The sequence below is a fragment of the Cupressus sempervirens genome, chromosome 2 (assembly GCF_028749045.1).
Source record: "Cupressus sempervirens isolate cs-2001-9-10 chromosome 2, ASM2874904v1, whole genome shotgun sequence".
NCBI lineage: Eukaryota > Viridiplantae > Streptophyta > Pinopsida > Cupressales > Cupressaceae > Cupressus > Cupressus sempervirens.
This window is the reverse complement of record NC_143119.1, coordinates 499,569,625-499,713,803: the sequence shown is the minus strand read 5'-3', so window position 1 is coordinate 499,713,803 and position 144,179 is coordinate 499,569,625. Positions and strand designations below refer to the sequence as shown.

General features: G+C 34.0%; 1 pseudogene; it reads right to left on the bottom strand.

The window, feature by feature from the left end:
- Positions 1 to 24,411: 24,411 nt before the first annotated feature.
- Positions 24,412 to 131,277, bottom strand: LOC149573184 (methylthioribose-1-phosphate isomerase-like; annotated as a pseudogene).
- Positions 131,278 to 144,179: the final 12,902 nt, after the last annotated feature.

Here is a 144,179-nt window from a genome sequence, read left to right as displayed (position 1 = left end):
GGGATATCCTTCGAGGCTTTATCCGTCTGGCTGATGGCCTTCCTCCCCTACAAAACAAAAAGTTTGCACCTCTAGAGTAACTTCATCTTGCCCTTACGGGAGGGGCTAGATTGCTTCTTGGCTTGGTTAGAGATGACTGGTTCTATGGTTAGCTTCTTTACCATAGTGGGGCATTGGTGGGCTTTATGACCTACCTTTAGGAAAAGGAAGCATGCAAAGGGGATGGTTTCATAAATGATTTTTTGGTTATGCACCCCTAGTTTAGAGTGAAGAGCAATGAACTCAGGCATGTGTGTTCCTTCACTCACCCCAATGCATATGTGAGTGTAATTTAAACATCATTTGGAGGCAGATATTAGATCCGTTGAGAGGAGTTCCTCGAAGGTACTCGTGATACCCACAAAGATGTCCTTATTCTAGAATTCTAATGAAAATTCTAGTAGTCTAACCCATATAGGAGCTTGAGCAAAGAAAGAATCATTCAGGCTCATTCTGGAATACCACTTTTGAAGCACAAGGGTGGAGCAACCAAAGGCCCATTTCCCTTCACATAGAATGTTGGCAAGGTCTTTCGAGCATGTAAAATTGAAAGATATGAAGCCTTTCACCATAGAAGTGACTAGGACCTGACCCTTGAGAGCCCATTTTTGTTTGATGAACAAATTGACATCATCACTGTTTGGTCTAGGTCCCAAAAATCTCCCAACCAAAGTAGAAGCCATGGCCTGAATGTTGTGATCCACTATCTCATCCAGAATAGAAATCGCGCAAGATCCTTTCTTAGAATCTAGGATAGTTTTAACAGGTGGGAAAGAGGACTTACCTGAAGGTTTTATGTTGAATAATGAAGAGCATTTTGTGGTTCCTAGCTTGTTTGTTGTGGGAACCAAAGGAATCTTAGTCGCTTCCTTGGGATGGACAGCTGGGCCCCCCTCCATGCTATCCTATTGATCCCTTGTGCCAAGATTTTCCAGTCTGCCTTTATCTTGTTGTCTGTGTTCCAAACTGGGCACCCGAGACTGGCCATCCGAGGAGATCCCACCCTTGCAAGAATTCACAATTTGAAAGCTCCCGCTCCCTCTACTCCCACCACTCTCGCTTCCCATTTTTTTTCTATATATGTTATTGAATAGGCATTACACTTATAATAATCAAAATCTATTTTAGTCTCCAATATGTTCTCATAAATCATTATTAGTAACAATAATGTCAATCATAATGTAATTAACTCATAATCATATTTATTTCATCAAGATCTATAATAGGGTACTAGTGTGGGCCTTACATATGAACAACAATAGTAAAGATAATATAGCTAGTTTTGATCTATTTAGTGGTTTTGTGAGTTGTTTTACATGCATTTGAATGTATAGTTTCAAAGAAATGAATACAAATGAGTACGAATCTCTTAGTTTCATTCTAATTCTCGTCTCCTATCTTTGTAATCTGCAATCTTATGTGGTTTAGGGGAAAATAACTAAGACCTATTTGCGTCCCCTTAAGGTTGTATGTTTGGTATGTTTTGATGTTGGAACAAAGGGCCAAGTTAATGCTTGATGTATTTGATAGGGTTGCTGGTTATTTTGAGAAAGATATTTCATGAGAATGAGGTCTTTATGAACATCGATATCTTATTCACAAAGTGATAAGATAGATTTGATATCTTGATGTATGGAATATGTCATTGGTATCATAGATGTATGTGTTTAATTTGTGGAATTTCCCAATAAATAAGGCATTGATCAGCTATAGGATCAACTTGTTCTTACTATTGCATATTTGGGGTTTTGTTGAAACCAACATCATTAATCAAATATCTTTCCATTTAATGTTGAAGAACTAAAAAGAATGCTTTTGCTTATCTTAGCAATTTCTGAGGCCATGTTATCAGGTATTCCATGTCTAATATCTCTACATAAGTGTTAAAAGATTAAGGGTTTTTATTTGCTTTATTTAGATTTAGTCTATGCTTTGACAACTAGTCCCATATGAAGAATCTAATATGTACACCCACCTAGGTTTTGTAGAGCCTAAAGTAGAAGAAGGGTCTAGCCTTATAGTTGGCCCAGAGTCTAAAAGGGCATGTTGAAAATGGGAAGTAGCTACCTCTAGATGTATCTTGTTCTCATTAGAGTAATTTGAAACTAGAAATTTTCAAAACACCAACAAGATGGTGACTCTACTAGGGAATGTATTGGATCAGAATGGTAGACAAACCATGAGAATTTAAAAAGAAGAGATTCAATACAATAGAAGTAGTGTATTAAAAATTTGTATTAGTAAGTTCTCTAATGTTCTTTCTAGTTTCTTACTCCAAATTATACACCCCAGTGAAATTTTATCCATTTGTAGCAGTAACTTTGAGGTTGAGTGTAAATTGTATTGCTAAGAGTGCTCATCTTCAATCAGTTTAGCCAAATTTTGTTTTCAAAGTGCTATTTTAAAATCAAATTCAAGAATCAACAAAAGGTTTTGTTCTCTTTTCCAAGTTTGTAAATCTACAAGAGTGGTTTGATGGTTTGCATTTCTGCTACATCTGAAGGCCTGGTTCATATTTGTCAAGTGACAAATTATGTTTTATTTCTCACAAAGTGTGAGTGGCAACTCTAAATCTCTACACCAATTTTTTCCTAGTTGATTTCATTGCAATATTTTGAAGGACTTTTATTTGTATGGGCAGATTTGAAGCTTTTGATAGTTTCCTAAAAAAGAAGTCTAAGTTCTTGATAAGTTTTGAAGTGTTGTTGCATTTGCTGTTATAAGAAAGTGAAGTGTTAAAAATTAAATCACAATAATGATTTATTTATCCTCTTTCAAGGAGGTGGTGACTCTACAAATTTTTGTCAATGGTATGAAGGATTTTTAGTATGCACCTATGTCAAATCAGTAGATGAAAATCTTGCATCAGCACTTGAGGTATTTCTAATTTTCATGTTTCTCTTTCATGGAAGTCAAGTGTTAAAAATGGTTGCCCCTATTCATTGATTTTCAGCACTAGAAGAAAGAGGTAGAAATTTTATTTTAAGATGGAGTCAAATCTCAGATCTATGATTAGTTTGCCAAGTTCTGAAAGTTTGGAGACTATAGTTAACAACATTGCTATGTTGAATAGACAAATCTACAATAAGATTGTCAATATAATAAGAATATAAGTATGAAGTACTCAAGGTTTAAATGTTGTATAATGTTATCTAAAGTTTAAATCAGTAATCAATAATATGCCTTTTCATTCTAAACCTAACAAATCTTCCCTACCTAAAGTTTTTTTTTGGATGTTCTAATGCACCTATAAGACTACAATTTTTTTTGCAAGCTGAAAGATTCATTAAGGAGATGGAAAGCAATAATTATAGATTTCATATTATATCTCCTAATGATAATAATGGGTGTGCTGAAAGTCAAGGTAGTAATGAATATAATGAATCTATAGAGAAAGATAATTTGTCTTCCAAATGTGAAGAGGGGGATTCAAATGCAAATGATTCAAGTAATTGCAATCAGCATGAGGAATATGGACATGAAAGTGAAAGTAAACTTTGTTACAGTAAATATGAAGTTGAGGAATTATATAACAACATCAGAGGTAGTTCTTGCCATGATGAGAATAAATATTGTAATAATGCTGATTTTCTATATTTTTATACTAATGATTTTGCTATTGTATGTTCTTCATGTCATCTAGATGATAATCATAGCCACGAGAAAATTTGTGAGGAACTCTTCTTGAGCCCTGATGAAATTTTAGCTTAATTGGCTCATGATTTTGAAAAACATGTTAGTGTTTCCAAGGACCCTCATATTTTCCCTCATAATGCTTTTTCATTCAATCAAGTTACTTCCCCAAAGTTTGATGTGGAAAGAGATATAGAATATGAATAATCTTTGTTAGATTTTGTAGGTGTATATGACAATAGCTCAAATATCTTTTCACATGATGACTTGTTGGATGTGGGGAATGTTAGTGAAGGGAAGTTTGATGTTGTTTCAGATTCTTCTCATGTTGGTTTTTTTGTAATATATTTTGATTTTTCATGTGATGAAGAGGAAAATAGTGAAAGTTGTCAATCTGATTATGGATTTTCTTTATGCATTGATAAGTTTTGTAGAGATAAGTTAAAGGTCCATTGTGACATTTTGTTAGATGAAGAAAATGATTGTGATCAAAATAGTTTAGATTAGCACTTTCAAGATGAGTTCTAGTCATACTTGGTGACTAATCAATTTTTTGAATGTGAAGAGGTTTCAGTGCAAGATAAATCTAATTTAATGAGTAACATGACTATAAGTAGGTAGTGATCAGATTTCACATACTCTTCACATCTAGTTACACAAGGTGAGTTGAAAAATTTTTACACATGCAACTTTTTGAACAAAGTCAAATATGAATCATTTGTGTTTTGAGTTGATAGCATGCAACAATCATATGTAGATGGAAATCTTTAGATTGATCCTAGTTTACATGAGCATGCTGATCCATGTTTTCATAGTGAGCATGATGTATAATTTAATGTCTATTTACATATGCACTATGAGAATGAAGGAAGTTTTTTCATTTTTCCAAGTGATTTAATTCAAGATGCTGATTTGATTGGTGAAACTAATAGAAGATATTTTTCCAATTTACCTCATGAAAGTGAAAATGAAAATTAGATATATGACAGAGGTAAGAAGTTTTGATAAGTTCAGTGGCCCGGTGCCATCATTTGTATAGTTTAGGAGTAGTTGTTTTTGCTTTCAACAAAGTTGTTTGAGAGAATTTTTTATTGTTAGGTATGTGGACTAATTCTTCTAGAGATCTAAATCCTTTTCATATCTACAAGGTACATGCATCCCTAGATAAAGCCATTGTTGGGACTCAAAATTGAAGACCGGATATTGAGTACCATTCAAAAAATCAAGCCCTATAAGTGTCTTTTTAATACATGTGTACTTGGCTTTCTATTTAAGGCCTAAGAGGTGTTTAATGTTTCTAAAACCTTGCATTTAGTACACCTATGCATCCCATGAAGATAAGTTTCCATTTTGAGTCATTCTATGAAGTTTCATTTTGAGCAATGTCCAAATCTGCATTTTTGCCTAAGTCTCAAACAACAATAGGAGGCCTAGTTTGCAATTGAATATCTCAAACATAGTAATGTTTCATGACTCATTGCTTTGGAATTATTTACTATCTAGACCATAGAACCTATGTTTTAGATTTTGAGTTTTTTTGATATGTTTTGACTAGGTTTTGAATCCCTCAAAATTAGTCATTTATTGTTGTCATGCTAATGTAAGTTGTTCAAAATTCTAGGAAGCTCTATTTGAATTGCTATAACTTTGACCCAATTGACAAAAATGAGAAAATTTCTTTTAAATTGTATTATAGAGGTTAGAGATTTGTTATGTTTCAATTTTGATCTTATGAAAAGTCCATTTGATTAGTTTTCCAATGTGATTCCAAATGCAATTTGTAAAGTTTTATTAGTGTGAGTAAATGTACATTGGTCAGTATCACTATTCTTGATGTCATAAATTTGAATCTATGATAGGTGAGATAAAATGGACTATACCATTGTTTTCTACTCTAAAAATTATTTAAATGTTCCATTTTGCAAGTCTTGATGAATCCATCTACACACTTTCCCAGGTCCATTTCATTTGCAAATTTCTGCCATTGTTTCCAATTTGTAAATTCAAGTAGCCCACTTTGTCTACTCACCAAATTTTCCCAGTTATTCATTGTGAGCCCAAATCCTAGATTTATACTCTCCTCATGATAGTGAACTAAAACCGCAATTTTCATGCCCCCAGGTATCTATTTACCTAGTTTTTAGAGCCAAAACAAACACAATTTATGATTTTCAAACTTGTTTGTTTGCAAGTAGTTCTAAGAAGGCAACTTTGATAGTCAATATATTTTGACCCCAAATTCTTCATGAGATCAGATTTAATAGGGTAAAAGTATTCGGGGCATAGAACTAGTGTGTCTAATTTTAGAGCTCGATCAAGTGTTTTTGTCAGTTTTTAAAGCCAATCAAAGGACCTCTTGGCATGAAACTGGTAGTTTGCAGGAAAGGTTGAATATTAGTTTTAAATTGGTGTGATTGTGATTGAATTTTGATCAAATAAGTACCAAATGGTCAATGGATTAATCTAATAGTTTAGTCATTTAAAAATGAATTTTTTTTTAGCTAGACCCACTTTGAGGCCTAACTATCTCCATCAGATCGATAAAATGTTATTGGATTTGAAATGATCAAAAGGTATTTGAAGGAGTTTTCTCATGAAGGTATTAGAAAATAAAGGGATTATTTCATAAAAATTCTCCACCATATTGTTCGCAGCATCCTAATCTTGTTTGATAGAGGCATTTTCCTAAAGGAATATAATGTTCATTTTTATGGACTAGATGGAAAAGAATGGAATAAAAATAAATGTATAGGAATCTTCTTGCCATTCGAGAAGAATTGAGTAGACATTCCTATTGTTGAAATAAAAAAAAATTGTGCATACAAGAGGTTCTATTTACAAGTACCAAACTCATATCTTGGAGAAGAGGCATTATTTTCGTCCATAGGCATGTAACATGAAAGGATGGACCACACTTGGAGAGTTTTGAAGCCACAGGAAATAGAGGAAATGGCTACTATCCACCATAGTCTTTTGGTATGTATGAAAAATTATATAAAACATATTTTTTACCATATTATGCAGTTAGCAAAAGTCTTTCTCGAAGCTTCTACTTTCCAATCTACCACATAGTCTAAGAAGAAGACGTTTCTATGTTCAAAATGATGGTCTCCAAAAAAAACTTCTTCCCTACCATACATTGGATAATTCTTTACACAAATCATCATTGGGAATCTAATGTAGATGTGTATAAGTGAAATATTGTGTTGAATTCAGCTAAACATCCCCAATTTGGTATATTTTTCCAAATCACCCCTCCATAATTTTAACTCATTTTGATATGTTGTGTTTAAGGGTGCCTGTGTATGCATTTATTTTATCAAGAGAAAAACCTATTTGGAAACTTACTTCTATTATCAAGAATTCTTAAGTGCAATTCAGATGGATGGCAGGCAACCTATGGATTGTTGGAGTGATATTAATTTCACATATGATGAAAGGGATTTGTGATAATTTTAGTAACATTTCAAGGGTAAAATTGATTGGCCCCTGCACTGGTTCCGAAGGATTCATGCATTTTGGTGCATGTAGCAATTATTTTTTGGCACTTTGATTAGACGACCTTTCAATAATTTCAATCACTTGTTACATAGTGTCATTTGCAAACAAATTTAGCAACATTATTTGGGTTATTTTTTTCCAAGGATTTGGGTTACAAGGTGTGATGGTGGTTAATAATAGTGATTACAATGGTTGCATAGGGTAGGCATTGATGATGTTTATTGGGTATTTAATGTAGCAAAGGCATGGAAGAAAATTTTAGTCTGCTTAATCATAAACAACAATTGACCCACCTTAAAAAATTCAGAGCAAAGAATGAGAGACATTTTGAAGATTGAAGACATAATTTTTTTTTATATCCTTTCAATGGTAGAAAGGTTTTGATTTTGTGGCAATATAACAATTCAACATTATGAGAGGTTAGATGGGCTACTTCATTGTTGGAGATCATTTATTTGGTTGTAGTTTCAAATTTAGTGATGGCTTGGCCAGAGGTATCTTTAATGCTTAATCCCACATTCACAGTGTGGATGTTGTTTTTAGTATTTAAATAATAAGGCACACAATATGATAGTGTCTAAAAGGCTCATGCATTTGGAGACACAAGGCAAACTCATGGTGGACCCCAGCTAGCTAAATGGAAAGACAAGTTAAATTTTGAACAAGTGCAATGACATCATTATATGATGTGGATATTTCAAACCAATCAAAATATGACAAGTGGCAGTGATTTGGTACTAGCTGGATCAAGATAGACTAGATACACCAGATGGTGATACATGGCAGATTAGACAGTTGTCACCATCTCACCAAGAAAAATTGCGAGGATAACCATGTGACATGGAAACAAGTGATGTTAGCAGTGATGAGGCACCTTTGGATGAACCAAAGACTGACAAGTGGTGGTGACCTGGAGCTAGTTGGATTGAGGTGGACCAATCTGATAGTGACATGTGGCAAGGCTTCAAGACATGGCACACTTCCTAAGGTGTTGAGGTGGACCAAAGTGATACATGTCATGATGTTGCTATGTTACGATGATGTGGCAAAATGCCAATAGGGATAGTGACATAGCGATCAATAATATGGTAGTGTTGTGGCATGATGATATGGCTTGATGACATGGTGGGTGATTTCTCAAGAATTAATGAATCAAAACTTGACATGTGGTAGGGTTAGTCAAATAGGTTTGACGTAGATGGAGAAAATGAGGGAAAAATTAAGCATGCATAAAAATTAAATAATACCATATGGAGTCATAAAAGGAGCCTATTTTTCATTTTAAGATTCTGAGTGTTTCCAATAAGTGGATATGGCACCATTATATATCATCAAAATTAGGAGAGAATGAAATTTTAGTTTCTAGAGTTTATTTTTGCACAAGAGGCAAATAGTTCAAGTTATGCAAGGATTTTTCTTAGGTGCATAGTTTTCATTTGAGGCATTTTAGATCTGATTTCCAGTGAAATGATAAATTGAATTTACATAAAAGGAAGCATGAATGTAGTTATGGGTGAGTTTTGTCACCTCCAAGTTAGTTGAATCAAGGCATTATCAGCATTTCTTGATACATTTTAGATATCTAGTTGATAGATAGGTTTTTCATCATTGAGGAAGAGATATTTTGGGTTTGTTACAAAATAATGATGAAAAGCAAATCAAATTTCATGGGTAAAAGATGAGAGATGATCTACAATAGTAAAGAATGGAGATTCAAGTGAACAAATGTCACTTTCAGATTAGATTCAAGATTTCATTATTCTTCTATATCTTTCTCTTTCTCACCCATTGTAAGGGTTGGCATTTTTCAGTGTGAGACCACATTGTTGGTTCCAATTTTGTCTGTGAGACCACATTGCTAGATCCAAAGCTATGATTCCACCACATCCTTAAGTATATTTCTCTAGTATGAATAGTAGTAGTAAAGATAATATAGCTATTTCTAATCTATTTAGTGGTTTTGTGAGTTTTTTTACATGCATATGAATGTATAGTTTCAAAGAAATGAATACAAATGAGCAAGAATCTCTTAGTTTCATTTTGATTCTCATCTCTTATCTCTATAATCTACAATCTTATGTGGCTTAGGGACAAAGAAATATGACCTATTTACATCCCCTTAAGGTTGTATGTCTAATATATTTTTTTGTTGGAACAAAGGGCCAAGTAACTGCTTGATGTATTTGACAAGGTTGCTAGTTATTTTGAGAAGGATATTTCATGAGAATGAATGAACACTGATATTTGATTTACAAAGTGATAAGATAGATCTGATATCTTGATGTATGGAATATGTCATTAGTATCATAGATGTATGTGTTTAATTTGTGGAATTGTCCAATAGATAAGGCACTAATTAGCTACAAGATCAACTTGTTCTTACTATTGCATATTTGGGGTTTTTGTAAAATCAACATCATTAATCAAATATATTTCCCTTTAATGTTGGACAACTGAAAAGGATGCCGTCACTTAGCTTGGAAATTTCTTAGGCCATGTTATTAGCTATTCCATGTCTAAGATCTTTGCATAAGTCTTAGAAGGTTAAGGGTTTTTATCTACTTTATTTAGATTAAGTATATGCTTTGACAATTGTTACCATATGAAGAATCTAATAGGTACACCCACCTAGGTTTTGCAGAGCCTAAAGTAGAAGAAGGGTCTAGCCTTATTGTTGGTCTGGTGTCTAAAAGGGTTTGTTGAAAATGGCAAGTAGCTACCCCTAGATGTATCTTGTTCTTATCGGGGTAATTTGAAATTGTGAAGTTTCAAAACACCAACACATAGTACATCAATGGCTAAAAGAGATAAGGCATAATTTCATGAAGTTCAAAGGCAAAGGGAATTTATAATGAGCATGCCAAAACATGCCAAGGAAAATAGAGAAGAGTCAACCATGCCCTAAGAAGGGTTATAAAATCTTCTTTTATAGTTCAAGAATAATTGACATAGCTTCTACCCTAAGGCAAAGCATAACTACCACCATTAAAATTAGAGACAACAATCATGCAAATCTAGAAGATTAGATCTTGGAACAAATATAGATGTAGGAAATCATAAAAATGCAACCTTGAGAAGATATAAATGGTGGCCATCAATGCGTAGATGAGAAAAATGGGTAACCTAGATGGCCACTTGGAAGCTCTTCACATTTACTATTCATAGGAAAATTGTAGAGTGGTTGCAATCGATCAAAAAATTGGATTTTGTCATTACTTTTCCCTTTTCCAACCCTTTTGATAATCAAAACCCCTAAAAATTTAGCAAGTCGATGAAGAAACTCATAGAATCCACCATGTGGCCTAATAGTTTTATTTCCTTTAGCCACCTTACAAAGTCTTCATATGTTTGATCATCTTATTACCCTAACTATGCCATCCTTCCAAAATTAACCATTGTTTTCTCATAAAACCGCAAACTTAATTGCCACCACTAACTATTTACCCTCCTCCCAGGCCCACAAAGACACATGTCGTCAAGGTGCTTTCCCACTTTTCCTAAAATCCTTACAACTTTAAAATGTAGAAAAGTGTCAAGTATCGATCTATAAAAGATTAATGATAATGAAAAACACTATTTATTGTGGTTCCTACTTGTAAAACATTTAGGCCCACAAAACACTTGGCATCCACCTCCATAGATAGGTAGACCCCTAGTGAATAGAAACCCTACCTTACATTAGCTTATATGACATCTTATCCACCTCACATGCAAGCCACAAAATAGGACCCACAGTCCACATGGTGATAAGGTGATTTCCCACATTCTTTAAAAATCTTGTGTCATTACAAAGCAGGGAAGCACCAATGGTAGATCATTTTTTTATTTAACAATGAATGGAAACTGTGACCACTTTATTGCCCATGTCAATACCTTGGCCAATGAAATGCTTTCAATATGCCAACTCATCCTGATAGCTTTCCTACTTGTGGCCCACAATGGAAATAGGTCCCACATGTCCACATGACATGATGTCACTTCCCTACATTGCTTAAAGTTTGAGCAATGTCAGAATGTGGGAAAGCAACTGCCATTGATCTACTAGGATCTGACAGTAGAGAAAGCTACGAGGGCTACAAAATAAACTTAGGATTATATGGAAATATAATCAGTTTCTTTATTCAATTTATGTTGTATTTCCATTCTACATTTTGATATTTAAATATGGAATGTGACTATTGGGTCCACCTATCATTTGAATTTAAATATTTGGTAGGAGGGTAAATATGGTTAAAAGGCTCCATTGAAGCCATATGCCTTATTTTATGATATGATAGGTACATGTATATTGGTGTATTGAGGATGAGTAATTTGATATCCTTGAAAGGGCATGATGCAATTAAAAATATGTATACTTGGATGGATATGGAATTCTCCTCTTTGGAGAGCCCACCTTCACCCATGACTCATGATTCCAATGGAGAATCAACTATGTTAAACCTTGAAATGGATTTTATATGTGTAGTAATTTTATGTTGAATGCATTGTTGTTGCTTAAGTGTATCTTTTTTGAGCCTTATTTCCCCCTAGCTTGGTGGGTGGGTTCTTAGAATCCTAGGATAGGAGGTGAGCCTCCATGGTTCTTGGTTTTATGTTATTTTTGTAGATTTGTGAGAATGAGATCTATTAAGAAGTTAGGGTTTTCCCCTTGGCATTTTTGAAGAATTGAGTGTTGTGTAGATGTATCATGTAGTTGAAGGAATCAATCCTTCCCATGCCATTTGTAATGTGTTGTGATGGAAAAACCTCCATTGTGTTCTAGGTAATGAGGAAAGAGTTTCCATCTTATTGTATAAAATTTTGAAGGCAAAAAAAGATATGTGATTCTATGCTTGTGGTTGATAATGCAATAGAAATATTATTTCATATTCATAAGTTGTACAAGAATGAAAGAAGTAGTTTCATGTAAGGGAATAGCCCCTAATATGAAGTATAGGTTGAAGTTCTATGAATGAGTTATTTCTCCTCATGTATATTGATGAATCATCTAATAGTTACATCTCCTAGGTTTCTTATGTGAGAGATTTGTTGTAATATTCATTCTATTTACAACTTGAGTCATTTCATTGTAAGATTCCATATTATGTAGTTTGATACAATGAAAATAACATTTCTTATGTTGCAATAGTCATGTGTATGCATGAGAAATATTTCACTATGTTTCAAGCTAAAAGGAAATGCTATATATGATTTATTCATCAATTGGAAATATATATTTTATCTTGTACATATGTGCCTTGTGTGTTAAAATTTTGAGCTTGTAAGTATTAATAATATTATAGCTTAGATAGATGCAAAGAATAATATCAAACTTGTAATTAAAAGGAATAGTGAATTCTAATTAGACCAGCATCAAATCCATAGCTATGGTCTCCTCAATGAGAAGGGAGACAAATGAATAAAACTCATAGTTGAACATGACTATAAATGCACATTTACTCTCTGGATTTTGTATGAGAATACAGAAGAATAATACTCAGTCAGACCTTTATTACTAACCAATATAATATTCAGGGAAAATATTCTAAGAATATCCCATATAGAATATAAATAAAATGACACTCCTAACCAAAAGCTAAATAAATTAAAAATATATATACTAAACCAATACCTAGTCAAATCAAATATGATTGTAAAGGTAAAGAAATAGAATAAATAAATTTATGGGTGCATATACCTAGTAGTCACATGCTTAGAAGAGGATATTGGGTAATTAAACACCCAAGTTTTAAAATGGCCATGTATGAATCGACCCATAGTATTAATGCAAGATGTTGATTTAATTTAACATGTCATTTGAAGAGAAGCAAGGAAAGAAGGGATGTTGGGCCGTACCTCCTCCCTCCCCATCCATGTCACCATCTTCCACGAGTGCTATAATGCATGTTGATTGAGGATAGATCTTGTCCTTTGGTACCTTCCTTGATTTTTGGACATCATGTTCTAAACTTGTATAGGAAGAGGGGTCAGTTAGGTGGAGACAAGTCTGTGGTAGCACTAGTCATGTGAAATGTGAGAGGGGGTAGTAATAACATAGGAATTAGTAAGCTATGTTTGGATATTGCATGTTTTAGTTAAGAATCATTGATAGGAAAGTGTAAGGAGCCATATGGGAATGGTTATTAGTGGGGTCAACTAGGGATTGTGGGTAATGTGAGGGTTTAGGTAGAAGGTTAGTAGGAGATGGGTGTGGTAATGCATGGATATGAATTTTATCATTCTTCCCATAAACCACACACACCCATATACTCTCACACCACCTTTTCAAGCATGTCACATAAAGCTAGGCTAGGAGATGAGTTGATAGTGAGATTAGAAAAATTAGGAAGGAGGTGTTGAGCACTTAAGTTAGGGAATAGTCCATGTGGATGGACTTAGGAATTAGTAATGGTGAGTTTATAAAATGTTTTAGTGATAAGGTAGGGTGCTAGTAAATTAGTTAGTAGTTTAGGGATTTAAGAGTAAGGAAAATGTAGTAGTAAGTAGGTGAAGGTGATTATGTTAGTAGTTAAGTTCAATAGTTATATAATTCAATTTAGTAGTAATTAATTATGTAATGTAGTTAATAGGTATGTGATATGAACTAGTTAGAAATCAATATATGATTAATTAGTAAATATCAATATGGTAAAATAGATTTATATATAATATAGTTGAGCAATTAGGGTGTCATAGAAGCATAATTTATCCAAGTTTGTATAGTTATTAAAAGTATTTAATAGTAATATAATAAATAATATTTTGTATTAAAAATTGGAATGTATGATTTCATGCTAGGTATCAAGCAACATCCTAGAAATGAACATTTATGTATATTACTAAAATTAGTTATGTTGTAGATAGAAATGAAAATTAAAATATAAATGAATGGTACTAAGGTTGTCATGATATAAATAGTAGTTTCATATTTACTTCTATTATCTTCTTCATATTAGGTCGTGATATGTATAGGATATGACACTAAATGATAATCCATTTGAGTCACCATTATGTTGCATGGTTAAATTTTTAAGTGTGAAGATGTAATTGTCTTATAAATACACATAAACATATTAGATATTTGATGAAATTGATAGTGATCTTATTAAATGAATCATATTGCTACCCACTTATTGGTATGCATATCAACTATTCACAATTAAATGTGTAATATGCATACAAAGGACTCCTTTTATATATAGACCGTGAACACTAATAGTATTTTATAGTTAAATAATTATAGTATAACCTACCTTCCTACCATTCCATGACTTATAAATAAAATTTGTGTCATAAAATTTGGTTGTTCATGGATGCAAGCCTTGTGAACATGTTCCCTTAATAACTATGGATTTGATCATGAATAAGATATGAATAACCTTGTAGTAAGAATATTGACAAAATAGAATTGTGATATTGTGGCTATGTTGTTGAGTATGTTAAATACCTAACACTCTATTGGTCAAGTACCCTCTATCTAGGGTTACCTTTCAAAAGAAATTGTAGTTGTGTTTTTGCCCAGTAAATATGGGCATGATAGATGAAATTATAGAGATAGTTCTGATATATTGAGTTGTTTCATAACTACTTTCATTAATCATTTATGTATTTATTTTAAGGAAATTAATGAAATGCAACAATGAATTTATCTTCAGTCTGATTCTTGTCTCCTATTTATGTTGTTTGTAATCTTTTGTGGTTTATGAACAAAGAGCACAAATCCAATTGAAACCTGATTTAGGTCATGTATGTTTTGGTATATTTTTCTTCTGATTCAAGAAGTCATGTAAATGCATAATTTATCATCATAGGGTTGTAGATTTCATGAAGGGATTGGTCGAATATGAGATTTAGTCTTGACGCAGATGTCTGATTCACAAAGTGATAGGATAGATCTGGAATCTTGATACATGAGATAAATCACTATTATCCAAGGATGTATGTTTTTGGTTTGTGCAATTTCTCAATAGATAAGGTATTGATCAACTATAGGATCTATATGTTTTGTTTCTCATATCTTGGTTATGCCAAAATCAATCAATATTAATAAAGTACTTTCCCTTTTTGTTTAGGAGTTGAAAGAATTTTCCCTTCCTTAGCTTATCAATTTCATAAGTCATGTTATTAGATATTTCATGTCCATGTTATTTACATAAGAATAGAAGATTTAGGGTTTTTCATTTGCTAAATATAGATTCATATTTAAGGTTTTAGCAATTGGTCACACAATGGAATCTATGTGTTCACCTACCTAGGTCTTGCAGAGCCTGAAGAAGGAGTATAGACTTATAGTTGGCCCTGATGTTTGAATAGGTATGTTGAACATGGGAATTAGCTACCCCTAGATGTATTTTTTTCTATGAGCCAATAGAAGGTTAAAGGTGTTAAGCATGACTGATGCTGGAGCATCCAGAGGTATAAGGGCAATCCTGTGTCACCCAAAAAAAATATATACTTAGACTTAGTTTTTGTTTCATGTGTTTTCATTTTTGGATACCCATTTGGGTCAAATAAAGGTTCCAACTCTCACAGTTCCACTATCAATGTGTTTGAAAATCTCAAAAAAATAGGAGCATGCAATTTGGCCATTATTTTGGTGACCTAGAAGGTGTGAATTGGCCAAATGAATGTAATTGTGATTTAGAGCATTCCAAAAAAAGAATTAGGTCAAAAGGCCCCACGGTTTGAAAGTTATTGCAGTTTTTCGGGTTTTGGAGACCTCCTAAGAATGCTTCAAAGTCAGATTAGGGGCATTAAATGACCTTTAAAAGGGCCAAAAAATGGGGGATGAGTGGAGCTTGTCCATAGGGCTATAGAGCACTTCGAGAGCTTTCCGAAAATGTAAACGGTTCGTCAATCGGAGCTACGGTTCAAAAGTTATGCCTCCCGAAAGTTCGGTTACCATTTCTGGATTCTTCTAGATTTGCACCAAATTCTAACGTAGCTTTTGGAACATTCTATTTGGTTGATGGATGCCTAATAGCACTTTCTAGAATGTACTCCTAGTCCTTAACCCTCTGGGGTCTATTTAAGGAGATTTCTGGCATTGTAAAAGGCAGTTCGGAGTGGAGTTTGAGAGGAGGTACTGAAAGGAGAAATTATCTCCAAATTTATGCTATTGTAAGCCCTTAGGGCATGTTTTGTAGTTTATTTTCTCTGTACTATTTGTACTAGCTTATTTTCTTAGTTAATACAATTTCCCTTTTCTGTTGTGTCCATTCTGTTATTGGGTTGTGTCCCCATCAAGTGGTATTAGAGCTAGTTTTCCTGAGTGTGTAGACAGAACGCTGACTGTGAGGCAGTTTGTACCAGGACTATGTGGTTGTGGGTTTGAGTTAAGAAGATGCCTCCACGAAGAGAGCATGGTGGAAGGGCCAAAGCTATTAATCTTGAGGAGGTTAGAGCCCTCCAAAGGCAGGTACAGGCATTGCAAGAGGAGCAAATGTTTTCGCAGGTGACGATAGTGAGGATGAAAATGAAGGAGAAGTAATGGAACCAAAAGGGGAATTTGACGGGGAAGTTCTGAATCATATAGAGGAAAGGCTTTTTAGGGCCATTACTAAGTTTGGAAAAAGACCCACAATTGAAGTGGGTGTATTTTTAGGAAATCTGAAACCAGATGAGTTGATCGATTGGATCAATGAACTAGAAGAATACTTTGAGTATGAGGATATCAGGGACCCAAATAGGGTTAAGTTTGCAAAGGCCAAACTGAAAGGCCATGCCAAAATCTGGTGGCAAGAGGTCCAATTGGAAAGAAACAGAAGAGGAAAGGAGAAGATCACAAGATGGGATCGCATGGTGGACAAATTGAAGAAGCAGTTCATTCCTGTGGACTATGAGCTTGATTTATTTAAGAAGATGCATGGGTTAAAGCAAGTAGGAAGATCAGTCCAAGAATATACAGAGGAATTTTACCGACTCTTGATTAGAGTGGGACATGCAGAAGCAAATAAGGAGAAGGTTGCTCATTATATCAGTTGGTTGCGACCTAGCATCCAGGAGGAATTAAGTCTAGTAAGAATGACCATCGTTGAAGAGGCATACCAGTTTGCCCTACAAGTTGAAGAGAAGCTGAATAAAAGGTTTGAAGGAAGACAAAGAGGGTGTGGTCAAGGAGGAAGGGGAAGCGATAGGTCATTTGGAGGCCGCAATGAAACCCAAAAGAAAAATGAAGATGTGGGTACTAGCAGGAACCAGAGGAATGAGGGTTTCAACCACTCCCATGATCAAGACTTTGGAAATCAGAGAGGAAGAGGTAGAGGATGTGGAAAAGGAAGAGGAGGCTTCCGTGGTACTTGTTTCCATTGCAATGAAGAAGGTCATCGTGCCTTTGAATGCCCTCAATGACAAGGAAGGACAAATAGGAGAGCTGAGGGCCAAGCTAGGGCTGCTCATGTGGATGAGGATGCACAATCATCACATTTAGAGGATGCAAAAAGAGGAGAGACCTTGGTAAATGAAAGAGTCATACTAAGTGGTGAGATTGAACCAGGACAATGGATGAGTTTGTTCCATACCAGATGCAAGTGTGAGGATAAATGTTGTGATGTGATCATTGATGGTGGTAGCACTGATAACTTGGTATCAGAAGAGATGGTCTCTAAGCTGAAGCTCAAGAGGGAGAAACATCCCCAACCCTATCAGATTGCTTGGGTAAAAGATGATCATAAGGTCCTGGTAAGTGAACAATGTTTAGTAAAATTCAAAATTGAGAGTTACCATGATGAAGTTCTCTATGATGTTATTTCAATGGATGTTTTCCATCTATTTTTGGGTAGACCATGGCAGTTTGATAGACATGTAGTACATGATGGACATGCAAACACATACTCTCTAACAAAGGTTGGAGTTCGCCACGAATTGAAGCCCATGAAAAAGGAAGGGGAAAAGGTATCTAGCAGTGCTAGGATTTGTCTTGTTGATGAAAGGAAGTTTTTAGATGGCATGAAACATCAACATATGTGCTATGCTTTGATTCCTAGGAAAGATAAAGAAGGTAGTAGTGAAATACCAGTTGAAGTTTCGGGTTTACATTTGGAGTTTGGAGATATTATCTCTGATAATGTTCCAAATGGATTGCCACTAGTAAGGAAAATTAGTCATCAAATAGATCTGATTCCAGGAGCTAGTTTTCCTAACAAGGCTGCTCACAGGATGAATCCTACTGAAATAGAGGAGCTAAATAGATAGGTTCAGGAGTTGTTGAGGAAGGGCTTGATTTGAGAGATCCTGAGTCCATGTGCAGTACCTGTAGTACTTGCACCAAAGAAGGATGGAGAGTGGAGGATGTGTATAGATTCTTGAGCTATAAATAGGATCACCATCAAGTACCGGTTTCCTTTGCCAAGGATGGATGATATTATGGACTGCTTGAGTGGAGCTCAGTACTTCACAAAGATAGATCTGAAGAGTGGTTATCACCAGATATATATTCGAGAAGGAGATGAGTGGAAAACAGCCTTCAAGACCAAGGAGGGTCTTTATGAGTGGTTAGTCATGCCCTTTGGATTGATGAATGCCCCAAGCACCTTCATGCAGCTCATGAATGAGGTACTTAAGAAGTTCTTGGGAAAATTTGTTATTGTTTATTTGGATGATATTTTAGTTTTCAGCAAGACTTTGGAAGAACATTTATTGCATATTTGTAGTGTCCTTGAAAGGCTAAGGGAAGAGAAACTGTTAATTAATCTGAAGAAGTGTAACTTTGCAAAATGGGAGTTAGTCTATTTAGGGTTTGTTATATCACCTGAAGGTCTGAAAATGGATCCAGAGAAGGTAAAAGCCATCTTGGAATGGCCTACTCCAAGGTCTGCTACTGAGGTAAGATCATTTCATGGTCTGGTTAGTTTTTATAGGAAGTTTATTAAGAATTTCAGTGGCATATGTGCACCCCTAATTGATACAATAAGAGGGGATAGAAAAGAGTTCAAATGGACTGCAACAGCTACGAAAAGTTTTGAATTGCTAAGAAGAAGGTAACAGAAAAACCTGTGTTGGCACTTCCAGATTTTAGAAAAGTGTTCCAAGTGGATTGTGATGCTAGTGGCAGCGCTATTGGGGCTGTATTAAGCCAAGAAGGTAAGCCTATTGCATATTTTAGTGAAAAATTGAATGATGCAAAGAAGAAGTATTCTGTTTATGATCAAGAGTTATATGCAATAGTTCAAGCCTTAAAGAAATGGAGGCATTATTTATTACCAAAGGAATTTGTTTTGTATACTGATCATCAGGCATTATAGTACCTAAATAGCCAAGGTAAATTGAATCAGAGGCATATGAAGTGGGTAGAGTTCTTGCAGAGTTATACATTTGTGTTGAAGCATAGAAGTGGAAAATCTAACAGGGTTGCAGATGCACTAAGTAGGAGACAGTTGTTGCTTACAACAATGCAGGTTGAAGTAGTTGGGTTTGATGAACTCAAAAATTTGTACCCCGAGGATCTTGATTTTTCTGAAGCATGGAAAGCTTGTAAAGAACCTGTTGCTATAGATAGAACCAAGTGGTTAGACTATTTGATTCAGGATGGCATGCTATTCAAGGGTAGTCAATTGTGCATTCCAAGGAGTTCCATGAGGGAAAATTTGATTAAGGAGAAACACAGTGGAGGGATGGAAGGACATTTTGGTCAAGATAAGACCATTGCCATTCTTAGAGAACATTATTTTTGGCCTCAAATTTCACAGGATGTGAAGAAGTTTGTACAGAGTTGCCAGGTTTGTCAAGTTGCCAAGGGGTTTAGTCACAATACTGGCCTATATCAGCCATTGCCTATTCCATCAAGGCCATGGGAGGACATAAGTATGGATTTTGTTCTTGGATTGCCGAGGACACAAAGGGGTAATGACTTAGTATTTGTGGTGGTTGATAGGTTCTCCAAAATGGCACATTTCATTCCATGCCACAAAACTCATGATGTTGTCCATATTGCAAACTTGTTTTTCAAAGAGGTGGTAAGACTACATGGTCTTCCAAGGAGCATAGTTTCTGATAGAGATACTAAATTTGTGGGGTATTTCTGGAGGACATTGTGGAAGAAGTTAAGAACAGACCTAAAATTCAGTTCCGCGCATCACCCACAAATTGATGGCCAAACATAAGTGGTAAACATAAGTCTAGGCAATTTGCTGAGATGTTTAGTTGGGGATAAGCCCAAGGGATGGGATTTGATTCTACCACAGGCAGAGTTTGCTTACAATAACTCTATAAATAGGAGTACTAGAAAATCACCATTCCAAATTGTATATGGGAATAGCCCAAGGACTGCACCAGAATTGAGGAAGATAGAACAAGGGGAGAGGACAAGTGCTAAAGCTGACGAATTTGTTGAACATATCAAGCATCTACATGAGGAGGTTCAAGCACACATTACCAAGATGAATCAAGAGTATAAAGCTAGGGCTGATCAAAGGAGAAGACATAAGGAATTCCAAGTAGGGGATCTAGTCATGGTACACTTACGAAAAGAATGATTTCCAGTCGGTACTTACAACAAGCTGAAAATGAAGAAATTTGGCCCCTGCAAAATTTTGAAGAAACATGACTCAGGAAATGCATATGAAGTGGAGCTGCCAGATGGTATTCACATTTCTCCCATTTTCAACATTGCAGATTTAACAGAGTATCATGATGATGGTGCAGATGAGGAGCTGGTGTTAGAGCCATGTCCAATTCCTACTTCTAAGAAGGCGCAGATAGAAGACATTCTAGATCATCGTGTGGGTAGGAGTACCAAAAATAGGCAGTATGAAGAGTATTTGGTCAAATGGAAAGGACGACCAATCGAGGACTCAACTTGGATTTCAGCAGCTGAGGTTTCCCATTTGGGATTTCCTCTACCATTCATAAAGTGACAGGGTCACTTTTCAATCTACCCTGGGTGTCTAATGCAGGAGCATCTAGAGGTATAAGGGCAATCCTGTGTCACCCAAAAAAAATATATACTTAGACTTAGTTTCTGTTTCATGTGTTTTCATTTTTGGATACCCATTTGGGTCAAATAAAGGTTCCAACTCTCACAGTTCTACTATCAGTGTGTTTGAAAATCCTGAAAAAATAGGAGCATGCAATTTGGCCATTATTTTGGTGACCTAGAAGGTGTGAATTGGCCAGATGAATGTAATTGTGATTTAGAGCATTCCAAAAAAAGAATCAGGTCAAAAAGCCCCATGGTTTGAAAGTTATTGCAATTTTTTGGGTTTTGGAGACCTTCTAAGAATGCTTCAAAGTCAAGTTAGGGGCATTAAATGACCTTGAAAAGGGCCAAAAAATGGGGGACAAGCAAAGCTTGTCCATAGGGCTATAGAGCACTTTGAGAGCTTTCTGAAAATGTAAACGGTTTGTCAATTGGAGCTACGGTTAAAAAGTTATGCCTCCTGAAAGTTCGGTTACCATTTTTGGATTCTTCTAGATTTGCACCGACTTCTAACGTAGCTTCTGGAACCTTCTATTTGGTTGGTGGATGCCTACTAGCACTTTCTAGAATGTACTCCTAGTCCTTAACCCTCTGGGGTCTATTTAAGGAGATTTTTGGCATTGTAAAAGGCAGTTCGAAGTGGAGTTTGAGAGGAGGTACTGAAAGGAGAAATTATCTCCAGATTTATGCTATTGTAAGCCCTTAGGGCATGTTTTTCAGTTTATTTTCTCAGTTAATACAATTTCCCTTTTCTGTTGTGTCCATTCTGTTCTTGGGTTGTGTCCCCATCAATGACTTTGTAGATACAAGCTTCTAATGCTAAGACAAGGTTATAGAGTGACAACAAAGGATGGTGTGACATCATAAGACGGTCTGCATAATTAAGGTATGGAGTGGCAATGCTACAAAGTGAAAGAAAAGTGTTGATTGTATCTTCACAATCTTTCTCCACAATTTGAGGATAACTATTGTGAAGCTCCAACCATGCTCAAATGGTGAGGGTAACAGCTAAGTGCTACATCACAATAGTCAAACTTTATTCTAAAATCTAGTTGAAAAGTGGAGATAAACATGAAAAGAGAAGATTGTGACTTTGCAAGCCTTCAAGGGGTATGAAAATAAATTATTGTGAAGGAATGAGAAGGTTTAGGAGAATGGTTGAGTGTAGCATTAAAAATTTCAATTTGAAAAGTCTTAGCAAGTCTACAAGGAAAGACAAGGTGGGTCCAACCAATCATTTTAATGAAATTCTTGATAAAAATAAAATCAGTATCCATTTATGCAATACTACCAAAATATTTCAATGAACTAACTTTGAGGATTTAAAAATTGAACTCATGCATGCAGAATGCTATAAATGCTCATTCCATCTTTTAGTGTATTATTGAATAACTTGTAGAAAGTCACCATTACAAAGAAGTTTTTAGAGCTAAGGAAATTTCTAGAGATAATATTTTAGTGAGAATTGCAGGGTTGATTACTAGTTTAAGATGGAAAAGGAAGAAGGTAGTTTGATTGCACAGGTGGAAACTGAATAAGATTTAGTGATTCTAGATCACACAAGAACTAAAAATCCAAGTCCTTTTGCTATGGGTAAAAGTTCTTCCTGGTTCTTCAAATGCACAATCCTCAAATGTTCACAACATAAGAGACCCATACACATTTTGCAGAGATGTCACAGTCCATGATACCAATGAAACATAACTTTTCTAGTTTTTCTGTGAAAAGTAATTGAAGAACCTTCTACCCTCTAACCTATGGTATAGAATTTGAGTAAGTTGGTTGTTCTACAGGTCTTTTTAATGTAGATCTGGTGAAGGATTTAATTAAGGTTCATAACCATGTTACCCAATTGCTTCATGGATAAAATAGGAGTGTGTTATGTACATTAGATATCGATTCATTCATTGGAGAATTTGGTCTTGAAGGACCTATGGGTGTAGAAATTGATTTAGAGAAATTTGAGGGAATCTTGTAGTCCCAAAAAAGTTTCTTCACTAGTAAGTTTATGACACACCACATTCCCATGAGCAAGAAGTAGGTGGGAGAAATACCAAAAAAGGTCGATAAACTCATGTCTCTTGACTATTTTTATGGTTATTTATAGAAGACAATATTTGGTTTGAACAAGGTGTTATGACACTAGTAAAATTGGACTCAAATTTTGATGAATTTTGGTCAAAATTTCAACGCAGGTTGGTCAAAATTTTGACCAAGTAGTTTGTGGTAATTTTTCTCGTCAAAATTTTGACCAACCTGCACATTGGTCAAAATTTCAACCAATACATTTATCAAAAATTTTTAATTTTCACTAGCTCTGATTTGTCATTGTTGATCAAAATTTCCACCAATGTTTAGTTGGAATTATTTTAGAATTGGTGGAAATTTTGACCAATTCTTGGTAGAAAACTATCAAGAATTGGTCAAAATTTCTACCCATGTTTGGTCAAATTTATTTTATAATTGGTGGAAATTTTGACCAAATCTTGGTAGAAAACTATCAAGAATTGGTCAAAATATCCACTAATGTTTGGTTTAAAAATAATAATAATTGGTGGAAATTTTGACCAATTCTTGGTAGAAAACTATCAAGAATTGGTTGAAATTTCCACCAAAGTTTGGTCAAAAAAAATTTAATACTATATCAAGCAATTATTTCTTATCCAAGCCATTTAATTTGTAACCTTTTAAATCTCTGCAAAGATAAAGTTGGAGCAGGAGAACTTTTCTTCTCAAAGGTGTCCTCTAATTGTAAAGAGCCTCTTTACAATTAGAGGACACCTTTGAGAAGAAAAGTTCTCCTGCTCCAACTTTATCTTTGCAAAGATTTAAAAGGTTGCAAATTAAATGGATTGGATAAGAAATAATTTCTTGATACAACATGGAACAAAGAAGAACATAATCATATAGCATGGACCTGTATTCTTTGAAATAAAAGCATTCAAGAATGTAAGCAAAAATAGAATTATTGAAGTCTAACATGCCTCATTATGCACTCTTGATATTGCCAAAGTTGACAGAAATTTTTCCAACTATGAATAATGATATATTATATAATCAAAGCAACAAAGGAATTTCATATTCATGATAGTCAATTTTCAAAGTACAATGCAATATAGTACATAAGTTGAAGAAGAAAAGTATCCTAAACTGAGCACCACTATATGAAAATTATGCATTTTGTCCCACAAGAGCTTCATCACTAGAACAACTACTTTTGAAGTTTACTTGTGTAGACATTTTGCTCTTTTTTTCAGAATTTAATGATTGAAGAGTACTTTAGTTTCTTTGAATTGTGATGGAAATTATAGTTGCACTTTTCCAATGTATCCTTTGTCCGCTCCTTAAGAAATGCTCTCTATGAACTCCTTTAGATCAAAGATAGAAGTTGGATCCTTCTTTGTAATGATGCTTTGTTTTACACAAAACCTTTTAAATATTATACACCAAAATATATATCATGGTTGCACTTGTACAATGTATGAAATAAAGAAAACCAAGTTTGAGATCAAATTGTGTTTTTTTTAGAATTGATAGTTTATTCACAAAGGAGTAGATATGACAATGTTCCTTTTCAGTTATAATGGATGAGATAAGATTTACAGGGGTAATATCAAAAGTAGGGTTCCAAATAGAAATCCCAGATGGAGCTACTTGTTGACCTTGGCCACCAAGATCATGAGTTAGTTCTTTTGGTGACCTCTCTTCTATTATTATATACTCACCAAAGGAAATTGAGAGATCCATTGAGGTCAAAGGAGAAACTACATAAAATGGGAGATGATGGTGGAAAGCTGAGAGTGCCAGATTATATGTCCCTATTTTATTTGTTGTGTCACCTATGAAAATATAATACCAACTTAGCAAGCCTTAACATACAAGAACAAATTTTGTTAGCAAAATTATGTTAGCCAATCATCTAATGAGATTTAATTTGATGAACATCAATTTAAAATATCATAGAAAATAAATTACAAGATATTAATAGTAATTCTATGCACCATTTTTTGCAATCCTATCTACTCCTATAAATATAGCATCTACATGACTTGACTTCTGCAATGTCCCTACTATAGAATATACAATAAGGACTACATGTATGTGATCATGGACCAATTCATATGTGGTGAGACTTGATCCCTAAAAGAAATGCAACAAATCTTCAAGTCAATATAAATCTTGATATTGAAATCATATGCGATAAATTTGTTTAGATATAGAATTTCAATAAAATGCAGAGTTGGATCAAAATGCTCAACACTTTTCATGTTTCATCAACTTTGAGGGATATAATAGGGAAGTTTCTTGGGAAAAATGCTAATCAAAAACTTATGTTGCTTTCAAAAACCAAAAATAATAGCACAAGCAAGACTAGCTGAAATAAAATATTGTGAAAATTTCCACCTAATCTCTTCAATAATTAGTAAGCCTATGAAATTATCAACCATCAATACACTCTCTATGTTTAGAGAGGAATCTTGATAAAATAATAACTAGAACAATCTCTTGACATGAAACAAAAAATTAGTTGGCAGGTGGAAATCACTACATATGCTAAAGTAGATGACTTTTTGAATTGAAATAATCTATGATAATTTTTCAAGTCAAAACTGTTTGTGATAATTTTTCAGGTTACATTAATTATTAGAATCTAGATACAAACAACACTGAACAATAATCACTCATGTTTACAGAGAGGCAAACCCAGTCGCTGATTGGTTTGCTAATAAAGGGGTTAATGCCACCAATAATCTATCCTGGCTTGCCGGAAAATATTTTCCGACGGAGGCAAAGTTGCTCATCGACCAAGATAATATCTTGGGAAGGACGGCTCAAATCCAATGCAATTATGGATAATAAAGATTGCTTAATAATTGGTAAGTGCCATTATTGGCATCATGATTTGCACCAGCAAAAGGGGTTTCCTCTGACATTTCGACACGTTCGAAAGGATGATACCATTATTTTCAGAAAGGGGTTTATTCACGGGTATCATAAAAGAAACATCACCATTTTTTTGAATGCAAATAACTTGCACAGATCATAGTTCATGAGAATTGTGGAAGTTGATCAGGTAAACATGACGGGTGAGAGGAGCAGAAAGGAGCCGGTGGGGGAAGTTCAGAAGTGGAAGAACAAGGCCAAAGTTTGGAGAGAGCTGGAAAAGGGTGGGGTTACTAATTTCTTCGAGAAACTTCATGGCTCGGATCCTGAGATCACTAACAGCATGGTGAATTTGTGGAATAATGGTAAGGTTAAGGTGAACAGGGTCTACTTTCAAATTACTGAGGATGTGGTTGTTGAAGTCACGAGGATTCCGATGGAGGGGCATAAATTCTTTAGAGACAAGAAGATGTCTTCTAATGCAATCAAGGATTTTGTGAAAAACACTGAAGAGCTGAACAAGCTGGGCAAGAAAGAGACGTTTTTTGTAACGGATACTATAAAGAAGCTCTGGAGGTATTTTCTCTATGCTATCATTGAATATATAACCCTAGACCCCAGGTTTGATAGGGTTAGGACTCACCATTTTGTGATTCTGAATCATTTTCGCCATGGTAGTAAGATCTCCTTCCCGTATTATCTTTTTAACTTGATGAACAAGGCCATTTCTAGTTTTAAAAAGAAAGCTACCGTCAACCCGACACTGCATGAGGGTCTTCTACTTCTGATTCATGAGCATTTCCATGCTCAAACCATTAGCAAAAACCCTATCTAGGGGGCGGATGTTGACAAGAGCAGCTCCAATTTTTCCTCAGATTCTGACGATGTCGAGAGCATCAACTCTGATGAGGCTTTTGAGCATTCAGGTAAGAAGACTAAAAGCCATAAGAAGGATTACCCCTCTATCAAATTACCCAGCAGAAAGAACCCTAGAGGTCATACCCCAGCTAAAATTGGCTCTGCTGAGGAGGAGGAGGAAATGGATAGTGATGATTCTGACAAGGTTTCGAAGGAGGAGCTGGATGAGGAGAAACTGAGAAAAAGATAGAAGAGGGAGGGAGAGAGAATGGAGCGCTCCAGCAGTCAGGGAAAGGATTCTCTGCCCATTCCCCTCTCCCCTATACATCCTCAGCCTCCTTTGGAGGAAAATGACAACTCTGGACAGATTGAGGGGGAAGTGCAAGTTAATAACAGAAGGAAGGCTTGGAAGAACTTCAATGTGAGAACGGCCACTATGGGAATCTACAAAGAGGCGATGAACCCCCAACTCCTGGTGGATGACCTCGAGAAGCCTAGACTCAATGAGCTAATTGACCCGGCTATGGTGGCTATTTCTGATAATGCAAGAGAAACGGGCATGAATCTGTTGAACAATGCCCACAATAGCATGATCGACAACTTCAGATCAATTAAATGACTTTTCCATGAGCTTGAGGATGTCAGAGATAGGGTTTCCCAAATGGAAAAAATCAAGAGCAAGACAGGTGCTGAAAGCCAAGGCGACCGGAACAGCTAGGAGACTCTGATGGAGAGGAGAGTAAAAAATATTGAGAACTACAATCACAACCTGGCAAGTCAAATGATCTCCCTCCTCGCTTCGATCAATGACAACATCCTCTCTCTCTTGGATAATCTCAACGACAGGAACCAGATGGAGAAAGATGATAAACAGAATAGAGACAAAGATAGGCTGGATGTGGATAAAGCCAAGGACAGCACTATGGAGCAGGATTTGATGAACGCCCAGGATCATAAGGTAGAAGAGCAACAAGAGTGTGCCGAAGCTGCCTAGACCATGCTCGAGATGGAGAAGTAGTTTGCTAGGTTGGGTCTCTGTCCTTTGGTTTTTGTTTCTCCTGGCTTTGGCTTTTTGTCTGGTCTCTATTTTTCTGGTTGGTTCTCTGGCCTTTTTAGTGGGCAGCTATTTCGGGCTGGGCCTTTGGGCTTATTTTCAGCCGTAAGGATTATGTTTTGGCTGGGCATTTTTTTGCTTATTTTCAGCCTTTCTTGTTGTTAAACTTATGGGTTTCAGGACCCCTTAAAACCTTTTTACCTTATCAAAAACACTGAACAATTTTCTTGAAGATTTTTGACATGAAGTGAATTGCCATAGACTAAAATATAGAGTTTAGCCATAGAAATTAACAAAGAACTATCCATAGTACCTAGTTCAATGGTCTCGTCTCTATGTAAAAATTAGTCTCTAATAGTCCCTTCGAATGAAGTGCATGAATCACACCAAGAGAAGTACCATATCCAACAGTTGCTAGACTAGCCAAACACATCACTAGGTTATGTTAGAACCATGCAGAGTTCACAAAGAAATGGATACATCAAACATATTATTGAAGTTCTGTCACACCTTCCAGTGTTACAATGAGTCAAAACATTAAGGTTCTAAGTTTATTTGGTTTGGCATATAATAAATTTAGCCCCATGTAAACCGATTGCTTTGTTAGAATTGATATCATCTATCAACATTCCTTCAACAGCTTCAATATAGGCATGTACTCAAGAAATTTAAAAATGTCATTAGAAATTTAGAAGTACATATATATATATATATATATATATATACAAAATGATTTGACCTAAGTATACATAGATGATTAGACCTCAACAATACTTCATATTGTTACTAACTCAAAGTGCCTTCTTCATATTCCCCATCAAGTCCTTTGCTGATCTATCACAACCATTAGTTTCTACATTAAAAATAAACTAGTTACTAGTTCCCTCTTTGATCAGCAAAGATGAATTTTATACTAATGAATTATATAGATTCATGTGAGGAAATCACCCCTACCAACCATCAATGTACAAAGTTAGGAAAACAAGACTAACAGATGTAGTATAGGGTACTAGATATAAAACAAAGTGAAATAGAAGATAAAACCTAAATGTCATGTGGGTTCTTTCAAAGTTGGAAAAAGATTCCCCAAACAAAAATGAAGTTTAAAAAGAATGAAAAAGTCACGTCAAATTTAACAATCTTGAGAGCTAGAATGTGATTTCAAAATTGCAACACAAAGAAAAGGAATCTCTTTCCTACAATTCACACACAATAAATACTAAGATCGCTGCCAAGTTGAAAATTAACATCATGTAGGTTAATAAGTTCCTCCTAGAAAATATGACCAAAGAAGATGACAAAAAACATGAATTTCCTAACATGAAAGGTGACACTCAAGAAATAGAAACACAAGGTCTACACCTATTAGAACATCATCTTTACAATAAAATTTTGGTAATTTTACTTGTTAAGAATGAGCTACTTTAGCATTGCTATTTATAAAAGTAGTCTTGCAAAACTCTGATGTGAGGGCATCACTTCAAAGCTAAAGATTGAAGGGATGTTATCTTGATATTGCATAATATCTCTTGAATGCTATTGTTAGAATACAACTTCTCCAATTCCTTCTACCAGATTAATTTCTAGTAATGGAAGTTCAATTCATGATTGGGGGTGGGACATAATTAGAAGCCATCATAGTAGAGGGTGTATAGTCAGCTTTGTCTCATTATCAAGAGTTAGATGTAGTGCCAAATATAATTAAAGAGCTACAAAATGAGATAAGGATCCTGCATCCTTATTGTGGAGATGCTAAAATTTTAGCTATCTTGCATGTTCATCACCATTGAGGACATCTAGAATTTAGATGTGATTTCATCATGCCATTTTCTTTGGCCCTTCCATCCACAGATCAAGATGCTAGAGGGAGACATGTTATAGTGTGTGTTTCACATCTTTGACAAGGAATTGAAGGGGAAGCTTAGTCAATCAAATCTATTGCACAAAAAACTTAATTTGATGAATGGCCCAACACCACCTCACTTATAATACTGTACTAACAAGCTAGGTAGATTTTGTTAGATTAAAAATAATGATCCTAATTATAATGCTAACCAATGATTAATGAAATAAGTCAATGATACAAGATGGTAAAGATATTTAGGGTATAGAAATGGAAAGAGCAAGCAACTAAGACCAACTGGTAGGCTAAGTGAGCTCTATATCCAAGACACCTACATGACTCAAAGGACTACAATGTAGATTTAGGGTGCCAATTCAACACATGTCTATCTTCTATGGACAAGCTATGGATGGTCATTGAATATGATCAAGATCCATGCCCCCTCCATCATTTGCCAAAGAAATACATGATATTTCAACTATTCTATACTCATAAAAGTAAATACAACTGATTTTTACAAAGAGAAATATAGAAATCTAGGAAAGAAGTTCACACCCTAAAAAAGTAAAGCATGACTAGCATCCCCAGGATTGTAAATCTGATCCACTTTGACATAAGTTGCACCATGATGTATCTGTGGACCAAATGAGAAACATTGGACAAAAATTTTTGAGCCATAGTATAGACCATTATACAAGTTTAATCTTCAAATAAAAGATATCTTATCATGAAAATATCATACATCAAGTTGACAAATAGTCATCATCAAGACAAACCATTGGCAAACAACACTGGGTGCATAAAACCTATTTTAGAACTAATATTAGTTATGAGCTTCTTTGTGGTCACTATCATAAATGAGTGACTATAGCCACCTCAATAATTCATCTCAGGAAACAAAGAACAAAAAAATATTACCTCATCAATTGCATTATCAAGAAGTTCTGGAATTGCTACAATGATGAAGAAAAATAAAACTCATTAAAGTAATCTTTCAAGAAAAACTTGTGCTAGAGATTAATTAAAATAGAGATACCAATAATTGGCCATAACATGGGAAACAAGTTACAAAAAGAGCCAAATTCAACAAATTATTTTGATAATGACACTATTTATTCAAATTTGAAACAAATAAACATGCTACTTACAAAGAGACTGCAAAATGGAGGCAAACAAAGAAAAGAGCCAACAGAAACAAAAAAACAAAAAAGATTATTGTGCACTATTTATAGTAGAAAAATTTTTTTTTTTTGGAGAGTCCAAAGGTCACTTGTATAATTTATAAATTAGTGCATTCATAAAGATAATGAATTATATTTAAATCCTCGTATTAGAATAAGGTGACAAACAACTTTCCATAAATATTCATAAAGAGGATGACTTGAGTTCAAATCCCCATGGGAACAAGTTGACTAGCAGCTCAACATGATTGGTCATCTCATAAAATACCTTAATCTAGACTATTTTATCCCTAGAACTAGCCTAAGCTTGGTAGTCTTCCTAGTTATCCTTAAAAGAAAGATGATTATAGATATCACTTACTTGCCCTTTAATCTGACAATGAAAGAAAGAAATATGCATATCTACTAGCCTGAGAAATTTTTTTTTAAAAAAATGAATACCTCCTAGAAAGAGATAGATGTGGGTCTAGAATCATAGAAAATTCAGAACGTAAATAAATCAATTGAAGGTTAAAAATTAGAACACAAAGGGTTTGAGTTTTAAATGTAATCCATATTTTATCTAGAAAAATTTGGGTAAGGTAACATAATGGATTAATTATAAGTCATCCTTTTCAAATAATATTAAGTGTGTGATTTTGAGTCAAACTCATTCACCCCTATTTCATGAGTAGTGATTCAACATGAATCCATCTCTCATGAGAATAAATGGAACACTTAACCCTCATTGGATCTAGGTGATGCTCATGGGATGAACCACTAGGACTTCCTGGGAAGTCACCCATCCCGGTAATACTCCAACCTAGAGAAAAATAAACTTAAAAACATTACAAAACATGTCATCAAAGATAAGAGGAAATAATTATGTGAGTTAAAATTTTGACCCATAGGTAGATGTGTGTTCCAATGTGACATTGAAAACATTAGGTCCCATTGTTGTTTAATGTTTATTAATAATTTGTAAGAAAAAAAGTCCATTTTCCCACCTAGATTGTCAACAAGGGAACCAAACAAAGTAGAACAAGAAGTTCACAAGACCAAAAAAATTTAGTAAGTACTAGGCAAAACTTGACCTACATCATGTTGAGAATCATTTTGATAGAGTTTGATGTTTAATTTGCATGCTTATCTACTTAGTTATGTTTTTGTGTCTTGGAACTTTTGTCTTTTACTTGAGACATTAGTTTTGATAAGACAATGAGCATTTTTGTTTGGAGTGGTTTCCAAGTTATTTTTTAAAATTTTGGTTGAATTTAGCATTTGGTTTTAAAACACATATAACATCTTATAGAAAAGTGGTCTTTAAAACTATATTCTCAGTCAATGAGCACATTTGGTTTGGTTTTTGGTGTTTTGGAAGTTTGGGTTTGATTCATTGTAGGGATCTTTCAAAAAAAATGGAAAAGCTATTTGCAGTGAAGATGACAAGGTACTCTATACATAGCTGACACTAATGGGAAAGATAATTTGAAATACAATATTGATTTGTAATTCTGAAAATCCAAAGTTTCTAGATCCCATTTCTTCTATATCATGATTAAATCTTGTAGGGTTAAAACATGTGGTGTTACAATGGGATGAAAATTTGAGTGAAAGTAAGCTTCATTTGACCAACACATGGTGGAAAAAAGATTAATTTTAATAAATTTGAAAATTTCATGATCATCCTTGGTGAATTCTAAGGGTGTAGTTATGTTGGTAATTTTTCTAATAGAAAATTCCTTGTAATCATTTAGTTTTAAGATGGATTGACACTCTTGATTACTTAATTTTATGGAAATAGTTGTGTTTCAGCTTTATGCCTTTCTAATTCATATGATGAATCCCAAGATGCAAGTTGATACTGTAATATGTTTTCAAATGGGTTTGGAATGATACATTATGATTTTGAAAACTTGGGTGATTTCTAAGAAGACCTAATAATACACTCATAGTGCAAGCCCAGATTGATGATCTTACTGCCTATTAGTAGTTGAGGACATCTAGTAACAACACTATGGTAATAGTACTAATGACTATGTAACAACACTAATGACTAGATGGATCTTGCTAAAGAACTCAAAGTCGCCTACAAGAAATGTTGTCGAGAACCAAAACAAGATTTATTGACTAGCATTGGTTTCCCAAAACCAAAGAACCAAATTTATTGTAGTGCCTATTAGTAGTTGATGACATCTGGAATAGCACTAATGACAAGATGGATCTTCATAAAGAACTCAAGTCACATGCAAGAAATGTCACCAAGAACCAAAACAGGACTTATCCACTGGCATTGGTTTCACAAAACCAAAGAACCCAATTTGATTGGAAATAATTTCTTGTGTATTGTTTATCAACTTCACACATTTTTAACCTTTTCCATATATATGGTTATTTGGTTAAATTTTATTTGTGTAAATGTCTTTTATATCATACTAACCCACTCTTAGGCTTTTGGTTATATATGTTAACACTAGTCAAATAACTCTCAAGCCTGTTCATTTTGCCCATCTTTTATTCTCTCTCTGTCATGAATTATTTACTTTATGAAAAACATCATGTCTCCATTTCCATTGAAGAATTGGATACATGATTTGTAATGGTACTTATTGAATGTTGAGAGCTTTTTTGTTGATATTAGTCAAGAACTTCTTGTGTATGTTCACAGATGCAATTTAACTCTTTATAATTGTTAATCATTTTCAAATTGTATTCACTTAAGCTTCTTGAATCTATGCATAATTTAAGCATAAAGGAATCTTTTCTAAACTTGAATGATTTTCAACATGATATAGGTCAAGTTCTGCCTAGTACTTACTGAAATTTTTTGGTCTTGTAAACTTCTTATTCTACTTTGTTTGCTCCCCTTGTTGACAATCTGGGTGCGAAAATGGATTTTTTTGTTACAAATTATTAATTAACATTGAACAACAATGGGACCCAATGTTTTAAAGATCACATTGGAACACACATCTACCTATGGGTTAGACTTTTAACCCACATAATTATTTCCTCTTATCTTTGACGACATGTTTTGTAACATTTTCAAGTTTATTTTTCTCCAGGCTAGAATAGTACTCAGACGGGTGACCTCTTGGGAAGTCTTAGTGCTTCACTTCTATGATCCAATGAGTGCTAAGTGTTCCATTTATTCTCATGAGAGATGGATTCATGTTGAATCACTACTCATGAAATAGGGGTCAATGAGTTTGACTCAAAATCACATAGTTAAATTCTGATAACAATATCAGTACATGAAAATTGCTTCACAAAAATAGTGTTAAAGATGCATGGCACACCTTATAACCTCAACATTCTTGGTTCAAAGATCACAATGGAATAAAAAATAGATGACTGTATAATAACCAGTATCTAGTATTTATATAGATTAAAGAATATACTACATACAAATTTTCATAAAGTATAAAAGGACCTTTTATAGATTTTTTTTATGAATATTGAACATCATAATCTCGTGCTTTCAAAAATTGGTGAAAACTGCTCATTAAGGAAACTGGTCAAGATTGATTGGACATAGAAGAAGTAACTATTATCATATTTATAATATTTCTTATGTTTTCATGATTTACTTGCACATTATGATTTATTCCAAGAGTATTAGTGCTTTTTTGAATTTCTTGAACTGGTTGACCTAGATAATTTGACCTTGACAAAGATGTTGTCCTTGTCTACCTTCCCTATTGATTTAGTACCTGATGAATATCTCTTCCACTAAAAGTCTATTTTGCAGACCTTTCATGATGAGATGGTGAACCAAGAGTAGGAGATGTAATGCTATTAGATTGTCTCAATCCATTCTGCTCCAATCCACTTTCATGTTGTCCATTAACCAAAGATGCAAATGGTAGAATTCTTTGAATCCTATTCTCAAGATTAGGTTTTGTATCTTTGAATTACTAGTCAAAATCATTCCTAGTTGTTCCCAAAAATCCAAGATCTTGAACTGTCTGGGGACAAATTGGTAGTTCTACTTCTGTATTACACAAATTTTGAGAGCTTTTATTAATTTATTAATTATAAGTCATCCTTTTCAAATCATATTAATTTTTTGACAACTTCATTTATTTTATTGAGTGAGTTGACCAAAAGCTAGACACATTATGCATGCTGAAGGGAAGTATGGTGTAGAGTTTTCTATTCAAGTATACCTTGTTGATACATCTCAAATATTTGTGTTTGTAAACATTAAGCTAGTTGATGATTCATTTAAGACAAATCTTTTAGCAACTACAATGGAAATGGAAGCTATGAAGAGCACACAAGAAATATTTCAAAAGTAGGTTTCACTTTTTTAGAGCTTTTAAATGCATAAAACACATATAGTGAGCAACCATCAAAAAAATGCTAACATCAAAGCTCTAGTGGAAAAAAACCTGCCCAAAAAAAAACCATAGCTTACAATAGCTTTTATTAACAAAAATAGGCACCAACCCAGACTACAAAAGTGAGCACCAACCCTCTTCAAAGAACTAAAGCACCAATTCCAGTTATCTAGTTAAGGCACCAACCCCAAGATATACTTAGATGGCAGGTTAGTCTAGTTTTGTAGAGACACATTAAACTATCTGCCATTGCCAAAGCCTTATTCAGCAAACTATAAAATTGCAAAAAAGTGCGATATCAAAAGGTTCTTCCTTGTAATGAATTTCAAAAAAAAATCTTTGATGATAGACATGAGAAGATTAGGAATTAGATCTAAAAGCTGTGAGATTACAAACAAGCTCCACCAGAGAAGGAAGAAACATGGAGTTTGAGTATACATTTTTAGTACCCTAACAAAAATATTACCAAGAACAAATCCATACACATGCATGGAGATTTTGTATAATTTTTCAATACCTTAACAAAATCCTTATCAAGAAATGTTTGATGCACCCCTAGCTATCTATTGACCAAATTATAGGAAACCCTCTTATTCAGTAGAGAAAAATTCCCTCCACATACCACAAGTGCTTAGTGCAAAGAAAATATTGGTAAACAACATTTAGAACAATAAGGGCACCTTTAAATTGATGGTTATAGACTTATAGCTTATACCTTTAAGATTATTACCTTGCTATATTCTCAAGGCTAACAACTAAAGTCTTGTAGCTATATCTCAACATTTCATAATACATGGGAATATCATAGAAACACGTAGAACTAACATTGTTAAGCCAAACAAAGTGGCACACTCACTTAACAAAAAAATTGCACTTGAGTAGATATATATAAGATAAACTCATGTGTTAAAAAGTCACCTCCAACTAGGAAAATAAAACTCTACAAGTTTGTACCAAAATGCTCAAATTTAGCTTGTCCATAAACTGATCAACAAGTGTTGAAAATTAAAATATACATGATCATGATGTATTTTGATGGTTATGCATCACTCATAATGTTATATGAATACTCTTAAAACTGGTTTTAAGTTAAGGGTTTTGTATTAGCAACATATACTAATTTGTATATTATTTTGTATAGTCCATTTAACAAACTTGCAACAATTTCTTAGGCTTGTTCATATTTAATCATACTTGAGGTTGGAGATTGAGTTTAATTTCCACACAAATAACACTATCACCTACTTTTACACATGATTTTCCATAAGAAATTGGAAAACAACCTCAAAAGATTTAGAACAAATTTGGGAGAGGGTGGAAGAAGTGGACCTCCAAAACAAGATACAAAAATACTTACTTTGGAAAGTAATTTCTAGTTAGCAAGAATTATACTTTTAAGGATCATATAAGATAAGGTCATGTGTTAAAATATCACCTCCAAAAAATTCAAAAGAAAAGAAACACATCTTTGCAAGTTTATACCTAATGACCCTAAATATAATGCAATAAGTTGGAACACTACAAAATTGTACATTTTTCTAGTCATTAGGTTTTTTTGTTACTAGTGATGCTCTACAACTATACTATCATGAAAGATTTGATCAAAAGATCATGCATAAGAAGCTCTGGTAGCCTCCTTTGTAGCTTCATATCTTTTGACTAAAAGCTTACTAATTCTATGAATTATTCATATTAATCCCACTTTCCTGGATTAGATTTTTATGAGTCTAATTGTAAATAGATAACACTACACTCAAATAAGAATCGGATCTATGTGACCAATGTTTTTGCTGGGTCTTTACACCTAGGATTTGAAGTTCATAGCTATACTTTTATGTCTAAGGGGCTGTGGTGTAATGATAATGGGAATAATGAATGGAACATAATATTGCTCTCAAACTAGAGCTCTATTTTTATGTCGAGGAAGTTATGGTGTAGTGGTAGATGAAAATTGAATAGTAAATTATGTTGCTAGCAGATGAGAAGTGAGCTTTCAAGAATAAGGTGTTGTGGTGTAATCATAAGTATAGTCACCCAAGTATCCCAAATGCCACATTGCAGTTGCACATTAATCCATACAAGAGGCCTATTTAGAAATCTGAGGTTGTCATGTGCAAAATATGGGACATCTCAAGTATAATTAATATTTGTAGATCTTAAGATTGAGGATCATGTCTACTCTTCACAACTTTAGAGCCATTAAAGCCATTCGCAACTTTGTGGCATTAAAGGTAATCCATGTTTATAAATTTTTATAATGTGGCTCAACATTACCAACAAGGCATTAAAGGTAGCCCAAAAGGTCACCCCAAAAAATCATTAATATATGTAGTAAGCTACAAAAGTTAATATATTATTGTTAAGAGGGAGAAATCATAAGATAATCTAATTTCAAATCCTACTATATATGGTAAACTTAAGCTTAATCAATGTTTTGTTTTTAAAAACTTAACAAGGTACAACCTTCTTCCATACCTCATTAAAGATGACTCACATACCCAACCAGTACTTCAGAGTAGAGAACGAACATGTTAGGCAACAAAAAAAAAAGAAAAAAAAAATACTACATGGTGACAAAGTTGCCCATAAGTCCAGCAACATGGAGTGAACTATTCATTTGACAATTATATAATATATTTTAGAATAATACACATTTCAAATTCTTAACAAAAAATTTAAGCTTAACCCATAGAATGTTAATAGGCAACACATAATCTTGCCTCAAAACATAGAGAATGGAAAAAGTGGAGTTGCGATGGAGAAATGGAAAGAGAAGTAAAAAATGATGAGAAATGCATGCCTAAAGAGCTCTAGAATTGAATTCGTCCACTAAAAGATAGAACTAAAACCCCTCTTTAGCTTTGTCAAGACTGCTAGTAGAGTCTAATATCTAAGCCTTGACCATCCTCCACTCCAACTCATAGGGCTCCATGTACATCAGAGGGTCCATAATTTCAATGCCACTCTCAAATTCCCCATCTCTCATCCTTAAAGCTAGAAGACCCTTTAGTGGTTTAGGATCTTTGGGCCTCTTATCCATAATTTTTTCCATCACTCTCTCTTTGAATTCCCAAGGAAATTTTTCATTTTTCCAGATTCTCTTTTTGGCTTTAACTCTCATTCTTGTACTAGTTTTAAAAGTCTTACCAAATGGCCAATACTAGGCTGCCCTAGCCAACTGACAGTATAATGTGCCCTGGGCATTAAGGAAAAACATATTTCCACAACCAAAAGACCATCTCTAGATACATTTTTGACCTTGCTAATCAGACCTAGACTTGATTTCACAATTTTATGATTGCCTACCTATTGATGAGTTAGAACAATGGACTCTTGCGGGTTTGATTCAGAAGAGGAATTTATTCCAAGTGAAGCAATAAGCTTTTGTGCTTTTGATTCAACAGAGGAAATTGTTTCAATTGAAGTAATGATCTTTCATGGGTTAGATTTAGCATATGAATTTGTTTGAATTAATGCAATGAATTTTTTAGGAGTATTTGTAGAAATTGAATTTGTGTGAATGGGTGAGATGGATTTTAATCGTTGTTGGACTTGGCCATGGCCTGTGGCTACCTTGTGATTAGGAAGTAGAGACAACCTGATTGTAAGAAGAATGATGAAGGCTCTACTTCCCCATCAGTTTATGCCCCCCTATAATGTGGCTACGAATAAATGCCAACGCCATGACTAACACTAGCAGTAATCCCAAACCAATAGACATCGAATTGTGCAACCATTTTTGCCTCTTCACCAAAACTTGAACTAGTTCCTTCAATCTCAATTTCAATTTCACAACAAATTTTAGGGAATCCATTTGCAAATTTCCAAATTAATATGCAAGCTCAAGAACCCAAATTAAAAATTAAACCCTTAACCATCCTCTAGCTCCAGCTCCTTCATATGCTTTGTGAAATGATTTTCCATTTTAAAGTTAATCCCATGTTGGTCAAAACTAACACAAGTTTGATTTTTAAAAAAGAGAAAAATTTCCTTCTACAATCTGACCAACATAAACCTTTTAATTGATGGTCAAAATTTTTGGTAGAAAAATGAGGTCAAATCTAGTAGTGTGAGTAGACATAACCATGAATGCCACTGGTGCCACATATATAATGGCCATAAATATTAAGGACTTGTATATAGATTTGTGTTATGATTATGTCAAGCATATAATCACAGTATTTCATAGCAAGATCATAGCTACAGAACAAGGAGAAATGAGAAATTTTTGGTTTCAACATTATTCAATTCTCACGCACTTGATTTTGTACAAAAACATCAATCATATCAGTTCAAACTTCATTGAATAGGATGATAAGTACGGAGAAGCCCTTCTTGTACAATGGTGGACCAGGGTATGGAATATATTTTACCCTTATGCAAACTTTATCACATTTTATAATGATTTTGTGTTTCCAATCATGAATACAATAGAATGTAATTAGGGAGAGTACTAAGAACAATAAGGAAATTACTTAGGTCTACTCTATGTTATGAAAATGATGCTAAATTGGAACACAATTGGGGGGATATTTTATTGTTTGATAATTATAATATCATGAGGATTTATAGGTTCCCACAACCACCCCATGTCCTACCTAGATTTGTACCTGAGAGAGTGGAAATCATGGAATTATTTTGGCAACTAATTTTGATGAACAAATAGCACTTAGGCCCAACAAGAAGGAGGAGTACATTTTATTGGTAAAGATGAAATTGATTCATTTCTCAAACATTTCAAATTCCCTCATTTAGCTTCTAGGATATATGATCTCAAGGATATAGTAAGGGTAACATTGAGGCAAAGGGTAACATTTTGCCTTTGTCATTTCTTGTTGTACCTGTTCCTGGTCTTTTCTATGATCTTTATTTTTTGGCTAGGCCTTGGGCTTATTATTAGCCTTTGAACTTGAACTCTTTTGGCTGGGCATTTCACGCTTATTATTAGCCTTGTTAATGTTTTAACTCTTGGGTTTCAGGGTCCCTATAAAACCTGTTTATCTAATCAAAAACATTGAGGCAAATGAGAGGATACAATCTAGCCCCAAGTAAACAATTATGGGAAGAGGATGTAATTAGAATTGTCTATTTAAAGACTATTGTAAAGATGGATCCTTAAAATAGAGGGATATTATGAGAGTTGAGGAGGAAATGATACGAAATGGCTTGACATTCCTAGGCTGCTATAGTGATGTCAAATGTCAAAGATTTAATAAGTGTATTGAAAATTATAGAGAAATTATGTCTTAAATGCTTGATCAAGTACAAGAACAAGAGGAAGAGAGAGTGAAACATGTGTCCACTGAATCTGATATTTTCCTTGAAGAGGAATATCATGAAACATTAGCATGGGTATAGTGGAGCAGGAAAAACAAAAACTAAATTGAGATTCCTCAGAAGACCATCGAGAAAAATTTATGGATCTTGCTTGGAGAAGTCAATAATTTGTAGACTTAAGCAAGATATTTTTGATAGATCAAGCCACTAAAAGTGAGACTGGAGAGCTAGAAATGGTTTTCATAATGTTGGATGATAGAATCATCCAAGCACAAGAATTTTTAGAGGATGATAATTTTGTGAAAAGTGATGAATTCAAAAAAATCTATTTAAATTGAAGTAAAATGAATTGAATTAGACTCTATAGCCTAGAGATTGAGATGAAAAAGTTCTTGAATTAATAGAAAATTTGAAAGCCTATGATCCCAATAGTAAGACTCTCACTATGGAGGAGGCTAGAGAATTGGTAAAGAAAAGTACAATGTTACTACTCCTTGGATGAGATTTAAGTTCTTCTTTCTTGTTAGATCAAATTAGGAAACAAGAAAATTCAATTTATTTTGAAGCTTTTGGCCTAGGAGGATTACAAAGATGATCCAACTATAATATAGATGCTTAGAGTATGGTTGTATGAAGTATAGCTCTTAATTCAAACAAACCAAAACTAATAGAGGTAAAAGATACTCCTCAGGAGATTATAGTTTTTTGGAGTGTACTATCTACATCTAATGGTGAGGTTTCTCCTTTGTTAAGTTTTGTAACAACATTAAGAAAAGACAAAATAGAACAAATTGAGGATTAGCTTGCTCAAACATTCAGGAATTATGTCTCCACATGTAAGCAATATGAAGAAGAAATGAAAAAGACCTATGTGATGAAGAATAAGATCATAGAATTCGAGATAGAAATTAGGACTTTGAAAAGTATTATTAGGCCTATAGTAGGGGTGAGTGATAAAGAAATTTGTAGAGAAGAAGAGGAATCAACTCTTATTGTGATGATAGATCAACAAGTATAGAAATTAATGAAGAGAGTTCATATAGAAAGATAGAAATAAATACCATGAAAGGTATTTTTGTAACAAGATAAATGTGTTGAAGAATGTATATCAAAATGTTCATAGTATCTTTATTTCTTTACAAAGTGTAGAACACCAGTGTTCTAAGGCACTTACATTACTAAATCATTTTTAGAAGAAGTGGCTCCCATATAGTCAATTCTTTGATAGATTGATTCCAATAATGACCTAGAAAAAGGAGTTGCCAAATGAAATTATCATTCCCACCAGGAAAATGATTAGTAGAGACATAGATGTAGATGGATTTTTAACTAGTGAGATACAAAAAATACAAAACAAAATTAAGATAATTACAAATGGAACACAAGGTTTCATAACTCCCATTATTGATAGTGAAGGAAATTTTAAGGAATAGAAGGAATGGGCCACATCTTTTAAAGATAGTTTGAATAATGAAAAAATTATAGCCTATTGTTGTGGAGATGTAGATGTGTCCATTTTCTATGAGATTATTGATACACTTTATAAAATTTAAATGGATATGAACATTGTGGTTTCTGAAGAAAAGGCCATAATAGATTCTAGGTGGGTGAACAGCCTAAATGAACTAAATATATCTAGGAATGCTACATGGTCAATATAGACACTGATATCACCATTTGGGAGGTTGGAGCAAAGATCAAGGCTTTTCATAATTGAGATAGTGACTGAACAAAGATGGAAAAAAACCATGAATATATAATAGAGGGATGATAGTCATTAGAATAGGGTATCTTACTTTTTTGTTTCACCTACATTAGAAATATAGAATTGATCCTAAAAATAAATGGTGCCTATTGTTCATTTTTGGAACTATCTCCAATATTATTTCTTGTTATCTTGTCATATTTGTAACAAGTGTGATTGTCAAATGAAAATGTGACATGTATTTCCTCTCTCATCTCTGAAGCTTGTTCTAATCTTGATTTATAAAAGGATTTCCAAGACTAGGATTGAGGGTTTGAATTTTGATAGGGTGAATGTTATTTTTCAGGTTTGAGTTAGTCTAATACTATGCAGTTTTATGTTTTCTGACCTTGTTCATATGAAAGTAACATAGAATTTTAGTGTGTGAAGTCTATCCTAAGATATTTTATTTCACAAGATCTGATACTTCAATTGTATTTTTTCAAGTTAATTAATACAAATGTAGAAGCATTTCAAGTTGCCCATTTGGATCTTGTCTCTTCTTATGTACCTTTAATTTTTTGAGATTCAATGAAAAGGTCTATTGACTTTTAGTTGTAGTTCATTTTAATATCTTATTTCATATTTCATTGTTAATCAATTTTATTGGGTAAATGTGTAATGTGATCTTAGAAAATTAAAAGATTTTCTTAAGAAGATTATGATAAGAATGAGATTTAAGATTGAGTAGTCATTTTTCTTTCACAATTTGAGGAAATAGATCTAAAGTGATGGTGCCAAATTTATGAAAAGACAACCCAATGGATAAAACACTAATCATGTACTTGAGTCAAGCAAGTTATTGAAACTACATAGTGTCAAAAATCATGAATCAAAATCTTTAATATTTCAATTTTTATTATAGATCTGAAATGATTAGCCTGCACTTGATTTAAAGAGCTTTAAGATCTTGAAGATTAGAAATCTTTTAGTCTTTTGTTGTCTCTAAATTAGAAGAAATAAAGGCTATTGTCTTCTGTAATGGAATTTATGTTAAATAATGTTGGAAAGGGAAGTGAGAATAAATTATATGGTACACCCACCTGAATCTAGCATAATTCAAAAGGAAGAAGACTAAATGTCTTATTAGTTGGTCCTAATGACATGGTTGGGAGTAGTTATCATGGTCTACAACTAATTCCTAGGTATTACCCACATCTCAAATGGTTATCAAAATCTTGTCAAATCAGGAGCTAGCAAAATGATGAGTCGACTGGGGATTAGACTATATGGGTATTATCATTATTTTAGTACATGTGCGGCAAGCTAGTGTCTTTTCACTTATGATAGGGTTATTTGTCTATGTTGATAAAGGTACTTTTCAAGTTGATGTTTAGGTCATTTTCCTTGTATGTGCATGGAATACTTTATTGCATCTATCGAACAATGAACATACTCACATTTTTATGAGGTTTGATTTTATATTTGTTGTAGGTTGTTTAGCTTTTGTAGACTCTCAAGGTTATCATCTAAAAAGTTTTTTTTCTTAGTGGGTAGCAACTCAGTTAAGGTTTCCCAGCTAGTATTTGATCTATAGACTAATAGAAATGGTTGACAAAATAAAAAATACATGATCCTAGATTGAAAGCACATCCTGATGACCCAATACAAACTGGCCTACCCTAGGGTCATAAAAAGAGTTGGTCTAGGAAAAGGGGAGAGTCTAGTCATATATGGAAGCCTAGGGAAAATTTTGAAAGTATCCTCCCATATCAACCCATAATAGAGAAGGTATTTTCATCTCCAAGTTTTGGATCTAAAAATATAGGCCTTCTTGATAAATTCTTCAGAACTTCTAAACAAGAAAAAAGGATTTATCACAATAAAGTAGTTTCATCCATTAGAGATACTGTAATCAAGAATGAGAATTATAAAGGAATAGATCTACATGGGAGATCAAGAAGTAATCAACCTACTAGATCTCACCAAGAACATATACCTTTTATTGAGAGAAATCTCATAGATCTCAGTGAAACTACTAAAACAAAGGTCACTACTATAGATCATGGTGATTTGTATGGGGAACTTGATGTTCTTAGAAGACAAGTAGAAGAAGAAGATTCTAGATGTATACATCTGAAAAAGGAGGATGAAATGATAATAATGGAAGCACTTATTTAAAGAGGTAATTTTCTAAGGAGGACGACCTCTCCAAAAGATCATAATAATTTATTGGAGCATAAGTCTACATCTATACGAACAAACTTGTTTGGTTATCTCAAGGGCTTTTGGTCTACTTTTCAAAATGAGGAACTTTCTCTAAGAGAGATTTAGAAGGACCTATCATAAAACAAGTTCACTACTATATGTATGCACCCTAAAATGGTTGCCTAGACTATGGCCCCCCATTATTCAATTTATCAATTTATCAAATTTCCTAAATCAATGGTGTGTAATATTTTATTAAATAAATTCAAATCAATTTCCTTGATCAAATTCAATTTTTTTATTTCTAAGGTTGATCATTTTATCCTAAGTCTTATTTAATTAAAAGAAAACCACTTTTTTAATTAAATAGTTCATCCACATTTAATCAAGAGAAAAACCTCTCTTTTAATTTAATTACATATTTCTTATTTAATTAAAAGAACTTGCTCTCTTTTAATTAAATAAAATAAGTCCCCGTTTAATTAAAAGAAAACCTCTCTTTTAATTAAATAGTTCATTCACATTTAATTAATTAAGAGAAAACCCTCTCTTTTAATTTAATTAAATATTTCCTATTTAATTAAAAGAAAACCTCTCTTTTAATTAAATAATTCATCTACATTTAATTAATTAAGAGAAAAACCCCTCTTTTAATTTGATTAAATATTTCCTATTTAATTAAAAGAACTTGCTCTCTTTTAATTAAATAAAATATCCCACTTAAATCTCTTTTTGATAAAAAAAGAGTTAAAAAAAATAAAGAATTAAATAAATATTTTATCTACACTCAATATGGGACTTATCTTCATCCTTTCTCCACTTTCTTCTCAACCACTCCACTTTTCTCATTGGTGGATCTTTAGTTCACATGGATCATTATTTCTCCACCCTTGATTAAATATTTTTCCTCTTAATCTAGATTTTCCAATCTTCTTTATAAAGGAGAGTCCTCTCCTCATTTTTGAGAAACCCATTATTATGCTATTGTTATGTTGCAGGTTTGAAGTGTGATTTTTGAAGGAGTTTTTGAATATTAAAGCTTTTGTGGAGAACTTCTATCTTCTTGTCTCATTCTCTCTTGCATGCATGGCTTCCATCATCATGATCCATACTTTGATTTTCATGTTAGCTTAGATCTTGCATTGATAGATTAGATCTTGCTTTCATAGATTAGATCTGCATTGTTATTTCTTTTCATAGATTAGATTTCATTTCTTGCATTGTTTTGCATTGTTATCATTTAGATTAGTTTTTGTTTTTTAAATTTCCATTTGCATGCATATTAGATCATTGAATCTCTTTTTTCGTGGTGTACTTGTATGGGCACAAACTGGGTCAAACTAAGGGCCTCCATTACAAACCCCTACACTCCATGAATAGGGAGCTATGAGTCGCCATTCGAGACCTCATTTTTGAGAAATATTGAATATAATGACTCATAGAAGTGTGCTCACATTTTAGGCATACACTATAAACTAGCATAAGAGATTATAATGGAGACAAGTAATATAGAGCCTATGATCAAGGTTGCAGACAAGGGTAAACAAATTGTTTGTGTGTTAAAATCAATGAGCTAGTTGCTCTACCTAAAGGAAATTTAACCATGTCTAACATTGACTTAGAATTGGAGATGGAAAGAAAGGAATGTGAAGATCTAGTAAAGGAGTTAGAAAAGGTAGAGAATGAAGTACAGATTGTGGAGATGAGAAGGAAAATTCAATTCCTCAAATCTACTTATGGCTTAACTATTGGAAAAGGTTCATCCACTCAAGGTACGACCTCTACTATTACTTGTGGCCCTTTAGTGAGTAATTTTGGTATTTCTTAGTCTAGTTCAAATTCTTCTTCTACTATAATATGTTATTAAGTTAGTAGACAACAAAAAAATACAAATTTAGGAACAATAACACATGTTGTCAGGACTAATTATGCCACTATTGGAGGATTTCAAAAGAGGCTTGTGTATTTGGAAAGGTACAAAAAAATCCTTTAAAGGAATCCCTAGTTTTCCTAACCCTATTTCAAATGAGTTGAGAGATAAAATCACCATTTTTTCTAGCAATAATTCTATCAGTGGTGATGAGCATCTTAGAAATTTTATTGATATGATGAATGACTATGAAGTAGAACATGAAGATGTAGTCTTAAAAATCAGATTTTTAAATCTGGCTCTAGATTTTTAGATCTAACTCTAGTTTTGATTTTTTTTTTGTTGCTTTGTTCATTGCGAGTGAGTGTTCAAGCATAAACAAAAGGTACAACAAAGAAAAGGTGCGTTGCAAGGATTACCAGGTTTTTTTTGATCTTTAAAACCTTTAGATTTGGGATTAAAATTAAACCTCTCATGTGTTTGGCTTGAGTGTTTTACATGCTTTCATAAAACACATTTCAATTGATGCTATTAATGGGAAATGAATGAACATAGATTTTATTTCATACAAGTTTGTGTAAGTGAATGCTTGTGTTTAAACCTTAAGTAATTCTTGGTTCCAATATCAAATATCTCATTAAGTGATTCAGGGCATGGATTCATTCCTTGTCTACATAGGGAGTTGAATGCACCACTTTGTGGACTCGGTCTATGTTTACTTGGAAAGTTAAATATTCCATTGTTCAACCCTTTTTCATTTGTGAGTAGTATTGACTAGCAGTCTTAGATTACTTGTGATTGATCTAGATTTCTATCTTGGGTTATTGGACTCGCTAATTTGCTGACCCCTCATTTCCACCCCATGGTTGCAAGATCAGTGCCACATTAAGGGGGAGGGGTCTAAAGGAAAGAAGCATTAATTGATCCATTAGGCAACCCTTTTGTGCTTTTTGGAACTCACTTTTTTTCTAAGGTGTGGACTCACTTTGAGTTGGCGTGAAGAGTTAAATGTTCCACTTTTGGATTCACTTTGAGGTTGTGTGAAGAGTTAAATGTTCCACTTTTGGACTCACTTCACATTATCTTAAAGGGTTAAATGTTCCACTTTTGGACTCACTTCACATTTACTTGAAGAGTTAAATGTTCCACCTTTATTGCTCTAAATACTTTTGATAGTGAATTACTTAGTTTTTATTTCTAGGAGGCCTGCTTGGGGATTTCATCACCCCTTGGGATGACCTCAACTCCTGTGTTCTGGCAGAGTATAAATATCGAGAGGTGAATCCAAAGACACCTCTCTTGGGAATTGAGTTTGATATCACTCTTGGCTAAGCCTCAAAGAACTTTATACCTTTGAGAAGTGAAGGAGGAGATTTGGGTTACCGTCTCCCCCCGGCTATGTGATTTTGGATTCTTCTCATCTACAGATTTGGGCCTCACATACCTTGCATATATTGAGGACTCCTTTAAGAAAGCCACATATATCCTTGCAGACAACTTGATAAGGTGTTGTTGTGTTCTAAGTGCCTGCTAAAACATTGTCAAGAACATTCACAAGTAGAACCTTTAAGGAGTAGAAATACTAAGTCACTATACTTGTTCATGAGCAAGGTTGCTTTGCCCCTTGCTCATTGTTTAAAGACTGTTTTCTTGAAATCCCTCTTTACTATCTTGTGTGCTTGGTTCATGATAAAGAATCTATTGATACATCTAGTTGGATATTTAAAATGAACAAAATCTGAGTTCTTGAGTTGAGACTTTATGATCAAATAACTTTGTTATCCCATTATTTCTAGTCTCCCTAGGTTGGTCCTATTTGGATTAGGATACTTAACCCATTGTTAGAAGCCTTTTTGTACCTTAGGTTATTGTTCTTTGACCTCTTGAATTAGTAGTCATTGATTTCAAAGAGATCCTATTTGGAGTTGGTGAGTTAGAAACCGTCCTTGTTGAGAAAGATATACACTAGGATCCTTTGATATTACACTTGGAGAGTCTTAGTAATCTCTTGTCCATTCACTTTCATAAAAAAATCAATTTTAATTATTTATAATTTGGGTAAATCATTCTCCTGGTCCATATGTGCTAGGGTATTCACCCAAATTTGTGAGCACCTCTGTGGCAGTGTTGGTTTATGCCTATTGCAAAATTCTATCTTATCACATCTCTTTTGGACAAGTTAGTGCTTTTACTATCCTAGTTTGGTACCAATGTTTCTTAGGGTTATCCTATCAATTAGTACCTTTTCTTTCATGTTGGTTATAACAAGATATCAAGTAGATCAAGGAAAGCAACCTCAAGTTGTCTTTAAACAATTACGTTTAGTTCAAACTCGTAGAAGACATAAGGGAAAGGAACCTATGTCTATTCAGTCACTTGAGAGTATTCTAGAAGTTTTGTGTGACCCTAGTGGTGATCTTATTGAGTTGAGTACACCCTTAGCATCACCTCATTCAGCTATGGATATGATTTTTACAAGAGCTCCATACAAGAAGAATCAAAGTAGTGAGTATAATGTTGACCTTTTGAGTGGTGATCCCACTCATGGAAGTAGACCAACTTCACTCCTTATTGAGGATAGGTATTTGGATGCACATCAAAGGGAAGAGAAAAGAAAACATTATGCATATCAAGAAGAGGAAGCCCAACATGATGATCAAATTGGTGAGCCTTCTAGTGCTCACGTGAATGCAACATTTACTGGTAACCAATTTAGACAATCAAGACCATGTACACCACTCATGACACCTTTAGGTTATGCAAGTGGAAGACTCAAAGCAATTGATCGTGAAAGAAAAGCCCTTCTAGAAGAACAAGCTAAGAAGGAAGAACAATTTCAATGCCTAGAGGAAGAAAAGAAAGTTATTATTGAGATGGAAAGAAAATCTCATCAAGAAGAACAAGACTTTTTCAAGACTTCACAACTTGACAATCAATTCAACAATGTGCACATTGGCGGTGGAAACAACACTCCCCCATCTACCCCTCCCAAGACTCCACAAAGTGGGAGATATTCAAGAACATCTTCACAATCTCATACTCCTAGAGGAAGGCAAACTTCAAGACATGATTATTATAGGAGACCAACATCTCCTAGAGTTTCAAGAAAACCTTCACAACAAGCTCATCATGGTTCACAATATGGAGGTGGTAGCTCCAAATTTGAATATAATTCTGATGATTTCATGGCTATACCACAAGATCCACATTTTCAGCAACGTGTGGAAGCATATATGGAACAAAATAGAGATGCATGCTTTCAACATTTAATCAAAAAGGGTACTAAGGTCCCTTACAACTTTGATGTGGATAAAAAGATTAAAAAGCATGATCCTTCCATGAAAGAAGAAATTTATGAATTGAAGAAACAAATGAAGCAAATATCAGCACCCAAGAGTTCTTTTTCATTTGATTCAATTTGTCCAAATCCTTTTGATAAGAGTGTTGACATGAAAGATTTTCCTAGAAAAGTTGAGATCCCCCAATATGATAAATATGATGGAAATGGGGATCCAAATGATCATGTGCATTAGTTCTATACTATGAGTTTTGAGTTTCATCATGAGGAATCATATCTTATGAGATTATTTCCAAGGAGTCTTAAGGCTCAAGACATGGAATGATTTACCAATATAACTCCTCCTTTTAAGACATTCCCTGAGTTAATTCAAAGATTTGTTCAACACTTTTCATAAAATCTTTCACGATCTGTCTCACTATTGGACTTATGTCACACAAAGAAAAATCAAGGAGAACCCTTTGTTACTTTCTTGCAAAGATGGAGATGACAATGCTCTTGTTATTCTAGGACTATTCCTGAGAAAGAAAAGATTGAAATCCTCATTAGTAATATGGTTCCTAAGATGAAGTATGAAGTTAAGAAGATGGTTTTTGAATCCTTTGATACCATGATTGAAGCTGCATTTAGAATTGAGGATGTTTTGAGAGAGCAAGGTTTTTTGACAAAAAATGGAAACAACAACAATAATGGTCATAATAACAACAACAACAAGGATAAAGGAAAGAAAATAAATTGGAATAAGAACAAACAAGTGGTCAATGATGGAGTTGTGGATTCCTCAAACCCTAAATACCAAGCTATTCTCCATTTGGCTAGTGCTAATCAACAGAGTAACAAACCAAGATATCAAGAAAGGTCTAAAGGAGATAAATGTAACTTTACACAATTAGGTGAGACATATGAGGAGATATTCACAAAGCTCCTTGCACATGATCTTGTGCACCCTTATGATGCTGCAAAGTTCTACATACCTGAAGTTAAGCCATGGTGGTGGGATGAGAAGGCTTATTGCAAGCTTCACAATGGCATTGGACACAATATTGAAAAATGTGGGAGATTCAAGCATATTGTTCAAGATCTTATTGAGAATGGAAAGCTTAAAATAGATGGAATAAATACCAATGCTGATCACACAACATTCAAAGAGCCTTTGCCCAAGTATGAGAAAGGGGAAGCTTCCCAACCTAAGAATGGTAGGGCTGCAATCAATTATACTTATACAAATGCAGAAAATGTTGTCAATATGCTTGAGGTTGTAGAAGAAAGTGTCAACATGATGGAAGATAAAGATCCCAATGGTTATAATTTAAATTTGAACTCTCCTACCTTTGGTGAAAAACCTATTTTGGTGCTAAGGGGTGCTCACTCTAGAGAGTCATCTCAAGGTCCCCTTGTCATTAGAAGACCCAATTCAAACCAGTCAAGTAATCCTAAGCAAGTGTCTTCCCAAAGTCTCAATGTTGTTATGCAAAGTCAAGGTCCCCTTGTTATCAAAGGACCTAGTTAAAACCAACCAAGTAAGCCAAAACAAGTGCAATACAAGAATGTTCCTTCAAAACTAGTGGTTAATCCCAAGTCAAATTATAATCTTGTTGATCAATTGCAAAGAACTCCTACTCAGATTTCAATCTTTGAGCTTTTAGAGTTATCTTTACGAAAAAATAAGGTCCTTAAGGATGCTTTGCGCATGGCAAACATCCCCAATAATTTAGACATTGATCAATTCCAAAACATGGTTAATCATATTGCAAGCCCTCATTATCTTTCCTTTTCGGAGGAAGATGATAAATCTTTGAGCCATCCACACAATCTTGCCCTTCATATTGAGGTTATGATACATAGGACCCGTGTTAGGTGTGTGTTGATAGATGGGGGTGTTGGGCTTAATATTTGTTCTTTGAGTCTTTTAAAGACATTGGGTTATTCTGAACATCTTATTGATAGCAAAAGAAAGATTACTATCAAAGCTTATGATGAGGCAGAGAGTAGTTCAAAGGGGTTGGTTGTCCTTCCTATTAGGATTGGCCCTGTGGATAAATATGTTTTATTCCAAATAGTTGATGCTGGACCCCTTGCATACAACATTCTACTTGGTAGACCATGGATTCATGATATGCAAGTAGTACCATCTGTATACACTAAATAATTATGCTACAAACACTAATTTACATGAAATGAAAGCATTTGCAAAATTAAAAATCATAACATATATGCTAGACAAAGACAAACCCTCAATTGAGAATATGAACCATTAAGAGGTTCTCTCAATGAGGCCTTTCTTGTTTTGGAGATGTGTCTATTTGTGGATTTTGGATGTATGCTCGATTGCTTCCAAAGGCTTTAATGGATTTTTTATGGCTTTTTGGTGTGAGTGAGTGAGGTTGATAAAATGGCTTCTCAAAATAGCATGGTAACTTTACTAAATGGATTGTGATTATATGGCTTGGGAGGGGATCCAATTTATAGGCTAAGGGCTTGAGGGATGGAGGGTCAAGATGCAAGGATGGGAAAAAGCTCATGGAGGGCTCAGATTGCATGAGAGGAGAGCACATGGATTGTGCTTCCTTACAACCAATCAAGGAGTGACACGTGTCACAGGGTGAGTGGATGGAGGCAAGGGGATGGATGAGTCACCAAAGGAGGCTCAAGGCCTTAAAGACCCTCATAAATGGCTTGTAAGAGCAATAAATGGGATTGTAAGAGTCTTTATGGCCTTTGTAAGAGCATTGAAGGCTTAGTGGTTGGGATATTTTGGAGGGAGTTGAGATTGTTGACTTTGCTTCGCTTAGGAAAGTCTTAAGCTTGCTTAGCGAATGTGACAACACTAGGGGGTGGATTAGGCTTGGGTTTAGGATTAGATTAGGGATGGTAGAGATGTGCAAGTGGATGGCATTAATGAGGATGGGTGAGTTAGTGGCTAAGCTTGGTTAGTATGGGTGGATGGGGTGGATTAGGCTAAATGGAGGATTAGGGATGAGTTTAGGGGTTATTAGATTGGAGGGCTAAATAGATTTATTTAATAAATGAGGGTTTTTGAAATTAGATAGGAGAATAGGATTTAATTGATAAATCATAGGTTATTTTGATTTATCAATTAGGACTATAGATGGGGATGGCAAAGGATTAATTAAATAGGAATTTAATTAATGATGCCTTTAGAGATGGCTAAATAAGATTACCAAATCAGTGTAATCGAATTTAGGTGTCTACACCATCTACTTATCATCAGTGTGTTAAGTTTCCTTACAATGGAATAGAGATATGTATTCCTGGGGATAACAGTTTGTCTATTAACTCAATTTCAGCAAGTGCTCATGTTCCCCTTAATAGACAAGCAGATGATTTTAATACAGTTTTAGTTGATTGCAAGAACAAGTTTAAGTCCATAGACCTTGGCATGGGGGGATATCAACTTAACTCCCTCGTTGCATTACTAGTTTCACCTAGGTCTTATGGTAAACCTTCACAAGAGATGAAACCTTCCTCTTGAGCTATGACATTTTTTGACACATTTGTACAGTCGTCAGTGCCTATTCAAGATGAGAAAGAAAATGTGGTTTTTAGAGATTGGATTTATAGAGAAGAAAAGTATTTGCACAATGAAGATTTCACTCCTTCACTTAATGCTTATGGAAGAGGGTATTCTTTTGTCAAGAAAATGGGTTATCCTAGACATGGTCCTCTTAGTAATAGATTGGATGCTAGAGATGAACCTAGAGATCATCAACTTTTTGGATGCAAGTCAAAGAAGTCAGTTGGTCTAGGGTATATGGATCAAAGTAAGAATGTTGTTTCTGTCCTTGATAAGTCAGACATTGAAGAAGAACAAGAATACATACCTAATTCAAAAAACCAACAAGATATGTGTGAAGATTGGGTCCCTTCTAGTAATCTCCTTTTGGGAGATTTAGACAATCTAGTATCTCATGAGATAGTTGCCAATTTAGAACAAGAATGTGTGACTCTTAATAATATTGAAGCTTCCACATCCAGGCATCCCAAGAATTCATGGTGTAAGCATCCTAGTTGAGACTTTGAAATAGATTCTAATGAGTATGAATGGGATTCTTTATCAGAATCTTCCACAGTTGATATAGATGTTGATGTTGTTCATACATATAGTTCTCAACCTGAGTTAGTCAATAAATCATGTGTAGGATTAGAGGATTTGAACTCGCATGTTGCCTTAGTGGATGATTCTTCACTTGTGAGGATGAATCTTGATTTGGGTAGTTTAGGAAGTTACTTGACAAACCTCGAATCTTCAAACACTAGAGCTATCATCCATATTCACAACCTCAAACCTGTCATTGATTTACCCCTTGTTCATCCTGACCTAATTGATTGGTCCCAATGCAATCAAGAACCTGCGCTCTTAACATTTCAAAATGATTATGAAATAGCCTATTATTTGAATGTAATTGAACCTATAGTCTCTTCCACCAGTGAACTAGCTACTAGTATGACAGAGCCAGATATCAAGTACCTTAGTCGCACAATAAAGAGAAAAGAAAGGAAAAAGAAAAGGAGTTCTGATGGCAAAAATGACTATGTGGCGGTATCAAAACCAAAAAAAGTAAAAAGAAAGGATGTATCCATGGGTAAAAACCTCTCTAAGGCACCTAAGGATGAGGTACTTGATTCTCTTCCTAGTTATTTTCAAGATAGATCTTCAGTACTTATTGAACCAACACAAGCAGTCAATTTGGGTACGAATGAAGCTCCGCAAAGGGTACATTTGGCTCAGTCTTTGTCATCACAAGAAAAAGAAGCCTATACTAAGTTCTTACAAGAAAAGAAGATTAATTTTGCATGGACTTATTTAGATATGCTAGGGTTGGACACTAATCTTATTATGCATCACTTATCCATAGCTCCAAGTGTTAAACCAGTTAAGCAAAAATTGAGAAAAATGCATCCTCACATAGTTCTCTTAGTCAAGGAAAAATTAGAGAAACTTCTTGGTGCAAAATTCATAAGAGCTATTGCCTATGCCGAATGGATATCAAACATTGTACTAGTTTCAAAACATGAAAAAACCATTCGAGTTTGCACAAATTTTAGAGACGTTAATAAAGCATGCCTAAAGGATGATTTTCCACTTCCTAATATAGACATGATAGTGGATATGACTGCAGGTTATGAGATTTTTTCTTTAATGGATGGTTTTTCTAGATATAATTAGATTAAGATAGCTCCTGAAGACCAAGAAAAGACTGCATTTACTTGTGCTTGGGGTACCTATTGTTGGAACGTTATGCCTTTTGGATTAAAAAATGTAGGAGCTACCTATCAACGAGCTATGACAACTATTTTTCATGATATGATGCATAAAAACATGGAAGATTATGTGGATGAAACCTTATCCAAGTCTAAGAAAAGAGATACACACTTAGATGATTTAGAAGTCATTCTAGATTGTATGGAACAATTTCAACTAAGGTTAAATCCTAAAAAGTGTGCATTTGGAGTCACCTCTAGCAAATTACTAGGATTCATTATTTTAGCAAAAGGGATAGAGGTGGACCCTGAAAAAGTTCAGGCAATTGTGGATATGCCACCTCCTAAAAGCATTAGTCAAATGAGAAGTCTTCAAGGACGTCTTCAATCTATAAGGAGGTTTATTTCACAATTGGCAGATAGAGCTCAACATTTCAACAAGAACTTACATAAAGGGGTCAAATGTGTATGGAATGATGAATGTCAACAAAACATGGACAAGATCAAGAAATACTTGGCAAATCCTCCTATTTTAATGCCTCCTATCCTAGGAAAACAACTTATCCTATATGTTTCAGCAATAGAATCTACCTTGGGGGCATTATTAGCTCAACTTGATGAACACGGGAAAGAAAGAGCAATATACTACATTAGCCGTACTCTTGTTTCATATGAGGTTAATTACACCAGTATTGAGAAAGCTTGCCTCGCAGTTGTGTTTTCTTCCCAAAAGTTGCAACATTATATGCTTGCACACACTATACACCTCATAGAAAAAATAGATCCACTCAAGTACTTACTATGTAAGGCTGCCCTCATAGGTAGAATTGCTAAATGGATGATGATTCTTTTGGAGTTTGACATAGAGTACATTGAGCGTAAAGAAATCAAAGGACAAGTTATAGTAGATCAATTGGTTGATTTCCCACTACAAGATGATGCACCTATTCAAGTTGATTTCCCAGATGAGCACCTCATGTATGTGACTGAAAGAACATGGAAGATGTTATTTGATTTGTCCTTTATGAAAAATGGTTTAGGAGCTGGTGTGTTATTTATTTCTCCTCATGGGTACACAATTCCTAAATCTTACAAGTTATTATTTCCATGTACAAACAATATTTTTGAATATGAAGCTTTAACAAATGGACTTAAGATGGCCATAGAATGGAGAATTATAGAGTTACACATCTATGGAGATTCATAGCTGATAATCAACCAAGTCAATGATGATTATCTAACAAAAAATGATAAATTGGTACCTTACAAGAAAATGGTTGATTCCTTGAGACTCTACTTCACATTCATCTCATTTCAAAAAATCCCTCAAACTGAAAATAAGGCAACTGATGCTATGGCTACACTTGCTTCACTTCTTCAATTAGAGAAACATGAATCAAGATTTGAATTCTTGGTGGAAGAGCTACATCACCCTATCTATGATTCCGAAGAAAGTCATGTTATTTGTACCCTTGTTGGTTATGAGTCATCTCATTATGGTGCCATTCACTCATACATTCATGATGGAATTATATTGAAAACCTTTAATCGATATGAACATAGAAACCTTATTCAAAATGCCTCTCATCATTCCCTTATCTATGGTGATTTGTATAGGAAGGGTCTAGATGGAACACTTCTTAGATTCTTAGAAAAGGATGAATCTAATCAAGTGTTAGTTGACATCCATGAGGGTATCTGTGGGGGACATTCTAATGGTCTTTCCATGGCTCGAAGATTGCTTAGGGCAGGATACTATTGGCCCACAATGCAGATTGATGTAGTAGCTTTTGCAAAGTCATGTGAAAAATGTCAAAAACATGGTAACCTGATACATACTCCAAGTAGAGAGCTCATTCCTTCTATTTCTCATTGCTCATTTCAGCATTGGGCCTTTGATCTTGTTGGGAAAATTCATCCCAACTCATCATCGGGACACAAGTTTATTATCACTGCCACTGATTATTTCACTAAATGGGTAGAAGCTGTCCCACTTTCTGTTGCCTAGGGTAAGGTAGTTTCCCTATTTATTTTGAATCATATTATCTGTAGATACGGAGTGCCTTCTGAGATTATCACTGATAATAGAGGCTAGTTTAAAAATAAGGACCTTAAGCAACTCTGTAAGAAGTTTAAGATAAAACAACATTGGTCCTCTATTTATTTCCCGCAAGGAAATGGTCAAGTAGAAGCATCAAACAAAACCATTCTTAAAATTTTGCATAGAACAGTTCATAAGAATGGTAGAGATTGGCATTTACAAATAAATCCAGCTTTTTGGGCCTATAGAATGAGTATTCGCACTCCTACTGGGGCTACTCCTTTTTCCCTTACATATGGTGCTGAAGTAGTGTTACCTTTAGAGGTTGAGATTCCTTCACTTAGAGTTTCTCTCAAAGGTCTAGTTTTAGATGAAGACTACTGTACCATGAGACTTCAAGAGTTAGAACTTCTAGATGAGAAATGACAAGCATCATTTGACCATATGAGGGTCTATCAAAAACATATGTCAAAAGCATTTAACAAAAAGGTTCACCCTAGAGAGTTCCAAGTGGGAGATCTTGTCCTATGTGTGAATCATAAGAATCAATAGAATAGAGATCAAAAGGGTAAGTTTGAACCTAATTGGCTTGAACCTTACATTATCACAATAGGTTTTGGTTCTGGTGCTTATTTGCTATCTATAACAAAGGGAGAGCAGCTCCTTGATCCTATAAATGTCTTGCACTTGAAGAAGTTCTATCCATAATGCCCATTCTATCTAGGGGCATCTTTGTATATATTTATTGATCCTAAAAAAATAAAAAAAATTAGATATATTTCAAAAATCCAAAAAAATGATATATTGTAAAAAAGTCTAAAAATTGAAAAATGTCCTGAAAAAATTGATCTTCTTAGTGACAACCTAGCAATAGGCACTTTGATGTATCACCAAAAAAAATCATATATTCCAAAAATACAAAAAAAAAATCAAAAAATTCACAAACAAAAAAGAAAAAGAAAAAGTGCCTTGGTGAAAACCTGGAAACAGGCACCTTGGTAGCAAAAATACAAAAAAATTATAAAAAGTCTTGAAAAAAATAAAATAAAAAAAGAACCCAAGTGGTGAAAACTTGGAAACGGGTGCTACTTGAGGCCTTTGCACTCCTATTTCTTAGCACATGTCCTTGACACTTAGCCTTTCTTCATCATGCCTTGTCCTTGTTGCCTCGATTTGGAATTGGTCTTTGTCTAGGGGGCATAACTATGTTAGCTTTGGTCTCTTGGATGTGTTAGTCTTTAGGACACCTCGCAAACGGTGTTTTTCAACACCACCCCAATCGTATTTTTCAATACAACCTTTGACATCGAGTGTTTTTCAACACTTATTGGTTTGGTCTTACCCAGTATCATCATGTGATCTTCCCTTCCTGCAAGCATTTGATCCTTATCCTCAAAACTTAGTATCAGTTAACACACTTAAATTTTTAACCGCAAAACTCAATGCTTGACTTATGTCATGATATTTTCTTTGTGTGCTAACTATTATTGATTTTTGTTGAGTGTCCTTGTCTAATAAGTCTCTCCATGATGCATCGCTAGAGGACTTGGGGCATGGGACATGTTTTTATTTGGTTTTTGCTTGCAGGTGTGGTCTTGAAATTCTAGAGTGTCTCTTGTTGTCCACTTGAAATGCTTAGGAGATTTGAGGCATCATCCTTGATTGTTTTTGCACAACCATTCTTATGGTCATCTTGGCATCTATGCCTTGATGCGAGCATGGTTTTGCTACATTAAATTGGGTAAGCTAACATAGAAGTCATCTTGACCTTTATGTCTTTGATGCTTATGTTAGAATCTTTCCACATTCCAATCCGATATAAATTACATTCATATCTTCATAGTTGCACTTGTGACTAGTGATGATTGTGTGATTTTTGATGTATGTTAATAATGGACCAATGATGAAAATAAGTTCTTTTACATTCTTTAATGAATGATGAACACAAAAATCCTATGTTACAGTTTCTCTTTTGCAAGTACACCTTTGCATTTTCATGTAGCTTGCATTATTAGACTTCATGTTAGTTTGCATTTTTAGGCTGCATTATGAGTTTGAGAGGGTTCTCCCTTCATCTTTATTGTGGACTTTTAATCAACTATAGTCACGTTTTGATCTTCATTTCCTTATCTTCTTTCATGATCTCAATCAAAATTTCTATCTTAAATAGTTGATTGATTTTGGGGCATTTTCTTTTCTTCTTTTTGTTTCTTTCCATATCTTCCAAACTTCTATCTTCCATTTTCTTTTTCCCCACTTCTTTTCTTCTAAATCACCTTTGGGGCATTATATTTCATGCTTGATGATCTACCTTAGTTCTATGATTCTTATATCTTTCATCTTACATTAAGAACCTTATCTTTTGTTTGATTTGATCAAATTAGCAATTTGTTGTTTCTCCTCTATCTCATTTCGATTTTGATCACAAGGGGGCAGTAATTATCAAATTCAATCTTTGATTCAGTTTTATCAATTTTATCCTTGACTTTTTCAAGTCAAAATTTATTTGTATTCTTTGTCTTGTTGTGTTCCCAATTCGACCACACATCTGGGTTGTTTTGTGATCCCAAATCGACCTCACACTTCAAGTTCTTTCTTTGACTACATGTGTTCCCAAATCGATCACACATTAGTCAAAGAGGGACAAACGTATGCACCCTAAAATGGTCGCCTAGACTATGGGCCCCCATTATTCAATTTATCAATTTATCAAATTTCCTAAATCAATGGTGTGTAATATTTTATTAAATCAATTCAAATCAATTTCCTTGATCAAATTCAATTTGTTTTATTTCTAATGTTGATCATTTTATCCTAAGTCTTATTTAATTAAAAGAACTTGCTATCTTTTAATTAAATAAAATAAGTCCCTATTTAATTAAAAGAAAACCTCTCTTTTAATTAAATAGTTCATCCACATTTAATAAAGAGAAAAACCTCTCTTTTAATTTAATTAAATATTTCCTATTTAATTAAAAGAACTTGCTCTCTTTTAATTAAATAGTTCATCCACATTTAATTAATTAAGAGAAAAACCTCTCTTTTAATTTAATTAAATATTTCTTATTTAATTAAAAGAACTTGCTCTCTTTTAATTAAATAAAATAAGTCTCCATTTAATTAAAAGAAAGCCTCTCTTTTAATTAAATAATTCATCTACATTTAATTAATTAAGAGAAAGAAAACCTCTCTTTTAATTTAATTAAATAATTCCTATTTAATGAAAAGAACTTTCTCTCTTTTAATTAAATAAAATAAGTCCCCGTTTAATTAAAAGAAAACCTCTCTTTTAATTAAATAGTTCATCCACATTTAATTAATTAAGAGAAAAACCCCTCTTTTAATTTGATTAAATATTCCCTATTTAATTAAAAGAACTTGCTCCCTTTTAATTAAATAAAATATCCCACTTAAATCTCTTTTTGATGAAAAAGGAGTTAAAACAAATAAAAAATTAAATAAATCTTTTATCTACACTTAATATGGGACTTATCTTCATCCTTTCTCCACTTTCTTCTCAACCACTCCACTTTTCTCATTGGTGGATCTTTAGTTCACATGGATCATTATTTCTCCACCCTTGATTAAATATTTTTCCTCTCAATCTAGATCATCCAATCCTCTTTATAAGGGAGAGCCCTCTCCTCTTTTTTGAGACACCCATTATTATGCTATTGTTATGTTGTAGGTTTGGAGAGTGATTTTTGAAGAAGGAGTTTTGAATATTAAGGCTTTTGTGGAGAACTTCTATCTTCTTGTCTCATTCTCTCTTGCATGCATGGCTTCCATCATCATGATCCATACTTTGATTTTCATGTTAGCTTAGATCTTGCATTGATAGATTAGATCTTGCTTTCATAGATTAGATCTGCATTGTTATTTCTTTTCATAGATTATATTTCATTTCTTGCATTGTTTTGCATTATTATCATTTAGATTAGTTTTTTTTTTTTTTAAATTCCATTTGCATGCATATTAGATCATTGAATCTCTTGTTTCGTGGTATACTTGTATGGGCACGAACTAGGTCAAACTGAGGGCCTCCATTACAAACCCTTACACTCCATGAATATGGAGCTATGAGTCACCATTCGAGACCTCATTTTTGAGAAATCTTGAATATAATGACTCATAGAAGTGTGCTCACATTTTAGGCATACACTATAAACTAGCATAAGAGATTATAATGGAGACAAGTAATATAGAGCCTATGATCAAGGTTGCAGACAAGGGTAAACAAATTGTTTGTGTGTTAAAATCAATGAGCTAGTTGCTCTACCTAAAGGAAATTTAACCATGTCTAACATTGACTTAGAATTGGAGATGGAAAGAAAGGAATGTGAAGATCTAGTAAAGGAGTTAGAAAAAGTACAGAATGAAGTAAACATTATGGAGATGAGAAGGAAAATTCAATTCCTCAAATCTACTTATGGCTCAACTATTGGAAAAGGTTCATCCACTCAAGGTACGACCTCTACTATTACTTGTGGCCCTTTAGTGAGTAATTTTGGTATTTCTTAGTCTAGTTCAAATTCTTCTTCTACTATAATATGTTATTAAGTTAGTAGACAACAAAAAAATACAAATTTAGGAACAATAACACATGTTGTCAGGACTAATTATGCCACTATTGGAGGATTTCAAAAGAGGCTTGTGTATTTGGAAAGGTACAAAAAAATCCTTTAAAGGAATCCCTAGTTTTCCTAACCCTATTTCAAATGAGTTGAGAGATAAGATCACCATTTTTTCTAGCAATAATTCTATCAGTGGTAATGAGCATCTTAGAAATTTTATTGATACGATGAATGACTATGAAGTAGAACATGAAGATGTAGTCATAAAATTGTTTGTGGATTCTTTAACTAAATAAAGTATGGATTGGTTTAGAATATTCCTTGATGATAGCATTAATTCATGAGGTAATTTTGAAAAATGTAAAAAGGAGAAATATGGAGATAACACTAATGAATTCAACAATATTAGAAAAATATCAAAATGAATCCACCTTTGATTTTTATGGTAGATTTCAAAAAGGGATCTATAAGCTCCTTTAGGTTACTAAGTTAGATGAACACATATTTCAATTCTTTTGATAGAAATATCTCTTATATACTCAGGGACAAAGATCATAAAATGTTGAGGGATGTTTTTAGAATTGTAGTAAATAATGAGAATAATAAAAGAGCCTTGGGTAAGTTGGGTAGAAGAGATGACCCAAAATTGTTTAACCCAAGAAGCAGTAAGAAGGAAAGTGATAATCCCAAAGGAAGGAAGAAGCCAAAGGAGGGTCAAATCGATTAAATGTTGAATTTGTTGAAAAACATGAAGCCTAAAATTATAAATGCTAATAAGGGATCTCCTAGTAATAAAATTTAGTTTGGGAAGAAAAAATTTAATAGATAAAATACATTAAAGAACTTCCCTTATAATACATAGTAGAAAGATAATAAACCTATTAATATTGTTGCAAAGACAAAATTATGTTGGATCTATTGCAAAGGAGTTCAAGAAATGTTTCAGAAAAGGTGCCCTAATGTATGATTTATCAATCACCTCGTTCCCCAAAATATTATGTAGTTTCTCAATCAATATTTGCATCCCAAAAATCAAAGCTAGAGGAAGTTGTTAATTAATGGAGTCAGGAGTTCAAGAAATGTTTCAGAAAAGGTGCCCTAATGTATGATTTATCAATCACCTCGTTCCCCAAAATATTATGTAGTTTCTCAATCAATATTTGCATCCCAAAAATCAAAGCTAGAGGAAGTTGTTAATTAATGGAGTCATGATGCTGTTACTTGCAATCTAGTGAGTTTCTATTGCAAATATGATGACGAGTCAAATTGGAAGAGGTAGAATTAGATGTTTGTCAACAAAGAGGTCACTATGAGAAGTTTCACCAACAAATTTTATCTAATGATAAAGAAGAGATACATCATAGAGAATGTAATATGACATTAGATAAAATACATATTAGTTTTAGGAAGCCATATAAAGAGGAAATTTATAAAATAACTACAAAAATGGTTGCTCAAGTTTAGAGAACTTAAAACTTCATAAAGAGGACAATAAATGATGATGCTAGTAAGACATCAAGAATTTTTATCAAAGATATTATTCATAAGGTGCCTAATGCAGATAAGGGAAAGGACCCATTGATTGTAAATGTAAAGGAAGTTAGAATTAGAAAAAGGGAACCCAAGAAAATTATACAAACTCAAAATGTTGATAAGAAGAAAGAAGTTATTGAAGTAAGAGCACCTAAGGTAAAGGCTTGCAAACAAGTTGAATCTACCATTGTCCAACCACAAGATAATAAAGGTACTCATGTTGAGATTCCCTCTTATACTCTTGTAGATATGGTGTCCATGTTATTACTAATTACTAGAAAAGTTTCTTTGTTTGAAATGTTTTGAATTGAAGAACATATAAACAAGGCCCTAGCATGGTTAGTAGGTATTGAGATAGATATTACTGTTGATAATAAAGAGATTTAGAAGAAAAGACATCAAACCTACCTAAAACCAAAGAAGAAGAGGGGAGGCATCACAAATTCCTCCCATGCATCTTGATAATTCTACAACAGTGTATATTGAGAATATAAAGAATTGTATGATAAATGGCAAGACTATAAAGTATTGTATGATATATTCTAGTACCTCAAATATTGTTATGATATTTAAATTAATGGAATCCCTTGGTTTAAAAGTAGACACTAAAAAAGGGAGGTGTTGTGCTTTATATTCTAGGGAATTCCCCATCATAGGAACCATTAGTGCATTACCTTAATAACTAGTTGCATATCATGAAACTAATCTCACCATGAGTGTATTAGAGATAGATAATCCTCCCCAATATTGTATGTTGTTTTCTAGGAAGTGGAGTGATGATATGGGGGTAGTTTACAATGTAATTTATCTTTTTCTACATTTCATATTGATGATACACCTATTAAGAGAAATAGGGAACCTAGGGTTACCCATATGATTAAAGAAAACATGGATAATGATGCAACTATTTTTTTTGGATATTGACATAAATTCTTTCAGAGTTGAATTCATTGCTCTATAAAAGTAAAAGCCACCTATATGAATACTACAAAAAGTCAAGAGATGTTAAAAAAGTAATGAGTTTTGGGCTATGTATTTTGATGGTGAAAGTTCAAACGAAGGAGCTAATGCTAGAGTGATTCTTATTTGACCAGAGAAAAGAAATTTTATGTACTCTTTCACTTTAAATTTTACATGTACAAATAACATTGCAGAATATGAAGCACTTATTTTAGGTCTCAAATTAGCTATTAAATATGGCATAAACTACTTATATATAATAGTTGATTCATAACTAGTTGTATCACAAATCAAAAAGTCTTATGGATCAAAAAATAAAAGAATAAAACAATATAGGAATGTTATTTGGGCTGATATTGAGGCTTTTTATGCATTTGGAATAGCCTTGATGGATGAAAAAAAAATAGAATGGTAGATATTTAGGTAATGTAGAAATAAAACTAGATGAAATTAGCTTTGCAAGAGTATCTATAGTTGAAGTGAAAACTAGGCCATCTATTCATAATAATATAGAAAATTAGCAATATTTTGAAGATGACCTAAAAATTCTGAACTTCTTCAATTGTGAAAACAAGTACCATGGAAATGAATTATATTTTAGTGCCATTGTAGAAACTATAGATGGGAAGGATATTATTTTTGGTGTCTCTAACTATTTTTGTCCATTAGTGTCAAACACTTATCATATACTAGGCAAAGTTAGAAGGTCATCACTATGACCGAGCTACTCTATATAGTTCAAGTCATATAAAGACTTGTAAATAAACATGTATATATTGAGCTTTATAGGAGTCAATAAAGTCTTCAGTCATCAAGTATTTTTAATATAAGATGAGTCTAATGTTTAAAAATTACTTTAAGCATATTGATGTTGAGTTACATAGAAGGTGTCAAGCATAGTAGAGACTGGGCATCGGAAGCATGTATAGTGAATGTTGAGCTTTAGAGATAGTAAGTGTGAGAAACACATAATTGGAATTCAAGTTAGGAATGATAAAATCTTTGAGGTAAACCATTTCAAGCCAACATTGAAAAGATATTTAATAATTATAGAGGTTGTTACAAAAATCATTACACATTTTATGATGTGGATCACAAATCCCTATGTGTTGTGATCAACCAATTGGATGAAGAGGCAAAATAAGGAAGCATCTAGAAAACTCTTTATGAAATATTTAAATAGAGAATATCTAAACCTATTAGTGACGTGAAGTAGAAGTGAGTTATTCATGCCATCACAGAGATCAAGTGTGAAAGTGTAACTTTGTAAAGAAGGCAAAAGAGTTAAGTTTTGCTATTGCAAAATAGAGAAAGAAACCTTGTCAAAGAAATGAAGGACAATAAATATATATCAGATCAAAGATTAGATTGAAGAGAGGAGATCCAAAACCATCTTATCATAGAAGATTGAGGATTGGGTACTAACTCAATTTTAACAAATTAAGTCAGGGATAATCTCTCAATAGAGTGATCTTAACAAATCTTTGTAAATCTCTTAATTGAGTCCTTACTTTGATGTAAGTATAAAAACATCTCACAAGGTAAGACCTAATAGTCTTAACATCCTTGAATAGGGTAGACCCCTCATAGGGAAGATCATTAGAAGTTATCAAAAATTATAACCCTAACAAGTTAACTTTATTATTATAGTAGTAAAGATTTATGGGTGTCATCCCCACCCTAGTTTTACCTTCACATTAAAATATTTATGGGCAATCAAATCTTTATGTTGTGTGTTTACATTTCATGCATGTACTTGATAGATTAGATCTATATGTTACTACAACTTGATTATATAAGCTATGGTATGCATACATTTAACCTGACATTGTAAATGTGGTGAATGCAAGAAAGAATTGTTAAAAGATTTTTAAGTGTTATAGATCTTGAATCACCTCGTCCCCCCTCTCATCATCTTAACTTCCCAATTAAGACTTCCAATAATTGGTGTTAGATCTTAGTTCTCTTGAATAAATCTAATAGCTTGAGAGATCAGATCATAGAACTAGAGGCTTATAAATCGAGAAAGGTTATTGACAATCAAATGATTAACATCCATCTCATACTAAAACAACTTGAGGTAGCAAGGAAGGAATTGATAAAATCCCTAGAAAGGAGAAAGGAGTTGGCCATGTAGATAAAATAATACAATTAAGAAGAATTGGACACTCAAGGACTATTTGAAAATGGAAATTCAAGTAACTATGATGCACTTGTTGTAGATATACTAGGAAAGAACAAAATCATAAATGAAGAAGTTAGAGGACTAAAAAGGGAACATGAGATCCACTCACTGAGGCTATCTAAAGTGACCAAGAAAAATAAGAAAGTTGAGAAAGAAAAGGTTATTGATGAGGAAGACAACAAAAAAATAGAAACACGACTTGAAGAAGGGTCATCTGATGTGCAAAATATTTCAAATAGTCAACTAGATATGATGAATAAAATGATGCTTGCGAATAAGGAATTGAACATAAAGGATGTGGAAGTAGAAAATCTGAGATCACAAAATGATCTATTGAGGGAATGAACTAAAAACTGAGAAAGAACTTGTGAAAAGATTCAACAAGCCTAATGAAGCAATGAAATAATTTAAAGAACTAATGAGTTCAACTTGTAGTACTTTTGTATCAAGACATTCATCTACCAAGAAAGGAGAGTCATCCAAGAGTAGAAAACTAAGAAATGCAAAGTCAAAAGGAAAACCAACATGTTATCATTATGGAAAACTTAGTAATTCTATAAAAATTTGCAAAAGAAAAAATGGTATGCAAAGCCCTAAACCTAGGTTTACTGGTTTTTTTTTTTATTGCAAGAAACAATGATATCAAATATATGAATCTAGATCAAGGATGAAAAACATACCTACTAAACCTAGATTTGAAGGTTATTATTATAGTTGTCAAAAGTTTGGACATAGAGAATATGAATGTAGATCACAAACAAGGCTCTAGTAGAATAATCAAAGACAATATCATGTGCCTAACAATGAATGTTCCAAATGTCACAAGTTTAGATATTCAAGAAAAAACTATAGAACTCAAGTACCAAAAAAAAATCATAATCACACCAAGGGAAAAGGCAATGTAGACATCAATCAAACAAAGAAGGAGATGAATCAAACATGGAAAAAAAGGGAAGAAGCTAGAAATAGTGGAACAAATGGAGTTGAGATCACCCAATTCAATGGAGGAGGTGATCATATCATCTCAAACTAATTAAGAAAGGTACATAAGGAATTGCATATACAATGAATATCAATTCCTAACATAAAATGTACTAAAGTTCCGTTGGAAATGGGAATGGAGTAACTGAGAGGGGGAGGGGGTGAATCAGTTACCACAAAAACATTTCACAGTCCCTTAGATGTCTAAAATATTGATCTTGGTTACAGATTACTGAAACTTGATAATGCAGCAAATACTAATAATTATTAAGAACTGGTAACCAAAACAATTCAGCAATCATGAACACTAAAGACACCATATTTAACGTGGAAACCCAATATGGGAAAAACCACCAATGTAACTAGTTACTATTTTTCACTCTTCTGAAGTGAGCCCTATTAGGAGCCAACCCTGTTAAAGGTTACAAAACACACTGTTAGGTGTGACCCGGTTAGAGGATTTAATCACCCTGTTAGGAGTGGCCTTGCTAGAGGTCTTTAGAACAATTCAACTGAACTTTCACCTTGTTAGAGGATTTACAATAGGGTTGTTAAACCCACTCTGTTAAGAGATTTTGAGTTCACTGTTACAATGGTTAGAAAGCAACAATGAAGTGACCTGATATAATGTGCAACTTATCTTTGTTGATTGCAGATCTCTATTATGCTTGACTGGATCCTTTCTGATCACATACAACTTTGCAGCTCCTTCAACGTATCTGATCTTCCATCACACTTTTTCAACATTTGCTTATATTTTCAATATTTGCACTCTTATGCATCCAAATTCTTGCATATTTTGAATTCACAACTTGATCTTTCATATATACCTTACAAATTCTCTTAGTCGGCTCTAATCACTGATCAAACAAATACAATAGTCATCTAAGAATTACAAACCAACAAATTCCTTTACTGGCCGACACTACTTGGTTAATACTGTTCAGAAAATAATTCCTGTGTTAACCGACTGAGCTCAGTTAATACAGCAAACTCCGTGACATCCCTTCAATCGCCGAGAGAACTCCGTAAGTATAGATGACCGAGTGAGCTCGGTAGAAACTATTTTGCCAAATTCCCTTTGGACACCGAGTGAACTCGGTAAGCACTGACTTTCCTTTGCTTACCTTCCTATCTCGGTAAACACTAACTTTTCTTTGATTACCTTCCTAGCTTGGTAAACACTAACTTTTCTTTGCTTATCTTCCCAGCTCAGTAAACACTTTGTCACAATTTCCTTCAATCACCAAGTGGGCTCAGTAAGTACTGAACTTCCTTCGTTAACCAAGTTAGCTTGGTAGAAGCTATCTTTACAATGTAATATACAACAATTCTTGGTAGACTCTGTAAATGACTATGCTTACCTTCTGAGCTTGGTAGACTCTGTCTGATGACTGATATGACATTTGTGTAACATCAAAGACAACACTCAATTAACCAATTATATCCAACAATCTCCCTCTTTGGCATTGATGGCAACACAACATGTCATAGCAGAATGAAATTTGAAAACAAGTCCTTCTCTTAGTGCAGCACTATATGCCAACATAATACTTCTCCCTCTTAGATAGAAACTTCTCCCTCTTTTAGTAATCTCCCTCTGTGAAGGAATTGTATAACAGAAAGATATGACAGTTTTATTCTCCCTTTACAAATGCTTACAAATTTCAAAATAGGTATTACAGTTTTACTCTCCCTCTTTGACAACACATGCCAAAGACAATATAACATAGTAAAAGCTCTTTTCATATGCCAAAAGTACTTCTCAACTGGATTATAGTGTACCTCATGTACAAATTCATATGCAATGACTTCAATACTCTGCTGCATCAACTTGATTGATTTTCAACTTGTCATAGGTTGATGCATCACTTCAAACATTATTTTAGTGAACTTTAGATAGGGGAGTGATCCCTAACTTACCTTTGAGATACAAGAATGTATCCTTAGGTAATGGCTTTGTGAATATGTTAGCAATTTGTTCCTTTGTATGCACATATTCTAGTTTGATCTCCTTGTCCTACACCAATTCTCTGACAAAATGATATTTTATTACTATGTGCTTGGTCTTGGAATGCATTACTGGATTCTTGGATATGTTGATTGCACTAGTATTGTCACAAAATATAACAACTGGTTCTTTGATTTCCATCTTCATTCCTTGTAATAACTGTTTAAACCAAACAATGTTGGAATAGTTTACTGCTACAGCAACATACTCTGCCTCTGCTGTGGATTGGGATGTACAATTCTATTTTTTTCTTGTCCAAGAAACTAATCTCTTTCCAAGAAAGAATGCTCCTCCACTTGTGGTTTTTCTGTCATCAAGATTCCCTGCCCAATCAGCATCAGTAAAAACTTTCAAATCCAAATTACCTCCAAATTTGTACCATAGCCCATAATCTTCAGTTCCTTTCAAATATCCCATTATTCTCTTGATCGCCATCAGGTGAGTTTCTCTTGGTTTTGCTGAAAATCTTGCAACAATACCAACTGCGAGAGCAATATCTGGCCTGGTATGAACTACATACTGCAATTTTCCAATCATAGATCTATACAATGTTTGATCTACCTCTTTGGATTCATCATCTTTTGTAAGTTTCAGTCTAGTACACATGGGAGTACCAACAGGTTTACAGTCTTCCATACCAAACTTTTTCAATATCTCCTTGATGTATTTTGACTGAGTCATGAAGATGCCATTTTTATTCTATTGGATTTGAAGACCAACAAAGAATTTTATCTCACCAAACATAGACATTTCAAACTCCTTGTTCATTTGTTCTGAAAATTATTTGCAAAGATCATCATGCCCTATGAAAACAGTATCATCTACAAATATTTCTGTCAAGACAATCTTATTATCTGGACCTTCCTTTATATACAAGCTACTATTATCATTAGCTCTTTGAAAACCAATCTGAATAAGATAGTTATGCAATCTTTCATACCATGCTCTAGGGGCTTGTTTCAGACCATACAGTTCCTTGTGTAATTTGCAGACCATGTTCCTTTTATCTAGATCAACAAAACCTTCAGGTTGTTCAATGTAAACCTCTTCATCCATTATTCCATTGAGGAATGCTGACTTGACATCCATCTGATAAACTTTGAATCCTTTGTGAGCAGCATATGCAAGTAAGGTTTGGACTCCTTCCAATCTTGCAATAGGAGCAAAAGTTTCTCCATAATCTATACCTTCTTCTTGTGAGTATCCTTTGCATACCAATCTAGATTTGTTTCTAGATACCTTACCATCTTCAGTCAACTTGTTTTTGAATACCCACTTGGTTCCAATTATATTCTTGTCTTTGGGCCTGGGTACAAGAGTCCATGTCTTGTTTTTCTCTATCTGTTCTATTTCCTCATTCATTGCCTCAATCCAACTATCATTTGCTAGTGCATCCTTAATACTTCTAGGTTCAAAATCAGCAAGTAAACAAGTATTTTTCAACTTAATTCTTGTCAAGGTTCCTTCAGATTTGTCTCCAATTATCTGATCTGGTTCATGATGTCTTCTAACATATTTTGCTAATACAGGTTCCTTGCCTCTTGAATGAATTTCATTATTATCCTTCTATTCTTCAGATTCTTGCTATTCTGGCTCGGTAGATATTGGCTTAGTTGATTTAGACTCGGTAGACACTTGCTCGGTAGTGTCTGAAAGTTGATGAGGCTCGGTTTGAACTATTTGCAACTCGGTTACTGAAGACTCAGGAGTTGAGGATTCTTGAGTGAACGGTATACTTGGTATAGTATCTGGTTCAATGTAAACAAATCTCTTGTAGTCTTCAGGTACCTTTTTGCTTTCTTCTTCTGATTTGTCTGCAAACTCATCAATTTTCACATGTGCACTTTCTATGACCTTTTGAGTGGATAGATTTAAACATCTATATGCTTTGCTTTTGCAAGAATATCCCAAAAATATTCCTTCATCACCTTTTACATCAAATTTTCCTTTTCTAGATTCTTTCAAAATATAGCATTTGCTTCCAAATACTTTCAGATAACTTACATTGGGTTTGTGGCCATACCATTATTCATAGGGAGTCTTGAATGAGTCCTTTTTCAGCTGTACTTGGTTTAATGTATGAACTGCAGTGCTGACGGCTTCCTTCCAGTATTTGATAGCAATGTTCTTTTCTATCATTAGGGTTCTTGCACAATCCATAATGGATCTGTTTCTTCTTTCAGCTATTCCATTTTGTTCTGGAGTTCCTGGTGCTGAAACCTGTCTTTTAATACCTCTTTCAATGCAGAATTTATTGAATTGATGTGAAATGAATTCACCACCTCTGTCTGACCTTAAACATTTTAGTCTTTTCCCTGTTTCTTTTTCTACTCTTGCCAAATACCATTTAAATTTTTCAAATGCTTCTGATTTATTTCTTAGATACATGATAGTCATCATTCTTGAGTAATCATCAACAAAGAGAATGAAAAATTTCTCTCCAGTATAGCTTTCTATTCCAATAGGTCCACATGAATCAGTATGTACAATTTCTAATATATCTTCAGATTGATAGTTTTTACTTTTAAAACTAGTCCTTCCCATTTTACCAATCTGACAGTTCTTGCATAGACCAACCTCAGGTTTCTTAATGTTAGGAATGCCTCTTACTTTCTTGAATTTGCTTATTTTTATCAAATTATCAAAATTGACATGACACAACCTTTTATGCCATAACCAACTCTTTTCAATTTGAGCAATAAAACATGAACATTCACCAAGTTCTAGATAGAATAAGTTACCTTTAGTTTGGGTGCCAGATCCTATTAGTTTTCCTTGCTCATTCAACAGTCTTGCCTTTCCATGCATGAATTCCACCTTGAATCCAATATTGAGTAACTGTTCCACACTTAGCAAATTATGTTTGAGACCTTCAACCCAATAGGCATTGTTACAAACAAGTTCTTTGGTTAGACAGATTCTTCCTCTTCCTTTTATGAAATGAGGTTCATTATTACCAAACCTTACACTGCCACCATCATAATCTTCAAACTAATCGAACTTAGTTTTATCACCAGTCATATGATGTGAGCAACCACTTTCTATAATCCATGTATCATTATTAATTATATGAGAGATAAGAGCAATTTTATCTTCCTCATCATTGTCAGAATCATCTTTAACAACAATATAAATAATTTCATCCTCACTATTATCAGAATCTTCAGAATTTTTAGCCATGAAACATGATTTCTTACCTTTGTTCTTGAATGATTTGAAATCTTTCTTGCTATTCCATTTATGATCCTTCTTTTCATCATTGTTCTGCTTGTTCGGGCACCTAGCTGCAATATGACCAATTTCTTCGCATGAAAAACATATTAGAGGAACTTGACCTTTATATTTTCCTCTGCCTCTGGAGTATTTTCTTGCTAGAAGAGCTTGAATTACTTCAAGATCACTGTATGAGCTTAGATCTGATTCATCTTCACTTTCTGGCTGAAGTTTCTTTTTGTTTTTCTCCTTGAGTGAAAGTTTGGCCTCAAATGCTGATTCCATGTTCTTGGAAGCTGGAACATAGTTGTCAAAGTTATCTAGTTCAAATGCAATTAATCTCCCAACTATGGCCTCAAGATTTATCTGATGATTTGCTTCACATCTTCTTTCCTGAATTGTAGACACTCTGATTGCATAAACGGGAAGCAAGGTTCTGAGAAATTTGCTTACAACTGTTTCTCCTTTGATGTCACCACCAGCTGCCCTGATTGCACTTACACATGCTTTAACTCTTTCAACATACTTTGCAATGTTTTCATCCTCTCTCATCTTCATTTGATCAAATTGTCCTCTTAGACTTTCTGCTTTTTCTCTTCTCACATTGTCATCCCCTCCATAGATTTCTTTTAGCTTGTTCCACATGTCAAAGGCAGTTTTGCAGTCCTTAATGTCATCAAATTCTTCATAGCTGAGAGCAAATGCTATGTCTATCATCATGTTGTTGTGAGTTTTCTTTTCAGCAATATCATTGACTGACAGTGTGCCAGAAGGTTCTTCATATTCTTCTTCAAGGTATTTCAGTCCAGTATCACCAACAGTAGCCAGATGAAGTTTCATCAGTCCTTGCCATGCTGAGAAGTTATCTCTATTAAGTTTTGGAATTTCTCTTTTGTAAGACATCCTGATCTTTTGCTTAGATCCTTGAAATCTTCTCCTGCAAGTACCAAAAGCTCTGATACCAATTGTTGGAAATGGGAATGGAGTAACTGAGAGGGGGAGGGGGTGAACCAGTTACCACAAAAACATTTCACAGTCCCTTAGATGTCTAAAATCTTGATCTTGGTTACATATTACTGAAACTTGATAATGCAGAAAATACTAATAATTATTAAGAACTGGTAACCAAAACAATTCAGCAATCATGAACACTAAAGACACCAGATTTAACGTGGAAACCCAATATGGGAAAAACCACCAATGTAACTAGTTACTATTTTTCACTCTTCTGAAGTGAGCCCTATTAGGAGCTAACCCTGTTAAAGGTTACAAAACACACTGTTAGGTGTGACCCGGTTAGAGGATTTAATCACCCTGTTAGGAGTGGTCTTACTAGAGGTCTTTAGAACAATTCAACTGAACTGTCACCTTGTTAGAGGATTTACAATAGGGCTTTTAAACCCACTCTGTTAAGAGATTTTGAGTTCACTGTTACAATGGTTAGAAAGAAACAATGAAGTGACCTGATATAATGTGCAACTTATCTTTGCTGATTGCAGATCTCTGTTATGCTTGACTGGATCCTTTTTGATCACATACAACTTTGTAGCTCCTTCAACGTATCTGATCCTCCATCACACTTTTTCAACATTTGCTTATATTTTCAATATTCACACTCTTATGCATCCAAATTCTTGCATATTTTGAATTCACAACTTGATCTTTCATATATACCTTACAAATTATCTTAGTCAGCTCTAATCACTGATCAAACAAATACAATAGTCGTCTAAGAATTACAAACCAACAAATCCCTTTACTGGCCGACACTGCTTGGTTAATACTGTTCAGAAAATAATTCCTGTGTTAACTGACTGAGCTCGGTTAATACAGCGAACTCTGTGACATCCCTTCAATTGCTAGGAGAACTCGGTAAGTATAGATGACCGAGTGAGCTTGGTAGAAACTATTTTTCCAAATTCCCTTTGGACATCGAGTGAACTCGGTAAGCACTGACTTTCCTTTGCTTACCTTCCTATCTCGGTAAACACTAACTTTTCTTTGATTACCTTCCTAGCTCGGTAAACACTAACTTTTCTTTTCTTATCTTCCCAGCTCGGTAAACACTTTGTCACAGTTTCCTTCAATCATCAAGTGGGCTCGGTAAGTACTGAACTTCCTTCGTTAACCAAGTTAGCTCGGTAGAAGCTATGTTTACAATGTAATATACATCAATGCTTGGTAGACTCTGTAAACGACTATGCTTACCTTCTGAGCTCGGTAGACTCTGTCTAATGACTGATATGACATTTGTGTAACATCAAAGACAACACCCAATTAACCAATTGTATCCAACAAGTTCATACATAAGAATAGATCAATGAAAGGACTAGTGCAAAGGAATCATTTACACAATTAATATTGAACATTAGTAAAATTATCTATATTGATTGATCATTGCAATATGGATCAAGTATTTCTAATACTTAACTAGTGTATAGGCTGAGTTAGACGGAAGAGATTGAGTTGTATAGTGAAGACCTAGTTCATAAGGCACAATATCAACCAAGATAGATGGCTTCCACCTACCTAATTACACAACATTAATGGAGACCCTAAAATGAGAAGAAGGAAGTATATATCAAGATTTCAAGACATTTTTCGCAACTTTCATATAGATTACAAGAGAACAAGGAATCTAAGTGATTTACAAAAGAGATCCTAAGGCAATAAAGAGAAAATTTGAAATAGAAGCTTGATCAAGTGAAGATTTGAGTGGAGTTGAGTTATCTAGAAAGAATAATTTTCAAACCCTAATAGAGAAACATGGTAGCTTCATCATCCATAGGAAAAAGTCAAGGAGTAGAGGTTATGAACATTTAATTGATGAGAACTGATGCTTTTCCTCCACCTAAATTTCATGATATTCTATAGATTGCAATGAAAAGTGACTCAATGGGTGCTTGATCCTCAATACTACCTAAAGTAATCACGATACATGATGTTTGAACTTTGTACATGTGTAAGATTGGAGAAGTTGGAGACTATGATATTTGAGAGGCATATGAGAAACTATGTGATTGAAAGAGTTCTAAAAGACATTTAAAATTGTTGAGAGAAAAGGGTTAACTTGTGCCCTAGAGTTTCCAAAAAATTTCAAGATCAAATGGATCAAGGTAGTGCTAAATAGGATTCATGATGTTGGTGTTTTTACACTACTAAGAAAAAAAATACTTAATACCACAATGGTAAAGATCAAAATAACCTAAGAATTAGCTATTTCCATGATCAACTAGATGATCTTCATATCTAGACCTAACTTCAACAAAATCATAAAAGATTTTCTACTCTTTTGGCTCTACAAAACCAAGGCAAGTGCACCTAAGTGATAAAGAGATTCAAAAATTGATATTACCTTTACATTTAAATCATTTTGTTAGACTATATTACAATATTCATCCCTTTTAGTGGAATGGTCACAATTCTTCTTAGATCTACAAGTAATTTTGGGTAACAATAATAACTATAATTCAGAGATTAAATGCAACCAAATATTGACCAGCTATGACAATCTTCATACATTTAAGATAAATTTGATTTTAATTTTAATATTGAGGTTGATGTTTATTCATGATTTCTTGATATGAAAACTAAACTAATTGATCAATGCCTCATCCATTGGGAGTCAAAGTCTATCCAATTTCTTGACCTAATTGACTACATTAAAATCAAAATTATTGGTAATTCTCTCTAAAACTCATTCTTACACAAATCCTTCTTATTTCTTAGAGATCATATCATATTCACTAAAGCATTTACTTAATCCATTGGATCAAAAGCAATAATGAATTGACATTCAAATTATCCTAGTTGTATAAAATTGAACAAGCTTTACTCATACAATCTCACAATAACCAACCAATAGAAATGGAGACAAGACTTAGAGAGAAACAATATGGGGACGATTCATCTTTGTATTAATTTTCTTTGAAAATTATGTAACATTGGATACAACTCAAAATAAGACACCATGATCCTAGAAAATTAATGTATTCTTTGAATTGCAAAGAAAATACATCACAAAGTTGAATCAAGAAAAATTGGACTGAAATAAAATAGCAGAACTATAAGTTATACAATAAATCTAACCCCTTCTCTAGCCTTGGAATCTCACTTATCCCTTAGGTGCACCCACCTTGGTTTTGTAGAGCCAAAAGAGTAGAAAATATTTTAAAATTTTGTTGAAGTTGGGTCCAGATCTAAAGATCATCTAGCTCATCATGGAAACAGATAACCCTTAGGTTATTTTGATCTTTACTTTCTTGGTATTAAGTATTTTTTTTCTTATTAGTGTAAAAACACCAACACATGACATGAAGATATGGTTAGACAATAGACTAGTTTAGATAACCAATAAAATTATTCATAGGGTTACAAGTTATCCCACTCTAGACAAGAAGAAGACTATGTGATGTCTAAGTCGACAAGAAGTTGAGGAGAACACATGTGTCAAGTGAAATGGACAAGGCTTTTCCATCTCAAACATCTCTAATCCATTGATTGAATTTATAGTGAGAGTAATCTCTCACAAATTATATCAATCAAGCAAAGTGAACAATGTATCATATATGGCAGTTGCCCAAGAATGGAAGATTATTATGAAAGAACATGAATATGATATTGTTGAGTTGTAGAAACTTCAATTGGTAGAGAACCTGATATCTATTAGGAAGGCTAAGAATTATACATGTAAGTTTAGATTTCTTATCATGTGTATTTTATTTTATGCTCAAAATTATTTTCCTAGTATTAGCAATATTATTTGGGAACAAGGAAAACTAGTGACAAATCAAATCAATGAATATAAAACTCAATTAGGAGAGAATTTTGAGAATGTCATGGACACATATTTTGAGGAATTCAAAAAGAGAATGAAGATAAGGATGAGAACACTAGAAGAATTGGTAATGAAACATTGCAATGATGTATCTTTTTTGGTGGACATAGATAACACATTTTTGCAGGTAGTAAAGCCAAGGAAGGCATGGATACAAGAATTTGACTATGAAATTTATAGTGATAAAGTGAGTGCAAATATTGTTACAATATTAAAAGAATAAATTGGTACTAAATCTTAACCTTTTGGAAAATATGAAGAAGCTAAGGAAAGAATTACTATTGACATCAAAATAGCTTTAAGGAGAAGAAAAGAAAGAATGATTGAATACCTAGAGGCTAAACTAGGCACACAAGGCAAAGGAAATGATCCTTTGCAACTCACTCAAGGTCTTGGTGAAGATGAAGAAAAAGATAGTGGTGATGAGGAAGGTGAAGAAGAGGAAGAATATTAGGAAAATCCCTATTTTTTTTGTACCACCAACCAAGAAGGCTAAATCTTTCAAGCCTAAAGAAAAGGGAATTGTAAAGAAGATAGTGGTGGAACTGCTCTCTCATCTGTCACAAACCAAACCAAGGACTATGGAAGCAATAGCGAGATTTGAGCAATATAAAAAGAAATGAGTAGTGAAAATTACTCAACCAAGTGGCTCAAGTGTAGAGAAGAAAAAATCACAACCCCTTGTGAGCCAACCAAAAAGGAGAAGATTGATAAAGATAAGAGAAGTTGAAGAACATTATGTAGAGGATAGAATTAGTTAACCTGGCTATAGTACCTAGAAGAGAAAAGAATATGGATAAGGTATGTGCTGACCTAAGAAGCTCTATAGGCTTATCTAGTTTTAGATTTGTAAAGTATGATATATTGGGTAATATTCATAAAAATAAAGTTGAGGAGGTTGTGATAGATATGGTGACAAGTAATAAATTAGCTCCTAATGACGTAGAGAAGAAGTTTCTATTGATTTTTTCAATAGACTATAATAAAATATGGGAACAAGCATCATTATTAGAGAAAGATATTAGAGAAGGCACATTAGCTAAGGTTATGAATAATATATCAAAGGAGAAGAAGGAAACATTTTTGGAGAAATATAGGAATATATTTGTTCCTAAGTTCAAATTTTTTATGATTTCGTAGAATAAAATTGAATTTTTCATTCAACAGAATGAACTACCATGGAAAATAATTTTTGGGCTCATAACTAAAGAAGTAACACAAAAGAAAGACATTGAGACAATAACCATTCAAGACAATCAAAGTGATGAAATGAGTTCAAGTGTGCCAAGTACACAAAGCATCATTTCACCAATTCATGCCAACACACCAGAAATTTTAGTTGTCAAGAAAGAGAATTCTAGAGGAAAACAAGGAGGATCAACAGGTAGAAGAAACAAACAAATACACAAGTATAAACATCTATACCAAAGTTCAAGAAGAACCAAATGTGCCAAAACCTTGAATTCAGGAAAATAAGGAGGTAAATAACACAATGTCAAGTACTACTATTGTTGTTTCTAGCACTGATATACAAGTAAGACTAAGTGGTGATACCACATTACCATCTCCTAAAGAAATGTTGAGCAATAGCACTCCTTTATCTCACAAAGAGAAAGTAATAAAGGATATCTCAATAGATATTCAAGATAGTTTGGATGAAGTTATTGAGATGCCAAAATTGGATTTGGGAAATCTCACCCTTCAATAAATAATTTTGTTGCAATAAATTTTGATGAAGAAGAAGAAACAAGAAGAGTTGAGAAGAGAACAACAATTGAGACAAGTATTACATGATGTTAAGGACATTTTTGTAGAAACATTTGATATAGAAAATATTGATGGGTAAGCCCAAACCAGTTCCCATCTTGTAACTATTATTGAATAAATAAATGATAGAGATATAGAAACAAATGAGAAGTTGATGGCTTGGTTAGCCAAGAAATTTGAGAATAAGATTGTGGAGAAAGTCTCAACAACCATTCATGAGAAATAAATTCAATTAGAGGAATGTGTATAAAGCACCATGGAACTTATGCAGAAAGCACAATATTTGTACAATATTTTGAGTGATGTGTCAAGATTCACAAGTGATCTTAGGAAAACATCTAGCAGATTAAGGTTGATATGAATAAAACTGTTGAAAATATTCAAGATATGACAAGTTATTGAGAGGGGAGGGATGAATCAGTAACTTAACAAAAATTCTTTAAATTTACCACACATCCATCTATGCTACTGCATAAATTAGTACCAAAGGATAAAACATTCATCACACAAAAGAACACAATATTTTGATGACCCATAAACCTTTCAAATAGAAAGTAAAACTGGGGTGAGGATGATACCCACAAAACTTTACTACTGCAGCATAAAGTTGGCCTATTAAGGGTTACATTGACCATTTCTGGTGATCTACCCTATTAGGAGCACAAAGGACTGCTAGGTACACCTTGTGAGAGGATTTATAAACATACAATGAAGTATGAACTCGGTTAAGAGATTTATACAAAGACGTTTAAGTCTACCCTGTTAAAGGATTTAGAAACTAATTCACCTATTAAGATGAAGTAGTAGATCTACTTACAACTAATTGGTGATAAGATCCTTTATGTACTGATCACCTTATGTGATGGATATAACTTTTCTACCTTTGTATTGACCTTAATCTATTCCTTGAACTACTACTGATAATCCTTCACATGTATTTCTCAAAATATTTCACATTACTTTTCTATTGCTTTTTTACACACTAATATCTTACAATACACCTTACATATATACCTTTCAAATTCACAAAATTGCAAGGTCAGCCAAAACACAAGTGAACAACATATTACAAATTTGGCCCAATAGTAAATAACTCGAGTTCACTAAACTAACTCGGTGACCTTCTAATACTCAGTGTCCACTTCATTACTTGGCATCATCATGCACTTAATAGAAGTGAAGGCTCAGTCCATACTGATCACTCAATGTAGTTCTGAACTCAGTGACCACTAGTGGCTTGGTAGATGTAGTGTCACTCGATAGATATTGCATGCTGAGTTTACCTTGTTTCACTTGGTAAACACTACACATTCATCACTTGGTAGAAACTAACTTCATGCCATGCAAACTAATAACTCAATAGAAACCGTGAAGCTCGGTAACCATTATTTGTTCGGTGAACACTATAAGCTCGATATAAACTATAGACTGAGTGATGAGCTCAGTAAGCATTTAGAATCGAATAAGTGTTGTCACTAATGACAAATACAACATAATGCCAACAATCTCCCCCTTTGGCATTAGTGAAAAAAACACTTATGAACCAAAACTTATGTTCATTGACATTCTAATTTTGATTTTTCAAAATTGATCTTTGTAAAGCTGTTGTATATGCATATCTTACATATCTCCCCGTACGTATAGCATAATATATACATAGCTTTTATCTGTACATATATCAATTTATTTTCTTTATTATTTCTCCACAAGTCTCTTTTACTCTCCTTATTCATCTCATGCTCCCCCTTTTTGACAATAATGCCAAAGAGTATATATAGTAAATTCAAATAGAGATGCTAAAATGTGAGAGAAATTTGAAGTGTCCCTTGAGAGTAAAATATAATGTATTATACCAATTTTCTTGCAAAATTTTACAAGTGGAGAGTGCCACTTGAAATTTTGTAGAAAGTTCAATCATATGATCTGCTATTGAAAAATTGTTGTCTTGGATCAATGTTTTTGAATAAGCAATGTGTGTCTACATTTGGTACATAACTATAAGGATCATATTTTGGATGTCAATTAGTGTAGACCTGATCTTGGATTCCTCTTTGAGTAGCTCTACCTACATTTTCGACAAAAATTTCACCTTCATGTGATGTGATGAGCTTGAACTAGGGTTAAGCTATAACTTTTGAGCACTAGCCTTCATCTCCACATCTATCTTATTTAATTTTTCTTTAACATCCTTGGTATACTTGGTAATATCACAAAGCTTGCCAAAAAGTAATGTTACATTTGTAAAGGATTGTTCAAGGTTGCTCAAAATTATGGATAATTCTACCTACTTTATTGCAATGTGCTCAAGCACCTTATTGTTAAATTTCTTTTCTACCTTTTTAGTGAGCTTCTCTTGGCCAAAAGTGTCCTCATTGAACTTATTTACAAATTCTTCTAATTGTAACAAAATGTGTTGAGATGGATCAACATCAACACCTATAGCTTTAGTAATTATGTTTTTGGCATTATCGATTATTGTGAATTCTTTGTCCCTCTCTTCTCTTAGCCACTTCTACCTTTCCTTTTGCTCTACAAGCTAACTAACGAATCTCATTTTGCTGGCTAAGGCAGTGTCCAAATTATCTTGGGGATAATAATTTATTCATCCAAGTCTATATCTTCATCAATTTCCTTACTAGTAAGTAGAAGTTTTAGAGGAGTCTTTGGTTTTACTTTAGTGCTTACTTCCTTGGATTTAGAAACAGAAACAATAGTTGATATAGATGGACTAGTAGAAAAAAATTGAATTGATCCAACTAGAGGAAAAGTGCAAGAAGTACCAACTGTATCCAAAATTGATGTGCTTCCTAAAAATGATGTACCAATAGGTAATGTACAAGCTAGAATATTTAAAATTGAAGAACTAATAGAAATTGGTGCATTTAGAGCTGTGGTAGACAAAATTATAGAATGAACTAGTAGACTTACTTTACATGGAGCAAAAGAAGTTGATACAGTTGTGGAACTGATAGCTATACACATTGTTGTGATGGATTTCTCAGGTGTTGATGAAGAGGGTTGTAGCTTGGTAGATGAAGTAACTGATACTTCCACTAAAGATACCTAGAATTGTGAGGTGGAAGGACCAAATAATATTTTTTGATATAGATGCAATCAATCCTATTGAAGCTAACTCCAACCCTGATGATGTTGCCAGCTTAGGTGGAGAGTGAGGAAAGGAAGCAATGACTTTTGTTGCTATCTTCATTGGATCATCTTCTTCATCCACTTCCTCCTTGTCTTCCTCTTCAAATTCTTCCCCTTTCTCCTCATCATCAACCCTTAGTGCCTAATAATCTTCAACATCGATAGTAGCATATAGAGTGTTTTCATCTTCTTCATCATCACTATCACCATCATCATCCTTGATCTCAACTAGGTCATCGCTAGGCTTATGCAGATGATAGATATTCTTCCACATGTTTGTTGAATCTCTTACAACATGCTCAATGTCCTTAATTAAAATCAAACATGTGTGAAATTTGATCATGATTTTACCTTCATTATTCTTCATGGCTACCTTTACTTCTACCTCAGTAAGATTTGGTAATAGCTTCTTCAAGGATTGTTCATAGATGTCCTTGGCTATCTATGTGGCTGGCTCCCACCTCGACTACAATCTTACTAACAATTCTTTTGAGATTTGAGGAGCAATCTGGTCTAGGAAATACTTCCACTTTCCCATTTTGGTGAGTACCAACTCCTTAATCTACATCTTCTCAACATCAATTCTAGTATCAAACTTTAAAGCCTTGAAGTTTGTGATGCCAGCTCCTTCTTCCATCTATTTTAGCCTTTCTTGGAAGGTAAGTTGGGGCTTGTTGAATATTACTTCACCTTTATCTTTGTCTTTGACTCTCCCAATGAAAATTGTTGGAGTTGAGGAAAGCCAACTCCGAAGACGCCAAGATCACCTGCATGCGAACCTGTCAAAGAGAAGCCATAGAAGGGGAGGAGCATGGAGCACGGGCAAAACCCTAAACGGACATGAGAGACACCATGAATGCAAACACAATGAGAAATGTATTTACAATAATAAATGATGTTGTTCTTGATATTACAATGAGAGAGAGCCCTAATATAAAGAGCTCATGGAAGCTTGTAGAACAAGCTGGAAGGTGGTAGAAGATAAGTGTGACAACAAGAAGGGAACAAACTCCCGTGTTGTCAACAACTAACCACTACATGCATTAAATATAAAATATTAAATAAATGCATGACCTAAGTAAGCTTAAGCAATAGAATAAATAATTAAATATTAATTATTTACTCTAACACAACTATGGAGGCCTTTGGAGGTTTAGTAATGATAACCCTCGCTTTGTTTTTAGCTATCTCTGCCTCCTTTTCTGATTTATGCTCTTCATCCTCTTGTTCTTGATCATCTTCTTCATCCTCTCCTTTTCCCTTGGTAAGCATTAAGGTACTAGTGGAAGTTTTCATCTTAGCAATCTTCCTCTTGTCTTTGCTGATTGCTTGAGGTAGCTTGATTTCCAATTCAATTTTGTCTTTTACCTCATCATGTGTGCCAAAGACTAGTTGCTTGGGATCTATAGGCTCATTTACTATTGCTTCAATGATGTCCTTGGTTTCATCAATATTGACCTCATAAGGGAGAGGTTTCACCCATGCAACTTGAGGCCTGACTGCTCGAATGTATACCCTATCATAGTCTACCATGAAACATACATCATCTTTATAATCCTCAACAAGTTTAGGAGGAATCCTGAACCTATTGTTCATTCTTTCTTTAAAGTCTTCAAAATAATTGTCCATTATACTATCAAAGTTTACACCCATTTCAGAAATAAACTCATTTATCTGATACAAAATGGGAACATCCTTTCTCCACATGATAGAATCTTTGGATGGAAAGAATTTTTGCACATAAAAGAAAAGACATGTCAATAAAGAACCAAATTTTTAGGGATTTTTCTTTGATGATCTGATGCTATCCATATTCTTATTTAGTTGCTTCAGTAGTAGCTCTAATAGGTCAAATTCCAAGTTTTTCTTCATGACTTTGAATGCTAAGTCCATTGCCTCACATGGCAATTTCTTTAAATGACTAGAACTATAAATTTTGTAGGAAATTACATGAATTCTAAACCCCAACTCCACATCAATAATGGTGCTAATTTTTAAACCTCTACCATCCCACTAAACTAGGGTTTTCTATTGGAGTTCATCTCGACCTAGGGTTTTGGTGGATTTAGCTTTGCTTAGAATGGGAAGGCCAGTAATCTTGTGAATCATCTTTTTGGTGATCAATATGGACTACTCCAACCATAACTGACCATTGTGTATACAACTAAGAATATACCTAATCCATTTTATCTGAAAGCTTCTTGACAGGTGTGATATGTGTGTCAACCCTTTTGTTTCTAGGTGCTTGTGCCTAGGTTTCAATGAGTCATCAACACACATTTCTTCTAAAGCACTATCCATTTATAGGGTTCCTATCTCTTGAATTGAACACTTAAAATGAGTGCGGATATCATTAATCAAAAGTACCTTTGGTGGAATTTGTGATTGCACACCATTAGGGTCGAGTGCCTTCACCACTACTGGAACTAACTTGAAATTTGGTGGTTTCCACTCTACACCCTTGACCAACATCTCTGATCCCCTTTTCATCTTGCTGCTACTAGTGCTTCTGGATGCCATTTCTACTCGGTAAGTGATAGAAATTTTTGAAAAAATTCCCTAGCTGCAAATTCACTCAACATCACTTGGAATTGCTTGAGTGTACCTAGAAATCTCTTTGCTCTGAAGACATAGTGAAAAATGAAGTCAAATTCTACCCTTTTTTATGAAAATTTTCCCTTAATGCTAGGTGCCATACTAACGTAGTGCATGACAGACTGTCATCCACTAACCTAACTCGGAAAGAGTATCAACTTGGTAGATGAACCAAATTCCTTTTACTCTCAACCTCACTCGATAAGGTCTTTAACCAACTTTTATCAGTGAGGTTTGGTACAACTTGGCGAAAGTTAACCTTTTTATGATCCTTGTGTATCTGGAATACTGATTGGATTATTTGCATTCCTCATGTTTGTTGGAACTACTTATGATTTTCTTGTTGAGTAAAACTCTAATACATTCTTAGGGATTTAGTTTGAGGGGATGGAGTCACCCACTTCTTGAGTGAGCTCACTTCCATAATTTGAGCTTGTATCCTTAGTAGATTGAGGAATCCATTGCTACTTCATTTGTTTCCTTATGTTGTCAACCCTTGCTTTCTTTTCATCTTCAAATTTGCCAATATTCATGTAGTTTTTAGCTATATGACCGAGTTCAACACATGTGTAACACCTTATAGTAGCATCCTTCTTTCTTAGGTGATGCCTTGCACAATTTATGCCAGTGTGTCCATACTCTCCACAATAATGACATCTGCACTAGGTATTGTAGTCCCATCCAAATATTGCTTTTACAAGTTTTTCAGCTAGATTGAATGATTTGGATCTACATTGAGATGCCTTGTGACAATGCTTTTTGCATTTGTGACATTTACCTTCAAATTTTGATTTCTCCTTGCATTCATTAGCTTTGTGACCATGCTAATTGTAGTTGTAGCACTGTCTATTAAATTTTTCTTTTCCATTGCTACAATATTTGTTTGATGTATGACCAATTTTCTCACAATGATTGCATGAGTGTTTTTTATTCCTTTTTGCACCTTGCTTGGAAGATTCACCTTGCTCTTCATTGTATCCAAGTCCTGCTTTACCTTTTTACCTATGAAGATTCTGCTCATTTTGTTGATTCAATTGATTCATGTCTTCTTGTGATTTTAACATTCTTTCATTGATTTGTTTTTTAGCATTTAGATCATTCTTCAATTTTTCAATGATTTTCTTTTCACATCTCAGTTCTCTCATTATTCTCTCATTAATTTTCCTTTCATAATTTAGATCACTTCTTATTCTTTCATTCTATGCTTTGAAAACCCTAATTTCTTCATTTGCTCCTGTGATTTGATCAATGAGGTCTTTATGTTGATTGGATTGATTCAGTTCTTCATTGTTTCTTGCCTCCAATTCTTCATTTTCCTTATTCCTTTGTTCCAAAATTCCACATAGCTTGATTGATTGAATTTTTTGTTCTCTTTTGAGTTTCCTCACTTCTTCTTGTAGAGAGCCATTCTTTGCTAAGAGTTCTTCGATTGCCTCATTAGCTTCATCTGAGTTGCTTGATGGGAAAAAGTCTTCAATCTTTTCTTGAAAATACTGATGATCATCCATTTTTCTTGCAAGTTCCTTTCTTCTTTCCAAGGATTGGGAAAAATGCTCCTTTGCTTCTTTGAGTTGACCTATGTCCATCTCTAGATCTAGCTTTTCATTTTCAATTACCTTGTCAAGTTTGAATATCTCCATTTGTCCTTAGATCTTTGCTCAAGCTGTCAAAATTTTATCTTGAGAACCACAAAGCTCTAATACCAATTGTTGAAAATATTCAAGATATGAAAAGTTATTGAGAGGGGAGGGGTGAATTAGTAACTTTAAAACTTTCCTTTAAATTTACCACACATCCATCTATGCTACTGCATACATTAGTACCGAAGGATAAAACATTCATTATACAAAAGAATACAATATTTTGATGACTCAGAAACCTTCCAAATAGAAAGTAAAATTTGGGTGGGGATGATACCCACAAAACTTTACTACTGTAGCATAAAGTTGGCCTATTAAGGCTTACATTGATCACTTTTGGTGATCTGTGCTATTAGGAGCACAAAGGACTACTAGGTCCACCTTGTGAGAGGATTTATAAACATACAATGAAGTATGCACTTAGTTAAGAGATTTATACAAAGATTGTTAAGTCTACCTTGTTAAAGGATTTAGAAATTGATTCACCTATTAAGATGAAGTAGTGGATCTACTTACAACTGATTGCTAATAAGATCCTTTATGCACTGATCACCTTATTTAACATTTCTGCCTCTATATTGACCTTGTTGTATTCCTTGAACTACTGCTGATAATCCTTTGCATGTATTTCTCAAAATATTTCACATTACTTTTCTATTTCTTTTTCACACACTAATATCTTACAATACACCTTACATATATACCTTTCAAATTCACAAAACTACAAAGTCGGCCAAGACACAAGTGAACAACATATTACAAAGTCAGCCCAATAGTAAATAACTCATGTTCACTAAACTGATTGGTGACCTTCTGATACTCAGCATTCACTGCATTACTCGGCATCATCATGCACTTAGTAGAAATGAAGGCTCAATCCATACTAATCACTTGATGTAGTTCTAAACTCGGTGACCATTGATGACTCGGTAGCTGTAGTGTCACTCGATAGATACTGCATGTTGAGTTTACCTTGTTTCACTCGGTAAATACTACATATTCATCACTCGATAGAAATTGACTTCATGCCATGCAAACTAATAACTTAGTAGATATTATGAAGCTCGATAACAATTATTTGTTCAGTGAGCACTATAATCTTAGTATAAAATGTAGACTAAGTGATGAGCTTAGTAAGTATTTAGAACCAAATAAGTGTTGTCACTAATGACAAATACAACATAATGCCAACATAAAACAAGTAGCATTATTTCCTAGTCAGCTAAATCTAGCTCAAAAAATTACAATAAGTTGTTATTTTCTCAAGTAAAATTGGTCAAGCCTTAGTTAGCTGACAACAACATAAGGTCAAAAGTAATCTCCATCCAATCCATTTTGATACCTCATTTGGAGGCTATGCAGCAAGAGTTGAAATCAGCACAAGATCTTATTCGTGATGATAATAATCTTTCAATTGTTGATAGTTTTATTGATTTCTATGCTAGATTGGAGTTACAGAATCACATTTTGGAATCAACAAGAACCACTTGGGATCATGCACTTTCTATGATCAACCAAGTAAACAAAACACTTATTGAAAAATATGATTTTATTCCACCCATTCCACCCCAAAAAAATTCATAAGTGACAAAAACAAAGGGGGAAGAGAAAAAGAAAGAAAGAATGAAAAGATGATCACATATGGCATGAAATATTGATCACAACAGGAATTTAGGTATTAAAGTTTAGAATTCAAAGATGGGAATTCAGAAAGCAAATAGGGTATGACACTAAAACAATCAAACTACTTAGAGTCATGTGTATATATTGTTCATTATTTTTTTATTCAGCAAAAGTTTTATAAGAACTAAGTCATAGGCTTAGGGAGAGTACTCTTATTATCATTGTAATGATGTAATCATGATTTTTTTTTTTTTACCACTAATGTCAAATGGGGAGATTGTTGGTATCTCAAACTATTTTTGTTTATTAGGGTCAAAAAATTAGTCATATACTAGGAAAGGTTATAAGGTCATCAGTGTGACCAAGCTACTCTATATAGGTCAAGTTATATAAAGACTTGTAAATAAATATGTGTATACAGAGCTCTATAATATTTAAGAAAGTCTTTGTTCTCTGAGTATTTTCAAATCAAGTCTAATGTTTACCAAGTAGTTCAAGCATATTGATGTTGAGTTACATAGAAGGTTTCAAGAATAGTAAAGACTGAGCATTAACAATGTGTACAATAAATGTCAAGTATCAGAGAAACTGTCGAGAAAAGAAGAATTGACAATCAAGTCAAGAATATACAAAAAATTTTGTAAACCATTTCAAGCCAACATTGACAAGATATTTAATACTTTTAGATGTTGTTACAAAGATTATTACACATTTTATGATGTGGATCAAAAATCCCTATGTGTTATGATTGACCAATTAGATGGAGATGTGAAATAGGAAAAAAAATCTAGAAAAATCTTTATGAAATCTCTAAATAGAGAAGATCTATACCTATTAGTGACATGAAGTAGAAGTGAGAGTTATTTGTGTGATCATAGAGATCAAATGGGAAATTTACAACTTTGAAAAGAAGGCAAAAGAGTTAAGTCTTTTTATTACACAATAGAGAAAGTGACCTTGTTAAAGTAGTGAAGGAAAGTAAAGAAATATCAAATTAGAGATCAGATTGAAAAGAGGAGATCCAAAAATAACTTATCAAAGAAGACCAAGGATTAGGAATTGAATTAATTTTACTAGATTGAGTCAAGGATAATCTCTTAATAGAGTGGTCTTAACAGATCCTTTTAAATCTCTCGAGTTGAGTCCCTACTTTGCTATAAGTATAAAATCCTCTCACAAGGTAAGACCTAAAATTCTTAACAGCCTTTAATAGGGAAGACCCCTCATTGGGTACATCATCAGAAGTGGTCAAACATTGTAACCCTAATAGGTTAACTTTATTATTGTACTAGTGAAGATTTGTGGGTGTCATCCCCACCCTAGGTTTACCTTCACATTGAAGTGTTTCTAGGTAACCAAATCTTTGTGTTATGTGTTTACATTTCATGCATGTGATTGATATATTAGAATTATATGTTATGCATGCATTAAACATGACATGGTAAATGTGGTGAATGCAAGAAAGAAATATTAAAAGGTTTAAGTGTTGCAAACCATGATTCACACCCCCCCCCCCCCCCCTCTCAGTATCTTAGCTTCCCAATTAAGACTTCTAACAACTATCATTGGAAATGAAGTAATACAACTCAAAAAGTATATATATCCAAAGGATTGATTGTGTTAGAATGTAAGACCCCTCCTCATATGTACTTATTTAAATAAAAATTTCTTTATTAAATCCTTTGTAGGAGAATTGAATGGATATGTGAGCATGACAAGACAGTGGTATAGGGAAATGTTTTGTTCTTTCTAGAAACCATGTAGAGGACATCATGATAAATTTTGGCTATCTTATGTATAATAATTATGATGACGTATATGAATTAACGTTTTATGGTTTAGGTGTCAGTGGAATTTGAGATTAGATGATACATTTATGTTTTGATACTCCATACTTCGAGACTTACTATATTGTTTAAGTATTATTAATTGATTTGTACTAACAATGATATGAGGTATTTTATCTTATGATAATGGTGATAATTATGGTACCTTGATGATTAGGAAATATGCATTCAAATAGTTTAGTATTCCTTATTAATAATGTTTATGATGTTTTAGGTATACATATACATTACAATGATTATTTTACTATTTTAATTTGAACTAGTGAATAGGTTATGATGATCCAATTATGAGATTAGTGATGATTAAATATGTGTGCAAAAATGAGAAAGGTTATTTAAATGAAAGTTTTAATATGTTGATCAATGTGATTATGTAATTTGGTTTAAATATATGAATGTGATATTACTAAACTACTGATATTTGAATTGAGTGTGTAGGATAATTAACCATGGAATTAATCAAAGAATCAGTAATTGACTCTATGCAAAAAATTTAAGACTAAGGTTGAATCTAATAAACTAATTTGAACCTCTTTGTCTAGTGTTTAATTTGTATTGTAATCTGAATGTGTGTGTATCATTCTATATTTTGTGACTTGTTAAATGTATGCAAAAGTAGATCTTATGGTGTCACTTGACACTCATTATATGCATATGTGTACTGACATGTCAATTTAGGGTTAGTAGAGTAACATGTTAATCTAAGTCTAATTAGTTCATAACCTAGATTAATCTCCTTAATTAGGGTTTAGTGGAAAGGTTACATCCTTAGGGTTTTTGAAAATCAAATATTTCAAGCCACTTGAATAGGTCCTAATATGATCATAGAGGAAAAATTTAATGTAATCCAAGTGCCCAAGGGGTATGTGTATGGGTTGGGAACATTTTCCACCCTTCTAGAACTTCCTAATAGCATTTATGACCCCTAAAATATCCCAATTTTCATTTTGGGAAAAAATGGACAATCTCCATGAGGTTAGTCAAGTTTATACTTATCCTAAAAGGTTTTCTTGATGGTAGGAACAAGTGGGAAGACCATAGAAGGCTTAACTCAAATTTGGATTTATTGCTAATTTGGGTGGGTGAGTTTAGAAGCCTATTTAGTGGCCATTTTGAGAGTTGAAGGTTGTTCACCCATTCTCTACATTTAGAGAAAGTCAAGCTTTGAATTTAGAAGGAAGAAGAATTTAGCTCATCTCAAAACTCCATTTCCATATCCTTTATCTGGGTAGGATTCTCCATTTCCATGTTCTTCATTCATTGTTCACTGCTTGCTTATGTAAAACTCTTGCATGTGTGTATTGTATGTTTGTGTTGTAACATGTGAGGGATGGGTATTTTTGGTTTTTATATTTTTTTTCCTTTCATTTTTTACTTTTTGGTTTTGTTGGGAGAAATTTGAATGTTGTGTTGACATTACTCACCCTTGAATAGGGCAGAAGTGGTCATGTATGGGAGAAGGGCTTTAGTTGGACTCCAAGTCAGTGCATAGTCTCTTCTCAATATGAAGAGAGAGAGAAAGTAAGGTGTTATGGGCCCTTGATGTCAATACAAACTGATTTTATTTTGGAGAATAAGGAGAGAAAGAACAGAAGTTCATTGTGCTTTATTAGCCTTAGAAGAGGCATATGATTTGTGTTTGTGATTGACATCTCCTACCTAGAAAATCCACCTTCTCCCTAGTCTTGGTTCAATATGGAACCTATTGTTCATCCCTTAGATGGGATTTTTTTTTTGAGTGTATCATTGTGATTGTTCTTATTTTCACTTGGTTAATTATTGGTTCTCCTAAGCTCAGGGTGTGGCCTCACATCAGGGTCTTGGTTGGGATGTGAGATAAACATGAAAAAAAAATGTTAAAAAATAAAGGGTAAAAGGGCATCTATAGGGTGTTGTAAAATGTATGGCCAAATGAAAATAAAAATTCCAACAAAATACCATAGAGAATATTCTTAAAATATTCCTCTCATAAAGAAAGTCTTAATGTCACTTTGACCCATTTTAATATAAAGTATAATCTGCATATCTTTGATTTTTGTGGGAGAGAACAAGTGTCATTAGTAAATTATATATTAAAAAAAAGGTCTTGAGCAAGATAGGTCATATGGGACCCACTTTCCACTTACCATCCTCCCAAAAATACCTCACACATGCACTTGAATTAGGAACTAGGTCAGCAAGAAAGTGTTTGTGGTATGTCATAAATCTTTAAACCTTTTGAAACTGGCAACCTACCCTCTTTTCCACTTAATTCCCTATCTCCCTCATGTGTACCATCCAAGATAAGTGTGCACCCAAGTATTGATAGACTTGGGTAGTGCATCAAGAGGCCTTGAGTAGTGCAATGGAATCCTTGGGAAGCACCATGGGATTAGGGAGATGAGTGAGTTTATGGCCAAGTAACCAAGTGATGGTAAGGGTTAGTTGGGGTTTGGGGTAGGTAGTTAGAATAGATAATATATTTTATGATATGTTTAGGATAGTATTAATGTGTCATTAGTTTCTATTTAATGTTAGTATTATATAGATTTTATTTGGTCGTAAATTAGTTTCTTTCAATAAAAAGTATCTAAGGTCATAAGTTTTAGTGTGTATGGTCCAGCATAGTTAGGATTGCTACTAAAGATTATTTAATACTTAGTTATTGTTAGGATGATCAAATTAGAATTTTAATGTATGTGTGAAAAAGTGGTCCACATGTCTTGTGTGGGTGTTAGCTTTAGGAAGTTAATTTAGTTATAGTGGGATTTATTAATAAGGGTTTGCTTGATTTAATTTAATAAAGATGTTTTGAATAACTAGTGCTAGGAAAAGACTAATGGCTTATAAATTTAAGGGGACTAAGTTAGTTTGGAAATTAAGAAACCTTTTGAAGCTACCAACCTACCCTCTTTTCCACTTAATACCCCATCTCCCTCATGTGTACCATCCAAGAGAAGCATGCACCCAAGTATTGATAAACTTGGGCAGCACTTGGAGAGGTCTTGGGTAGTGAAATGGAATCCTTGGGAAATGCCATGGGGTTAGAGAGATGAGTGGGTTTATGGCCAAGTAGCCAAGTGGGGGTAAGGGCTAGGTGGGGTTTGGGTTAGGTATTTAGAATAGATAATAGATTTTTAGGATATGTTTAGGATAGTATTAATTTGTCATTAGTTGCTATTTAATGTTAGTATTATATAGATTTTATTTGGTTGTAAATTAGTTTCTTTCAATAAAAATTATCTAAGGTCATAATTTTTAGTATGTATGGTGCAAGATAGTTAGGATTACTAATAAAGATTATTTAATACTTAGTTATTGTTAAGATGATCAAATTAGAATCACAATGTATGTGTGGACAAGTGGCCTGCATTTCTTGTGTGGGTGTTAGCTTTAGGAAGTTAATTTAGTTATAGTATGGGATTTGTTAATAAGGGTTTTCTTGATTTAATTTAATAAAGTTGTTTTGAATAATAGTGCTAGAAAAAGGCTAATGGCTTATAAATTTAAGGGGACTAAGTTTCCAAAGGAAGGCATGGTAATGAATTGATTGGACATTAATAAAACATGTTTTAGTTTATTATTTTAGTGATTTGATAGTGTTTCTTGATGCATTTGAAAGTTAAATTTCCAAGTTAGTAGTTATCCAATGGGTTGAGTTATAGAAGGGTCATGGGTTAGAGATCTATAGAACTAGGAGTATGAAAGAGAATTGAATTTCAAATATGTATAGTGTTGGATTTTAGTTTTATAAAACATGATTTGTATGCTTCAAAATTATTAGGATAATGTTTTCCAAACAATAATAATTAAGTATAGGGGGATTTAGTTAGCAATTTTCTAATATTAGATGTTAGTGTGTGTTATAAGAAGAGACATCTAGACAACTTGATAGGATTATTTGATTTACATTAAATATGGATTGTATGTTGTAAATGATTAAATAATGAATATTTAATGTTTTAATTATTTTTAGATAGGTTATTATTATAATCAAGATTAAGTATTAAGGGAAAGATCAACTTCCTAAAGATGCAAAATTAGTTCATCGAGGGTTTTGAAGTAGTATATCAAAATGAATTTAAGGTATCGTACCAACCTAATGAAATTTATGTTATTGATAGAATAATGTTGTGAAAACAAATATACATTAAAAAAGGTTTCTTAACCATTAAATAGGGTTTTTAAAAAATGAATATATCAATAAAAGGGTTATGTTTCCAACCTCATGACTGAAAATAAAACTTGTGTATCAAACCTCACCTAAACTAAACCTATCTAACTCAAATTCAATTTAAGAACTTGGAAACCCTAAATAATTCTCAAACATGATGTAATACTTTAGCTATGGTCTAAACAATCAACTTAGTCAACCCAAACTAAGTGTTCTTGTAGCACTTAATCCACTAGATTTGAACCTATGCATTTTGGTTGAAAGGTGAACTCTGCATCTAAATGAAATGTAATAAAAAATCACTTAAACCCTTGGTCAACCTTCCATAATTTTTAAGGTAACATGTATTAAATATAGTAGTTATTTAACCTTTTTAAATAAAATTGTTAGTGTTTTTTACCCTGATATACTGGGCATGACATAGAAAGTGTCTTTGATAATCAAGATAGAGTTCAGCCAACTATTAAGGATAAAAGGATATATAATTAGAAGAGATAAATCTTGGAATAAATTAGTCCCCTAAGAAGGTCTAGATAGGTAAGAATTTATCTACTTCCATAAGAAAGTCTCTAATTGAGTTATTGAGAAAGTATAGACATGTTTTTGCATGTTCATCTGATAATTTGAAAGCTTATAGAGAAGATTTATTCAAGCATGGAATTCCTCTAAAAGAAAATGCTAAGCCCTTTAGACAAAAGCAAAGAATAATACCTCCCACTTTAGCCCGTAAAATGCAAGAGGAATTGATGAAGCTTAGGGATGGGAGTATCATTTAACCTATTAGACATTCCACATGGGTTTCAAACTTAGTGCTAGTCATAAAGAAGAATACTATATGTAGATTTTAGAAATCTAAAAGTTTCATCTCTCAAAGATAATTATGGACTTCCAAATATGGAATCTATATTACAGTGGGTGACAAGTTCTAAAATTATGTCTATGATGGATAGTTTTTTTTAATTATAATCAAGTGTTAGTTGATGAGGCTAGACAATGTAAAACTGCTTTTACCACACCATGGAGAACATATGTATATGAGAGAATGCATTTTTGGCTCACTAATGCTAGAGAAACTTTTCAAAGGTATATGGATGTGGCCTTTGCTTATTTTATAAACAAGTTCATGGTAGTGTATTAGAATGACTTAACAACATACTCTAAGAATGTAGAAGACCATTGTAAACATCTTTTAAAAATCTTTATAAAGGCTTTGGAGTATGAAGTCTCCCTTAATTCGAGGAAATGTGCTTTGGGGGTGACCAAAGGTAAAGTTTTAGGCCACATAGTGTCCAAGGAAGGGGTGAGAATAGCCCCAGAAAGAGTCTATGCTATAGATAAGATCCCCAAGCCAAACAAATTGAAGGGAGTTCAATCATTTTTTGGATAGGTGAATTTTCTGAGAAGACTCATAACAATATTCACAAAAATTGGTAAGCCTATACCTAAGATGCTTAAAAGGGAGAAGAAATCAGATGGGGTGGAGAAAGTTCAATTTCTTTTCAAAAAATTAAAGAGGAAATTAAAAATGCACCAAAGCTAAGAACTCCTAACTATAGTAAACTCATGAACATTTTTTCTTTTGCTTCATTTCATATTATTATAGTAGTGTTACTTCAAAAAAAATGAGGAAATATTTGAACAACCAATTTCCTTTTTGGGTAAATCTCTCCAAGTTGCATATAGGTTACAAAAGACCTTTCCTACTTTAACACCATTACTAGTGAGAAACATTACAAAGAATCTTGAAAAGGTAATTGATGAATTTTATGATAACTTTATTACCTTGATTGAGACAATAAAAGTAAGAGCATAAGGGAAATTTGAATTTTCACAAGTTCAAAATGTTTACATGCAAATATTTATAATGACATCCTATTAATTAATAAATACAATTAAGACATCAAATGATGTATTACATAGGGAAAATAGATGTACATTGATTATACAAGATCACATTAATCTATAGAAGATTTCTCTGAGTGTATAAAAGAGGAAAAGTATAAGCTAGAATAGCTAGCTTGTGAATTTAAGAAGAATGACTTCAATGTGACAAAGATAGATAAGGTTGTCAAAAAATCTTTTAGAGCTATCTATAGTTTAAAACATTATAAAAATAAGGTTTTAGAAAGATTCATCTTATCAAGAAGCTTAGTGACTCCAAAGATGGATATGCTACAAAAGGAGGTGGATACTTTGATTGCATCAAGGAAATCCTATGATGCATTCACTCCTACTGACCTAAATGAAGTAGGTATAGATACATATGATATTTATGTAGTTATTCATGTAGCAGAATCTATGAAGAAGTCATGATATATTGAATATGATACCTCAAGGGGATATTTTAAAGATCTCATGAAGTATGTTAACGAAAGAAGTATTTTGGATTCACAATTTTGACTTTAATATATTAAACTTGCCTTTGCCATTGATGTCAAAGGGAGGGCAATTGATAGTGAAAAATTTATAAAGAAAAAGGGGGCAATAGATAAAGAATTGGAGTAATAGATAGTGAAAAATATATAAAGAACAAGGGAGAAACAAATAAAGAAATATGTACAAAGGGGGAGAAAATATGTGTAAGAGATAAGTAAGAATATAGTTTGCAGATACAATTTTGTTGGCCACAATTTCAATAGTTTAAATGTTTTGAACACTTAGCAATTTTTTTAGTTAGTGTTTCCATCAATGCCAAAGGAGGAGATTGTTGGCAAGTTGGCCAAGGTAAATATTTGGAAATTTACATCAATGGAAACATTATATTCATAGTTAAGTTCTCTTACAATGAAGATTTTTTTTTTAGATGACTAAGTGATAAAATTTCCTAAGTATGATAGAGGAAAACAGGTTATAGATAGATTGTTTTCATTGATGTAATTCATTGGAAGTAGATAAAGTTTTGTAATTTTGGATTATTATAAAATGATTAGTCTACTTTATGTATCTAGTTATCTTATGTTAGTACTACAGTATATGTTTTGGGTCATTAATCAAAATAAAACTTGGTATTATAGAGGCAGAGCACACAGGACATAATGACCATTTTGGCTAAGTTATTGAATTGGCTTGTCAATTAAAGGACTTAAGAATAAAGGGAAAATATCCTAAATGTTGACCTTACTTAGAAAGCTTCAATTTTATTCTTTGGTAATGTGTTGATTTTCTATTCAAGTTTACTAAAGTAGGAGTTAAGGGGAGGGGTATAAATGCAAAGTAATTTGATTATCAAGGTTTCTTATGATTATGCTATGATATGTTTGTGATATGTGATCTTTGTTTATGTTGGATAGACTATGTTGTGATAATAAAAGTAGAGAATAGTTATAAGGGAATGACCTATTATCTCAAATTGGTTTTGACATATGAGTAACAATATAGTTAAGTTATTTACTTAGTTCATACCAAACAAGTAATACATGTGTCAGACATAAGTTTTTAGATAGTATGTGCCGAATGATAGATATTTAGTATGAGATAAGTAACTAATAAGTGTTAAGTCACTCATCTACTGTCAAGTCACTCAAGTACCAAGTAGATGGTATGTGTTGAGCTATTTAGATGTTGAGTGATTAGTGGATACTAAGTCATTCAGAGGTCAAGTTACAACATTGAAGTTGTAGTTGATGCCAAGCATTAGGGACTTCAATTGCTAAGTTACACAATTTTGACATAGATGTTTTTAATGGCACAAACTTCTATGTAATTTTTTTGGGTATACTTAAGCATTGTTTTATAATCTTTGATGATAAGGATGAATTGTAATTGAGAATCCATATGTATTACATGCATCCAATTATAAAAATAGAATGTTTAAGTGGCAATATGGGTGAATCACTACCATTGATTCATACCTAACCCTAAGTCACCTAGGTATTCTTAAGGAGGACAAGCCTTAAAGTTTTTATGAATTCCTAAGGAGGATTGAAGAGAGTTTGCATATGTAACTAGAGCATTCATGGTGACTAAGGTGTTTAGATTTGAGTTACATTATATAATCAATTAAAGGAGAATAGAGGAAAGGAATTAGAGGATAGGAGAGATACATCTAATCAAAAAGGATCATGTATACATTAGGATCGAGGTGATCTAACATCAAGAAAAAGAGTGCTAACTAAAGGATCATTTCTGAAACATTCTAATAGATAAATCAGTTAAATCTCTTAACAGAGTAGTCCTTTTACTAGGAACATTTTTAGTAGGGTATTTTAAATCCTTTAATAGGGTAAGATCTAACAATCTTCTAAGCCTTTAATAGGGTAGGCCTTTCATAGGGTAGATCATGTTTCATGATCAAACATTGTAACCTTCATTATATAAACTTTATTACTACAGTAGTGAAGATTTGTGGGTGTCATCCCCACTCCATTTTTACCTTCTCCTTAGAGGGTTTGTGGGTAACCAAATATCTTGTGTCATACATGTGTTGAATATTTTATTTTCATGTTATCAATGTATATGCTTAATTTTGTATTTTAGTTTATATGTATAGATTGCAAGATGGGTGTGTGGTGAATAGTTTTTGGGGTTGAAATTTTTAAGTGCTGATTCATCCCCCCACCCTCTTAGTGTTTACTTCCCTATTTCATTTTCAAAAATTGGTCTTAGAGCTGAGTTCTCTAGAAAGTAAAGCTTTGTAGCTTTGAGGAAAGATCTTGGAGATGTAAGTCTACAAGTTGGGAAAGACTATTGAGAACTAGAAGATTGAAATATAGTTTCCCTACATCAACTGAATGAAGGAAGAAATGAGCTAAAGATATCACTAAAGAGAAGGAGGGAAATTTCTATTGAAGAGAATGACACAAAATAATAAGAGATTGACACTAATCAATTATTTGTAGATAGAAACATCAATGAATTTGATGTAGCAGTTGCAGATCTAATGGAAAAGAATGGAACCCTAATTGAAGAGGTCAAAAATCTCAAAAGAGAAAAAGAAGTCCAATTAGTATTACTATGTGATGTGACCAAGCACAAAAAGAAAGTTTAAGAGGAAAAATTCATGATTAAAGATGACAAAAGGATTTTGACCAATAGACTAGAAGAGTAAACATCAAAGGTAACTAGGATTGCTAACATGCAATTTGAAACCTAGGGTCAAATGATGATTGCAAATCATGAACTAAATGCAAAGGATATTGAGACCACAACACTAAAGTTATAAAATGAACAACTAAGAAATGATTTGAAAAGAGAAAAGGATTTTTCTAATAGTTTCACCAAACCTAATAAAGCCATTATGTACTTTGAATAATTGATGAGATCCCCTAGATCCAAGAGTGACACTTCTAGATTGGGTTACACTAGTACCGAAGAAGGAGAATCATTCAAAAGTGGTGAAGAAAGAAGTAACAAAGGTAATAATTCCAAACCCACTTGTCATAATTATGGTAAGATAGGTCATACTATTAATGTTTGTAGGAGCAATACTACAAATCAGAATCCTAAGCAAAAGTTCATGGGTCATTGCCACAAATGCAAAAAACAAGGACATCAGGCACATGAATGTAGGACCAAGACCATAAGCACACAAAGATATGAAGGATACTACTATAACTATCAAAAGTATGGACATAGAGAATATGAGTGCAGATCCAAGCCTAAATGGTCATCAAAAAAGAAGACAAAGGTAAAGCACAATGGAAACTCTTATAATTGGAATTATAATACTAGGTATAGTTTTCACTACTATCAAGAGTATGGATATGTTGCTGAAAATTGCATAAGAACAAATTTTAGAAGTGAATATGAAAGATGGTTGAGTCAAACCACATGTATTAGTTGTTTGAAGACTAGACACATAAGTAGGAATTGTCCAACAAGGTCAAAGGAACTGAATAGTGAGTTCAACAAAGGAAAAGGAAAGGTAGATGATGAGAATGTCATAGATGAGATGAACAAGACATGAAAGAAAAAGGAAGATTGCAGCACATCAAGTGTAGATGGGATCACTTCAACCAATGGGTTAGGTGATCACACCTCCTCCAATTAAACAATCAAGAGTTATGTGGGACTAATATTTCAAAGGATATACTATACATCAATTCTAAGGACTTAGTTCTAAAAAGATTACATATGCATGAATAAAGATGCAAGGTGTTGATTATAACTTGGAAGAAATCTATATGTTTTGTTAGTTTTCATGTTATTGTCTAGCATGAAAAGTTCCACTATGGTTATTGAGTGAAATGTTAGTTGATGCCAAGCTATCAAAGGTGACAATGTTGACCAAGCTCATAGTGGTTACAAAGTGGAAAAGGAAACTTCATGGAAGTTGAGTGAGTCAAAAAAATTATTGAAGTTGACCTTACAATTGTGTAAGTACTAAGCATTAATTGCAAGGTTTTAAGGCCTATATGATCAATTTCTACTCATTTGACATCATTCAAATTTGAAAGAGAGTACAGAGAGAAAAAGGAAAATTGAAAGAGATCACTCCAACATTCTAGCATTTAAAAGAAGGATTCAATAGTTTCTTGACACCATAACAACATATTTGCAAAGGTATTTATCATGTGCTGAGCTATGTAGTTTGAATTTTTAAAAACCCTAGTTTACATTATGGCATCTAGTTCTTCAACTCCTAAGGTTAAAGAGGCTAAAGAATTTTTAAATGTGCAATTGATAAGAAGTGAGATTAGAAAACCAAACTTTAGAGCCATTCTTGATATTTCTTACAAGCAAGATCCATCTAGTGCATTGTCAATGATACCACCTCGAGTTTTGATGATTCAAGACATAAGATGTTGCTATACATGCAAGGTGGGCAGCATAGGAGACATGGATATTAGGGAAACCTATGGGAAATTATGTAAAAATGGAGCATTGAAGGATGAATTCAAAATCATAGAGAGAAAAGGTTGACCCATGCCTTAGATTTTCCAAATGTTTTCAAGACTTAATGGATTAAGATAGTTTTGAGTAGAATTCATGATAATTCTATATGGTTGGATAATGGACTAGTGAAAATCACCAAGAAAATTTTACATAGAGTAACAAGGTATCCAATACTTGACCAACCTAAAACCATGAGAAGTGAATCTAAAGAGGTCATTAAGAAGAATACAGGGGCCGTGTGGAACAAATAAGGCATGAAAATTAACACTATCTCAAGTCCCCTAATTGCATTTGTAGTGAGGATAATAGAATATAAATTTTACCAATCAAGTAGGCTCAAAAGTGTACCATTTATTTTTGTTGACATGGGCTATAAGATAATCAAGAAGGATCATACCTATGACCTTGTTGATTTGCAGATGCAACAATTATTAGAAAATTTGGGAGCTATAAGGAAGACCAAAAGTGTACAATGTAAATTTGGTTCAATTCTTGTATGTATGTTCTTTTATGTACAAAATACATTCCCAACATTTGGTAAAGTTGCTTGGAAAACAAATAGATCTATTGCAGTGTAGATAGCTGAATTTATTGACCAACTTGGAAAAATTTTGAGTTAGTTATGACCATCTACTTTGATGACTTCAAACAATCAATGAAGAAGAGACTAAGGATACTAGTTTTACTAGTTGAGAAACATTTCAATGATGTTTTATTTCTAGTTGACATTGTTTTACATATGTTCAAGCTGATGTTCCAAGGGTAAGGTTGCTAAGGCTACTAGGCTATGGAATCAATTTTGATGAAGCCTCTGCACCAATAAACAACATTTCTTGTAGAAGATGTAGATGCTAAGGCTACTACCTTTGGGAACTATCACATGGCTAAATCTAAGATAACAATGAATTTGAAAACTTTCTTAGTCATTAGAAAGAAGAAAAAAATTTCAAGCTAAAGTAAAAATTTGGTGAAGGAGTAGATGGAGAAGAGGAACAAGAGGAAGATGAATGTAGAAGAAGAGGAAATACCTATTCAAGCACCACTAGACTTGACTCAAGTTCAAGGAGAAGACCTAGTAGAAGAAGTAGAAATAGAAGGTGTCGAGGGAGAAGAAGCTAGTGAAGCACCTAAGAAAAAGAAGAGGAAAGCTAAGACCCTAGTTGCCATCTCCAATTGAGATTTCCAACTCTCTACCAAAATAATTATCTAATAGAGTTGATAAAAAATGGCAATATAGTCTAAACATAGAAAAACAAATAAGAGAGACTGCACTTGCTAGAGTGATGCCAAAATTGGATAGAGAAATAATAGATAAGGCATTAAAGAAACATACTAGAAAATTTTCTCCAAAATATAGGGCATTCAACATATTGTAGAATAAGGTTGAGGATGTTATACAAAAGACCACTTTGATTTGGAAATAATAATATGCTTTTACAACACCCAAGGAAATAATACAAGAACCTATTAAGGTAGGTGAGGACAAAGAAGACCCAAAACAAGTAACTAAGGTAATCATAGTTGACACTTAGACAATGACACAAGGAAGACACTAAAACACATGAAGATACATAGACACCAACTGAGGATGAGCAATAGATAGAACAAAGTGTACCAGATACACTAGTGTCGAGTGTCAGTCCTCCACATGAGGTGAATGTAGAAAGTGATACTATAAAGATGAAGGATGTTTCTGATACTATCACTCAAAACATCAATCCCCTTATAGAGAGTAGAATCCACTATCTAGGCTAAACTTTGTGAATATCTTGTACTAGTGAGTGTTGATGAGATTAAGAAGGTAAACAAGGTGTCTTTGGGGAGGAAGTACAAAAATAAGTGATATCTATAGCCCCTCCTAAATTTACCTTTATACAACTTGCATTACCTCTTGTGGTATATCAAAGGAAGGAAAGGGATACTTCTACCATCAATACATTGATACAAAGTACTCTAGTCTTAGTCAATATAAAGGAAAGTAAAAATGACAAGGAAGAGACAGTTGAAAAGCATAAGGGTGAGATAGTTGAAGAGTATAAAGATGAGATAGAAAAGAATCAAGGAACACAAATTCTAATAGGTTAGGCAGATACTCCTACACCTACAGCACAAGATCAAGGTGCATCTATGAATGTAGAGAAGGAAAAGGATAAGACTAAAGAGATATTTTTGACTAACAAACCTAAGGAGAAATTAGCAATATAAACACTAGTAACTTTACTAGAAACTCCTCCTCCTCCTAGTAAAGAACTTCATAGGCCAAGTATAGAAGCTATACCCCTATAATCATCATAGTCAAGTCCAAGCACATCTAAGGTAAATTAAGTCACATCATTTATTAATCTAAACTTGGATGAAGTGATTGAACTGCCCAAGTTTGATTATGAAACTATCACTTTTGAGTAGATGGGCATACTCGAAGATTCTTTTGCAAATAAAAAGAATCAGGAATTGCTCAGACATGAGCATAGGTAGAAGCAAGAATTGATAGATATCAAGGACATTTTTCTTTTCGGATTTAGTCTACTAGCATCATAAGAAAAAAAGTCTATCATAGAGCAGCTAACTAGCTTAGTGGAGAAGCTAAATGGTATAGACCTAGATTCAAATGTGAAACTACTTAAATGGTTTGAAAGGAAGTTTCAACATAAGGTTAATGAAAAGATATCAAGTGCTATTGCACTATCACAAGTTGGGTTAGAAACCAAAATTGATAGTATGAAGAAGGTACTAGAGAACATTTTCCCTTTGTACACCAAATTGTGTAATCCCACACTCTTCAAACAAGAAATAAGGATTCACATACTAAGTTTAGAGAGTCATATATAGTCATCTACTATAACTTTACCAAAGTCTCTAGCTTAGAGTGAGAAAAATTTCAGGAATCTTCTAAACTCCCAAAGTTAGTTAGTAGTATTACAAATAGATGAAGCAAACATCAAGGCTAAACTGATGGCATTCAGTCTATTCTGACTCCACATATGGAGATATTGCACAAGGAAATAGCCTTTGTTGAAACATTCATGAAGAAACATCCACATCTTTCTACTCATGATGGTTTAGTTCACCTTGCTACCAAGCTGGCCATTCAAATCAAGTCAATGGAGGTAGCTTGTGATAAATGGGATGCAACATTGAAATTCATGCTTGAGGTCCCAAATCATTTTTGGACAAACACATTGTAAGTGTATAACCCTTTGAGATTAGTGTCAAAATGGGGGAGAATTAAGAAGTATGGGAGTAATAAGAGGTATGGGCAAGATAATATTTTTGAAGGAGATACCATTTTTTAAAAATGAGGGAGTCTATGATAGAAACAGAGTACATTAATTAGCTAATGCAAATCTATAGAGCAGGAGGAATAGTTTTGATTTAGATACAAAATAGCATAATCAACTTAGGGGGAGTTATTGAATTATGAGGTATGACTAATGAGACATAAGCTTTTGCAAAATTTTGAAGTTTTGAAATTGTATGGATATGGATATTATATGAGTTATGCTTAAAAGGCTAAAGGTTATTCATACATGATCAAGTATTTTTGCACTCATGTCAAAGGGAAAGATTGTTATCCCAGATTGGTTTTTGCATATGAGTGACAATATACTTAAATCATTTACTTAGTTTAGGTTAGACAAGTAATATATGTTGAGCATAAGTTGTCAGATAGTATATGTCGAGCGATAGAGATTTAATATGAGTCGAGTAACTAGTAAGTGTTGATTCACTCAATTGTTGAGTAGATGGTATGTGTTGAGCTATTTATGTGTCAAGTTATTAGTGGATGATGAGTCATTCAGAGGTTGAGTTATAGCAAACAAGTTGTAGTTGTGTCGAGCATTAGGGACTTCAAGTGTTGAGTTACACAATTTTGACATAGATGTTTATAATGGCACAAACTTCTATGTAAATTATTTTTGAGCTAACTTAAGCATTGTTTTATGATCTTTCATGATAAGGATGAATCTTAATTTAGAATTCCTATGCATTACATGCATCTAATCAGAAAAAGGGAAGGTTTAAGTGGCAATATGGGTGAATCACTACTATTGATTCATACCTAACCCTAATTCACCTAGGTCTTCTTAAGGAGGACAAACCCTAGACTTGTTATGAATGCTTAAGGAGAATTGAAGAGATTTTGCATGCACAAATAGAGCATTCATGGTGACTAAGGTGTTGTGATTTGATTTATATTGTAGAATTAGTTAAAGGAGAAAAAAGGAAAAGAATCAAAAGATAACAGAGATACATCTGATTAGAAAGGATCAAGTATACATCAAGATAGAGGTGATTTGACATCAAGCAATAGAGTGCTAACTAAAGGACCATTGTTGAGACATTTGTAATGTCCCCTTTCTAGCATTCATAGCATGATGTTGTCGTTAGCCTATTTCCCCACAGTCCCGTAGGCTAACTAGGACATTAAAGGGGCTTAGAGGCCATTTGGCCTAGACAATTTCAGTTGCAGGTCTTTCTGAGGGGTTCTAAGGCAACTTTGAGCATACTTACTATTTATAGTAAGTCATCTTGGACATGGCCAGACATTCAGTCATAGTGGTATGTCGATGGTAATTGTTTAAAATTGACAGGAAGACTTATTTATCATTGATAAGATTTGGTATGCATTGATAAAGCCATTTTATAAAGTTAAATTTAAATATTTAACTTTATTAATGCATAGACTATAGTTTGTGGGAAATATTTAAATTAAAAGAGTTCCCTTTATTTTTATAACACATTGGAGACATAAGGTACATAAAGGGAGTTATGTTTTATCCCACATTGAGAAAACGAAGGATTGAGCTCTTGTGAGAATACTATAAAAGAAATGGAAGAGCTTTTTTTTTGTATGCTTGGATGAAGATTAATGTTATGTTGCTGGATATCTGATTATCGGGCTTGGAGGACGGAATCCCTCTTTGCTAGCATTCTCTTCGTTGTTGGAAGACACAGTCAGGAGGATCAAGGGTGTTTTCATTTTAGGAAACACACCGGGTTTCATTTGGGCCGTTTGCATAAAGAAATTTACAAGGGTTTGAGTTGCAGATCTGAAGTTAGTTATTGCTATAGTGCCACATGAACAGTATTTTGCTACAGTCGGCATGAATAGTATTTTGCTACAGTACGATGTGAACAGTGTTGGTATCAAGTTTACTTTTATTTCCAACTGATTAGAAGTTTGGAGGGCTAGCCGACTACATCTGCAAAATACTACGGCCACTAATTCCAGGTTTCTTCTGTCAAATTTTGATATTTTGCATAATAATTGTTGAATACAAGTCTGAATAGTTGTTGCAGCCTTTAAGGCAGCTGTAAGTGCACATCTACATTTAAAAATCACCCTTTATTAGCAGATTGAAAGAGTTTCCAGATTTTTTCATATACTATTGAATGTGTGCCAAGTGTTTGTGAAAATGTTATGATGTGTATTATGCATTTTAATGTCACTTCATAGTTGTTCGTAAATCTACTCATTGGAAAGCAATTTATCAAGGAAATCAGCTTTATGAGTTTGCATACAAAGTGTTTGACAATATTCCTTAAGTTAAATTTTTGCAAGTCAAAGTTCAAATCAGGGGAGGATATTATAGTGGTATCAGAGCTATAAGTCCTACCATTCTGTGGAGGTCTTATAGGAAATTTGGAACTGGCGGATAGAGGGGAAAGTGTTTGATGAAATGTCAAAAAACTAAAATCAGAGCATTTATGTTTGAGCATGCGATAGGGGCCTTATAATTTCCACAATACCAAAGCAAGACAAAGTAGGAGTTCAGACCTACAAAGCAAATAGTCTAGTTCATCCATACAGGGGGGCATAGAATCCAGTCATACAGACACAGCGGAGGTATTCTTTGATCAAGACAGCAATATGGGTGACTGAGATGACAGGAATACAAGATTAGGTGGAGGCGGGAATGCTAGTCCAAAGCATGGAGAGGAAAGATTCTTATAGTTATTAGAGACCTTGGTACAGGGTCAACGAGTAGCAGAACAAAGGGCACAGGAACAGAATCAGAGATTAGATCTTATGATGCAGATGATGGCTCGTCAAATGGGGTTGAATGCTAACATGGGTGGAGGAAATAATAAGAATGGTAACAATCAGAATGGAAATGATCAAGATTGGACACATAATGGAGATGAACAAGTTGGGAACAATTTCGGTCATGCACCCCAGCAAGCTAGGACAGTGAGCTCAAGGCCCATGATTCCTACATTTCCTCCTAGAGCTCTAGAGCAGCTTGTACCAGAGCCCCAGATTACTGATATACAGAACCAGTTGAGGAGATATTGGGAAGCCGAAGGGCCATATTTTATTGCTGCAATTACCTTTAGGGAGTATATGGATGTGCGGATGAAACATATGCCACATGGACATGACAGGAACCAGAGCTATGAGCTATGTAAGAAAGTAGGGAGACTTGAGTTACCATATTATGATGGCTTAGGAAAGTCTACAGCAAGAGCTTGGGTTCAAAACCTTGACACATACTTTCAATTGAACCCTATGCCCAAGGAAGAAGCTATTAAGTATGCAACAATTCATCTGGATGGGTTAGCACACAAGTGGTGGCATCATGGTATGGTCACTATGGGACATGCACACATTACCTCATATGTGGAGTTTACAGAGAGGCTGATTGAACATTTTGATAGGAAGGATCCAGAACTCCATTTCAAGGAGTTAGCTCAACTTAAACAGTGGGGATCATTGGAAACATACATTTCAGAGTTTCAGAAACTTGTAGTGTTAGTAACAGATGTATCTGAATGGAGGATACTAGTTCTATTTATGGATGGGTTAGATGATCTGTTGAGAGGGTGGATTAAAGCTCTCAACCCTCCCACTTTGCAGGAAGCCATTAACAAAGCTCATGACATGGATTCCTCTTCATCTTCAAAAAATAAATTCCAGGCAAAGAGTTTCCCTTCAAGGAAAGATAAGGATAGGAAACCTTTTCATAAAGAGGTTCAACCAACTAAGGAGGAAAGTAAGAGGTTGGACAATGAGACACTTAATGATCTCAGGAAGAAGAAGCTTTTTTTTCATTGTAGGGAGCCTTGGGATTTGTCACATAAGTTTCCATTGAAAGCATAAGCTAAGCAAATGGAGTACTTTTCAGCCGAAGAGTCAATAGATGGAGATTCAGAGCAGTCATCCGAATCAGATGGAGATGATGATAGTTCTTCATAGGAGGAAGCACATGGTGATAGAATGATAGCTCAGTTGTCAAGTATATAGGAGGCTATCACTTTTAGAGTTAGGGGAACCTTGGATGGATAGAGAGTTGTGGCACTCATTGATACAAGGGCAACACATAACTTCATTGATGAGAAGTTTGTGACACGCAGAGGGCTACATACAGAGGAGCATAGGGTATTTAAGGTGATGGTTGCCGATGGCTTCAAAATTGAATGTACCAAGAAAATCTCCAACTTGCAGCTTCGTTTGGGAGATTATGACATGACAGGAGATTTCTTTGTGGTCAACATTGGTGATCAGGATATGGTGCTTGGGATGAACTGGATGAAGTCTCTGGTAGAGTTTACATTTAACCTTGAGAAAATGGAAATGAGGTTTGAGGCAAATGGTAAGAAGATAGTGCCCAGAGGTTTGTTAGATGAGAGACTTCGAGTGGTGTCACTCAAGTGGATGTAGAGTTTCTTTAGACATGATCAGGTGCAGTGGGCAGCAGAGTTTAGAGTAATGCCTAAGATGATAGAGCAGCATAAACTAGAGTATCCACCTAATGTACAAAAAATAATAACCAAACATACTAATGTGTTTGGTGAGATACCTCTAGGGAGACCCCCGGATAGGGGAATCGAGCATGTTATTGAACTAGAGGAAGGGGCTAAGCCAGTTATCATCACACCTTACCGCCATCCAAAGAGATATAAGGATGAAATAGAAAAGGAAATTAAGGAGTTGATTGACATGGGGCACATACGGCCAAGCAAAATTCCTTTCGCTTCATCAGTAGTATTGGTGAAGAAGAAGGATGGTACAATGAGGATGTGCATTGATTATAGGGAGCTAAACAAGAAGACAATCAAGAACCGATACCCTATCCCACGCATCGATGAGCTTATTGATGAATTGCATGGTGCATGCTACTTCTCCAAGATTGATTTGAGATCCGACTACCATCAGATATGGGTTAGAGAGGTGGATGTGGAGAAGACAACTTTTAGATGCCACTATGGACATTTTGAGTTCTTAGTCATGCCCTTTGGGTTGAAAAATGCCCTTGCCACTTTCCAGTCCTGTATGAATAGAGTGTTCAGAAATCAGTTGAGAAAGTTTGTGTTGATATTTTTTGATGATATACTGATATATAGCCATACTTGGGAGGAACATTTGAAGCATATTGATACAGTGCTCAGTATTCTAGAGAGGGACTCATTATATGCCAAGATGAGTAAATGTGAGTTTGGGATGACAGAGTTGCTCTATCTAGGGCATATTATTAGTGCAGGAAGTGTTTGGGTTGACCCAGACAAGATCAGGGCCATTCTGGATTGGCCACCACCGAGGAACACTTCACAACTCAAGGGATTTCTCAGGCTTTGTGGGTTCTACCGCAAATTTGTGAAGGGATTTTCATAGATAGCAGCACCACTTATAGATTTGATACGGAAAGATAGTTTCAAGTGGTCAGAGAGGGCTCAGGATTGTTTTGATAGGTTTAAGGAGCTGATGAGTACATGTCCTATTTTAGCCATTCCAGATTTCACCAGGCCTTTTGAGCTGCAGTGTGATGCCTCGGGAGAGGGCATAGGAGCTGTTCTCATGCAAGACAAATATCCCATCGCATATGAGAGTAGAAAATTATGAGGTGTGGAGAGAACCTACAACATCTATGACAAAGAGATGCTAGCAATCATGCACACGCTAGCTAAGTTCAGGCAGTACTTAGTGGGAAGCCAATTCATAGTAAAAATAGATCATAATAGCTTGAAACATTTCCTTGGATAGAAGGACCTTAATGACAGGCAACAGAAATGAGTGAGTAAATTACAGGCCTATGATTTCGACATAGCCTATGTCAAAGGGAAGAAAAATATTGTTGTAGATGCTTTATCTAGAAGGCCTCATTTTCTTGCTATTGGGATAGTCATGGATGATTGGAGAGAGATGATCTTGGCAGAATATGCTAAGGATAGTTGGGCATCTAGCATTATTGAGGGAGCTATTCAAGATAGTCGATACACTGTCTTAAATGATCTGATCATCTACAAGGAAAGGATTTATTTAGTACCTGGGTCTGCTATGAAGCAGAAGATTTTGAGGGCATTTCATGATTCACCAATGGCAGGACATCCCGGATTCTTTAAGACATATCAGTAGGTGAGAGAGCGCTTCACTTGGAAAGGACTCAAATCAGAGGTGCTTCAGTTTGTTAGGGAATGCCCTGTGTGTCAGTAGAACAAATAGGAACATTCTTTTCCGGGTGGTTTACTACAGCCTCTACCCATACCAGAGAAGAAGTGGGATAGCATTTCCATGGATTTTATCACAGGCCTCCCCAAGGCACAGGGTTGGGATTGTATCTTTGTTGTGGTAGACAGATTGACGAAATTTGCACATTTCTTTGCAATTTTGTCTACATATTCAGCAACACAAACAGCAGAACTATTTTTTCGAGAGGTATTTAGACTACATGGGATACCATAGAGCATAGTTAGTGACAGAGACAACAGATTTATGAGCCACTTTTGGCAGGAGTTGTTCAGGTTATGTGGAACAGAGCTCACTTCGAGTACCAGCTACCACCCCCAAACTGATGGGCAGACAGAGATAGTGAACAAATGGGTTGAGGGGTACCTTCAAAACTACATTGCAGTTGAGCAGAAGGCTTGGGTGAAGTGGCTACATCTAGGGAAGTACTGCTATAATACCTCTTTCCATATGTCTATTCAAATGTCCCCTTTTATGGCATTATACAGGTATGATGCTCCTAATTTTTTGGATTTGTTATTTGGGGACAGTAGGGTGCCTAAGGCCAAGGATACTTTGCAGGAGTGTCAAGACATTATACGATCCTTGAAGGAAAATTTGCAAAAGGCACAAAATCAGTAGAAGCAATATGCTGATCAGCACAGGGTTGAGAAGTCTTTTGAGGTGGGAGATATGGTGTACCTCATGTTACAGCCATATAGACAGTCCTCTCTCAAGAAGAGTGGAGCAGAGAAATTGAAACCACGCTACTATGGACCGTTCAAAGTAATTAGGAGAGTGGGCAAAGTAGCTTATGAGTTGAAGTTTCCTGCAGATAGTAAAGTGCATAATGTGTTCCATGTGTCACGCCTTAAGAAGGCATTGGGTCACAATGTGGTGCCTTCAGTAGTATTGCCACCTCTTGATGATGAGGGGAAGCTTATCTTGGTTCCCAAGGCCATACTTGACTCCAGGGAGAGGGTGCTTCATAGGAGGACTATCAGGGAGTATCTAGTGAAGTGGAGGAACCTACCTATCGAGGATGCTACTTGGGAAAATGAGTAGATATTGCAGCATCTAGAGCTGAAATTGCTTGAGGACAAGCAATTTTGGGAAGGGTGGACTGTAATGTCCCCTTTCTAGCATTCATAGCATGATGTTGTCATTAGCCTATTTCCCCACAGTCCCGTAGGCAAACTAGGACATTAAAGGGGCTTAGAGGCCATTTGGCCTAGACAGTTTCAGTTGCAGGTCTTTTTGAGGGGTTCTGAGGCAACTTTGAGCATACTTACTATTTATAGTAAGTCATCTTGGACATGGCCAGACATTCAGTCATAGTGGTATGTCGATGGTAATTGTTTAAAATCGACAGGAAGACTTATTTATCATTGATAAGATTCGGTATGCATTGATAAAGCCATTTTATAAAGTTAAATTTAAATATTTAACTTTATTAATGCATATACTATAGTTTGTGGGAAATATTTAAATTAAAAGAGTTCCCTTTATTTTTATAACACATTGGAGACATAAGGTACATAAAGGGAGTTATGTTTTATCCCACATTGAGAAAGTGAAGGATTGAGCTCTTGTGAGAACACTATAAAAGAAATGGAAGAGCTTTTTTTTTGTATTCTTGGATGAAGATTAATGTTATGTTGCCGGATATCTAATTATCGGGCTTGGAGGATGGAATCCCTCTTTGCTAGCATTCTCTTCACTGTTGGAAGACATAGTCAGGAGGATCAAGGGTGTTTTCACTTCAAGAAACACACTGGGTTTCATTTGGGGCGTTTGCATAAAGAAATTTATAAGGGTTTGAGTTGCAGATCTGAAGTTAGTTATTGCTATAGTGCCGCATGAACAGTATTTTGCTACAGTCGGCATGAACAGTATTTTGCTACAGTATGACGTGAACAATGTTGGTATCAAGTTTACTTTTTTTTCCAGCTGATTAGAAGTTTGGAGGGCTGGCTGACTACATCTGCAAAATACTACAACCACTAATTCCAGGTTTCTTTTGTCAAATTTTGATATTTTGCATAATAATTGTTGAATACAAGTCTGAATAGTTGTTGCAGCCTTTAAGGCAGCTGTAAGTGCGCATCTACATTTAAAAATCACCCTTTGTTAGCAGATTGAAAGAGTTTCCAGATTTTTTCATATACTATTGAATGTGTGCTAAGTGTTTGTGAAAATATTATCATGTGTATTATGCATTTTAATGTCACTTCATAGTTGTTCGTAAATCTACTCATTGGAAAGGAATTTATTGAGGAAATCAGCTTTATGAGTTTGCATACAAAGTGCTTGACAATATTCCTTAAGTTAAATTTTTGCAAGTCAAAGTTCAAATCAGGGGAGGATATTACAACATTCTAACAGGTGAATTAGTTAAATCTCCTAATAGAGTAGTCTTGATAGGCTTTTATAAATTCTTTAACAGGGTGTTTACTTCATTGTAAGTTAAAGTCCTTTTACTAGGCACACTTTTAGCAAGATTTTTTAAATCCTTTAACAAGGTAAGATATAAAAATCTTGTAAGCCTTTAATAGGGTAGACCTTCACAGGGTAGATCGTGTTTCATGATCAAACATTGTAACCTTCATTAGATACACTTTAATACTACAATAGTGAAGATTTGTGGGTGTCATCCCCACCCTTGTTTTACCTTCTCCTTAGAGGGTTTCTGGATAACCAAATATCTTGTTTCATACATGTGTTGAATATTTTACTTTCATGCTATGGATGTATATGCTTGGCTTGGTATTTCACTTTATATGCATAGATTGTGAGATGGATGTGTAGTCAATAGTTTTTGAGGTTGAAAGTTTTAAGTATTAATTCAACCCCACACCCCTCCCCCCCCCCCCCCCCAACACCCCACCCCCCCTCTCTAAGATTTTACTTCCCTATTGTATTTCCAACATGATCAAATGAAAGAAACAACAAAGGACTAATCAAATATTTGAGATATCCGTACAGTCAGACATTGGTATTTTTCTATACTACTTGTAAAGTTTTATATTGTTGTAGTGTAGAGAGAACATTATATAATAAAATTCTTGGTAGGTTTAAGGCCTCTAACAAGGTCACAGTACTTTAACAAACAAAGATAGACTATATGGATGTAATTCTAATCCTCCTATGACTCCAACTATCTAGAAGAAATGATTGTAAGTATCTTGATGTGGAGCAATGAAGGAAAGTAAACTCTCTATATTTATTTTTATAATTGTGATACACTTTTTCATGAAGAAGTTATGATAGTCAAATATATTGGTAATGCAATTCTAATAATGGATACATAAATGTATATTTTAACCATATTAGTTTGCTAATTAACAATAATGATACAAATGAAAATATCTATCTTGATTTGTTCATATATAATTTTGATAAAATTATTAATACATTAATTAATAAATACAAGATATATTATAATATTAATTATCATAAAATTAATCTCTAGGGAAAAAAATTTCTTATTTTTTTGGTACTAAAATAATGGTGAAGCGCTCCAAAAATATGGAAAAAAAAAACCAGTTAACCTCAAATGCATATTCATTCTAAGATTTGATAATGGGGGAAATAACCCCAGTAATCTAAGACTGTGTAGAAATACTTGCATGAATTCTCATAAGCTTGGCAGTTTTAGATCAAGGAAGAAGACCACTAAAAACCCATCTTTTCAATACAAAAATAGTTTTGTAATTCTAGAAACATTACACGAAGAGAAAAGGAATCAACTTGGAGAGGGAAGGAAAGGCAAAGACAATAAAAAATACTTGCCCCAGATCTCCATAAAGAGAGTATTATTTCTAGTAGGGGTCAACCAATTGATAAACACCCACAACAATTCCTTTTCAACCTTGGTTAGATTCCATGAAGTCAGAGGCAAGAAACTTGCGATAGCCCGATGAGTAGAGGAGGCAAAAAGAAAGGGAAAGTCACCACACAAAACTAAATCCATGAAAGTAAAAGGGCTTGAAGACATTTAGAAGTTGGTCTCTAAGAAAAAGAAAAGGAAAATAATATCATCAAAACCCCAAAAAGTTATAGCAATAAATCAATCCATAATTGAGCATAACATAGTAAAATGGGATGAAGCTTGAATAAGGAAACAAATGGCACATTTTTCTAGTATTATATATGTAATTTGATAGAGCCATTATGAAATTTCAACCCCATCTAAACTTGTCTTAGATGAGTTTTGTAGGAACCCTAGTTTTACTAATAAATATTTAAAAAATCTTTTTGAAACCAATAGCATACCTATTGGATCCAATTTGTCCCCTATTTTTATAGATTGGAGAAACATTGAGGAGCCTAGAAACCTTAATACCCTAGCAAGAAGCACTAAGGCCTATATTCGATCTTGTGGAAAACTAATGGGAGTTGGTTTTGATTATCATAATGTAGGTTTAAACCCATTGATCTGAAAAAGTAAGCCAAAAGGACATCGTTAGTAGATCAAAATTCCCCTAGAGATATTCAAATTATTAATAACAAATCTAGTGAAAGAAGATGGTGAGAATGTCAACAAATAGGAGTGTATGCTTAGTAGAATGGTCATCCAGAAATATTCTAAACTTGGTAACATGGTTAAAGAACATATGTAGGGAGAAGGTACATATTTATACCTATTCTAATCATTTTCTAGATTTACATTGTCAAAATAAAGATATTAGGAATGAATTTATTTTAGTTTCCTATTGTTTTTACAGGGGTTGTTCACTTAAATTTGTATGCTAGATACCAAACTCTAATGAAAAAAAGTTAGATAATCTTTTAGACCCCTCTTGGTTTGAATGAAAAAATCTTCCTCCAGAATTGAACCAAATTTAAATTATCAATAAAATAGGAAAATATTTAAGCAATTTATAAGACATTGAGTCTCACCACAACTCAACTAAAAACAAGTTTCCTATAAATTTAGAAGTAGGGCAGAGTGATTTCAAAACTAAAAAGATTTTCACAAATAGATCTATCTTTTATATAACCTTAAATAAATGTGAAGGAAAAACTAATGGAATCACCAGTATAGACTCTAATAGGATTCCTCGTAACCACAAATGTTAAAGAGTTTTTTAGTAGAACTTATGCCTTGGGAAAGAGGTTTAATCAGGAGAAAAATGGAAAACCAAAAGGGACTAGAAACCCAACAGAAAAACAATAGAAAGCACTTCAACAACGAAGAAGCATTGAAAGAAGGAGAACATAGATGTTGGGACTTAGAGGACAGAATGACATCTATAATCAACAAACAACCAGAAAAGAGAAATGAAGATCTGGGGGAAAAAGATGTTTTGGAAAAGAAAGAAAGGGGTAATAAGGTTTATGAAGATATGAAAAAAAAATTAAATAGGATTTACCAATGCACTCTATGTAAAAAAGAGAATGGATTACTAGAAGACCTAAAATCCAGCCTAAAGATTTACATCAGATTAATACATGATCTTTCACTTGCTCAAAATGATATCTATGATCAAATTATTAAAGGATAACATGAGCACTTAGAACACCTCAATATTTCTATTCAAAATTAAAAACTTGAGAAAGAATATCTCTAAGTAATCAAAGAAAAGAATGCTAAAAAAAACAAGAGTAATAGAGGGACCAATAGGTGAAATTATACAACGAAAGACACCAAAATCAAAAATAAAATTGGTAAATCACAACAAAAACTTGGAAATCCCATATATATCAAAAGGAAGAAAACTCATACTTGAGTCTAGTAGCATTGAATCAAAGCCCAAGTAAGAATATAGAGTTAGAAATAGTTAAAAGAAAAGGACAACAGCAAAAAAAAGGAGGATAAATTATGACAAGAAGTCAAGGTAGGAAATTTAAACAATAAGGAAAAGGCATATGAAGAGGTAAACAAAGCTAAATCTAAATCAACAAAACTTAAAGAAAAAAGAGTGGAAGATTGTATGATAGAGAATGACTTAGATCAAAGGTAAAATGAGTTAGTTGTTGAGAAAGAGATTGTTGAAGATAGATTGATACAAGTTTAATAAATGTGTTTCAATCATTGTTTTGTCACTGATGTCAAACCTAATTTTTTTTGGTAAGACAACTACTTATATGATTTAAGTACTATTATCTATTTGATTGATGAAGAGGATTTAATCAAAATATGTAACAATATCACCTAGAAGAAAGGTTGAGTTATGATATAAAAAGAGAGTACAAAAATTAGCAAAGACAATGATATCATAGTGCATTAATAATCTACTTAAGGTTGCAAAGATTGGTTACACTAAGATAGTTTAGAAGAACAAGTAAAACAAAGTTTTTTTGCCAAGCTTGACCGAATGGATAGTATGTTCCAAGCAAAGATAGTGCAAGCCGAGTAGAAAATTAATTAGAGTCAAGTAAAATTCTATTTTAGTGTATGTCAAGCAAAACAGAGGATGCCAAGTAAAGTTTAGTTGATGTTGAGCACCAGTAAACTTTAGTTCATGCCAAGTGATTTTACAAAAGGATGTAGAGCAATGCAAATTGTGCCAAGCATTAGAAGCAAGTTAATGGCAAGTGCCAACATTATTAGAAAGATCACAAATTTGATAGATCTAAGAGAACAAGTTTGTTTTCTTGGATTGTGTGAACTAGGTGGAAGTTAAGATTGATGAGTTGGTGGCACAAAATTCATGGTAAACCTTTTTTAGGTGAATTCAAAGAAGATTAAAAGGGAAGTTTATAGAAGTGATATGAAATGAGAGGTAGATTCATTGAATCCTACTTAATCTGTCCTAACCCTAAATTGGACAATGGAGAATGAACAATGAAAGATATTAAATTTTCTACTTATAGTGATGGTTGGTCAAAAGCAAGGGTTGTCATGTGCAAGAACCTAAGAAAGACAAGGAGTCAAAGATATTGCCTCATTCAATGACTTAATTGAGAATCCGCATTGGCATGTTAAGCAAGAAAGCTTAAGGGTATGAATGCTTGAAGGTTAAACAAGCTATTAGAGCTTAAATGTGTGAAAGCCAAGTAGAATAAGGGATTGAAATAGAGATCTATAATTTGCAAATGGAGTTGTAAGTTGTTATCAGATCAAGCCTTATTGTTACTCTCTAATAATTGTATCAATCTAGGGTAAATCCTTTGGATTAAGGTTGACCTAATAATCATTTGTAGATCTTTTAACTGAGTGACATTCCAAGAAAATGGTCTAAAGTCCTCTAACAAGGCTCACTCCTAATAAGGTGATTGAAATCCTTTAGTAGGGTCACATTTAACAGTGTGTATTATAACCTTTAATAGGGTTGGCCTTGCATAGGGCATCACTTTAGAAGAGTGAAAAAGAGTAGCATGTTACTGGTGGTCTTTCCCAAATTGGGTTTCCACGTAAATCATAAAAGTCTAATGAAGCTACACCTTGGAGGACTTGGAGATCATGCACAATCTACCAATACTACTAAGCATGTTGATCTTGCTAGAGCCCTAACTACTGAGGATCTAAAAAAGAAGAAAGAACACAACTAGGAAATGCTAGAGATTTCCTCTACCCTAAGCTATGCTAAATTTGATGATATCAAAAGTCTTGGCAATGCAAAGAAAATGTGGGATGCTCTATACACCATCTATGGAGGAGACAAGAATGTTCTGAGAGCAAAAGCTGAAAATCTTAGAGGTAAGTTTGATGATATGAGAATGCAAGAAGGTGATAATATTGCTCAAGGATAAAAGATGTTGTTAATGCAATAAGAGGAGCTACTAGTACAATAGTGATGATGTTGTACTAAGCAAATTTTTAAGAACATTTTTGCCTATACATGCTATTAGAGTTTCTATAATACAAGAAATGAGATGTATACTAGGGAATACTCTATCTCTTGAAGGTCTGGTAGGAAGGCTCACTACTTTTGAGCTATCTAACTTTGATAATATCGAATCTACTTTCAAAGCTAAGATGTCATTGAAGGAACTTGATGAGAACAAGAAGAAGAAAAGGACAAAGGATTTGTCTAGTGATAGTGATACAAATGAGGAGGATGTAGATCAACTTGAAGCACTAGTGGCAAGGAAATTTCATAAAGGTAAAGACAAGTTTAAAGGTAAGTTACCTATCATTTGTTTCAATTGCAATGAAGTTGATCATATTGCTACTAGATGTCCAAAGAAGAAGAACTACAGAGGTAGTGACAAGTATAAAAGTAGAAGAGATGAAGATAACCATGAGTACAAAGACAAAGGAAAGAAGTCCTACTACATTGTTGAAGAGGAAATGAGAGATGAATCTGATGAATATGATGATGAAGTGGTGTATGTTGCAATTAAAATTTTTTTTTGATGAAGATGAGATAATTGCACTTGTGTCTTGTGTGAACAAGAATTATAAATGGATCATTGATAGTGGGTGTTCACACCACATGACCTGAGATAAAAGTAAGTTCATTAATTTGAATTGTTATGATGGAAATAGTGTAAGTTTTGGTAATGATGCACCATGTTTAATAAAAGGAAAAGGTTCTATCAAACTCATAGAAAAGATTTTGTGTGACAATGCATACTATGTTGAAGGACTTAACTATAATTTGTTGAGTGTGTCACAACTAAATAATTTAGTATTTAAGGTTGAGTTTTAAAATAGTATTGCTAAGATATATGATACTAATGGGAAAATTATTTGAAAGGGTGATCAAACTAGGAGTAATCTATTCTACCTTGATATAGAGGATGCTACTTGTCTAATTGTAAAATTTGATAATGTGTGGCTATGGCACAAAAAGTTATGTCACCTTAATTTTGATAACTTGGTTAGTATCAGTAACATGAGAAAACTTAGAGATTTTCCTAAGTTGAAGAAGCCTAATAATATAATGTGAAAACAATGTCATTAGGAAAAATGAAAAAGTCAAGTTTTAAGAGTAAAATTCATACCTTTAAAGGAATACTAGAGATTGCTCATACTGACTTATGTGAACCAATTGAAGTGCAAAGCTACAAAGGAGATAAGTACATCACACTACTTGTTGATGATTATTCTAGAATGATGATGGTTATGTTTCTAAAATAGAAATATGATTCCTTCCAAATGTTTAAGTGGTACTTAGCAAGAGTTGAGAAGGAAAAAGGTAAAAGTCTGAAATGTTTGAGATCTGACAAAGGAGGAGAATTCACATCAAATGATTTTGAGATGTTCTATAATGATAGAGGATTCAAAAGATAGACATCTATTCCTAGAACCCCTACATAAAAAATAATTGTTGAAAGGAGGAATAGGTCTATAATGGACTATGCTAGGAACCTCATGATGGAGAAAAATGTTGCTTTGAAATACTGGAGAGAAGTTGTAAGTACATATGTCTATACCTTGAACCATGTACAAGTCAAGAAAGGTACTCATTCAACAGATTTTGAACTATGGTATGGATACTCACCCAATGTAAAATATTTTAAGGTATTTGGAAGCAAATGTTTTATTATCAAAGATTTCAAGAATGGTAGTCTAGATGCAAAAAGTGAAGAAGGTATATTCCTAAGTTATTCTACAAGAAGAAAAGCTTATAAGTGTTTGAATACTAACACTAACAAAGTTTTGGAAAGTGCAAATGTAAAATTTGATGAATATACAAAAGTGTATGAGGATAAACCTATGAAAGAACTAGAAGAAGAAAAATCATTTGTATACTTTTATGAAGGTATTCCTATTGAAGAAGATGCTGCAAATCAAACTACAAACCAATAGCAAGTTTTAGTGACTTCTAAGTCACATACTATGAATGCCAAAATGCATTCAAGAATCAAGTTACATTCAGATGCTGAGTTATAGAATGAAGTTGAGGCACATTTTGATTCTAGAATTAGTGTACATGAGAGAGATGTTGAACTACTTAATAGAGATGTAGATAGTGACTTGAAGTAGATAGACCAAATGATGAAACTAGTGCTGAACAAAGATTTTCTAACTATGTTAAAAGGCATCATCCTATTGCACAAATCATTGGAGATAAAGATGCTAGACCAATGACAAGGAACAAATTGACAAATGACACATGTTTGCTAAGCATGAAAGAACCCAAAATAGTTAAAAATGTCTTAGACGATGTAGACTGGATTAAAGCCATGGAAGAAGAGATTGAACAAATTGAGAAAAATAAACATGGACTCTAGTTCCTAGACCAGAAGACAAAACTATGATTGGCACCAAGTGGGTATATATAAACAAGTTAAATGAAAAGTGTGAAGTCACAAGGAACAAGGAAAGATTAGTCTCCAAAGAATATACGCAAGAAGAAGGAATTGACTATGGAGAAACATTTCCTCATGTTGCTAGATTGGAAGGAGTAAGAACTCTAATTGCTTATTTTGCATACAAAGGTATTAAAGTTTATCAAATGGATGTTAAATCTGCATTTTTGAATGGCAATTTAGAGGAAGAATTTTATGTAGAACAAACAGAAGGATTTTTTGATGTTAACAATAAGAACATGGTATGTAGATTACATAAAGCTTTATATGGTTTGAAACAAGCACCAAGGAAATGGTATGAGAGACATCATAATTATCTTGTGAAGATTGGATTTGAAAGGATTGATGATAACAACATTCTATACATGAAGAAAAAGAAAGGAAAAGGTATTTTGTTATTTGAATTTTTTGTTGATGATATCATATTTGGAGGTCAAGATGCTTTATGTAAAGTTTTTGCAAATGAAATAAAGCAAGAATTTGAGATTTCTATGTTTGGAGAGATCGAGTTCTATTTGGGTTTGGAAGTACATTAGATTAAATATGGTATATACATCACTTAGTCAAAGTATGTCAAGGAGATACTGAAATTTTTTGGATTTGGAGGATTCTAAAATAGTAAGTACACCTATGGTGATAGGACATAAATTGTCAAAGAATGATGATTTAGCCGAGGTGAATCAAACATCATACATGTCTATGATTGAAAAATTACAATATGTAGTACATAGCAGACCTAATATTGCATTATCTATAGAAATAGTTGCAAGATTCTCTGCTAATCCTAGAGAGAATCATTTGATGGTTGTAAAGAAAATAACAAGATATCTTAAAGTAATAGAGGAATATTGTCTATATTATGAGAAAAATGATAAATTTGAATTAAGCCTATACTAATGTTGATTGGGCTAGAAACATTGACAATAGAAAGAGCACCAGTGGAGGACCATTTTTTTTAGGCAAAATGCTAGTTACATGGACTAACAAGAAAAAAAATGGCACTTCACAATCTACTGCTAAAGCTAAATATGTTGTTGCTGGTGTAAACTATACAAACATTGTAAGGATCCAACAACTACTCAAAGGTATAAAGGAAGAGATCATTGAGCTAGTGGTACTTTATTGTGATAATACAAGTGCTATAAATATATTAAAGAATCTTGTAATGCACACAAAGATTAAGAACATTGCAATCAAGTATAATTACTTGAAAAAATTAGGTCAAGAAAAAGAGGTGAAGATGGAATATGTTAACACAAAAGAAAATTGTTGATATCTTCACAAAAGTGTTATCTAAGGATTCCCATGAGTATCTAAGAGGTAAAATAGAGGTGATGCCCCTATCAAATGCCATCTAAGAAACAAAGGAGTGACATGCATCAAACAAGTTGATTGACATATGTTACACATTGATGCAGTGGATCTTACTTTAGGAACTGCCTAAATTAATCAAAGAGTTGAAACTACAATTCAGTCACAAGCAAGGTGACTAAAGAGAAACTAAAAAAGTTCATATTTGCATATTAATATGAGAATTCTTTGGATTTTTTGTTAAAGAGGGAGAAATATTGATCCTAGAGGGAGAAATACAAGAGATTGGAGATTGAACAAAGAGGAAGAAATCCTAACACACAATATGAGGGACAAATGTTTCTTGCTAAGAAAGAAAGTATGTCAATGAATAAAATCTATCTACATAGAAAGAGGAAGATACTATAGAAGGGAGAAATAAGAAGTAATTTAGAGGGAGTCATAAGGATGATTTGATTATTTATTTTCTATTGATTAGAATAGAACATAATTTTGTAACCTATTCAAATGATGGAAGTTGTTGATAGGGGGAGAGATTTCAATACAAGGAATTATTTTCTTTTTGGTATTTTTTTGGTCTTAGTATTTTAACCAAGTCAGTTTGGTCGATCCGTTTGGTTTGCCATCAATGCCAAAAAGGGAGATTGTTGAGAAGAATATTGTTGAAAATAGATTGATACAAGTTTGATAAATGTGTTGCAATCATTGTTTTGTCACTGATGTCAAACCTACTATTTTGCTAGTAGGACAACTACTTATATGATTTAAATACTTTAATGTATTTGATTGATGAAGAGGAATAGATCAAAAGATGTAATAATAGCACCTAGAGGAAAGGTTGAGTTATGATATAAAAAGGGACACTAAGAAAGTTTAGAAGAACAAGTAAAAGAGAGTTTTTCTGCCAAGCTTGACCAAATGTATAGTAGGTGCCAAGAAAAGATAGTGCAAGCCAAGCAAAAAATTAGTTGAATTTGAGTAAAAGTCTATTTTAGTGTATGCCAAGCAAAATAGAGGATGTTCAATAAAGTTTAGTTGATGCTAAGAACCAGTAAACTTTGGTCCATGCCAAGTGATTTTATAAAGGATGCTGAGCAACATAGTTTGTGTCGAGCATTAGAAGCAAGTTAATGCCAAGTGTCGACATTATTAGGAAGATCGTGAATTCAATGGATCTAAGCTAACAAGTTTGTTTTCTTGGATTGTGTGAACTAGGTGAAAGATAAAATTGATGAGCTGGTGGCACAAAATTCATGGTAAACCATTTGAGGCAAGCTCAAAGAGGATTGAAGGATAAGTTTCTAGAAGTGATATGAAATGAGGGGTAGATTCATTGAATCCTACCTAATCTATCCTAACCCTAAATTGGAGGATGGAGAATGAATAGAAAAATATCTTAAATTCTCTATTTGTAGGGATGGTTGGTTAGAAGCAAGGGTTGTCATGTGTGAGAACCTAAGAAAGACAAGGAGTCAAGGGTATTGCTTCATTTGGTGACCTATTTGAGAGTTTGCATAGGCATGTTAAGCAAGAAGGCTTAAGGGTATGGATGCTTGAAGGGTGAACAAGCTATGAGAGCTTAAATGTGTGAAATCCAAGTAGAATGGAGGACTGAAACAAATATCTATAATCTACAAATGGAGTTATGGGTTGTTATCAGATCAAGCCATACTATTACTCTCTAATAATTCTATCAGTCTAGGGTAAATCCTTTGGGTTAAGGTTGACTTAACAATGATTTGTAAATCCTTTAATTGGGTGACATTCCAAGTAAATGGTCTAAAGTCCTCTGACAAGGCTCACTACTAACAAGGTGATTGTCCTTTAACAGGGTCACATTTAACAATGTGTATTGTAACCTTTAACAAGGTTGGATTTTCATAGGGCATCACTTTAGATGAGTGAAAAAGAGTAGCATGTTACTGGTGGTTTTTCCCAAATTAGGTTTCTACATAAATCATTGTGTCAAGTGTGTTGTTGAATTTGTTATGTTTCATGTTTACATTTCTGCAAATTGTTTTGATAGTAACCTACAAGTTTTAAGTGATTGCATAATCCTATGGATGCATGCAGAATGATAAATTTTTTATGGGTTCACTAAGTTGTGAAAAGTTTTATTTATACATCTAGACCTTAGATAACTAAATCACCCCCCCTCCCCCTCTCATATATTCTAAAGAAGTCCAACAATTAGAATGCTAAAAATAAATAACAAGCAAGAGTGGAAAAAAATAGTAGCTCAAGGAGAAAGTCAAACTCATGAAACTAATATACCCTCAACAACATCCACACATTGGGGAAATATTACTATCTAGAGAAAAGCTAAAAAGAGATCACACAAATTTTGGCAAACCCCAGTAAATGGGAAAACCCCTTTTGAAGATAATGATAGTGAATCTGAACTAAAGAAGGTGGGTAAGGATAAGAATGAGTATCTCCTTATACTAGTGGAAGTAAAAAAATTTATAAATGAGATTATTGCTGAAAGGAAAGAAGAACTAAAAACCAGTAAGGAATTAGGAAAAATAAATGGAAAGCAATTAGAAAATGGACAATCATGGAAATTTTTTGGAGTATTGGATACTATAGAACAACTTATTGAAAAGGAAAATAGCAAAGAAATGGATCATCAACATGAAGAGGAAAAGGAAATAAAAATGGATGGAATGGATATAGGGGATCAGATTATTCAAGAGTTAGAAGAAGAAGAAGAGGTGGCATCAGAGGAAGACAAGTCATCTATGAGCACTAACAATGCCAAAAAGTACATAGATCAATTAGGTATCTCAATTAATCAAGAGGGATTAAAAGTCCATAGATGTGGAAAAAAAAGGATTAAGAGAGGAAGAAAGATGTTAATAGAAATGAGATCTTCTATATGGAAAGAAAAGACCTAGAAAAAGATTAGCAAAATATTGAATGTAGGGAAGGGGAAGTTCCTTCCAATAGAACAATGATGATAAAAGCTTGGAATTCTAGAGGACTTAACTCCCTTGGCAAAAAGTGTTTATCAAAGAGAAATTTAATCTTATTTGGTTCAAAAATAATATTAATTCAAGAGACTAAATTAAACAAAGAAGAAGGAATCAAATTAGAAAAGAAATTGGGTAATTGGAAGATATAATTAGTAGAATCTAATGGAGTGTCATGAGGTATCAGGATTATATGGAATCCCAATAGAATAGATTTCAAGAAAATATCTTTGAATAATAATTGGATGGATCATAGAGTTAAAAGTTTTAGATAGAATCTCAAATTAACCCTCATTAATGTATATGGACCCATCCAAAAAGAAGATAAGAAAGAATTGTGAAATGAAATGAGCATATTTATGGAGGTGAATCATTGGTATAATTTTCTCATAGGTGGCCACTTTAATGTGATCTTAAATTTGGAAGAAAAGAATGGTGAATCTCAAATAGTAACACAAGTAGTAATAGATTTCAAAGAATGGTTGGAAAGAAGCATCTTAAAGGATATTCAAATAAATAATGGAATATCCACCTAGAATAATAGAAGATCAGGCTTTTGTCACATAGCAGAAAGATTAGATAGATTTATATTTAAGGGGGACATAAGAACCATAGATCTATCATTTCATTCTTCTATCATGCCAAATTTAAAATTGTATCATTTACCTATCAAGATAGAGTTTGTTTTTTATTAGATAAACAAGTTTTACAGGGACCCTAAAACCCAAGAGTTAAAACATAAACAAGGCTGATAATAAGCAAGAAAAGCCCAGCCAAAAAAGTAATAGTTCAAAGGTTAATAATAAGCATAAGGCCTAGCCAATAGACTAAAACCATAGAAAAGACCAAGAACAGAAACCACAAGAAACGACTAGGGAAAAAGCCCTTACAAAAAGCCAAAAAAAGGCACAGGAAGAAACAAAAGAATAGGCAAAGGATTAGTCCTCATTCTTTCTCTCCAGGTCTTGCATGACCTGAGCTGCCTCATAGGCCATCTTGTTCTCCTCAGCCTCATGCCGGTGCTCCCTTTGATCCTCTTGGTCTTGATCATTTTTGATGTTGTCCATAGTAGTGTCAACCCCCATTATGGCTTCATCTCTGTCTTTTCCATCCTCATCATCCTTCATAGCTCTGTCTTTGATCTAGTCTGTTAAGGATATGATTTTGCTGTTAATGGAGCTAAGCATCAAAATCATCTAATTTGAGAGCTTATGATTGTAGATTTTGAGTTTGTTAATCCTTCTCTCCACCAGACTAAGCCTCTTGCCATTGTCTTCTTTATTATTGGAGTTTTCTCCATTCATGTGATACTCCATATCACCCACCTACTCTTTGACCTCCTCAAACTCATGGAAAAGCCACTTGATTGATCTGAAGTTATCAATCATGCTATTGTAGGCATTATTTAGGAGATTCAACCCAATTTCCCTTGCTTTGTCCAAAATTGCCACAATCGTCGGGTCTATGAGTTCTTCAAGCCTCGTCTCTTCTTAGTTATCCATGAGGACCTGCGAGATCATGGCCTCTCTAAAAATGCCCATTTTTGAGGTCCTAACTCTATAGTTTTTCCAAGCTTTCCTCCTGTTATTTACCTACACCTCCCCACCCTCTGTTTTAGAATCCAAATTTTTTTCCTTAGGTTGTGCATGAATATGGATAGGTGAAAGAGGTAGTGAAGACATATCCCATTCTTGTTGCTTTATCTCATCCTCCAGACCCTCCTTCTTGCATTTTCTCTCTCCATGATCATCCTTATTTTCCTCCTGCATCTCCATTTCCTCCTCTTTTGTCTCCACATCCTCCTCCTCATCACTGTCATCCTTCACATCTTTCACAGGATGCTTCTGCCCATGATCCTTAGGACTTTTTTTGATAGGGGTGATGGAGGAAGGAGATTTTTTGACCTATTGGGTGGTTTTCTTATTAGTGGAAGAAATCATGTCATCCTCAAAGCTAAAGCTCTAAATGTCATCTGAGTCTAAAGAGAAGTTAGATCTTCCAAAGGTCACATTCTTAGTCTGAGGGGGAGCCTTGCTAATAGACTGGGCCTTAAAATGCTTATAAATAAGCAACAGAAGCCCCTCCTGCAAAGCGGGGTTATCAGTAGGCTTCTTTTTGAAGCTAACCACTACCTTGCTCAAAGAAGTTAACAAGTAAAAAGGAAAATAAATTTTACGGCTACACTGCAAATGATTCAAAAGAATAAAGTGGTGGGTACGAGCCCTATCAAACCTAGGGACCAAAGTAATATACTTTATAATAGCTCTCAGAACATACCTCCATAGTTTCTTCATGGTATTAGGAACATAATACATTTCAATCTTCTTTAGGGCTTTTAGTTCCTTCTCATCCTTTACAAAATCCTGCACAACATTAGCCAAGAGCTTCTTATCCCTAAAAAACTTAAAACCCTCAATCAAGATTTTAGTAACGATCAAAATAACCTCCTCAGTGATCATGAAAGAAACCCCATTCACCTTCATTCTACCATCCTTCCATGAACCAATCATACTATTGGTCACCTTCTAATCAAGCCATGCAATTTCATTATGTATCTGGTAATACCACCCAGATCTAGCTGCTCCCATAGTTTATCCCTACTCTTCCATTTCTCAGTTTCACCCACTGGCTCTTTTCTACACCTTTCGCCAACCATGTCTACACTCTGCAAACCCTCAATTCTCATATGCACCTTGCACTGCAAAAGATTGGAACCTTTGTGAGTAAGCAAAATGCAAAAAGAATTAGCCCTTCTATCGCTTCTATTGAAAATGTAATAAACGACCCACAAAGCATTTGACTAGTCTGTAATAAATTGCAACAATTACAATTTCCCATGCTAAATTTTTGGGAAGAACCCTTTCCCTTTGATCCATTCATACTCATAATTGTGTATTGATCCTCTCTATACATCCTTGGATATTGTCCAGATCAATCAAGCTTTTAACATCCGTTGACAAAGTATTTTTGGGATACCATGTCATAATTTGGTTTGCGTCGACCCCTATATTTGCAAACTTGTCAGCAATCGGGTTAGCTTCCCAAAAAATATGAGTGACATGGACTCTACTAAATTTGGCAAGTGTCTCATGAGTCTCATCAATTAGATTCACAATCGACCATGATGGCTGAGAGTTGCCATTAATGTATTTAATAATATTGTTCAAATCCCCTTCAAGCCAAAGATTAGTAACTCCAGTTTCAAAAGCTAGTTTGACAACATTACACATAGCATTCACTTTCGCAAAATGGTTGGTTTGATAACCCAGTAGGAGAGAAAAAGCAGAAATACCATCTCCATTTTCATTCCTTATTATGCCTCCACTTCCTAAGGAGCTAGGATTACCTTTGGATGCTCCATCGAAGTTGGCTTTATGCCAACCTTCCAGTGGGAGAAGCCATTTGGCTTCCTGTCTTTTCATCTTTCTATCTTTTGCCTTCTCCTTATTTCTTCCACCTAATTCAATATCTCCACCTTTCCTTATTGAATAGTTTTCCTTAATGTTAACAAATGTTTTCTTTCCTATCACTTTAGTCAGCTCCTCTTTATCTTTGAAGATTCTGTTATTTCTCTCCTTCTAGATGCTCCAATAGAAATGAAGTAGAATCCAGTTGCTTAATTCTTGAAGATGAGACCTATTGAACATACATTTCCATTGATAGAAGAGGTCTAGGAGGTTGGAAGGCACACACCAGCTAAAGCCCAGGTCCTAGGTGAGGAAGACCCAAACCTCCTTGGAGAAAGAGCAATGAATGAACAAATAATTTCCAGTCTCCATCTAATCTTTACATAACACACATCTACTAGGCATAATATGACCTCTTTTAATGAGGTTATCTTGGTTAAGGATTTTTTCCTAAAGAGCCAGCCAGTAGAACATATTAATTTTTGGAATGAGGCCAGGAATCCAAGCCCTTGACCAAGGAGGAATCTCTTTTAATCTCCAAAGGGCCAAGTACCCAAAGGCAGTAGTATATTACCCATTGGCATTATCTCCCTAGACCAACTCATCCCTATTGTTATTTAGGGCCATAGAATTAAGCATAATCATAATAGGGATAAGATCTTCAGAGATGATGAAAAGGTCTATCCATCCCTGATCATTCCTATAGTTACTAACATTCTTCACAAAAAGGTTGATGTAGTCATTCATCTAGACCTCATAGCTAGGGTTGTTCATAAGGGGGCCCTGAATGAGCTAGCTATTAGACCAAAACTAGATGTCCTCCCCATTTCCCAGTTTCCAAGATACTCTAGAATTAGCTAGATCTATGGCTTTTAAAAAAACATTCCAAACAGTGGACCCTCTTGGGATATCTTCACTGAAGAGGGTAAACTATTTAGAGGGTCTCTTAATATACTTATTTTCCATAATATCTCTCTATTCTCCTATGCTACTGAAGATACGCCATATTTGCTTTGCCAGTAGATCCTTGTTGAGGTGAGTTAGCTTCCTGATGCCTAGACCCCCATATTTCTTAGGGAGGCAAACTTTCTCCCAAGCATCAAGAGGATACCTTTTATTATTTTCAGCCCCCATCCGTAAGAAGTCTCTCTAAATTTTTTCCATTCTCTTAGCAAATTTCACAGTGATCACAAAGAGGCTCAAAGCATAGACAGGCAAGTTCTAAAGGGTGGATTTCACCAGTTGGAATTTTCCAGCTTGGCTAAGAGAGGCCCCTTTCCAACCAACCAGCTTCTTATTAAATCTATCCATAATGTTGTTCTAGAAAGAATTAGGAGGGTTTGTGCCCAAAGGAAGCCCAAGATAGGTAGAGGGAAGCTTCCCCACACTGCATCCCAGAATTTTGGAGATTTTCTTCTGTTTGTCCTCAAGGGTGTTGATAAAAAAAATAGAGCTCTTATCCCAGTTGATGAGCTGCCCTGACCCTCTAGATTAGATATCCAAGATGTCCTTCATAGCCTTAGCCTCTTTAATAGAAGCCTCCCCTCCCATTATGGTATTATCAAAAAATTGATGATGCAAAAAAGGGGCAATTTTAGAAGAAGGTTTAAAACCTTTGATTCTCCCTACCTTCTTATTCTTCTCTATAAGTCTGCCTAAGAATTCCACCAAGATAATGAAGAGAATTGGCAAAAGAGGATCCCTCTGATGAAGGCATCAGGAGGGTTTGAAAAAATTGGAGGGGGATACATTAACTAAAACTCCAAGAGAGGAAGTAGACACCAACTAAGAAATCAGCTTACAAGATTTGTCATCAAACCCAAAAGCCTTTAGCACCCTATCTAGGAAAGACCAATCGACCCTATCATAGGCTTTAGAAAGGTCTATTTTAAGTAACAACCCTTCCCTTTTCTAGCTTCCATAGAGTGAATCAGTTCATGCACCATCATTATGGAGTCTAAAATTTGTCTGCTCGGGGCAAAACCAATTTTCTGATGAGAAATAATCAGAGGGAGGAGTTTGAGGAACCTGGTAGTAAGAACCTTCAAAATGATTTTGTAGAAATAATTGCAAACACTAATAGGTCTAAACTTGTCCAAGGAATTGGCTCTAGGAGTTTTAGGAATGAGAACTAAAAAAGTGGAGTTTATCTCCTTAAGAATGGTTCTTGCCCCAAAGAATTCTTGAATAGCCTGCACCACATCCTTCATCAAAATAGGCCAAAACATCTAGAAAAAGAAAGATGGGAAGCCATCAGGGTGAGGGGATTTATCAGTCGGTAGAGAGAAGAGATCTTCTTTAACTTTCGACTCGAAAGGAATGGCTTGAAGTAGATTATTATGGTGAGGAAGGATGACCTTAGGGATACAAGAGACAATGTCATCCTTATCCACTTTGGAAAGAAAAGGATCCCAAGACAATAGGGAAGAGAAGAAAGAAATAGCCTTAATTGATATTTCCTCATCCTTGGTCAGCAATCCCTGTCCTTTTTTTAAACTTGTGATTCTATTGTTTGCACGATGCTTAAGAGTAGTGAGATGAAAAAAATTTGTATTCTAATCTCCCTCTTTGAGCTAGTTTACCCTTGATCTTTGTCTCTAGAACTTCTCCTCTTTACCAATAATATTTTGTAAATCTAAAAGGATAGACAACTCAACCTCCATGTTTAACTTGTCATATCTATCCTCTTGAATAGAGGTTTGAATAGCAGAAAGATTTTAGGTTAGGACTTACTTCTCAAATAAAATGTGGCCAAAATTAGACTTGTTCCAAGCTTTAACCATTCTTTGAACATTGCTTAGTTTTCTTGGTACCCTGAACATAGATGTGCCTTCCACATCAATACTCCACCAAAGCTTAATCTTGTCTAAAAGGTTAGGGTGGGAGGTCCAAATTTTTTCAAAATGAAAAGGGGGAGGCCTTTTGGGACCTATAGGAACAATCAAAAGGGAAATAAGGAGTGGTCAGAACCCACTCTGGGTAAAATAGTTAATTTACAAGAGGAGGTCTTCAGCTAATCAAGATCGATAAGAGTTCTATCTAGTCTTACCTGAATACACTCCTAACTAATGTGTTTATTTGACCAAGTAAAGGCACCTCCCATGAGGTCCAGATCCAAAAAAGCTAGACCATTTATGAAGTTTGCAAGGTCAGTTTTGCTTTCCCAATCTGGAGGCAGACCTCCCTTCTTCTCCTCATCCATCAGTGGAGTATTAAAGTCACCCATAATAATTCCTTTCTTTAAATTTCTACTCTGCACTAGACTATGAGCTCTGGTCCAGTAATTCTTTCTTTCTCTCTTATTGTTAGGAGCATATAAGTTCATCAGGAACCAGCTAACATTGGAGGGGTTATGAAAGAAATTACACAAAAGAATATTACCATCATTGTAGGCTACTTCCATTCTAAAATTTTTGGTATTAAAAAGGGTTAGCAGACCTCCTAAGGCACCATCAAAGTCCAAATCCTCCCCACTCATCAAGTTGCTAAACTTAATCTTCTCCAAAAAATCCTTTTTCATCTTAGTTTCCTAGATCATCAAGATGTCTGGTCTCTGATCTCTGATTAGGTTCTTGATAATTTCTTGTTTATGGGCTCCATTAAGGCACCTTATATTCTATGATATGATCTTCATGATTAATTCTTGGAACACTCTTGAAGAGTTCTTTGGCACCCATTCACCAAGCTTCTTCTGGTCTCCTCCTCTCTAGCTTCCTTCTCAGATTTTTTGCCTCTTTTGGCCGCTAAGCCCACATCTAATTTGTAGTTGCTTCTAGTCTCCACTAGAGAGGCCTGAGAAGGTCCTCTAACATTTTTCTTCCTAGGCTTTGGGGAATAAAGAACTTTGGTCTTCATGCCAAAATTCAACGACTTGGAAGCCTTGAGGGAAGAAAATGGGTTGGATAGCGAAAACTCCCACTGGTCCAATTCCTTGACCAAAACATCCAACTTTCCTGTGTTGGTCCCTCCAACTAAAGAGGAAACCAGATTTTTCTCTAGGTCTTGATAGATGATAATATCCCTATTATCTCTTTTATTCTCCACCTCTAAGGGGACTGGACCAACCTACTCTCAGAAAGTGGAGACCTTAACAACACCACCACCTAAGCATCTTGCAAAGGAGCTTCCTTGCCTTCCTCAACTCTAGAAACCAACCTTCCCTCAGCCAAAGTACCCTCAGTCAGTTGGGGAGGAACAATAGATTGCTTCTCCCTAATGATAAGAGAGGAGGTTGGGGTAGTCTTCGACAGCTCAGCCTAAGGACCCACCATATCATTCATGCCCTGAGGAAAAGTTGTATCAAAAGGATGTTGATTTACCTTCTTTGAGTCATCTGCCACCTTTAACTTTGTCGATAGTGGCTTTTGTTGTCCCTAGATGGAGGTCTTTTTTCTCTAGACTTTCTTGACCCTACCATGAGAAGCTGCAAAGGGATTCTTCTTCTTAATTGACTTTGCTTTTAGGCATTAAAAAGCCTTATGGCCTATCTTAAAACAATGATAACATTCAAAAGGGACACTCTCAAAATCCAACTATTGAATGTGAGGGCCATGTTTGGATTGAAAGCAAACCACTTCAGGCATATCATCCCCTTCCCTAACACCTATACAGATCCTTGCATAGATCAAGATAGAGTTTTTTGAAATTGAAAAACCATTAAGAAACCCTTTCAAATATGAAAAAATGTGGTTCATAGACAATAATTTTATGGAAAATATCAAACTATGGTGGCAAGAGTGCTCTTCCCAAGGATCTAAGATGTAATTCTTTGTATCAAAACTAAAAACACTTAAAGAAAAAATTCTAAAATGGAATAAAGAAAATTTTAATAATATATTTAAAGCAAAACTAGATAATGAAGAAGAACTAAACAAACTATATGAAGAAATAATCAAAAAGGGGATGGATAATGAGAAGTATAGTAAAGAGAAAAAGTTTTTAGCAAAAAAAGAAAATATATTAGCAAAAGAGAAAAAAAAATTGGAAACAAAAATTTTGGGAGGATTAGCTAGTTCAGGGGGACTAAAATATGAAATATTTTCATAATAGTACAATAAATAATAGAAACATTAATAGAATCACCAAAATCATAAATAATGAGGGTCACTTAGAAGAAGACCCTACTAAAGTAGTTGAGGTTTTTGTGGATTATTGCATAAACATCTTAAATAAATTTGAGAGTTCTAACTGGACAACTCAAAACCAAATATCAAATACAATCCCTAAACTGATCGCATTTGATGACAATCAATTGCTAAATAAACCTTTCTCTATAGAAGAAGTCATAAAATTCATTTTTACTATTAATTTAGATAGATCGCCAAGACTAGATGGATTCCAAACCTTCTTCTTTCAAAAGTGTTGGAGCATCCTAGGGGAGGATCTATGGAAGGCAATAAAAGCTACTAGAAATGCATGATCATTACTGACCAAGATTAATTAGACATTTTTAGTCCTCTTCCTTAAAATAATGAATCATGGTGGACTTGATGACTTTAGACCTATAGCATTGTGTAACACCATTTACAAAATTTAATCAAAATCATTAGCATCAACACTTAAAAACGTCCTCCCTAAACTAATATCTTAAGAACAAACTGGTTTTGTCCCTGGTAGATCTTTATTAGATGGCATCATCATCATTCAAGAAATAATCCATTATGCTCAAAATAACAAAGATGCATGTATGCTTATGAAGCTAGATATCCAAAAAGCATATGATATAATGGATTGGATATTCTTATGCAAGACCCTAGAAGTGTTTCACAATTTAAGTGTATATTAACTCCTAAAATATTACTTCTCATCAATGGTTCACTAGAAGGTTTCTTTAGTATATCTAGATGAATTAGATAGGAGACCCAATTTTACCATTCCTATGCATCATTATGGCCAAAGAATTTGGGAGAGCAATAAAAAAATCCCAAAATAAAGGAAAAATCAAAGGGATAATTATGGTAAAAAACATTTCGAATATCACCTATCAATAATTTTCAAATGATATAATTTGACCTAGGGAAAGTACAATAGAAGAAGTGTAAAAATTTAAACAAATTATACAAGAATATATGGAAACATCGAGCAAAAGGTGAGTGCTAAAAGATCAGAAATTTTTTTTCTTAACACCTCAATAGAAATGGAAAATAATATCTACAATATTATGGGGTTTAAGAAGGGTACATTCCCTTGTAGGTATCTAGGAATTCATCTAGAAAAGAAAGTTATAAATTCTAAAATATGTGATCCTATCTTACAAAGAGTTGAAAAGAAAAGAGAAAACTAGGAAGGGAAATAATTAACCAAGATAGGAAGAGCTATAAAAATCAAAGTGGTCCTATTAGTCATTCCTACATATCAAATGGCATGTTTATCCCTACCCAAAGGAGTAAAAATGAAACTAGAGACAAAAATAAGAAATTTTTTTTTGGAAAGGGATAGAAGGAAAAAGAAACTAGCCCTTATCAAATGAGAAAATACATGTAAATCCAAAGAACTAGGAGGTCTAGGTATTAAAAACTTTAGCTAAAAAAATGAAGCACTAGGAGAAAAACTAGAATGGAGATTATACCAATAGAATGATAGCAAATGGGAAAAAGATATTTATCATAAATATCTAAATAAATCAAATCCAATATCTTTATTTAGAATTAGGAACCCTCCAAAAGGGTCTAATTCTTGGAACTTTATGTTACAATGCCACAATATCATTAGTGATTATGTCACACAGGACTTAGGGAAAGGGGAGGAAGCTTTATTCTGGGAAGACTCTTGGAATGGACTTCTCCCTCCTAATAATTTAAATATGCCTATAAACATAAAAAATACATTAGTTCACTTATGGGAAAAAAGGTAAAATATTAAGATTTATGGACTTGGGAATCATTAGAAAGAACTAACATATCCACGAAAGTAAAAGAGCTTTTTACTAATTTCCTTGGAAAAAGAAAAGTCAACCATAAAAATAGAAAAGATAAACTAATATGGGGGACATCAAAGGATGAGCAGTACAGTGCAAAGAAAGGCTATGAACTAATAATTAATTCACAAAGATGAGAGAAAATTAATATCCCCTGAAGCTTTGTTGGGATCTAGTGTGTCTTCCATAAGATGGGATTTCTTTTATGGGCTACAATACAGAAGATAATTTTAACAGAAAATGGATTCTTGAAATTGGGCTTTGAGGGAACATCAAGATGTATGTTATTTATTAAAAAATTAGAGATAGCTGAACATTTACTATTCCAATGTACCTTTACAAGGGAATGTTGGTAATGGCTTTGTCCGAAACTAAAGTGGACAGCATAGTTCCCTAAAAATCTAGAGTGTCTTCTAAATAGTTAGCCCTGTGGTGAAATACTAATAACTATAGTAAATTATGAAATATTTATCCTCCTATTCTCATGTGGGAAATATTTAAGGAAAGGAATAGGAAAATTTTTAAAGATTTTGAAATGAACATTACTTCCTTCCTCAATAAAGTTGAAGCTTATTTTAAAGAAATAATGAAAAACAATCTGAGGACAATTAAAGAAGAAGGCCCATTATCATATTGGGATGCAAATATCCAAAAAAAAAAAAAAATTAAACTCATAAATCCACCACAAATATACCCCAATAAAAATCAACAAGAATGGAAGGAATGCAGATGGAAATTGCCCCCAAAAGAATGGAGTCAATTGAACTTTGATCAAGCATCCAAAGATAACTCAGGCAAAGCAAGAATAGGATGTTACATATGTTTAGATAATTGAGACTAGATAGTTAAGTGAGCCAAGTCGATGGGTATTACCATGAATAATATAGAAAAACTAGAAGCTTTAGGAGAAGGGCTCAAACTAAGTCTTGAATTGGGAATAAAGAAACTAATTATTGAAGGGGGCTCTCAAATTATTATGAATCTGTTAAGAAAAATGGAGTACACCAAATTGGATCATAAATTCTAATCTTGAGATGGTTCTAATTCTAATAGACAAGTTTGAGGAAATTAGAATTCAATGTATATATCGAGAGGGGAACAAGGAAGTAGATTAGCTAGAAAATAGGGGAGTGGATGGTGAGGATATCATTCTACATGTATCTTAGACTAGACTCTATCATGTTGAACCCTTTTCTTCCTTCTAACCCCTTACTTTTATCCTTTCATTTTCTTTGTTACAAAGTTCTTCTTCAAGATTTCATAATTCTTGTTTCTTAAAGTTTTCTTCATTCTAACTTTCTACCCTTGGTCATCCTTTCCTTCTAGCCTCTAGAATGGGAAACTTAAAACCAGAGTTTAAATTATTTTATACAGGTTAACTTTACCACAATAGCTTTTCTTTACTTTAGTTTTAGTACCCCTAAACTTGATCGAGGCAACATAGTGATAACAAGGGAAATAATAGTATAAATTTACATTCCCCATAGAACAATAAATAAAAAGCATTAAGACAGGCATAGTCATGATCCTTAATAAGCTTCTATTGTTCTTACTAACCATGGATTATGTTGTACTCAACTTAGGATTATATTTGATGAGTAGTACAATTAGTCTAGGAATGATTAATTGAAACATTATTGATGTCTTCCCCCTAACCTATGAACTAGTTTATTAATTTATTTTCCTTTAATTATCTAGGAAATGGTCATTCTCAAAAATAAAAACACTCAATCATGAGATGAGTTTATCTTTCATTTCTATATCGTTATACTCATGAAGGCTTGTCATTTCTAGGCAACTATTTTGTACCCCTTTTTTTAGTAGTCTCTTCCATCTTCTAGATCCTTCTAGAGGTTCTACGTAGGTAGAAGAAATCATAAGCCAGAGTAGGGCCTATTAATGTCTCCATCTTTTGTTTCATGCTTTTGAAGTTAGGACCATGGCCTTTAGGATTTCTATTGAACCTGAGCATTGGAATATGATCCTCAATCCAATAGATAATATGTCTAGGGTGGCTATTAGAAAGGCTTTTAACTATGACTATAATTAGTGTACGAATAGTTTAGTAATAGGTTCTTTTATAGATTGTCTAGCTAGGGCTTAGATTGGCCATTGGGATATCATCTAGTTATGTTATAGCTTATTTGACCCAACTAGGTTTGATGGATTAGAGCACATGATCCTTAGCATGAATAGCAATCTTGAAATTCCATATGTAGAAGATTACATGTCCAATGATCTAGGAAGCCCATTGCAAGAAAATGTTCCTAGATGCCCTATTTTACAAATTAGAGATAATAATTTGTTCAACAGGTGATGGCCAAAGATGAAGAAAAGTCTTAATTTCCTGCTTAGATGGAGAGGAATTATTGAAGATCAAAGTTAGTAATTTCTACACAAGTATCTTAAGATATTTGATCAATACATCAAGCCATGGGTTGAATTTTTTGATTTGAGCAAACTAGATTTTTCATTACCCAATTTTAATAAACTAGCAAGGAGAAAATTGCTTTCATCCTATCGTCAAGATCAAGGGAAAACTATCTAGAGGAAGAGGAAGCTATCACTATCATATTCTAGAAAATAGATCCATTAGCTTAAACTTGCAGGATCCTTTGTGTTTCTTTGTATTGTATTTTGTAGTATGGGTCTAGATCTTATCAATTGATTAGGTTGATTGACTCTTTCAAGCTTTAGGTTTTTTAGATTTAAGGCCTTTTGTTATTTTTATCCCTACCCCTCCCTTTTTTTTTTAATCTTTCTCATGGATATGTTCATGATAGTCTTTTGACTATGTCAATTTCCTCTTGCATGGAACTAGCCTCTACTTTACTCCCTTGACACTGGCTAGGTTGGTTATCAATTGGGCATGCCTTTTTGACTGATCCCTTTGTACATCTAATTATGGAGTTTTGGCCAATTAGTAGATTTTTACATTGATATCATGGAAATATGAATGAAATTGTAGATTAATTTGAAGTACTTCTCTATTACAAGAAATTTTTATATGTTGTAATGATAATTTTAGATTTTTTGAAGTAGCAATAGACTCAGAATTTTCTAATTTTAGAAATTAGAACAAATATAGGAGAGGCTATAGACACATAAAGTTAGTTTATAAATATTTCTTCTATAATTTACATAGATGACAAAGCTACAATCAAATGATAAATACTTGTAATATTAGTATTAATAATTCTAGCTGTTGGATTGAACATGGAAGTAGTTAACATTATATCTTACAAACAAACTTGTGTGGAGACTCTAATGCCATGTCATCCATTAAATTTTATGAATTTTTTTTTTTAAAAAGGTTCAAAGAACATTTAAATGTTTGGACTATATCGTATCCTAGTTCTGTCAACATTTTATCCATTAGCAGAAGGACTAAAGTTGAAGATATGTAAAAAAAATTTATTAGTATATCTTTTGAAGATGAAGAATATTTTAGTAATCTAAATATGTATTATTTAATTTATATTCCTAATAATCAGAGTTGATAAATATCAAACAATATTTGCAAGCTTGATCACATTCAATGTAGACATATAGATTCCTTACAAAATGCTACCATTGAGCTATTATAATGTCTAAGGACTTGGTGGTAGCCAATAGAACTTAACTTTTCCCTCTCCTCTCTGGTTTCCCCTTTAATTTTGAAATGGTAATTTTTGAAGCTGCTCATATTGATCATCCTTTTCTTAGCTTCCCTTTCTTAGGATTAACAATTTCCTCTTTTATATTTGGCATCTTACAATAACAAATTTATTTAGAAAAGAATGACAATCAAAGTAATAAGAAAAGGAGTTATGAAACTAGTAACTAATTACAAACACTTATCAATTACATCAAACCCAGAATGTATCCATCATTTTCTAGAATTTTACCAAGGATAGTAATAAGGTGTCACTTACAACACAAGAAATCTCAAAGACTGTGAAAATTCCCGTTACTTGTTAGAATTGATCACAACCCAAGAACTTGATGATATTTCATCATCAAATATAGTTTTAACTTTTATTACTAGCCATTAACTATTTTTGTCTTGTTTATTAATTGAAGTCTTCTTTAAACAAATAGGTATTCATAGAGCCTCCCCATCTTTAGGCATAAAGAGAGGAGACCAAAGCTCCCCATCCTCTATAGACTCTTCAAATTCCAAAATAGGAAGCTCTAGTAAATCAAGGGTCAAGATTTGATTAGTCTCTCATGCATCCAAATGGTCTTCCTTTACATACTCATCCATCCAATTGAGTATAGTCATGGGTCAAAAATGAAAGAAGACTAGGAGGAAAGAAACATTCTTCCTTCCTATTGGGAGCCACCTTATCAACCAAAATAGGAAGCTCTAATAAATCAAGGGTCAAGATTTGATTAGTCTCTCATGCATCAAATTGGTCTTCCTTTACATACTCATCCATCCAATTGAGTCTAGTCGTGGGTTAAACATGAAAAAAGACTAGTAGGCAAGAAACATTCCTCCTTATATTGGGAGCCACCTTATCAATCTATTAGTGTCAAACGTAGACACTAAAGGATAGAGGTGAATGATTTTTCTACTATCTAAGGGTAAATCCTAGTGAAAAGATCAAAAAATATACATATCATTCTAAATATTGGAAAACACCTTATTGATATTTTCCAAATACTCTACCTTAAATATCCACTTATATAGAGTACACAAGCTAGATTTACTAGGCTTAGCTAGACAACTAATGGAAAAGAACATCGAAGGAATATCACTAGGAACTTGATACCATTTAGAATTATTAATGAATTTCTTGCCCAAAATTTGGTGTATAGCTCTCAAGATCAGGAAATGGGTACTCAGGAGAAGAATAGAGAGACGTGGACTAGAAATGGGGTCATCAAAGGCCATTTGGGGAACCAATCCCTTTAGGGTTATCACAGTGTTCATGTTAGAAGTCCTTAACTAAGTAGAGCTATATTTTTACTTAATAGCTAACTATACAAGTTTTAGCAAGTCTTCTTCATGAATAAAATAAGCCCTAAACACAAGCAGGTTTATGGTTTCTTTAAATAACCATCAATCAAAACTTGGGTAGTCAACATGGGAATAGGGGAGGTGAAAGTCCCTATGACCATTTTTTTTCTACTGGTGAAAGTCTTAAACTATTGATTTGTAGAAGCTCAATAGGAGTTCCTATCAGAGATTACTTTAGTGGTGAATCTTTGCCTTTTGGTGATCCTATCTCATGGGTTGATCATCATTTGCTGAATAGCACATGCAATATAGGCCAACCCCATCACCGGATATTTATCAAATTTGGGTTCAATGCCCGTGATAGTTTCCCATTAGTTATCACATGATTGGTCAAAAATATCAATTCAATTGCCAATGCAATATACATTTTGGATACATTTATTTTAAACATTTTGCTAGCCTTTACATGTTTATTTCTTATTGGCCCACATTATTTTGCCATTACTATAACCAAATAATTTTCCCTTGGGTTGGGTGTCACCTACCATTTTCCTAACATGTGTTGACCACCAACCCCATTTAGCCAACTATTTCCTACTGTGGACTTGCATAGGAAGGTGTACTTTTCCTATGTTTGACATTCTTGCTTATTAATCCCACATAATTTGACAACGTTGATTGGACTATAAGATATTATTATTCTACAAAAATTCACACTTTTCCGGTCTAGAGATTGGCATTTCTTATTGTCATCAAAGTTTTAGAGTACTGAGTGCATTGCCCATTGACTCGTGGACCCAGCTTTTCATAAAAGGCAAGTGATTTTTAATTTTTTGCACTATCAGATCTCTTGGATAAATGACTCCATTTTTATTCTAGGATGAATCCATAGGTAAGGACCATGTTGAGGTGTTTGTGAGGTTCAGAGGTCCACAATCCACACACACATTTTTGGTGCCCATCATGGGGTCGAGAAAAATAATTTTTCTGGCCTCATTTATCTTATTTTTTGGTATTTTCATCATTTTGTCATACCTATACATATAGACTTCCATATTTTTGTGCAAAAAATCTTATTTTCACGCAAAGATTTGAGGATTTCACCTACTTCTCTACACTTTCTCACATGAAAAGGTGCCCCATTGCATGGTTTCTCCCACGAGTCTGTGTAAGAGTTCGCACAGATCTGCATAAAAGATCATGTGAGATCTTGCAATAACATATTTAAAATACAAATTTTCAATGTTGTTTATCATTTATTTTCATTAACGCATTGTCTCTAAAGCATCTTTATTTCAATTTTTTTATTATCTATAGCACAACAATTGTCTACAGGACATTTTGATGAAGATTTCTTTTAACACAAACTTTCCAAACATGAATTGACTATGTGTTTGCAAAATGCTATCAAAGATATGATTGTCAAAGATCAATTTTAAAACCCACATAAAATATTGTGTCTTTTTCATTCTTTCCAAGAATAGTCTAATTACAGCTTGTGAACTTTATAGGGTGCAAGATAGGGGAATAGGGGAGTATGCTCTTCACCACTTGGAGGCCATGTCCAAGGGTGAATAAAAAACCTAGAAGCCTTTGAAATACAGCATCCAAGGGAGGAAAACAACTTAGTGTTTCTCTAGTGCAAATCATCTTCTATGACAGGATGATGATTTCCTTTTAGGGAGTCAAAATATTTAGAAAGGATAAGTCTAGATCAATTAAGCTAAGTTAGTGATTAATATGTTTTGTGTGTTTGGATGAGGTAATAAGGTAGAGGAGTATGTTGTTTCTCCTTGAGGGAAATTAGAAACTCAGACCCTTAGATCTGAACCACCAATTCGAGTCAACCCTTAGAGGGCCTACTAGAGTGATCCAACCTCTAACAATGAACCAAGTGAGCACATTTCTTTTGCCAGAGATTCCAACTCACAACAATAAAAAATCTTTGTAGAGTGAAAGACTCCAAACCTATATTAATTTCCTCTCTTTCATTCTTGATATTCCATATCAAGGAGAAGCTCTATCTATTGCATTGGCCAACACCGACCCCAGTCTTGCTAAGCAAGTGTATGCACTTTTTGATGGTAGTGTGGGCTTTTGGTCTCAACTTTCCTTGCAGAGAGATTGAGGATTAATGTGAATATAAGCCAAGTAAAAACCTTTAGTTAGAGGCTACCCAGTTCACCTCTGAAAGGGGGTATAATCTTTATGCAAGGAAGGGGAAGAATCTCTCCTGTAGAACTCACCATAGGCATGCTACTGGGCATTGGAAGGTGGTATATGCACTTGACCCCTACCACAAGGGTGTTTATTTAGTGTATATGTTATTGAGCCCTTTGAATACACCAAAAACATGGGCACCCCTAGGGGGTGACATGGCTGTGTGAGGTGTACACATGCGCATAAGTTGTGGGACAAAGGTTTTGCCTTCTCTACCATTTTTGGTTCTAGGGATAAAGAATGTTTGTTATTAAGTCTTAAACATGTCCAAATCTATTAAAAAAATTGAAAGTCAAGACTCCCCCATCCCTCTGAGTTTCTTTGTCCTCAGTTGGATTATATTTGACTACTTATTAATTCTCGTGTCTTTCTGAAAACCCACTAGTCTTGTTTAAAACCAAATGTTGTGTAGCAACTTGAAAACCAACCTTGATATCGATTTGAAATCTACCAAATCAACCAACAATCTATCTAGAATAGTCTAAAACCCTCAAAGTCTCTTCATAATCTAGTTTCTATTGTTAGCCTGGTCTTTGTTTCTACACCCAATTTTTCAAAATTTTGTGTGAGAATCCTTTTGTTCTACACTTCCTCATGTGGCTCTACACAAGTCTTCACACAACCCCACAAGACTTCATGTGAGATATTAAAAACCTGTCCTTTTACATCTTATCATTCTAGTACTTCCTTGTGCAGCCCTATACAGGTCTTCGTACAAGAACTCTAGTCCAAAGTTATTATTTTAAATATTCACCTAGCCTTTTACACTTTCTCACACATGTCTCTGAGAATCATCGCATGGCATATTGCACCCAAACTATCAAAATTGTGTATTCAAACTACTTGCACCCTCAGTCTAGTATTTTCCCTATAATAGTTTACCTCATTTTTGTCTGCAAATAGTCTACACCAATGGCATCCTACTTAGCTGATGACTTGTGATCCACATTTCAACTAGTCTTGTCTCTTAGTTACCTTGTTCTTTTCCTTTAGTGCTGGTTGTGCTTTGTGTCATGAGATTCATAATATTTGGTTATTCTAGCCCTTACTCAAACTACTTGTACCTCAGTATACTGCACTCTTATCTTTCTCTTTTGAGACTACATTCTAGTGTGGTCCTTGTCTAGGTTTTTGCTTCTTGTCCTTGTCTATGACTATGACAACAAGAAGTGGAAACATATTTTATCCCCTTAGACTTAGAATAGGTATATCTAGGGGTTGTAATTGTAGTAGAGGTTGAGTTCCAATTTTTACATAGTTTATGTCCAGTGGTGAGTCTTCACGATCACCATCACCTGTCAGATCACCTCATCCAGAGAACATTCTCTATAAAATTACAAAAAACCAAGAAACCCTTGTATTAAGAGGATCCTAAAACTAGCAAAGATCCCACATCTTCAAACAACACAACTAAATTATTATTTAGAGGACCTTTCCAATCGAAACATACTAAAACCATTCACATTCCTATAATGGTTGATCATGAAGTTGAACATGGTGAACATAGCAGAAACCAAGACCAGCCTAGGAATGATAAAGAAAAAGACCATTACACTGATGAGGAGTAGGAAGAGGTGGAAATACTTCCTAAAGACATAGCAAAGTGTTGTAAATATAAAAACTTTCAAAAAGTCATGGGAATGTTGCTCAATGAAGAGAAAGAAAAATACTTTCTCAAACTACCCCATCATTTCAATGTGGAAACTATCATCATGCCTGAAGAGGAAACTAAAACTTCAAAATTCCAAAAAAAAACTAAAAATCATGCAAGACCAACTAGCTCAGATGATGTGTGATAAAGCAAAACCCACGAAAACGTGCACCTTAGATGCTCTTTGTCCATTTCCATTTGACAAGAGCATAGACATGCCTCCTTTTCTAAGAGGAGTAGAGTTACCTAAGTATGATAAATACATTAGAACTACCAATCCCCAAGATCATTTGCAAGAATTTGGTGCCTTATCTATGAAATTTATGCATAATTATAAATATCTCACGTGTTTATTCCCAAAAAGTCTAGGTGGTCAGGCTATGGAGTGGTTTTCAC